Source organism: Phocoena sinus, chromosome 19 (genome assembly GCF_008692025.1).
Source record: "Phocoena sinus isolate mPhoSin1 chromosome 19, mPhoSin1.pri, whole genome shotgun sequence".
In the NCBI taxonomy this organism is placed as follows: domain Eukaryota; kingdom Metazoa; phylum Chordata; class Mammalia; order Artiodactyla; family Phocoenidae; genus Phocoena; species Phocoena sinus.
In genome coordinates, this window is record NC_045781.1 from 4,418,314 (window position 1) to 4,546,909 (window position 128,596).

The following is a 128,596-nucleotide window of genomic DNA, read 5'->3' on the forward strand; positions in this document are numbered from 1 at the left end:
TGCGTCGGCAGGCGGACTCTCAACCACCGCGCCACGAGGGAAGCCCCCATTGTCCTCTTGATAGGTGGTATGTTTGTTGCGGTGACCAGAGCCTGCAGTGGATGTTTGGCAGGGCCTCTTCTTTGCTCGGTGGTTGTAACAGCCCTGTAGTTGAAGTACTGGTGGGGGTAGAAGCCCCCAGGTCCAATTCTAAGCTGTGACATGAGGTAGGCAGGATTTGATCACCCTGCTGGGAAAGGAGCTATGACGTGTTCCTCCCCAGTAGCCCTCCACTGGGACGTGTGACTCTGTGACACCGCCTGCTACCCGGTGTGTGTGCGCCAACAGAGTCCACAGTTGCTGGTGCTGCCCCCAGACCCACCTCCACTGCAGGAGCACTTGGTAATAGGCTCAGATTCAGCCCAACTCCACGTGTGTGAGCCCACAAAGTCCACTGCTGCTGGTGCCATTCCCCAACTCAGCCCTGCTGCCAGAGTGCCAATAATCGGGTCAGACGCCCTTCCAGTGACATGTGTGCGCTCCCCAAACCTGCCACCCATGCACACTCCCAAAGCCTGCGACGGCCAGAGCTGTGCCCCCCTGAGCACCCTGACAACGAGGCTGCTATGGCAGGCCCACGCCCCTCTCTTTGTGCATTGATAGTGGGCTCCTATTGCAGACCTGCACTCTGTCCTGCACACAGCCCCAGCTGTGGCCCAGACCACGCTCCAGGACCTTTGGGCCGTCTCTGCACAGCAAAACCGAGTTCTCTCCCCGAGTATGTCGCCGAGGCCTGAGTTTCAGCACCCAGTTGCTGTGCACACCAGGAGGCACATATCTCGGGCTGGGAAGTGCAGCAGCATGGCAAGGACTGGCTGTGCTGCTCTCTCCCTACCCTACTGGCCACAAGCCAGCTCCTGCACTCTCCTCTCTGGTGTCGAAAGCTCCCCTCCCTGTCCTGGCGGACCTCTCAGCCAGTCGAGGAGTTCCCCGGGGTGTGGGAACCTTTCTTCCTTCCTAGCTCCTTCCCAGGGGTGCAGGTCCCATCCCGACTCCTTTCTTCCCCCTTTTGTCCTAACCAGTTAAGTGGGGAGCTTTCTTGCCGTTTTTGTTGTATGAGATCTTCTGCCAGCTTTCAGTAAGTGTTCTGTGAGACTTGTTCCACATGGAGATGTATTTTTGGTGTATCTGTGGGAGAGGAGGAGCTCCACATCCTTCTGCTCCACCATCTTGGTCTCCTCTCAGCATAGTTCAGTGGACTGCCCTTCCCCCACTGAGTGGTACTGACACCCTGTGGAACATCATTTGACCATATACACAAGTTTATTTCTGACATCTTTATTCTGTTCCACGGGTCTGTCTTCATGCCAGTACTGTGCCACTTTGATTAGTTTAGCTTTGTGATAATTTTGAAATAATTGTGTGACCTCCAACTTTGTTATTTTCAAACTTGTTTGTACTCTGAGGGTCTTCAGATTGCATATGAATCTTAGGATGGATTTATGTATTTCTTCAAGAAATGCTGTTGGGATTTTGCTAAGAATTGTGTTGAATCTGTTGATCATTTTGGGTATTATTGACATCTTGACAGTACTGCCTACCAACCCATGAACTCGGGATATATTTGCAGTTACTGGTATCTTTTCTAATATTTTTCAGCAGTGTTTTTAGGTTATAGTGTAAAAATGTTTTCCTCCTTGGATAAGGTTATACCTACATATTTTATGTTTCTAATTTTTCTGAATTCATTCATTAGTTCCAGCAGGATTTTTTTTTTGTGGAATCTTCAGTTTTTTCTACACATTAGATCATGTAGGTTGTAAACAGAAAAAATTCTTCTTCCCTTTTCTATTCAGATACCTTCTATCTATATTCCTGCCTATGTGTCCTTGCTAGGACTTTCAGTAATGTTTTTAGAAATAGTGAAAGTAGGTATCCTTCTCTTGTGCCTGATCTTAGAGGAAAAGCTTTAAGTCATTCCCCATCAAGTGTGATGGTAGCTGTGGGCTGTTAATATATGGCCTTTATTATGTTGAGGTAGTTTTTTTTTTTTTTTTTTTGCGGTACACAGGCCTCTCACTGTTGTGGCCTCCCCCGTTGCGGAGCACAGGCTCCGGACGCGCAGGCCCAGCGGCCATGGCTCACGGGCCCAACCGCTCCACGGCATATGGAATCCTCCCAGACCGGGGCACGAACCCGTGTCCCCTGCATCGGCAGGCGGACTCTCAACCACTGTGCCACCAGGAAAGCCTGAGGTAGTATTTTTTTTATTTCTAGTTTACCGAGTGTTTTTACCGTGAAATGCTTGTCAAATGCTTTTCAGTAGAAATGATCATGTAGTTTTTTTCCCGTCATTCTGTTAATGTGCTGTTTTACATCAAAAGATTTTCATATGTTGAACCATCCTTCTATTTCAAAAATATATTCCTATTAGTCACAGTATACAATCCTTTTAATGTGCTGTTGGTTTCCATTTACTATTATTTTATTGATGATTTTTGCATCATTATTCATTAGAGATTGTAGCCTCTGGTTTTCTTGTAGTGTCTTTGTCTGGCTTTGTTATTGGCGTAACTCTGGCCTCATAGAGGGAGTTTAGAACTGTTCCCTTTCCTTCAGTTGTTTTGAAGAGTGAAAGCAAGATTGCTCTTAATTGTTTTTAAATGTTGAGAAGAATTCTGCAGTGAAGCTACCTGGCTTTTCTTGGTTGTATGGTTTTCGATTAGTGATTTCAATCTCCTTAATAGGAATAGGTCTGTTCACATTTTTTTATTTATTCATGGGTCAGTCTTGAGAGGTTATATTTTCTAGGAGAGTATCCATTTCTTCTGGGTTATCCAACATTTAGGTATAGAATAGTTCTTAGTATTCTCTTAGAATTTTTTTGATTTCTGTAGAATCATTTGTAAATGGTTGTGATGTCCCCTCTTTCATTCCTGATTTCAGTAGTTTGAGTGTTCTCTTTGTGAGTAAATGTAGGTGTTTGTCAGTGTTTTCATCCTTTTCAAACAACCATATTGTAGGATTGTAGTTTTCTGTACTTTTTATTCTGTTTCATTTATCTCTAATCTACTTTGTTCTACTTCTGTTAGCTTTTGTCTTTTTTCTTCTATATATGTATATTCCACATATAAGTGAGATCAGTATTACTTTTTATGTCTGACTTATTTTACTGAGCATATAGTCTCAACATCCATACATGTTGGTACAAATAACAGAATTTCCTTCTCTTCTATGGCTGAATAATACTGCATTGTGTATGTTTACTAGATTTTTTTTTATCCATTCATCTCTTGGACACTTTAGGTTGTTTCTATGAGTTGGCTGTAGTGAATACTGGTATAATGAATATGGGAGTGCAGGTATCTTTGTAAGACAGTGATTTTATCTTGTCCGATATATACCCAGCAGTGGAACTGCTGCATTATTTGATAGTTTTTTTTTTCTTTAATATTTTGAGGTAATTATATACTGTTTTCCATAGTGGCTGCAACAGTTTTCATTCTTCCCAGCAGTGCACTAGTGATCCTTTTTCTTTCCCACATTCTGCTCAATACTTGTTATCTCTTGGCTTTTTGATGATAACCCTTCTAAGGGGTGTGAGGTGATATCTCGTTGTAGTTTTTTTCTTTAATAAATTTATTTTATTTATTTATTTATTTGGCTGCATCGGGTCCTTGTTGCTGCACGCAGGCTTTCTCTAGTTGTGGCGAGCAGGGGCCACTCCTCTTTGTGGTGCGCAGGCTTCTCGTTGCAGTGGCTTCTCCCGTTGCAGAGAACGGGCTCTAAGGCATGTGGGCTTCAGTGGTTGTGGCACATGGGCTAAAGGTCCTGGGAAGGTACTGGGGAAAAGTGCTTATTGCTCAAGGAAGGCATAGTTTGTAATACTCTGTTGGATGTTAGTAGGTTAAGTGAAGAACAACAAAACACAAAATATTGGCTATCCATTCTTAGGGGAAAGACAGAATCCAGAAAAGATCATTTCCCATTCCTGGCCGTATGGAATAGGGACCTGAGAACATGTGCTCAGCAAAACTGCATATTTGCTGTGGACCAAAGACCACTGGGTACCTCCTTTTTCTTCAATAAATGGTAGGATTTATTTAAGTTTCATTTCTCTGTTTCAGCCTAATGTGTTATGAGTGATGAGGACTCCATATAGGACTCTGACTCAAGAGGAATCTCATGAAACTTATGAAATCCTCATGTGTGACTGGAGTCATGTTTTGGTAGAACTTCTCCTTTCCTTTTCTTCTATCCTTAACATACAAGGTTTGATGTATTTTGTGTGAACAAAGAAAGGACAAATTATTTCTGATAGAAGCTGCACTAACATATATTATTTCCAACTAATTATCACCCTGCTACGCAGTTATACATGACATTTGCTTGGTTTCTCAAAGATGTACATACTCTGATATAAGGTAAGACGTGAGCCCTAGTTACAGGCTCTTCCACGTAAGTTTTGTATGGTTTCTCTCTACGATGGAGTCTCTCTTTATTGAAATATAATTGATATACAACAGTGTTAGTATTGGCTGTACTATATGAGGTAACACGTGCATACTTTATGAAATCATCACAATGATATGTGTAGCCATCTTTCCTCAGCTACTACCATGCTCCTTATGCTGGATATTACATCCCCATGACTTACCTATTACGTAGAGGTCTGTGCCTCTTAATCCCCTTCACCTATTTCACCTGCCGCTGCACCGCCCTTCCTTCTGGCGACAACCACACATTTGTTCTTTATCTGTGAATCTGTTTTCCTTGTCTTGTGCTTTTGCTTCGAGTCCACGTATAAGAAAGATCGTGCAGTATTTGTCTTTCTATGCCTGACTTCTGTCACTTAGCATAAAATCCTCTAGATCTATCCACGTTATTGCAAATGGCTGGGCTCCTTTTCTTAAGGGTGACTTATATTCTACTGTGCGGAATGGACATACAACATCTCCTCTAAGCATTCATCTATTGATGGACACTTAGGCTGCTTCTCTGTCTTGGCTACTGGAAATAATGCTACAATGAATATTCAAATGCCTATATTTTCTCAAATTACTGTTTTTCTTTTCTGCCAGTAAATACTTCAAAGTGCAATACCTGGTTCATCTGACGGTTTTAATTTTTTAGGAACTTCAGTAATGTTTTCCATAAATGTTGCACCAATTTACAATCCCAGCAATAGTGGACAGGGTTCCCTTTTCTCCACACCATTGCCAATGCTTGTTGTCTTTCTGATGACAGCCATTGTAAACAGGTGTGAGGTGGTACCTCATTGAGCTTTTTTTTAATATAACTTTTAAATTTTTATTTATTTAGCTGCATTGAGTCTTCGCTGCTGCACACAGGTTTTCTCTAGCTGCTGAGAGCAGGGGCTACTCTTTGTGGCGGCACGTGGGCTTCTCATTGCGGTAGCTTCTCTTGTTGCAGAACACGGTAGTTGTGGCTCGTAGACTCAGTAGTTGTGGTTTGCGAGCTCTAGAGTGCAGGCTCAGTAGTTGTGGCACACAGGCTTAGTTGCTCCATGGCACGTGGGATCTTCCCGGACCAGGGCTCGAACCTGTGTCCCCTGCGTTGGCAGGCGGATTCTTAACCACTGCACCACTAGGGAAGCCCCCTCATTGAGCTTTTGATTTACCCTTCCCTTATGATCCGTGACTGTGAGCATCTTTTCATGTGTCTGCTGGCCATCTGTATGTCTTCTTTCTCCTTGATAGACTCCCACATGTTAAGTAAGGCTTGACTACATGTGCAAATTTTGTCTGAATCGCTTTAAAGTTTCTTTCTTATTATAAAATCTCTGGTGACCCCTAAACCTTGAGCTTTGGACCAAAGCATTGCCACTTATGTGAGGCTTATGTTGTTTTCAGTATGTATTTTGAGATGCCTGGTGAGGCTTGCAAATTGAGTATGAGATTTGCAACACTCATTACATTTGTAAGGTTTTTCTCCAGTGTGGATTGTTTTATGTTGAGTAAGATATGAATGTCTTGTAAGGGCTTTGCCACACTCATCACATTTGTAAAGCTTCTCTCCAGTGTGAGTTCTCTCATGACCCCAAGGTTGTGACCGTTCAATAAAAGCCTTATCACATTTATTACATTTAAAAGGTTTTGCTCCTGTATGAATCCTCTGGTGTGCCAAAAGGTTTGAACGCTGCGTAAAATGCTTGCCACACTCATAACATCTGTGTGGCTCCTCTCTAGTATGGACTGTCTCATGTTGAGTAAGATATGAGCACACTGTAAACGCTTTGCCATACTTGAGACATCTGTACGATTTCTATCTGGTATGGATTCTCTTGTGCCTGTTAAAGCTTGAATGCTCGGCACAGGCTTTGCCACACTCAGGACATTTGTAAGGTTTCTCTCCTGTATGCACTCTCTGATGTGTTGTGAGGTGTGACTGGTGGTTAAAGGCTTTGCCACACACATTACATCTGTAAGGTTTCTGTCCAGAATGAATCCTCCTGTGATTCCTGAGGTTTGAGCTTTTGCTAAAAGCCTTCCCACAGTCCTTACAGCTGTAAGGTTTTTCTCGAGTGTGTGTTCTCCTGTGCTGCGCAGGTGACGACGTGTTTTCCACACTAGGAGGAACTCTGTGAAGTGGTGAAACTGAGGAACCACTGCTGACTGGCTTCTCACCTTGACCGCACGCATACGCTTTCTCCTCAGCGGCACATCTCCGCAGCTGAGCCGCCTGGGCCTGCAGCCTCACTCCAGGTCTGCTTTCCAAACACCTGAGATCTCTGTTTCCAGCAAGGCTGACGTTATTTTTCGTTGTTAACAAACTTCTTATGGATGGCTTGTCGTGCGTGAAGTATTCACGTGCATTACTTCGTACAGAAACACTCTGAGGAAAATTAATTAAGGACTTATTATCTTGATCTTCTCCGTGAGTGAGATTTTTGTTATGGGTCAAAAGTACTTCTTTGTCATCTCTTGCATCACAGCCCCACTCACTCTCACATTCCTGCACACCTGCACAGACTTCCTCGAGGTCAAAATCCTTGATGCCGTGACTTTTACTTCTTTCTAATGTCACTAGATGACATAGTTCTCCTTTAGAAATGTCCTCTCTTGGTGATAACTCCTTGATTGCAAATCCAGCAGAAAGGCTTCCTATTAAATGGAGTTGGAAAATAAATATTTTATACTGACTTAGATAATTACATAAAAAGTCATATACAATGAACAGTTTTCTCAAACATGGTATTCAGACATCACTGTTATATACAGTTTAATTTTCTTTTTATATATTTTCCCATATTACTGTTTTCTCTGATCTTAGATAATAGAGTTTCAAACATACACTACATACATATTTTGCAATGTATCTGGATAATTAAATGATAGTCCATAGTTAGAATGTCTACCTATGTACTGGCTTATAAAAATCCAGGCATGAAATCATCATTGAGATTTGAGACCGTCTTCCCTAATCCTTAACCTTTATAATAATGTTAATCACATGTGAGTATGATGTAAGAAAAAAATATTTTTTTAAATCTGTATATCACAATAATAAGTGATAAAGCATTTACATAACCCATGATAAATCAAGCAGGTATGGTAATAAATAACCACATTTACACAAAATAATGTCTCTGGAATTCTAAAAGATTCTCCGGTAGGTACCAACAACAACAAAAAAATTTCATTTCAGAAGGAACACTGATAAGCACTGAATTTTGAAATATCAGATTCAGGTAAATGTATGTATAAAGTTTAAGAATCAGGGAAAACGGTCTGAAATTTTCAGTCATTGTCATGCCTGTGATTCTACACAGTTCAACTACCTAACTGTGGAGTGTCATTTAATTGTATACTTGTATGGCAAAAAAATATATATATATGTGGTATATAATGTATGCTTTAAAATTGTCATCTTAAGGTCAGAGAGAACATCTGTATGGAAAATAATTAGAAAAAGACAACAGCCAAAATATAGTGTAGGCCAAGGTCAATTTCATAATAACCATGACCAAAAAATGACACATCTAGTTAACTAAAGGTAACTTTACAGTCCTCACTATCTGCCATGCAATATTTCAAGCCCCTATAACAGCATTAATTATTTAATTATTCTTGAGGTAAATTATCACAGTATTTCATATAAAAACACACATCTAACTCACACAGAAAGCAAATTCAAGAGACAGTTTGAACCTGGGTGTGCAGAGTAACATGACATGTTCATATGTATTAAGCAGCATCGTCCATTCAGGCAGTACAGATTTTAAGAAAATTTAAAGGAAATGTATCTTAGAAATGTTTCAAGGAAGATACGGGCAGTGAGTTGTGTCACTTACACTGTCCCGTCACTGTCCTACCATTCCCAGATAATGATAGGAGTCACGTCCAGCACGTGTTGATGTACACAGTGACCAGACCGAGTCGCTGATCTGAGCAAACTGTACTGTGTGCAAGTAGGGGTCCTTGCTTATGCAGTGTGTGGGGTATGGGGAGGGGTGGGGTCTTATGGGAACTGGGGAGCCCAAGTGCTAAATATGGACACAGTACTAAGAAGTACCAATAGACTTCACTTAGATCCTGAGGGAAGGCCAGGACTGGGATTTAACAAAGCAAGAGTGAAGTAGTGGGCAATGTGGGAGCACTGCTTGTGCTTGCAAATCTAGCTTGTGCTTGCAAATCTATGGGAAGAGGACTGTACTGCAGCAGATGAAAGCCTCACCTTGGGAAAAGAAGAACTGCTGTAGCAAGAAGCATAAACATGACTCATTCTATGGAAACTATATTGTTGGTATGAAGGAAATGTGGAAGATATTAGGAAGACAGAGAGTGCTGTTATGGGAAGACTGTAGGTTTACATCTATTCCAATATTTGCTCTAAACATGATCAAGCTGAGTATCCCACAAATTCCATTCCTAGGCATATATTATTTGTTCTGGAAGATATGTACAAGAATGTTCTTTGCGGGACCTAAAAGCAAAACCTGGAGAATGAATGAATTCACTCTGTGTGAACACATGTGGATGCAATAAACCCTCTCAAGGGTACAGCAATGGAGGATGATCATGGTTGCTGGATGATGATCTCTTGGCAGGGGCGACAGAGGTTGACTGGTGGAAACAAAGCTAACAGGAGGCTTTTGCCAAGGTTTAACCTCTGTGGATGTGATTATATTTGGTAAGAATAACTTTTAAACTACTTATTTTTAAATCAGAATATCAATTTTAGCATGAAGTTTTTTAGTGTAAACAGCTTTGTCATATAAAAGTAACAGATCTCTTTTGCAGGAATTTTTTAAAGTATTTGAAATCATATCTTTGGATCTTTTAACATTCCAATCCCAAACATAAAACAGACATCAGATGAGAAGCGCTCTTACTGTAAGTATATCACTAAAGATATACTTACTCTTATCAATAGAAATTAATATGCACTTAACAAAAAGTAATGAATTTTGACTTCTGGAACAGCAACAGAAAATAGTAACCTTAAGGGGCATTACTAAACAGCCTAGAGGGGAAAGAACGACTTGTATGGACAAGTGTTGTTCACAGCAGGGTTTAACCATAGAAACAGTTCTGGCATTGCCCAGCTGATGCATGGCAGAGTTCTATGTGCAGAGATGTGGTCAACAACATAAGCAGCCAATTAATAGCCTGAAGAACAGGACGATAATAGGATGTATATCCACAAGGACCAGGTGACTTTTGATGAAATTTAGTTGAAGGAGAGGACAGGGAACAAAAGAGGCTTCATTGAAATATGTAGTTCAAGGAACGTAAGAAAATTTCTGAGAAACATTGTTAGAAGCAGTAATAATGAGGAAACCATGGAGTATAAAAAAATTACCTACATTTCCTTAAATAAAATGAGTTATTTAAATATCAGCATACCAAGATGTGCATGAAGAATCTACACAGAGAGAATAATTATTAGAATAAATTAATGTTGGGGAAGCTAGTAAAGTAGTCTTGTTCAGGTTTCAGAGGCAGCACTAGGCCTCTCTGACCGGGCAATGACCCTAAAAGCTGGCTACATGCCAAACTGCTGAGCTCCCTGCAGGCAGCACACCTTGTAAATCATTAGATAAGATAGGGCGTAAGTCTGGGGCCTTCTTGCACCCTGAGGGCCTGGCCAGCCCCCAGGGATCAGAGAACACTCCAAGACTTATGACTTAAAACCAAGGCATTTATGACAATAACCAGAGCTACAAATTTGCACACAGGCTGACTATCGTCAGCCTGTGGCCTGATGCTAAAAGCAGGAATCCTTCCAGTAGCAAACAAGTCTCACCCATGGGGTGGATGTACCGTCCGGGCCTTCCCAGCTGGGATTCCAGATTGCTGCTGAAGGGACTTCCCAGTGCTGCTTGGATCTGGATATAGGTGCTTCCCCAATTCCATGATGTAATAAACCTGTCTCTACTATACTTTCTTAGTTATACTACTCTTAATTAGTATACTGTAATCTTTTAATTCAATGAACTCTCTGAATTCTTGTTTAACTGAGTGTAAGAGTGGTTATTTTGCCAGCAACTCCTACGAACCTAAAATGAAAGTAAAACTTCCAGCAAAACAATTATTTGCAGCAAAAAAAAATTGAAATTAAAATAGAAATCAAAACTTCCTTATAGAAAACTACAGCAAATCAATTGAATGGTAACCTGTGACTAAAACTTAATAAGAAAAATTTAATTGAGGAAAATGTGTGTTAAAACAAATGTGATACCACTAAACACCTATGATAGTGGCCAAAGTACAGAACACTGAAAATATTAAAAATTAGAAATGATGCAGAGCAGCAGAAACTTTCATTCATTGCTGATGGGAATGCTAAATGGTACAGCTAGTTTGGAGGAGTTTGCAGTTTCTTACAGTCTTAAATATGATCTAGCAATCGCACTACCTGGAAGTTACACAAATGAGCCAAAAACTTTTCTGCGTGCAAAAACATGCACATGAAATAGAAAAAATAATCCTAAAATTTGTATGGAACCAGAAACCGAATAGCCAAAGCAATCTTCAGAAAGAATAAAAAAGGTGAAGGCATCCCATTCCCTGATTTCAAGCAATGTTACAAAGAATGGAAACTAAAATGCTACTGGCTTTAAAGCAGACGTAAGTCAATGGAAGAGACTAGAAAGCCCAGAAGTAAACCCACACATATGCAATCAATAAATTTACAACAGAGGAGCCAAAAATATACAAGGGGGAAAGGACAGTGTCATCAATAATTAGTATTGAGAAAACTGAAAGGCACATACAAAAGAATGAAACTGGACCACTATCTTATACCATATGCATAAATTAACTCAAAAGAGAGTAAAGACTTGAATGTAATACCTGAAAAAAAAAACTCCTAGAAGAAAGCATAGTAAGCTCCTTGATATCTTGTCAGTGATTTTTTGAATCTGAAATGAAAAGTAAAAGCAAAAGAAACAAAAATAAACAAGTAGGTCTACATCAATCTAAGAAGTTTGTGGACAGCAATGGAATCTGTCAACAAAATGCAAAGGCAACGTATGGGTTGGGAGAAAATATTTACAAATCATATTTAAGGGGCTTAACATCTAAATTACATAAAGATCTCACAGCTCAACAGCAAAAACAACAAAAATTCTGATTAAAAAAAAAAATGGGCAGAAGATCCGAATAGATTTTCTTCCAAAGAAACCATACAGATGGTCAACAGATACATGAAAAGATGTTCAACATCATCATCAGGAGAATGAACATTAAAACCACAGTGAGATCTCACCTCCCAATTCTTAGAATGGCTTTAGCATAGACATAAATGTACGACAAGCAAGTGTTGGCAAGGATGTGGAGAAAAGGGAATCCTTGTGTTCTCTTAGTGCCAACACTACGAAAAACAGTACAGATGTTCTTCAAATAAATAGAACTAACATAATATCCAGCAATTCCATTTCTGGGTATTTATATGATGAAAATGAAAACACTATCTCAAAAAGATATATGTATCCCCCTGTTCACTGCAGTATTTACAATAGTAAACAACCTAAGTGTCCATCAATGAATATAAATGAATAAAGAAACTGTGACATGTCTCAAGATATATAGTGTAAAAAACTTGCCATGTGTGACAACATGAAGGGCATTATGCTACCTGAAGTGAGTGACAGAAAGACAAATACCTTATGACTGAATGATGAATGGGGGATTTTTGGGGGGGGGGGGTCTTTTTTTACAGAAAAGCTAATTAGACATATCAGTAAGCCATGCTGTATTTAAAGTAAACTACATCTAATTTTTGAATTTTCAATTTTTGTCATTATCCACATCATGACTTCTTCCTACTAAATGAATCCTGGTAACAAGCCAGGATGGACAAAAAAATAACAAGTAGACTTAGCTCCACTTTATTAGTCAGATATTATTAGGAAAAGGATCAACAATACACTTATCATCTTCCCAAAGGATTAAGTTAATGGAAGGTGGTTTTCCTGTCAAATGAGGTAACACTGTCTTCTAGACCAAGGTTTTTGGGAGTGAAACTTTATCTGCTCAAAACATGTCTTATACATTGACAATTAATTTTGTAAACAGGAAATGTAAAAACAAGATGAATGTAGTCAGAAAACAGTAGCCATGGGTGGAGGGGGCGTGGTCTAAGGAGAGCAGCATGGGTGTTGTGATCCACATGATTATTTGTGCAAACACAGTTCTCAGAGGCTGCAGGTAGAAACAAAAGCACCCCCAAGTGGGCCTAAGTACCTTTAAGCCCAGAAAGTTAAGACTGAGGAATACTTATAATTAACCTAAAGGCCTCCCAGTCACGAAAATCCATTTTGGGACTGTTACTGTGGATGCTATAAGAACCTAGTTTAAAAACAAAATCTCAATTATCTCCTGCACCCTTTAAGCTTCTACCCTCTAAAAGTGAAAAGGAAACCTACAAAACAGTAAAAAAAAATACCCACCAATCATAAATATCTGACAAGACACTTGCATTTAGAAGATATAAAGAACTTATTTATACTCAACAAAAAAAGACAACCCAATTTTAAGATGGGCAAAGGACCTGAACAGACATTCTCCAAAGAACAAAGAAAAATAGCCAATATGCACATACAGAGAAGATGTTTAACATAATTTTTCAATAGAAAAATGCAAGTCAAACCCAGGATGAGGTACAACTCCACACCCCCTACAATGGCTGTAGTCAAAGAGACAGATAACAAGTGTTGGTGAGGATATAGAGAAACTGGAACCCTCATACACTCACTCCTGGTGGAAATGTCAAATGGTGCAGCAGCGCTTTTGGAAGACACTGGCAGTTCCTCAAAAGATTAAACAGAAAATTACCACATGACCAAACAACTGCACTTTTAGCTTTATGCAAAAGGAAATGTAAATATACGTCCACAAAAAACGTTCAAAAATGTTTCTAGCAGTATTGTTCACAATAGCCAAAAGGTGGAAACAACCCAAATGTCCAACAACTCACAAATGGATAAACAAAATGTTGTATTCGTTCATGGACTATTACGAGGCCACAAAAGGAATGAGGAACTATTACGTGCCACAAAAAACAAAAAACAAACAGGCAGAAATAAATTCCCTGCATATAAGTATTTATAGCAGCATTATCCATATCATCTAAACTTGGAAGGAGCCAAAATGTCCTTCAGTTGGTGAACGGAGTAATAAACTGTGGTACATCCAGGCAAGGGAAATATTATTCACCACTAAAAAGAAATGAGCTATCAAACTATGAGAAGTCATGGAGAAAATTAAATGGATATAACTAAGTCAAAGAAGACAATCTGAAAACACTATATAAACTGTTTGATTCCGACTAGATGACATGCTGCAGAAGGCAGATGTATGAAGCCAGTAACAAGATCTGTCATTGCAGCAGTTAGGAGGGAGGGAGAGATGAATAGGTAGAGCACAGAGGATTTTTAAATAATGGAATTACTTTTTATGGTACTATTATGGTACACACATGTCAGTATACATCTGCCCAAACCTACAAAATATATAACACCTAGAGTGAACTCTAACATAAATGTGGACGTTGAGGGGGTAATTTATGTCAATGTAGGTTCCTCAGTGATAACAAACATACTCTTCTGTCGGGTGTTGATTATGAGGGAGGGTCTGCATATCTGGGGTGGAAAATACATGGGAAATCTCTATAACTTCCACCTAATTCTTCCATGAACCTAAAACTCCTTTAAAAAAGATAGCCCATTAAAACAAAGGTGTATGGGTTCATAATAGGTACTAAGTAATATGAAACAGTAAAAGGAATAGACTATCTTTTCAAAAACTTCTAGAGGTTATACAGCTTTCAGGGAAACAAATGTTAAGTCGGGGACTTCCCTGGCAGTCCAGTGGCTAAGACTTCGCCTTCCAATGCAGGCGGTGTGGGTTCGATCCCTGGTTGGGGAGCTAAGATCCCACATGCCTCGCGGCCAAAAAACCAAAACATGAAACAGAAGCAATACTGTAACAAATTCAATAAAAGACTTTAAAAATGGTCCACATCAAAAAAAAAAAAGGCAAACACTCAAAACAGAAATCCTATAAAATGTTAAAGAAATATTCATTCCAAACCCCAAATTGTAGATATAAAACAAAGAACACTAAGAATATCATCAAAAATACAGAACTGGCCTTCCCTGGTGGCGCAGTGGTTGGGAGTCCGCCTGCCGATGCAGGGGACACTGGTTCTGGGAGGATCCCACATGCCGCGGAGCGGCTGGGCCCGTGAGCCACGGCCACTGAGCCTGCATGTCCGGAGCCTGTGCTCCACAACAGGAGAGGCCATAGCAGTGAGAGGCCCGCGTACTGAAAAAAAAAAAAAAAAAAAAAAAATACAGAACTGATGACTGAATAAAGAAAAATGAAGGCCAGTTGTAACAATGAAATTTGCAAGATGAAAGTTATCAGTGCTCTAAAAGCAAAACAAGTAACAGTAGAGTTTAAATGTCAGCATCTACCCCATCTAGAAACTAAAAATACTACAAAATAGTTTGTATACCAGTAAAGGCAAATGTACAATAAAGGTAGGAAATCATGCACACACAAAGCTAACAGGGCAGGGAGGTAACAAGACAAAAGTAGTAAAATCATCTATATCCACAGTAATTAAGGGATACACAAAACAATTAGATGTAAAATATGATATCAGAAACAGTAATCATGAGAGGAGGAGAGTACAAATGCAGGGTTTATAAAATGTATTTGAAATTAAGAGATCAGCAACTTAACCATGTATATATAGACTGCTATATAAAAACCTCATGGCAATTGCAAACCAAAATGCTATAACAGATATATACACAAGAAAAAGGAGTCCAAACACAACACTAAAGATAGTTAGCAAATCACAAAAGGGAAAAAAAGACCTACAAAAACAAATCCAAAACAATTAACAAAATGACAGAACATTCATATCAATAATTACCTCAAACATAAAAGTACTAAATACTCCAACTGAAAGACATAAACTGGCTGAATGGATATAAAAACAAGACGTGTATATATGCTACCTACAAGCAACTCAATTTAGAACTAAAAACACAGAGACTGAAAGTGAGGGGATGGAAAAACGTATTCCATACAAATGGAAATCAAAAGAAAGCCACAGCAGCAAACAAAATATACTTTAAAATTAAGACTGCTGGGACGTCCCTGGTGGCACAGTGGTTCGGAATCCGCCTGTCAATGCAGCGGATATGGGTTCAAGCCCTGGTCTTCGAGGGTCCCACATGCTGCGGAGCAACTAAGTCCATGTGCTGCAGCTGCTGAGCCTGCACTCTAGAGCCCATAAGCCACTACTACTGAACCCACATACCACGACTACTGAAGCACACATGCCTGGAGCCCATGCTCCACAACAGGGGAGGCCACCCACGAGAGGCCCACACACTGCAAGAAGGGGTAGCCCCTGCTCACTGCAGCTGGAGAAAGCCCACGTGCAGCAGTGAAGACCCAATGCAGCCAAAAATAATTTTTTAAAAAAAATTAAGACTCCAGTCCGGGAGGATCCCACATGCCGCGGAGCGGCTGGGCCCGTGAGCCATGGCCGCTGAGGCTGTGCATCTGGAGCCTATGCTCTGCGACGGGAGAGGCCACAACAGTGAGAGGCCCGCGTACCCCACCCCCCCCCAAAAAATTAAGACTGTTAGAAGAGATAAAGGACACTACATATTGATCAAGGGATCATTCTAGAAGATATAACAATTGTAAATATACGTGCACCCAACATAGGACCACCTAAATATATAAGGCAAATATTAACAGACATAAAAGTAGGACTCAGCTGTAATAAAATAACAGTAGAGAACTTTAACACCCCACTTACCTCAATGGACAGATCATCCAGACATCAATAAGGAAACACAAGCCTTAATAACACATTAGACTAAACTGACTTGATATAAATATAGAGAGGGGGACTTCCCTGGTGATGCAGTGGTTAAGAATCCACCCTCCAATGCACGGAACTCAGGTTCGATCCCTGGTCAGGTAACTAGATCCCACGTGCATGCCTCAACTAAGGAGCACACATGCTGCAACTAAGACCAGTGCAACCAAGATAAAGAAAAATTAAAAATAAACTTTAAAAATAATAAATAGAGAGCATTCCATCCAAAAGCAGAATACACATTCTTTTCAAGGGCACATGGACATTCACCATGGACAGATCGCATGCCAGGCCACAAATCAAGCCTTGGTAAATTTAAGACGACAATCGTATCAAGCATCTTTTCCCACTACAGCACTGAGACTAGAAATCCACCACAGGAAAGAAAAACGGCAGAAACACAAAGGTGTGGACGCTAAGCAATATGCTGCTGAGTAACCAGTGGACCACTGAGACAATCAAAGAGGAGATAAAAAATACCTGGAGACAGCAGCCTAAAGAGAAGGCATGACGATCCAGACAGCAAAAGCACTTCTAAGAGGGAAGTTTATGGCGACACAGGGATCAAGGAAAACTTCAAATTAAGCACCCAACCTAACCTTACACCTAAAGGAACTAGAGAAAGAAGAACAAACAAAAACGAAAGTTATAGAAGGAAAGAAATAACAAAGATCAGAACAAAAACAGACAAAATAATAGGAAGTGGAAGGAATCGAGATGGCAGAACAGAAAAACGTGGAGATCACCTCCTCCCACAAATACATGAGGAAAAATTCTCACAGAATACCTAGTGAATGCTGACAGAAGGTGTCAGACAACTGAAATTGCCAGAAAGACCACTACATAACCGGGCAGGATCAAAGGAAAAAACAGAGAAGGAATTGGGACATGACCTCAACTCTGGGGAGAGAGCTGTGAAACAGGAAAGGTTCCCTCAACCTGGGAACCCCCCTCACTGGTGGGAGATCAGCCACGACGGAAAGGGAGCCTCCGGGGAGAAAGGGCAACAAGCAACCTGCGGCAGGCAGGACAGACGGATGAGCACAGAAGGCCTGTGTCACCTATGTGCTGCAACTCAAGCTTCGGCAGACAGACCCTGGGAGAGGACGGGATGGCTGCATGGAAGCAGCCTGAGGCAGCTGGAGTGTGGCACAGGCTGCAGCCAGGGGTGTACCCAGACAGAGCCCAGACCTGCGTGAGAAGTGCCATCACCAACAGGCACGTGAAGGGAGGGGTGGCCCATCACAGCAGCCCCACTCTTGGCACGCTCACAGCAGGCACGGCTCTGCCTCTACAAGCTCTCGGAGCACGCAAGTGTGGGCTGCCCACCCATGGACGTGGGGCCGACGTTAGAGCCCTCTCCCCACAGCTGTGCCATCTGTGGGCTTACTCTGCCACTGCTGCCCCACAGGTCTTGTAAACTCAGCATCTGTGGGACACCCAAGTGGGTTACGGGGGCTCCCATGGCGGGCGCACGTCTGGCATCAGCAGCTGCGGGCTTTGTGGGTACACCCACGTAGAGGCAGGGCCAGGGTTCAGCAGCTTCCGTAGCTTGCGCTGTGATCCTGGTACCTGACTTCAGTGTATCTGTATCTACTGATTTGTGCTGGTGGCTTCATGAACAGAGAATCTGAGGGCCAACAGGGCCTACTGCCTGCATTCCCACAGTTGAGGCAGGGCCAAGAGCAGTGCTGACAACACTTTACTCTGAGCCCACACGACAGGTGACAGGCGACCACACAACGCAGTCACCGGTGGACAGCCCTTGCAGAGGAATACTCAGAGGATCCTCTCCCAATGCGAGTGCTCCAGTCCTGCCTACCTCACATGGCAGCTCAGAAACAGATGTGCAATTCTACTCCAACAACTGGGGACCAGACCCTGCCCCAACAGGGCTGTGACAACCACAGAGCAAAAAGGAGTGCCTAATCAATACCCATCGTAGGCTCCAGTCACCCCTAAACCAGTCACACCCGCATCAAGGGGATAACGGACAGCACACAGTGAGGAGAGACGTGCACAGTATCCATACTAAAAACAGCTCTAGCACCAAAAATATTAGACTCACACAGGCTACACAGGGAAGCTCCCACACAGAAGCAGCCCTCCAAGACCACAGAAGATAACTGATTCTCCTAAAATCATAGAGTCAGAGAAATGTAAGTAAAATGAAGAAGCAAAGGAACCACTCCCAAATCAAAGATCATGAGAATTCCCCTGAAAGAACAATGAAACAGAACTCTCCAGTCTAATAGACTCCAAGTACAAAAAGGAGGTAATAAAAATATTGAAAGAATTATGAAAGGCTATTGAGAGAAATACAGATTCCTATAAAACAGAACTAGAAACTATAAAAAGGAGCCAAGTAAAATTAGAAAACTCATTTGCTGAGGCAAAAGCTGAGCTGAAGGCAATGAATCACAAACTGAATAATGCAGAATGAATTAGTGATATGGAAGATAAAATAATGGAAATCACCCACTCAGAACAGCAGGCAGAAAACAAAAGAAAAAAAATGAAAGCAATATACAATACCTGTGGGATAATATAAAGCATGCCAATCTATGCAGAATACTGATCCCAGAAGAAAACAGAGAAAAGGAGATCAAAAATGTATTTGAAGAAATAAATGAAAGAGACAAAAAAAAAGATCAATAAAACTAAAAGCTGGTTCTTTGAAAAGATAAACAAAATTGATAAACCTTTTCTGAGAAACATGAAAAAATAAAAGGGACAGGTCCCAAATCAATAAAATCAGAAGTGAAAAAGAAGTTACAACAGACACCACCATAATACAAAAGATTATAAGAAACTACTATGAACAAGTATATGCCAATAAAATGGACAACCTAGAAGAAATGTACAAATTCTTAGAAAAGTACCATCTCCCAGGACTGAACCAGGAAGAAATACAAACTATGAATGGTTCAATTACCAGTAATGAAATTGAATCAGTAATTTTAAAACTCCCAAAGAACAAAAGTCCAGGACCAGTGGCTTCATAGCTGAATTCTACAAAACGTCTAGTGAAGAGGTAACACCTATCCTTCTGAAACTATTCCAAAAAGCTGCAGAGGAAGGAACACTTCCAAACTCGTTCTGTGAGGCCAGCATCACCCTGATACCAAAACTAGACAAATATATCACAAAAAAAGAAAATTACAAGCCAATAACATTGATGAACATAGATGCAAAAATACTCATCAAAATACTAGCAAACCGGGCTTCCCTGGTGGCGCAGTGGTTGACAGTCCACCTGCCGATGCAGGGGACACGGGTTCGTGCCCCAGTCCGGGAATATCCCACATGCCATGGAGCAGCTGGGCCCGTGAGCCGTGGCCGCTGAGCCTGCGCGTCCGGAGCCTGAGCTCCACAACAGAAGAGACCACAATGGTGAGAGGCCCGTGTACCGCAAAAAAATAATAATAATAAAATAAAATAAAATACTAGCAAACCTACTCCAACAATACATTAAAAGGTTCATACGCCATGATCAAGTGGAATTTATCCCAGTTGTACAGGGATTTTTCAGTATCTGCAAATCAACGTGATACACTACATTAAAAAATTGAAGAATAAAAACCATATGATCATCTCAATAGATGCCAAAAAGCCTTTTAATAAAATTCAACATCTATTTATGATAAAAACTCTACAGAAGGGCTTCCTTGGTGGTGCAGTGGTTGAGAGTCCGCCTGCCGATGCAGGGGACACGGGTTCGTGCCCCGGTCCGGGAAGATCCCACATGCCGCAGAGCAGCTGGGCCCATGAGCCGTGGCTGCTGAGCCTGCACGTCCAGAACCTGTGCTCTGCAATGGGAGAGGCCACAACAGGGAGAGGCCTGCGTACCGCAAAAAAAAAAAACAAAAAACTACAGAAAGCAGGCATAGAGGGAACATACCATGATAAAAGTCATATGTAACAAACCCACAGCTAACATTACAGTCAACAATGGAAAGCTGAAAGCATTTCCTCTAAGATCAAGAACAACACAAAGATGCCCATTCTCACCATTCTTATTCAACATGATTTTGGAAGTCCTAGCCATAAAAGAAATCCATGGAAAGGAAGAAGTAAAAGTGTCACTGTTTGTAGATTACATGATACTATACATAAAAAAGCCTAAAGACACCATCAGAAAACTACTAGTTGAATTCAGTAAAGTTGCAGGATACAAAATTAATACACAGAAATCCGTTGCATTTCTATACACAAAAAATGAAAGATCAGAAAGAGAAATTAAGAAAACAATCCCATTTACCATCACATCAAGAAGAGTAAAATACCTAGGAATAAACCTGCCTAAGGAGGCAAAAGAACTGTATTCTGAAAACTGTAAGACACTGATGAAAAAAACTGAAGAGGACAGAAAGAGATGGAAAGATATACCATGTTCCTGGATTGGAAGAATCAATATTGCCAAAATGCCTATACTACCCAAAGCAATCTACAGATTCAATGCAATACGTATCAAATTACCAATTGCATTTTTCACAGAACTAGAAAAAAAAAATTTTTTTAATTTGTATGGAAACACAAAAGACAAATAGCCAAAGCAATCATGAGAAAGAAGAACAGACCTGGAGGAATCAGGCTCCCTAAGGACTAAACTACAAACTACAGTAATTGAAACAGTATGGTACTGGCATACACAAAAAAAGACATGGATCAATGGAACAGGATAGAAAGCCCAGAAATAAACCCACATACCTATGGTCAATTAATCTACCACAAAGGAGGCAAGAATATACAATGGAGAAAAGATGAGCTCTTCAATAAATGGTGCTGAGGGCTTCCCTGGTGGCGCAGTGGTTGAGAGTCTGCCTGCCAATGCAGGGGACACGGGTTCATGCCCCGGTCCAGGAAGATCCCACATGCTGCGGAGCGACTGGGCCCGTGGGCCGTGGCCGCTGGGCCTGCGCGTCCAGAGCCTGTGCTCTGCAACGGTAGAGGCCACAACAGTGAGAGGCCCACGTACCGCAAAAACAAAACAAAACAAAATAAAACAAAAAACAATAAATGGTGCTGGGAAACCTGGACAGCTACATGTAAAAGAATGAAATTAGAACATTCTCTAACACCATATACAAAAATAAACTAAAAATGGATTAAAGACCTGAATGTTAAGACCAGATACTATAAAACTGTTAGAGGAAAACATAGGCAGAACACTCTGACATAAATCACAGCAGTATCTTTTTGAATCTGTCTCCTAGACCAATGGAAATAAAAACAAAGGGGACCTAATTAAACTTAACAGTTTTTGCACAGCAAAGGAAACCATAAACAAAACGAAAAGACAACCCTACAGAATGGGAGAAAATATTTTCAAAAGATGTTACCCACAATGGATTAATTACCAAAATATACAAACAGCCCAGTATCAAAAAAAACAAACACAAAATCTTAATTAAAAAATGGGCAGAAGATCTAAATAGACATTTCACCAGAGAAGACATACAGATGACCAAAGGCACATGAAAAAATGCTTGACATCACTAATTATTAGACAAATGGAAATCAAAACTACAATGAAGTTATCACCCCATTCCGGTCAGAAAGGCTATTATCAAAAAGTCTATTAATTCTGAAGAGGGTGTGAGAAAAAGGAACCTTCCTAAACTGTCGGTGGAAATGTAAACTGGTACAGCCACTACGGAAAACAGTATGGAGGTGCCTTAAAAAACTAAAAATAGAGTTACCATATGATTCTTTAATACCACTCCTGGGCACATATCTGGAGAAATTTATAATTCAAAAACACATATGCACTGCAATGTTCATACCAGCACTATTTACAATAGCCAAGACATAGAAGGAACCTAAATGTCCATCAGCAGATGAATGGATAAAGATACTGTAGTATGTGCATACAAGGAAATATTACTCTGCCATAAAAAAGAATGAAATTTTGCCATTTGCAGAAACATGGATGGACTTCAAGATTATCATACTAAGTGAAGTAAGTCAGAAAAGGAAAGGCAAATACCATATGACATCATTTATAGGTGGAATCTAAGATATGACACAAATGAACTTATCTGTGAAACAGACTCACAGACATAGAGAACAGACTTATGGTTTCCAAGGGGAAGAGGGGGCACAGGAGGGATGGACTGGGAGTCTGGGTTTAGCAGATGCAAACTATTATATATAGAATGGATAAACAACAAGGTCCTACTATTATAGCACAGGGAACTGTATGCAATATCCTGTGATAAACCTTAATGGAAAAGAATATAAAATGTACATATATGTATAACCGAACCACTCTGCTATACAGCACAAATTAACAGAACACTGTAAATCAACTACACTTCAATTAAAAAAAAAAAATGAGGCCAGCATCACACTGATACCAAAACCAGACAAAGATATCACAAAAAAAGAAAATTACAGGCCAGTATCACCAATGAACATAGATGCAAAAATGCCCAACAAGATACTAGCAAACCGAATCCAACAATACATTAAAAAGATCATAGATCATGATCAAGTGGAATTTATCCCAGGATGAAAGGATTTTTCAATATCTGCAAATCAATGTGATACAACACATTAACAAACTGAAAAATAAAAACCAGAAGGAGCAACCAAGATGGTGGAGCAGTAGGATGTGAAGCTCACCTTCTCCCACAAATACATGAAAAATACATCTCCATGGGGAACGATTCTCACGTAATATCTACTGAACGCTGGCAGACCAACTCAGACTGCTGAAAGGGCAAGAAAATCTCCACATAACTGGGTAGGAAAAAAAGAAAAAAAGAAAAGGAAGTGAGAAAGCAGTCAGGACAGGACCTGCGCCCCTGGGAGGGAGCTGTGAAAGAGGGAAGGTTCCTGCACCCTGGGAAGCCCCCTCACTGGCAGGGAGATCTGCTGAGACAGAAGGGGAGCTTCAGAGCCTCCGAGGAGAACGCAGCAGATGGTTTGAGGCAGCCAGAGTGGAGGGAGAAGCACATAGTCAGTGCCACTGCCCTGCACTTCCCAGCCTGAGATGCACATCCTGGGAGCTGGAACTCAGGCTCTGGTGATCAGGCCTGGGAAGAGGACTGGGGATGGTTGTGCAGAAACAGGCCTGAGGGTGGGGGGGGGGGCGCAGGGAGACTGGATTCTGGTGCAACCACAACTGAGGGTGTATGTGGAGGAAGCCCGGGGTGCCTTAGAGGCCAGGCACCATTGTTTGAGGGGTGTGCGAGGGAAGGGGTGACTCACCATCATCCCCTTTTTCCCTGTGCATGTGCCTGCTCTCAGAGAACAGGACACCACCTGTGCTGGCTCCAGGGCTCATCATGATCCGCCTCTGCCACCCTCACAGACTCCAGAAGTGGTCAGGAGCTGCCACCACTACCCACCTGGACTCCAGGAATGGTCACAAGCCACCTCAGTTCCCATTACATGCTCAGGGCGTGCACCTGAGCCACCACCGCTGCCTAAAACCCCAGGACCCGACACCAGCCACCTCACCTGCACATCTCCTATCAAGGAGATAACGATCAGCACACACTGATGACACACGCGACAGGCATCCATACTAAAAACAGCCCTTGCACCAAATATATTAAGCCCACACAACCCCCACATACAAATAGCCCTCGAAGACCACAGTAGACAGTTGCTTCGCCTAAACTCACAGGGTAAGACAAATATAATTAAAATGAAAAAGTAGAGGAACCACTCCCAGTTAAAAGACCAAGAGAATTCCCTTGAAACAACAAACAATGAAACAGATCTCTTCAGTCTAACAGACACCAACTTCAAAAAGAAGATTCTGAAAATACTGAAGGAATTAATAAAGGCTATCAATAGAAATGCAGAGTACTGTAAAAAGGAACTACAAACTATTAAGAGGAACCAATAAAAACTAGAAAACTCATTTGCACATACGAAAGCTGAGCTAAAGGCAATCAACTGCCCATTGAATAATGCATTAGAAAGAATAAGTGACCTGAAGGATAGAATAATGGAAATCACACAATCATGACAGCAGACAGAAAACCAAATGAAAAAATAAAATAAAAGCAATATAAGAGATCTGTGGGATATAATAAAGTGTGCCAATCTGTACATCTCTGGGATTCCAGAGGGTAAGAAAGAGAAAAGGGGATCGAAAATGTATTTGAAGAAATTATGGCCGAAAAATTTCCAAACCCAAAAAAAGGAGACAGATATCCAGGTACAGGAAGTAAAGAGAGTCCCAAACAAAATAAATGTAGAACCATAAAAAAACCAGAATTGCCAAAGCAATCCTGAAGAAAAAGAACAAAGCAGGAGGCATAATCATCACAGACTTCAGACAATACTACAAAGCTACAGTAATCAAACAGCAATGGTACTGGCACAAAAACAGACATATGTATCAATGGAACAGAAGAGAGAGCCCAGAAATAAACCCACATGCCTATGGTCAATTCATCTTCAACAAAGGAGGCAAGAATATACAGTGGGAAAAAGACGTTCTCCTCAGCAAGTAGTGTTGGGAAAGTTGGACAGCCACATGTAAATCAGTGAAGTTAGAACACACCCTTTCACCATACACAAAAATAAACTCAAAATGGCTTAAGGACTTAAACATAAGACATGACACCATAAAACTCCTAAAAGAGAACATAGACAAAACATTCCCTGACATAAATTGTACCAATGTTTTCTTAGGTCGGTCTCCCGAGGCAATAGAAATAAAAGCAAAAAGAAACAAATGGGACCTAATCAAACTTACAAGATTTTGCATAGCAAAGGAAACCATCAATAAAACGGAAAGGCAACCTACAGAATGGGAGAAAATATTTGCAAACAATGCAATCGACAAGAGCTTAGTTTCCAAATATACAAACAGCTCATACAACTCAACAACACAAAAACAACCCAGTTGAAAAATGGGCAGAATAACTAAATAGACATTTCTTCAAAGAAAAAATGGCCAGTAGGCACATGAAAAGATCCTCAACATCGCTCATTATTAGAGAAATGCAAATCAAAACTAAAATGAGGTACCACCTCATACCAGTCAGGACGGCCATCCTTAAAAATTCTACAAATAACAGATGCTGGAGAGGGTATGGAAAAAGGGAACCCTACACTGTTGGGGGTAATGTAAGCTGGTGCAGCTACTGTGGAAAAAAGTATGGAGGTTCCTCCGAAAACTAAAAATAGAATTACCATATGATCCAGCAATCCCAGTCCTGGACATATATCTAGACAAAACTATAATTCAAAAAGACACATGAACCCCTATGTCCATAGTACTATTCACAATAGCCAAGACATGGAAACAACCTAAGTGTCCATCAACAGAAGAATTTATGAAGAAGTTGTGGTACATATATACAATGGAATACTACTCAGCCATAAAAAGGAACGAAATAATGCCGTCTGCAGCAACATGGATGCAACCAGAGATTATCATACTAAGTGAAGTAAGTCAGAAAGAGAAAGACAAATACCATATGTTATTACTTATATATGGAATCTAAAATATGACACAAATGAACCTATCTATGAAACAGCAACAGAATCACAGATATAGAGAACAGGCTAGTGGTTGCCAAGGGGGATGGGGTTGGGGAAAGAGTGGAGTAGGAGGTTGGGGTTAGAATATGTAAGCTTTTATATATAGACTGGATAAACAACAAGGTCCTACTGTATAGTACAAAGAACTATATTCAATATCCTATGATAAACCATAATGGAAAAGTACATTAAAAAAAGAATATATATATATAAATAACTAAATCACTGCTGTACAGCAGAAATTAACACAACATTGTAAATCAACTATACTTCAATTAAAAAAATACTGATCATAGGGCTTCCCTGGTGGTGCAGTGGTTGAGAATCTGCCTGCCAATGCAGGGGACACGGGTTCAAGCCCTGGTCTGGGAAGATCCCACATGCCGCGGAGCAAGTAGGCCCGTGAGCCACAATTGCTGAGCCTGCACGTCTGGAGCCTTGCTCTGCAACAAGAGAGGCCACGATAGTGAGAGGCCCGTGCACCGCAATGAAGAGCGGCCCCCACTTGCCACAACTAGAGAAAGCCCTTGCACAGAAACGAAGACCCAACACAGCCATAAATAAATAAATTAATTTTAAAAAAATGATCATAAAAGAATAAAAATCTTATGATCATCTCAATAGATGCTGGGAAACCTTTTGATAAAACTCAACATCTATTTATGATAAAACAAAAACTCTCCAAAAAGCAGGCACAGAGGGAACATACCTCAACATAATAAAGGCCATATATAACAAACCCATAGCTAACATCATATTCAATGGTGAAAAGCTGAAAGCATTTCCTCTAACATCAGGAATGAGACGAGGATGCCCACTGAGGCCACTTTTATTCAACATAATTTTGAATAAATTATCACAACAATCAGAGAAGAAAAAGAAATAGAAGGAATACAAGTTGGAAAGGAAGAAGTAAAACTATCACTCTTTGCAGATGACATGATACTGTACATAGAAAAGCCTGAGGACACCACCAGAAAACTACTGGAGCTCATCAATGAATTCCGTAAAGTTATAGGATACATAATTAATATACAGAAATCTGCTGCATTTCTATAAACTAACAATGAAGTATTAGAATGAGAAAATTAAGAAAACAATCCCATTTACCATCACATCAAAAAGAATAAAACCTAGGAATAAACCTACCTAAGAAGGCAAAATACCTGTACTCCGAAAACTACAAGACACAGATGAAAGAAACTGAAGATGACACAAAAGGATGGAAAGAATACTGTGTTCCTGGATTGGAAGAATCAATATTGTTAAAATGACCGTACTACCTAAGGCAATCTACAGATTCAATGTAATCCCTATCACAACACCAATGGCATTTTTCACAGAACTAGAAAAAAAAATTTTTTAATTTGTATGGAAACACAAAGGACCCCAAATAGCCAAACAATCTTGAGAAAGAAGAACAGAGATGGAGGAATCATGCTCCCTAGGGACTATACTACAAGCTACAGTAATTGAAACAGTATGGCACTGGCAAAACGAAACACATAGATCCGTGGAACAAGAGAGAGAGCCTATAAAAAAAATCCAGGTACTCATGTTCAATTAATCTACCACAAAGGAGGCAAGAATATAAAATGCAGAAGACAGTCTCTTCAAACAAGTGGTGCTCAGAAAACTGTACAGCTACATGTAAAAGAATGAAATTAGTACATTCCCTAAAACCATATACAAAAATAAACTCAAAATGGATTAAAGACCTCAATATAAGACCATATACCATAAAACTCCCAGAGGAAAACAGGCAGAACACTCTGACAAATTGCAGCAGTATTTTGGGGGATTCATCTCCTAAAGTAATGGAAATAAAAGCAAAAGTAAACAAATGGGACCTAATTAAATTTAAAAGCTTTTGCACAACAAAGGAAACCAACAAAAGGAAAAGACAACCTACTAAATGGGAGAAAATATTTGCAAATGATATAAATGATAAGGGATTAATATTCAACATATTTAAACAGCTCATACAACATTACATCAAAAAAACATACAACCCGATTTTTAAAAGGGCACAAGAACTGAACAGTCGTTTTTCTAAAGTAGAAATGCAGATGGCTAACAAGTACATGAAAAGATGTTCAACATCACTAACCATCAGGGAAAAGCAAATCCAAACTAAATGATATCCCCTCACACCTGTCAGAATGGCTACCATCAAAAAGAACAGAGAAAGTGCTGGCAAGGATATGGAGAAAAGGGAACCCTTCTACAGTGCTGGTGGGAATTTAAATTCGCGCAGCCACTTAGCAAAACAGTATGGAGGTTTTCTCCTAAAACTAAAGCTACAATTACCATATAACCCAGCAATTCCAATCCTGGGTATATATCCTAAAAAGCCCCAAAACAGTAATTCAAAAAAACACATGCACCCCAATGTTCATAGCAGCATTATTTACAATTGCCAAGATATGGAAGCAGCCTCGGGGTCCATCAACAGACAAATGGATAAAAAAATGTGCTGTACACACACACACACACACAGAGTGGAATAATAGTCATAGAAAAGAATGAAATTTTGCCATGTGCAGCAACGTGATGTATTTGAAAGGTATTATGCTAAGTGAAGTAAGTCAGACAGAGAAAGATAAATACTGTATGGTATCACTTATATGTAGAATTTTAAAATATAACAAATTACTGAATACAACAAAAAAGCAGCAGATGCAGAGACATAACTAGTGGTTACAGCAGGGGAGGGGCAATATAGAGGTGGGAGAGTGGGAGGGACAAACTGTTGGGTGTAAGATAGGCTCAAGGATGTGTTGTACAACACGGGGAATATAGCCAATATTTTATAATAACTGTAAATGGAACGTAGCCTTTAAAAATTGTATAAAATTTTTTTAAAAATTTTTAATTAAAAAGAAAACATGTCAGCACCATTCAAATTTATAAGCTTCCTCAATAAAACATGTCAAAATCATATCTGTTGAAAGTGAATGAAGGATGGCACACACAGGATTAACAATGTGGCATGAACAGTAGTTTAATTAGTCTCACAGGTATGAGGTTGTGAACTTGGACACTGTTCTCCTTAGGATAAGTTCCTACACCTTTTATTGCCACCTCAAAGTTGATGACCATATTGTTTCCTACCCACACTGTCACCCTGCCCTAGAGAGGCATTGTTAAACTCCACAAGAATTAGAAGGACAACTGGAGGTTCTTATCAGTCAGGGTCTCCTGATACTTTCTACCTTAGTTTCTTGGACATGCTGACCACTCTATCCAGTGGCTTCAAGAAACATTTCTGCATGTAGAGCAGATAATATTGTAACATATTGTTCACTGTTTTGCTCCAAGAATCTTCTCTTAAACAGTAAACCCCCTGCATCAAAGTGTCCACCATAATCTGCCTATGAACTAAAGGCGCAAAGAGAGATTGAAACTTCAGACCCCTGGAATGTGTGTTTAAAAAACAAGTTTCAGGGACTTCCCTGGTGGCACAGTGGTTAAGAATCTGCCTGACAATGCAGTGGACATGGGTTTGATCCCTGGTCCAGGAAGATCCCACATGCCGCGGAGCAACTAAGCCCGTGTGCCACAACTACTGAAGCCCCCACACCCTAGAGCCCACGTGCCGCACCTACTGAGCCCCCGTGCTGCAACTACTGAGCCTGCTGCTGCAACTACTGAAGCCCACATGCCTAGAGCCTGTGCTCCACAACAAGAGAAGCCACCACAATGAGAAGCCCTCACACTGCAACGAACAGTAGCCCCCGCTCGCTGCAACTGGAGAAAGTCCACGCGCCGCAACGAAAACCCAACACAGCCAAATAATTTTTTTTTAATTATAATTTAAAAAAAAAAGTTTCAGAGGCGAAATCTTAGAAGAGAGAAAGAAATCAGAACGACTAAGGTCTATGTTCCAGTACTAGGCAGAGAGCTGGAAGAGGGAGAAAAATACAAGATATGAGAAAAAAATGACAGGGTCAAATTGTGGTCCTCTTGAGAAGGGGTGGTATGCTCTACCCACAGGCTGTAGTAGGGTGAACGCCTGAAAGACTGAGATATACTACCATGTAGCAGCTGGGATCAAAGAGGATCTCAGTCTGTAGTCATTATATTACTTCTGAGTAACAACCTCAAAATGTGCACCCCATTCCTCTTTACATACATGTGGCAAACTGAAAAAGTGGCTCAGGAGCCTGAACAGGCAGAGAAGGCCTGACACAGCCCCAGAAGATTCATGGCACCCCAGATACAGTGGAAGACCAGCTACCTTGTCTATCCCCTGAGAAGTTCTCCCAAAACTATAAAATGTGGAGGAAACCAAATAGGTCCTGGGGTCAGAACTATAGGGGACTTAGCTCTGATATGTATTAACTGAAAACCAAGAGATGAAGGGGAAAGAGGGCTTTCCATCCCTCTCAGACCAAGACATCAAAATGGTAGGAGGGGCCAGATAGTAGAGTGTTATAGGTCATGATAAAGCCTCTGCTTTGCCTTTGAATGAGCTGGAGTGCCATAGCAGAGTGCGAGTTTCAACTTGTATATATCTGAGTAACACAGTGATAAGGATGCTTGTGCAGGGTTAAATTTCCTTTGAGAACTCATATGAAATGGACTTTTATTTTCCCATGGTTCTTTCCCATTTGAGGAGAACTTCTCAAAGAATATATAATGAAGAAGCTTGCTCTGTGCCCATCTGAGCTCTCATTTAAGTTCACATCTAAATATATTCTGACCAGGAATTCCCTGTCAGTCCAGTGGTTAGGACTCTGTGCTTTCACTGCCCAGGGCCTGGGTTCAACCCCTGGTCGGGGAACTAAGATCCCACAAGCAGCATGGTGAGGCCAAAAAAAATAACAACAGTAATACATCCTGACCTCTCTGTATTTTTCCGTATTTTCACTTCACTTCCCACAGATCAGGGCTCTTCCTCTTGTTCCATAGTGAAAATACTGTTCACCTCAAAAGAGATTTCAATTTATAAAAAAAAACCCAACATGATAATGCTATACACAGTTTCTTTCACTGTGAATAATTTTTTTGGCTCAGCCATGCTCAGTACAGTTATGTATCAGTACCACATTCCTTTTCATGGCTGAGTAATATTCCACTGCATGAGTAAACCACAGGTTATTCACTCATCCCTTGGTGGACATTTGGGTTATAATCACCTTTTGTCTATTACTAACACTGCTGCTGGAACTTTCTTTTTCTTTTTTTTGATTAATTAATTTTTGGCTGCATTGGGTCTTTGTTGCTGGGCACGGGCTTTCTTTAGTTGTGGCAAGCAGGGGCTACTCTTCATTGCGGTGCGCAGACTTCTCATTGCGGTCGTTTCTCTTTGTTGTGGAGCACAGGCCCTAGGCACACAGGCTTCAGTAGCTCAGGCTCGCAGGCTCTAGAGCGCAGGCTCAGTAGTTGTGGCGCACAGGCTTAGTCGCTCCGCGGCATGTGGGATCTTCCCGGACCGGGGCTTGAACCCGTGTCCCCTGCACTGGCAGGCGGATTCTCAACCACTGTGCCACCAGGGAAGTCCCATGCTGCTGGAACATTCATGCAGAAGTATATGTTTGAATTATCTGTTCTCAATTCTTTTTGGTATTTATCTAGCAGTGGAATCACTAGGTCACATGGTTTTGTTTTCCACTTTACCAGCAACTTACCAGGATTCTAACTTCTCTACATCTTTACCAAAACTTGTTATTCTGTTTTATTATAGTCATCATATCAGGTGTGAAATTATATCTCATGGTAGTTTTGATTTTGCATTTTATTAATGACTAATTTCATTGAACATCTGTTTGCTTCTTGGTTACTTCTCTATCTTCTGTGAAGAAAGGTCTATTAAAGTCCTTTGCTTATTTTATAATTAAGTTCTTTATATTTTGGTTCTTGACATATAGGAGTTCCTCATATATTCTAGATAATAGACACCAGATATGTGATTTGGAAATACTTCCTCCCACTTGGTAGATTATGTTTTCAGTTATGTGACAGTGTCCTTCAGTGTACAAATATTATTAATTTTGGTGAAGCTCAACTTATCTATTTTGTCTATCTTTTGCTTTCAGTGTCTTATCTAAAAACAAAATCCACTGTCAGTTCACATCATGAAGATTTATCCCTATGCTTTCACTTAAGGGTATTATAGTTTTACCTGTTATGCTTAGTCTTTGATTCATTTTGAATTGACTGATTTATATGGTGAGAGGCACAGGTCCAATTTCATTCTCTTTCACATGGATATCCAGTTGTCCCAGTACAACTGGAGAGACTACTTTTTAAGAGACAACTTTTTTTGCTTGAATGTTTCTGGCACCGTGTGAAAAAGGAATAGGCTATAGACATGCGTTTATTTGTGGACTCTTAGTCTATCATTTTGATCTATATTATTCTTCTCAAGCTGGAACCACAGTTTTGTTTATCCATGGTTTGCAGTAAGGTTTGATGTTGGGAGTGTAAGTCCTCCAACTTTACTCTTTTTCACACTTATTTTGGGTATTTGGGGTCCATACTAATTCAAAATGAATTTAAGGGTCAGGTTCTCACTTGTAAAGAAAAGGCTGCTGGGATTTTGACATGGATTGCTGTCAATCCTTATAACACTTTGGTGAGTACTGCCATCTTAACTACTCTAATTCTTACAATCAACAAAGGATATCTTGACATTTATTTAAATTTTCCTTCAATTCTTTAAGCAATACTTTTAGTTTTCATTGTACAAATCTTCCAGTTCCTTGGTTAAATTCTTATTCTTTTTGATGGTCTTGTAAATGGAATTGTTTCACTTACTTTCAATGTTTATTGCTAGTGTACAGAAATACTACTGAATATTGGATATTGATACTGTATTCTGTAACCTCAGTGAATTTGTTTATTATCACTAATGGTCTTTTTAAGGATTGTTCAGATGTTTTTACATATAAGAGCATGTTTTCTGTGAATATAGTTTGACTTCTTTTTTAATTTTGACTTTTCTTTCTTTCTTTTTTTGGGTCTAATTTATCTGGCTAGATATTCAGTAAAATGTTGACATATAGTGCCAAAATACGTCCCCACACTTGCTTCTTCCTGATTACATGGGAAAGCTTTCCATCTTTCACAATGAGTATGATGTTAACTGTGAGATTTTAATAAATATCCTTTTTAAGACCAAAGATAATCCCTTCTATTCCTAGTTTTGAGTACACTGTTTTTGTTATACGGAGTGTTCTGTATATTTCTCTTAGGTCTACAGTGTTTGCTTGGTTTACAGTTTTGCTCAGTCCTTTATTTCCTTATTGAGCTCCTGTCTGGTTATTAAAAGGAGAGTATTGAGGGAACTCCCTGGTGGTACAGTGGTTAAGAATCTGCCTGCCAATGCAGGGGACATGGGTTCAATCCCTGGTTTGGGAAGATCCCACATGCCGTGGAGCAACTAAACCCATGCAACCACAACTACTGAGCCTGCACTCTAGAGCCCATGAGCCACAACTACTGAGCCTGTGCGCCACAACTACTGAGCCTGCACGCCACAACTACTGAAGCCCACCTGCCCTAGGGCCCGTATGCTGCAGCTACTGAGCCTGCAGGCTGCAACTACTGAAGCCCATGTGCCTAGAGCCCATGCTTCGCAGCAAGTGAAGCCACCGCAATGAGAAGCCCGTACACCACAATGAAGAGTAGCCCCTGCTCGCCAAAACTAGAGAAAGCCCACGCGCAGCAACGAAGACCCAACACAGCCAAAAAAAAAAGTTTAAAAGGAGAGTATTTTGAGGTCTCCAACTATTATAGTTGAACTGTCTATCTCTCCTCAAATTTTGCTTCAAAAAATGTGGGGATTTGTACTTATATATATATTGTTTACAGTTGTTTCATCTTCTTGATGAATTGACTCTTTTATGTATATAAATAAATATACGTTACATGTACCTTATATATATGTATATACATATATATAATTTTATATATATATACATATATATAATTTTATATATATATGTGTATATATTCTTGAACTTCTTTGGTAACAATTTTATGACTTAAAGTTTATTTAATCTGACATTAGTGTAGCTAAGATTGGTAACTATTTCCACAATGTTTTTTCCTATCCTTTCACTTTCAACCTATTTGAGTATCTTAAAGCAAGCATTCTGTAGAAAGATACAGTAGAATCATTTTATAAAAATTCTTGCAATCATTGACTTTTAATGAAGAGTTTGATCTACTTATATTAAAAGTACCCAATAAACAAGGGAGGAATTACTTTTGCTATTTAGCTATTTGCTTTCTGTATGTCCAATATTTTCTCGGTCTTGTAATTCCTCGTTTCCTTCTTTGTGTATGTCTGTACATGCATAACATTTTGATTCCCTTCATATTCACATTTCTGTATATGTTAAAATTATTTTCTTAGTGGTCACCCTGCAGATTATATATTTTATATATATATCCTGTCTCCCTTTATATTGTTATTGTCAAAAATTACTTCTTTATACATTTTGCATTCAATAACAGATTTATGATTGTTTACATATTTGCCTTTTAATTCAGGTTAAAAAATGAGTTATAAACCAAAAAATACAGTAATACTGCTTTTTATATACACCTATGTAGTTATATTACCACTGTTCTTTATTTGTTCCTGTGCCTTTGAGGTACTGCTAGTAGCCCTTCATTTTGGCCTCAAGAATTCCATTTAGTGTTTCATATAGTATAAGTCTGTCAGTGTGAACTTCCTCAGCTTTTGTTTATCTAGGAGTCTCTAAATTTCATTATCAATTTTAAAGCACAGTTTGCCTGATAATGAATTTTTTTTAATCTTTCGAAATTTAAATATATCATCAGATTCCTTCCTGGCCTCCACAGTTTCTGAGAAAGAGGCTGTTAATTTTATGAAGCATCTTTGTACATGAGAAATCATTTCTGTCTTGCTACTCTCTACATTCTTTTTTTGTATTTTAACAATTGACTATGTGTCTTGCCCAAGCTCTCTATGAATTTATCATACTTGGAGTTCGTTGACTTTCTTGGATTTGCAGGTTCACATTTTTAATAAATTTGTGAGGTTTTTCAGCTCTTATTTCTTCAGATATTATTTCTGCCCTTTCCTGTTTTTCCTTTCCTTCTAGGACTCCTATTATGTGTATACTGGTATTCTTGGGAATGTCTCAAAAGTTTCTTAGTCTCTGTTCATGTTTCTTTTTACCACCATTCTTCTATTCAGAGTGGATAATTCCAATTAACCTATGTTCAGGTTCACTGATTCTTTATTCTGATTGTCAATCTGCTGTTGAAATCCTTTAGTGAATTCTCAATTTCAGTTGTGGTACTTTTCAGCTCTAGAATTTCTAATTGTCTTTATTGATATTTTCTGTTTCTTGAAACAGTTTTCTCCTACTTTCTTTTAGTTCTCTGTCCATGGTTCCCCTTAAGTCTCTGAGTACGATTAAGACAGTTGATTTAAAATCCTGTTTAGTAACTGTAGTATCTGTGCTTCCTTATGAACACCATCATTAACCCAGTAATCATGCTCAAGCTTCCCATTCTGGAGAAATTCTTAGAAATCTGTAGTAAAGATTTACTACAGATCATGCTCAGAAGCAGCCACTGTGGCTTTTTTTTTTTTAATAATAATAAATTTATTTACTTATTTGGCTGCATCAGGTCTTAGGTGCGGCACACGGACAACTGTTGTGGCACGCAGCCTCTCTAGTTGTGGCGGATGGGCTCTAGAGTGCACAGGCTCAGTAGTTGTGGTGCAGGGTCTCCGTTGCTCCACGGCATATGGGATCTTAGTTCCCCAACCAGGGATCAAACCTGCGTCCCCTGCATTGGAAGGTGGAGTCTTAACCACTGGACCACCAGGGAAGTCCCGGCCTTTTCTTATAACAGTAAAAACTGTAAAGGACCCATTTCTTCATTAAGAGAATGCTCCACTGAGGATACAAAACAGAAAGTCATCTCTATGTCTGTTCATGAAAACAAGTCTAAGATACATGGTATGTAGATATTAAAATTTGAAGAATAAAATACCATAACAAAATATTTCGTAAAGAATATTTTCTAAAACCACATTTCCATATGTAAATGTACTGCTGTAAGATCTGCACTGAGAATGAACAGTGGTTTCTGATGGAGACAGTAAGTGATGGTGTTAAGATGTGACAGGGAAGGGGATATTCTATTTCTTAGTCTCTAAACTGCATCGCTGTGTGAAGCTGAATTACAAAACTGTATCTATGAAGTGTTTAAAACAAAAAAATATAACACTGAACAACAAGCAGTAGAATCATAATTTGGCTCCAGTCTATCTGATGACAGAAATTTGCGCTCCTATGTCTTGGCTAAATTATAACCATCTTTATCTAAAACACATGCTGGGACTTCCCTGGTGGTTCAGTGGGTAGTAAGACTCCACGCTCCCAATGCAGGGGACCCAGGTTCAATCCCTGGCTGGAGAACTAGATCCCACATGCATGCCGCAACTAAAAAAGATCCCGCATGCTGCAACCAAAGATCCCGCATGCTGGAACGAAGACCTGGCACAGCCTAAATAAATAAATAAATAAATCTTTTTAAATAAATAAATAAACAAATAAAACACATGCTGCATGAGAGTCCCTACATGAACAGGAGGGTCTCTGTAAGATGAACGTGCTGTGAATAATTTTTTAAACCCTTATTCTTAGATAACACCCTATTATTTATTTCTGTTTCTTAACTTCCCATTCTACTTTACAATACTGGTATTTTAGAGTGAAAAACACTGATTCACTCCTTTTATTTCAAAGGCACTTATAAAATCCGACAAAGCACGTTTCCCCATATCAGTCTTCCTTCCCAGACCTCCTCAGGTATCCGTGCACTGTAGTACATCACTTACACATGTAGTCGCTTTCATCCTGGGTTACGTGGATGGAGATGAAGGGGCACCCAGAAGGGTGCACTAAACAATCCTCACTGCTCTACATCACTGACACCACAGAGCCGACTCCCCATCTCCGATCCACGCCAGAGTATAAAACCTTTCACGATGACCACCTGAAAGGGGGCTCTGCCCAAGTTCCCCTTTCACTGGGTCACAGTGACATGGAATCTGCAGGGAGGTGACAGGAGACTGAGGGAAGGCCCTGCGTGTGAGTAAATATTTTAGACAGGAACCTTCAGAGACCAAGAAGCTCAGTGCGTCCAAAACGTGTCATTTTAGGAAGGAGAGAACAGTCCACAAAGAATATGACTTTCACCTGGGAAAGGGCCATTCCTTCTCCTTTCTTTCCTCTTCCTCTGAGCTTCTTTCTCAGGTAGGATTATTCTGTGTGACAAAAACACGTTCTTAAATGCTTAGAATCAACATCCCCCCCCCCCCCCCCCCGCGCCACAAGTATACACACAGGGAGAACCTTAATACGGGGGAGAGAAGGGCCACAGCAACAGGAGGGATGCAGACAAGTAACCTCCTGTAAGGAGCCCAGTCGGTGGGCCCGTCACCCACTTCTTCAGGAAGCCCTCCCTGCTGCTGCTGGAACACCCACTGCGCTGCAACTGCGCCGTCCTCGTCCACTTGGCCCTCAGCCAGAGGCAAGTGCCTCGTCCCAGCCCCTGGCTCCTCCCGAGGAAGCCAGCATCCACTGACTGGCTGATGCAGGGTAGGATGCTTGTCCCATCCCACAACTGGGAGCAACTCCGAAGGGCCACCCCAGCTCCAGAGCTCCCTGCTGAAGCTATACTGAAGACTTCAGATTTCTGTCCTGAAGGCGATGGGAAACCCTAACAGGGTTTAATGCCAACAGATGACACAATTAAACTTAAGATTTACCCTAAAACCTGTAATCATACTTGTTTCTTCAACTTAGTGGCACAGTATCTATTCTTCCAGGGAACAATGTATCATCTTCAATTACTCCATCCTTTCCTCTTACCTACATCTAGTAAATCATCAAACGACACAGACTCTACCTTCTCAGTAGGTTTCAAATTCATCCTTTCCTTTCCTATGACGCTTTCTACCCCACACTCATCCTCACGTGTCACTCAGATAATTTCAAAGATCTGCGAAGCTTCCCTTGCCTGTGATTTCGTCTTCCTTCAACCCATAATCCACACACTTATGAGAGTTCACTATTTAAGATGCAACACTGACCTATTAGTATCTTGTTTCAGCCTCTCAATGACCTCTTCGTGTCAACAGGATCAAATCAAGCACCTGAGGAGAGACTATGTCGTGAGTCCCCTGGTGACAGGACCCCTGCTTTGCCTGCACTTCTTTCACTCTCTGCGTCACGCTCTGCATCCAAGCAACATTGCAGGATGCTACTATCCTCTTCTCCACCCTGACAATACACTTACTTTCTTTATTTCGGGATGCTGCTTCTCCTTCATTAGCTGTTGAATTAATATAAACTATTTAAATCCAACTTGGATAATAAAAATAAACTAAGATGAAATGGCTGTAAGAGCTGCCTCTCCTGATTCTTTCTCTTCCCCTAACGGCCCCATTTAGTCCCACCCAGAAGGAATCATTCACCTCTGCAGTTTACGCATGCTTCTGCTATTTCATTTAACAAGGTATGTTTTAAAATATTCACATATCTATTTTCCCTAAAAGAATGTAAGCTCTGTGTAACAGGGAACATGTTTTCCACTCTGGTAGCTTGCATTCGGTTCCACATGCTGGCAGCCACCTCCTGAGATCTCTTCTGAACATAATTTGAAAGCCCACCTTATGGTAACTGACTGACCCAGCTCCTCATCATTCGGTGGGGTCTGCTTATAGGCCATTTGAAACAAGGCGCTTGAGTGGGAAGACGATATCCTTTTTTCAAAATTGTATTTATTCATTTATTTGGCTGCGTCGGGTCTTAGTTGAGGCACGTGGGATCTTTTTAGTTGCGGCATGCAAAAGCTTTAGTTGCAGCATGTGGGATCTAGTTCCCTGACCAGGGATTGAACCCAGGCCCCCTGCACTGGCAGTGCGGAGTCTTAGCCACTGGACCACCAGGGAACTCCCGAGACGATATCCTTAATCATGTAACACTCGATGAAAACATAATTATTAAGAAAGAAATATCTGTGTTTCAATGTCTTATTGGAAATAGGTTGTTGAGATTGAATGAGCAGAGGTATAACTGCAGAAGAAGTAAGCATACACCAGTTGGTAGATGTCATTGTGTTTACAGCAATATTATTTTATTATGAATATCATTTTATTACTTTCCTATTGGATGACTAGTGCTAAAATTTGTCTGTACACCAGAAGGTACAAGGACGCGGCTCCCAACACATCCACTGGTGCAACCTCGAGCACTATTTCAAAAGTGGACTTTATGCCAGCTGGGACTGGACCCAGGTCATTAAATATGAGGATATAGTAATACCTAAGGAGCTAGGGAAGTCCATACTGATGAGGTATTTTCTATCTTCAACAAGTAGCCTTCTTACCCCCTCAGTGTAATCAGAGAAGGAACTGTCCTCCATTTGACTGCATTACCTGCCCACTCATACTCTCAATACTGATTAGCGCGGACACACACAGCAACACATCCAACACTACATATTCCCACATGGTCTAATCTTTTCTTCATGATAACCTCTGCCTTCAGTAAAACATACTGTGTATTTTTTTATGACAAACATCATAAGCCAATAAGTATTGTTTCTTGAACCCAGTTACAGTGCTCCAGTGTTTATGTGAAGATTGTAATCAAGCAGTTCTTCAGAAAGTTGTCACAGGTCCTTCGGCCCGGTTCTGCTTTCTCATATAGGCATCCTACGTTGTCAAAGGTTCTTCCTAAAATTTGGCCCAAAGTCCAAAACAGAATATTCTATTGAAGAGATGAAGAAGCAACCATCTGTTTTTATGATATTGATATCGAATGTTGCATTTATATCAATGTATTCTTAAGTCACATTAGCTTTTTTCTATTTTTTTGAAGTATAATTGATGTACAGTACATGTTTCAAATATACTAAACAGTGATTTGACATCTGCATACACTATGAAACCATCACAAGTCTCAAAAAAGAAAAAAGAAAAAAGATTTACCCCACGATTCACAGATAGAGAAAGAAGCTGATAGTCATGCCTCTTTCTCTGGGCTTATGCGCCTGCCTCTTTCTTAGTGGATTTCATTATTGTTGGAGGACTGGGACATGTTTCAAATTCTAATGATAACTGGGCACACATCCAAAAAACCTGCCAAATGCAAACACAAGACCAATTTTCAAAATCATTTCAGGGATCCCATTTGCTCAGACTCTGAAAACCTGGTCTGCTCTATCTTCTCCATGTTACAGGTGGCACATGAGACTCAGAGGGGAAGTAATTTTACCAAGTTACCCTGAAGAAGTCTGAGTTGAGTGAGCAGAACTGAGTGTAAGTGGTGGCCTGGATAAGTTTAAATACAAAGAGTTTGTCCTAATTCCAGATTAACTTCCATATTCCTGGGCAAGAGAAGCTTCTCTTTCAGGGGTTTAATCAAACCCAAACATTTAATTCCTCCACTCCCCAAAAAAATAGAATAAAAAATACAAAATTATAAATAGTTATTACTCCAGGAAACCATGAAAGAGAGTCACTTGTAGAGATGAACTCTGAGCCGTCTCTTCATCATGAACACATGGGCTCTGAAATTCCACATCAATCCAGCCCATCCTGGGACATCCCTGGTGGTCCAGTAGTTAAGACCCCATGCTTCCACTGCAGGGGGTGCGGGTTCTATCCCTGGTCAGGGAACTAAGATCCCACACGCCGTGTGGTGTGGCCAAAAAATTAAAAACAAACAAAAAATCCAGCCCATCCTTCAACATCTGCACAGAAAGGACAAAGGGGATTAGAGGGGAGCATCTACTTAGCTGGAGCCTTCAGCTCAGAGCTCACTAATTTAGCAAATCACTTACGGGAAGAAAGCAGCTACTGAATGTTAAACTAGTTAAACTAGGTTTTGAATGTTAAAAGATTATCAACATCCTTAACCACACACATAGTGAAATACTGTAAAGTTATTTTCCAGACATCAAAGAATAGTTCCAAGTTAGGATAAAAAGCATATAAACCTCATAATCTAAACAATAAAATTTAGAGGGAAAACAATCTGGAAATTTAAAAAATATCCAGGGGGCTTCCCTGGTGGCGCAGTGGCTGAGAGTCCGCCTGCCGATGCAGGGGACACGGGTTCGTGCCCCGGTCCGGGAAGACCCCACATGCCGTGGAGCGGCTGCGCCCGTGAGCCATGGCCGCTGAGCCTGCGCGTCCGGAGCCTGTGCTCCGCGACGGGAGAGGCCACAACAGTGAGAGGCCCGTGTACCGCAAAAAAAAAAAAAAAACATCCAGGGACCTCCCTGGTGGTCCAGTGGCTAACACTCCATGCTCCCAATGCAGGGAGCCCGGGTTCGATCCCTGGTCAGCGAACTAGATCCCACATGCCGCAACTAAGAGTTTGTACACCACGACTAAAGATCCCATGTGCTGCAACTAAGACCAGACGCAGCCAAATAAATAAATATTTAAAAAAATATATCCAATGGGTTCTGAGATTAAGTTAAAACAAGTGTGAGGATACATCAAATTTAGAAAAGGATGGCATGAGCCACAGTAGAAAGGGGGAGAGGAAAATAGTACTGTTAATAATAGCCATTTTAAAAAGCACCATGTGGTGACAGAAATTCTTCCCCCAGTTTTTGAAAGCTAAGAGGAGGACCTGGAATTGACTAAGTCTCTGCCCCCTGGATCAACAGGGATTGTGAATGGAGTTACGATCTGATACAATAATTGGGAGCAAATCTGGGGGGCCACCCCATCTCCAGAGCTCCCTGCTGGAGCGATATTGAACCATCTGTCCCGAGGGTGATGGAAAACCATAAAAGATTTAATGCCAAGAGATGATGCAATCAAACTTATGATTTACTCCTGCTACAGACAAGCTGAGAAAAAGGTATGCCTCCATCTCTGGGCCTATGCCCCTGGCCTCTTTTTTAAGCATTTTCCCTAATTGCTGGAGGACTGGACTATGTTTAAAATTTCAATTATAACCAGGCAAACTGCTCTCCTCTATCTTCTCCATGTCACAGGTGGGTACACTGAGGCTCGGAGGGGGAGTAATTTTACCAGGTTACCCTGAAGAAATCTGAGTTAGGTGAGCAGAACTCGGTAGAAGTGGCAGCCTGGATAGGTTTAGGTAGAAAGGGTTTGAATGTCCTAATTCCAGATTACCTTTCCTATTCCTGAGCAAGAGAAGCTTCTCTTTCATGGTTTAATCAAATTCAAACGTTTAATTCCTCTTTTCCAGAAAACATTATAGTCAAAAAATATGAAATTACAAATAGTTATTCCTCCAGAAAAACAAGAAAGAGGGTCACCCGTGGACATGAGCCCTAACAATCTCTTCATCATGCACACATGGGTTCTGTGGGAACAAAGTTTCACATCAATCTAGAAAAGGCTGGAACCTGGGGCCCCTGACTACAGTGCCTGCACCTGGACAGATGTGTCCTGAACACAGAATACAAAGAAGCCATAAGGCACTAAAAATAACTGCACACATGCACAGCTTGGGCAAACAGCTTATAAACAATAAGAAACAAAAAGGCCAAAACCCAACCGCCACTTCTGAGGTGCTGAGAGCAAAACCACCACCCCCCATCAGGGGGCGAGCAAGGGCACCTGTTTCTTGTTCTCGCTCACTTGTGCTGCAGCACGAGTCCCAGTAAAGCTTTGCCTGAATTCTTCGTCTGGCCTGTTATCGATTTCTACTGATTAGAGTCCAAGAACCCAGGTCAGTAACAAGTCCAGCCCATCAGTTAACATCTGCACAGAAAGGACAAAGGGGACAATCTACTTAGTTGGACACTTAAACTCAGAGCTCACTAGTTGAGCAGATCACCTAAGGGAAGAAAGAAGCTACTGAGTACTAAACTAACTGGTTAAACTAGGTGATCAACACCCTTACCACATGCATAGTGAAGTTATCTACCACACATGAGAGAATAGTTCCAGTACACAATACAGCAGAAACCTCATAATCTGAACAATGAAATTTAGAGTGAAAGTAATTTGGACATTTAAAGCATACCCAATCGCTTCTGAGATTAAAGGTAAAACAAGTGTGAGGATACATCAACTGTCATGACTCAATGAGCCATCAAAGAAAGGGGGTGATGGCAACAGTACTGAGGAGTGGGGGTGGGGAGGGGAGCCGGGAGTCACACAAAGGTTTGAGAAAGGGAGTCAGAGTAGGAAAACGTCGCTGCAGGAGGTCAGTGTCTCTGCGGACCGAAAGCAGGAAGTTGGGGCCGGCACCTGCCTCAGAGCGATTTAAACCGGAACCGGACCCACACTCCCAGGACCGAACAGTCTTCTGCCGACGCCGCGAGAGGTGAAAGGGGCGGACTCAGAGCGAGAGCGACGACCGCGTTCAGGGGGTTTTAACTTACCGGGAGACCCCCGAAACCGAGGTGTGGAGAAGCAGGGCCTGAAGATTGCAGAGCGCCGTTAGTTTCTCACCGAAAAACCGAGACTCACTCGCGAGAGAGCGCCCCTCGTTCTGCGTCTGCACCTCACTGCGCGTGCGCAAGGAGGCGGCTCGAGGGCGGGGCCCCTAAAGGGCGCGTCAAAAGACGTTCCGGTGGGTGGAAGCGGTGTTTGACGGCTGGGCGCAGCCTGTGGACGCCGGGTGTGGCCTTCGAACCCGCACATGGGAGATTCTGGTCTGTTCCTCTTCCCAACGGAGAGGTTCCGCTTCTCTACTTTGGATCCTTTGAACTGGTCTGGTGTCCTTTGGAGCCAGGCTAGGTACAGAAGCGGAGAGTTGAGAACGTTCTGCGAGCAAAGACGACGGTCCTCTGAGCAGCGAGGCGCTGAGAGCTCTGGGACCGGGGGAGGGGGCGGGGCTCGAGGTTGTGGGCGTGGCCTGATCCGGGAACTTCTGAGACCCCAGGCAGTTAATACGTTCTTATTAAGCGAAAGCCTGAGTTTTACAGTAGGTGATGGAAACTGGACTGTGACAGGAAAGGCAAAATTGTGCCTTGCGGAATGTGCCATTTTGCACTCACTTCCCTGCAGAGCATAATTTTCACTTCTGTTCGCCATTCACTTGGAGGCATCAAAAATCACTGAGGAAAATTTTCAACCCCAAACCTGGCATTGTCTGAGGGGCTCTGTTGGAGGCCGTGAGCAAGTAACTGGCTACACAGTCAGGTGCTTGAGAACCAAGCCTTACTGAATAATTCAACCGTATTTTTTTTCCTCCTTCTTCATGTCTTTTTTTTTTTAACATCTTTATTGGAGTATAATTGCTTTATAATGGTGTTTCAACCATATTTTATTTTTTACCCTTTGACATTTATCTTGCCATAGGATGTGATGAATAAGACCCTTTCTTATTGTGATAGGAATTTCCATTTCCCGAATATTAATGTCTCCACTGTAGGTTTTGCTACTTATTAACTTTTCATGTGCGCTTTGGCATATTTCTGAATTTTTAACTTCATTGATCTACCAGTCATGAATAAACATGTCTCCTATGGATATCCACTTTCTTTTGGCTTCTTTTTTGTGGCTATTCTTACTTGTTCTTTATTCCGTAAGATTTTTCGATAACATCACTAGCTTCAGAAACTGAGTGTCTAATGTTCAAATTTTCAAAATTAACACACATTATCTTTTGAATTTTCCTTGGTGTCATTATATAGTGACATTGGACTTCAGTCTAATTCTGTAACTCTGGAAAACAGCAAAGGTAAAAGGATTCCTTTCCCCTTTTAACAGCTTACTAAGAACCACTTTTCCCCATTAGTTTCAATGAGACTTACGTTGGCCCCTTTGTTTACTTAGGAACCATCCAGACACAGACCCTCCAAAATCCCACCCTTTGCCTTGTCAACGATTACCGAATTGTTTGTCCTCATTGATCACTCGGAACAATGCTTGTAAACATGATTTAAGCAACATTTACTTACGTTTTTCTCCTCTCCCAAGGCCCCTGAATTTTGGACCACGCTTGAGCACTGTAATTCAGAAGAAGCCTGTTGCCACACCATCCACTCCCAAGAGTAGGTGACTTAAGGGTAAAACGTTCCCTGATCAAACTGTGCGTCATGCCACCTGCTCATTTATTCTGCATACGGGATCTTTTTCCTAGACTTGTTTAGCCCTCAGTATAAATGAAAAGTTCTTTTCTGTCTGGTTGTTGAGACTTCAGATTTTGTGGTTGCAGCACTCTCTCTACTGTCATTATCCTTTGGAATAAAATCTCTTTACCTAAATTTGATAGTGGTGAATATTTTAGTTGTTCCATCTGTGCTCAAAAATGTATACTCTTTAGTTTTCTAGCGCAGGGTTTAATATATATACACAGGTCAAACAAGATCGTTGTGTTTTCACATTTTTGACCATTAATAATTTGCATCTGTTTCTTAATATTACCAGAGACGTTTCAAAATCTATTGTGATTGAGGAAATGTCCTTTTCTTGTGAATATGTCCATTTGGCTGCCTTGAAATTGTTATTAAAACAAAACTCACCAGGAACAAAATGGATTCATGACTTCTGCCTATAATTAGTTTCTCCTGTAGTGTTGTTTGCTGAAAAATTCCACTATCAACTCCATGCTGAAATGTCTTTCTTGCCAAGATGACTAGTTAGCAATATTACATAATACAAAGTAATCTACTTTATAAAGATCCTAAAGTCTATCCTAGTCGCTAGATCTTTTATAAATGTGATGACATATCTTCTTCTATTCATGTGTGCCATGCCAAGACATTCTGCTCATTTTTATGTGAAAATATTTAAATACGCTACTTACCCTATCCAAACAATACATTTCAAATGATTACCATTTCCTGCACATGAAATCTTTCACATGTAAGGATGTGAGAAAACATACCTAGTAGATGTTAAGTGACAGATACTGCCATAAAAATTCCTGACTATAGAAATGAAATTATTTGATAGTTGATAATCTAGTTTTACTTTCTATAGAGTTCATATTAAAGAGAATATACTTCCCTACAAAATGCCCTTGCAGAAATACTGCAAACTTCATAATACTTTAGGTAAAAATAAATCCCAGTGACTTCATGTTTTACAGGCTTTATTATCCACATTTGACAAAACTTTCTGAGATAAAGAACAGAGAAAAGAGCTAAGATACATTACAATTTTAAAAATAAAACTGTCTACCCTCAAAATGAATGTATAATCTGAAATTACACTTAGACATTCATTACTGATTTAGGTATATTATGATGTAAACAAGTTTTTCTCAAAGGTATTTGAATGTAATTCATCACACATGAATTCCACATGAGTGTGGAATAAAGTATTTTAAACAATACAGTTCTCCTTAAAAGGAAAAAAAAAGGAAAAAAAAAATTTGTTTCTTTTCTCTTTTCATCGTACCGATATGAGATGATGGACGCTAAGTAAACTTGTTTCGGCAATCATTTCACAACATATGTAAAACCATTCTGCTGTACAGTTTAAAGTTAATATATGACAATTATAAAACTGGGATGAGGGAAAGATGGTTTTAAAAAGGCAAATAAATAAAATGCCTAAGCAAAAAATAAAGAACAATGCAATTTATTAAAAAAAATTTTTTTAAACATTGCTCTTTTTAAAGCAATGGTTAGTGACCTAAAGTAACACATGCCATAGTCCTCCAAGCCTCAAACCCCAGGTCTTGTCCTTATGAGTCTCTGCATCTGAGCACAATGGTGAACAGAAACAGAAATGCTGTTCTGTAGGGTGTGTGAATGAAATGGCTCATTCTAACCAACGAGAGTCTTGTATTTCACATCGCAGTAATTCCTATACAGACAAAAATACACATTCACTCTGTAATTCAAAGTATTTATTCAAATGATCTGTTTCACACGGGTGATTTGTGGTCAGTTCCGCTTTTACCATTTCATGTATGTTGTCAAGCATGTGTGTATAGAGTTTTTGTAACAGTCCCTATCCTATTGATGTCTGCAGGTTTAGTGTTTGTAACAAAAATTCAATTGAGTAAATATTAAAGATCACGTACATTAGTTTTATACGGTTTCTCTCTTTTTATTGAAATTGATTATAACATTGTTCGTTTTGGCTGTACTACACACGAGGTAACGTTTACTTTATGAAATGATAACAACGATATGTGTAGCCATCTGTCCTCAGTTACTGCAATATTTTTTAACATGTTCCTAACGTTGGATATTACGTCCCCATGACTTATCTAAATACCCAGAGGTTTGTACATCTTAATCCGCTTCACCTATTTTACCCACCGCCCCACCGCCCTTCCTTCTGGCAACAACCACACATTTGTCCTTCGTATCTGTGAATCTGTCTTCATTCTCTTTTGTTTTTTTTTCTTAGATTCCACATATAAGTAGATAACGCAATATTTGTCTTTCTATGTCTAACATTTCACTTAGCATAATATCCTCTAGATCCATCCATGTTGTTGCGAATGGCTGGATTTCTTTATGGCTGAGTAATATTCCTGTGTGTGTGTGTGTGTGTGTGTGTGTCACACACGCTGTATCTCCTCTAAGCATTCATCTATTGATGGACACTTAGGTTGCTTCCATGTCTTGGCTACTGGAAATAATGCTACAATGAATATTCAAGTGCCTGTATCTTCTCAAATTAGTGTTTTCCGCTTCTTCCAGCAAAAAGCCAGAAGGGCAATACTTGGCTCATAAAACAGGTTAGTTTTCGTTGTTGTTTTTTTTTTTTTTTTAATTTCTGAGGAGCTTCTATACTGTTTTCCATAAATGTTGCACCAATTTACAATCCCAGCAACAGTGCACAGGGTTCCCTTTCCTCCACACCATTGCCAATGCTTGTTATTGTCTCTGATGACAGCCATCGGAAACAGGTGTGAGGTGATATCTCGTTGAGCTTTTTTTTTTTGCGGTACACGGGCCTCTCACTGTTGTGGCCTCTCCCGTTGCGGAGCACAGGCTCCGGACACGCAGGCTCAGCGGCCATGGCTCACGGGCCCAGCCACTCCGCGGCATGTGAGATCCTCCCGGACCGGGACACGAACCCGTGTCCCTTACATCGGCAGGCGGACTCTCAACCACTGCGCCACCAGGGAAGCCCTCACTGAGCTTTTGATTTGCACTTCCCTGATGATTAGTGATTCTGAGCATCTTTTCATGCGCCTGCTGGCCATCTGTATGTGTTCTTTCTCCCTGATAGAGTCCCATATGTTGAGTAAGGCTTGAATACACGCATAAATTTTGTCTGAATCGTTTTATTTTTAAAGTTTCTTTCTACTATGAAATCGGATGATCCCTAAACTTTTGAGTTTTGAATAATAGCATTGCCACATGTGTGAGGCTTACGTTCGTTTTCAGTATGTATTTTGAGATGCCTGGTGAGGCTTGCAAATTGAGTATAAGCTTTGCCACACTCATTACATTTGTAAGGTTTTTCTCCAGTGTGGATTGTTTTATGTTGAGTAAGATATGAATGTCTTGTAAGGGCTTTGCCACACTCATCACATTTGTAAAGCTGCTCTCCAGTGTGAGTTCTCTCATGACCCCAAGGTTGTGACCGTTCAATAAAAGCCTTATCACATTTATTACATTTAAAAGGTTTTGCTCCTGTATGAATCCTCTGGTGTGCCAAAAGGTTTGAACGCTGCGTAAAATGCTTGCCACACTCATTACATCTGTGTGGCTCCTCTCTAGTATGGACTGTCTCATGTTGAGTAAGATATGAGCGCACTGTAAACGCTTTGCCATACTTGAGACATCTGTACGATTTCTATCTGGTATGGATTCTCTTGTGCCTGTTAAAGCTTGAATGCTCGGCACAGGCTTTGCCACACTCAGGACATTTGTAAGGTTTCTCTCCTGTATGCACTCTCTGATGTGTTGTGAGGTGTGACTGGTGGTTAAAGGCTTTGCCACACACATTACATCTGTAAGGTTTCTGTCCAGAATGAATCCTCCTGTGATTCCTGAGGTTTGAGCTTTTGCTAAAAGCCTTCCCACAGTCATTACAGCTGTAAGGTTTTTCTCGAGTGTGTGTTCTCCTGTGCTGCGCAGGTGACGACGTGTTTTCCACACTAGGAGGAACTCTGTGAAGTGGTGAAACTGAGGAACCACTGCTGACTGGCTTCTCACCTTGACCGCACGCATACGCTTTCTCCTCAGCGGCACATCTCCGCAGCTGAGCCGCCTGGGCCTGCAGCCTCACTCCAGGTCTGCTTTCCAAACACCTGAGATCTCTGTTTCCAGCAAGGCTGACGTTATTTTTCGTTGTTAACAAACTTCTTATGGATGGCTTGTCGTGCGTGAAGTATTCACGTGCATTACTTCGTACAGAAACACTCTGAGGAAAATTAATTAAGGACTTATTATCTTGATCTTCTCCGTGAGTGAGATTTTTGTTATGGGTCAAAAGTACTTCTTTGTCATCTCTTGCATCACAGCCCCACTCACTCTCACATTCCTGCACACCTGCACAGACTTCCTCGAGGTCAAAATCCTTGATGCCGTGACTTTTACTTCTTTCTAATGTCACTAGATGACATAGTTCTCCTTTAGAAATGTCCTCTCTTGGTGATAACTCCTTGATTGCAAATCCAGCAGAAAGGCTTCCTATTATATAGAGTTGGAAAATATTTTATGTTGAATTAGATAATTACACAAAAAATAATACAATGAACACAGAAATTCTTCAAGCATGGTCTTCAAACACTACTGTGATATCGTTTTTTTTAGTTTTCTTTTTATACATTTTCCCATATTAATCTTTTCTCTGATCTTAGATAATTAAATTTCAAGCGCACACACAATGTACTACACACACTTTTTGCCAGATAACTGGATAATTAAATGATCCTCCATAATTAGAAAGCTTATCTATTGATACGTACTGGCTTATAGAACTGGAAGCATAAAATCAAAATGGAGATTTGAGACTGTCTTCCCTAATCCTTAAATTTATAATAATGTTTAATAACATGAATATAATGCAAGAAAAAATATTTTTACGAATCTGTACATCAAAACAATACTTGATAAAACATTTTTGTGAACCATGATAAATCTAGCAGGTAAGTTAGTAAGTAACCACCGTTATACAAAATAACAGTCTCTGGGGCTTCCCTGGTGGCGCAGTGGTTGAGAGTCCGCCTGCCGATGCAGGGGACACGGGATCGTGCCCCGGTCCGGGAAGATCCTACATGCCGCGGAGCGGCTGGGCCCGTGAGCCATGGCCGCTGAGCCTGCGCGTCCAGAGCCTGTGCTCCGCAACGGGAGAGGCCACAGCAGTGGGAGGCCCGCATGCCACAAAAAAAAAACAAAATAATAGTCTCTGGAATTCTAAAAGATTTGAGTAAGCACCAAGACAAAAAAAAAAAAAAAGAATTTTCATTCCAGAAGGAACATACGATAGGAAAAATTTTTAAATATCTTGATAAGCACTGAATTTTGAAATAACAGCTTCAGGTCAACACACATAGGTATGAAATTTAAGAATTAGGGAAAACTGTCTGAAATCTCAATCATGATGTCAAGCCTGCAGTTCTATAACAGCCAGTACATAGTTCAACTACCTACTATCACTTAATTATAGTTATATGGCAAAAATATATGTATATATAGTATATAATCCATGCTTTGAAAATTTGTTATCTAAAGTCAGAGAGAACATTCATATGGAAAAAAATTACAAAAAGACAACAGCGAAAATATAATGTAAGCCAAGGTCAATCTCATAATAAATATGACCAAGAAAATGACATATGTTATTAATAAAGGTAACTTTACAGCCCTTACTATATGCCATGCAATATTTCAAACCCCATAACAGCATTAATTAATTATTCTTGAGCTAAATTATCACACATTTTCATAGAAAAATAAAGGGCCTGGGACTTCCCTGACAGTCCAGGGGTTAAGGCTCCATGCTCCCAATGCAGGGGGCATGCGTTCGATCCCTGGTCAGGGAACTAAAATCCTGCATGCCACATGACATGGCCTTAAAATAAATAAATAAATAAATAAAGGACGCTGAGACTTCCCTGGTGGTCCAGTGGGTAAGACGTCATGCTCCCAATGGAGGGGACCCAGGTTCGATCCCCAGTTGAGGAACCAGATCCCGCACGCATGCCACAACTGAGAAGTGCACATGCTGCAACTGAGATCCCGCATGCTGCAACTAAGAGTCTGCAGGCCGCAAGTGAGAAGTCTGCGTGCCACAACTAAGAGCCTACATCCTGCAACAAAGATCCCACATGCCAAAACTAAGACCCAATGCAGCCTAAATAAATAAAAATAAAGGACCCAAAATGCTTACACATCTATCCCTAACTCAGAAAGGAAATTCAAAGGCCAAAGTTTGAACCTGGATGTGCAGAATAACACTGACAGGTTCATATGTATTAAGCAGCACCGCCCATCCAGGCAGTACAGACTTTAAGAGGTCCCAGGAAATACTAGTTTCTTAGAAATGTTTCTAGGAAGATAAGGGCAGTGAGTTGTGTCACTTATACTGTGACTGTCCTACCATTCCCAGATAATGATAGGAGTCACGTCCAGCACGTGTTGATGTACACAGTGACCAGACCGAGTCGCTGATCTGAGCAAACTGTACTGTGTGCAAGTAGGGGTCCTTGCTTATGCAGTGTGTGGGGTATGGGGAGGGGTGGGGTCTTATGGGAACTGGGGAGCCCAAGTGCTAAATATGGACACAGTACTAAGAAGTACCAATAGAGTTCACTTAGATCCACAAAAATCTGAGGGAAGGCCAGGACTGGGATTTAACAAAGCAAGAGTGAAGTAGTGGGCAACGTGGGAGCACTGCTTGTGCTTGCAAATCTATGGAAAGAGGACTGTACTGCAGCAGATGAAAGCCTCACCTCGGGAAAAGAAGAACCACTGTAGCAAGAAGCATAAACATGACTCATTCTATGGAGACTCTATTGTTGGTATGAAGGAAATGTGGAAGATATTAGGAAGACACAGAGTGCTGTTATGGGAAGGCTGTAGGTTTACATCTATTCCAATATTTGCTCTAAACATGATCAAGCTGAGTATCCCACAAATTCCATTCCTAGGCATATATTATTTGTTCTGGAAGATATGTACAAGAATGTTCTTTGCGGGACCTAAAAGCAAAACCTGGAGAATGAATGAATTCACTCTGTGTGAACACATGTGGATGCAATAAACCCTCTCAAGGGTACAGCAATGGAGGATGATCATGGTTGCTGGATGATGATCTCTTGGCAGGGGCGACAGAGGTTGACTGGTGGAAACAAAGCTAACAGGAGGGTTTTGCCAACGTTTAAACTCTGTGGATGTGATTATATTTGGTAAAAATAACTTGTGAACTGCATTATATATTTTTAAAATAGAATATCAATTTTAGCATGAATTTTCAGTGCAAATATCTTTGTTATAGATATAACAAAGTAATAGAATTTCTTAAAAAGATTTTTTTTAATAAAAGTAATAGAATCTCTTTTGCTGGAATTGTTTAAAGTATTTGAAATCACATCTTTGGATCTTTTAACATTATAATCCCAAATATCTAAGAGACATCAGATGAGAAGTGCTCTTACTGTATTTATTACTATAGATAATACTTACTCTTATAATGAATCAATAGAAAATAACATGTACTTCTCCAAAAGTAATGAATTTTTTAAAAAATAGATTTATTTATTTATTTTTGGCTGTGTTGGGTCTTGGTTGCTGCATGCGGGCTTTCTCTAGCTGCGGCAAGCGGGGGCTACTCTTCATTGCAGTGTGTGGGCTTCTCATTGTGGTGGCTTCTCTTGTTGCAGAGCACGGGCTCTAGGCGTGTGGGCTTCAGTAGTTGTGGCACACGGGCTCAGTAGTTGTGGCTCGTGGGCTCTAGAGCGCAGGCTCAGTAGTTGTGGTGCACGGGCTTAGTTGCTCTGCCTCATGTGGGATCTTCCCAGACCAGGGATCGAACCCATGTCCCCTGCATTGGCAGGCGGATTCTTAACTACTGCACCACCGAGGAAGTCCCCAAAAGTAATGAATTCTGACTTCAGAAACAGCAACAGAAAACGGTACCCTGAAGGAGCATTACTAAATGACCCAGAGCACAGAATGATTTGTATGGACAAGTGTTGTTCACAGCAGGGTTTAAGCATAGAAACAATTCTGCGAGTGCCATGTTGACCCATGGCAGAGTTCTATGTGCAGAGATGTGGTTGACAACATAAGCAGCCTATTAACAGCCTGAAGAACAGGACAATAATAGGATGTATATCAACAAGGACCAGGTGACTTTTGATAAAACTGTAAAGACGACTGGTAAAAAGAGGCTTCATAGAAATATGTAGTACGAAGAATGTAAAAAAATTTCTAGGAAACAATAAGTGTTAGAAGCGATAATAATGAGGAAACCATGGAGTGTAAAAAAATTACCTACTTCCTTAAATAAAATGAGATATTTAAATATTAGTATACCATGATGTGCAAGAAGAATCTAGACAGGGAGAATAATTATTAGAATAAATTATTTGCAGCAAAAATCCCAAAACATTGAAATTAAAATAGAAATCAAAACTTACTTATAGGGACTTCCCTGGTGATCCAGTGGTTAAGACTCTGTGCTCCCAGTGCAGGGGGCCCAGGTTCGATCCCAGGTCAGGGGCTAGATCCACCCATGCTGCAGCTAGGAGCCTGCATGCCACAAGTAAAAAGATCCAACATGCTGCAACGGAGATCTTGCACATAGCAATGAAGATCCAGCATGCTGCAAGTAAGCCCCAGTGCAGCCCAATAAATAAATAAATATTTTTTAAAAACTTACTTGTAGAAAACTATGGCAAGTCAATTGAATGTTATCTCTGTGGCTAAGACAATAACTAAATTTTAAAAGTATGTTCTGAAGATATGAAAAATTCTCTATTTATAAAACGCCATAGATTTAATTGAGGAAAAGATGTGTTAAAACAAATGTGATACCATGAAACACCTATGACAATGGCCAAAATCCAAAATATGGAGAACACCAAACATTAGAAATGACGTGGAGCAGCAAAAACTTTCATTCATTACTGATGAAAATGCCAAATGGTAGAGCCACTTTGGAAGAGTCTGTGGTTTCTTACAAAACTAACATAATCTTAAATATGATCCAGCAATCACACAACCTGGAAGTTACATAAATGAGCCAAAAACTCTGCGTGCAAAAACATGCACATGAAATAGAACGAATAATCCTAAACTTTGTATGGAACCAAAAAGACACCGAATAGCCAAAGCAATCTTCAGAAAGAATAAAAAAGGTGAAGGCGTCCCATTCCCTGATTTCAAATGATGTTACAAAGTATCATAATTAAAACAGCATGCTATTGGCCTTAAAACAGACACACAGGGGCTTCCCTGGTGGTGCAGTGGTTGGGAGTCCACCTGCCCATGTGGGGGATGCGGGTTCGTGCCCCGGTCCGGGAGGATCCCACGTGCTGCGTAGCGGCTGGTCCTGTGAGCCATGGCTGCTGGGCCTGCGCGTCCGGAGCCTGTGCTCCGCGACGGGAGAGGCCACAGCGGTGGGAGGCCCGCGTACCGCAAAACAAACAAACAAACAAAACAAACAGACACATAAGTCAATGGAAGAGAATAGAAAGCCCAGAAATAAACCCACGCATATGCAATCAATAAATTCACAACAAAGGAGCCAAGAATATGCAAGAGGGAAAGGACAGTGTCATCAATAATTAGTATTGAGAAAACTGAAAGGCACATACAAAAGAATGAAACTGGACCACTATCTTACACTATATGCATAAGTTAACTCAAAACAGAAATAAATACTTGAGTGTAATACCTGAAAAAAAAAACTTCTAGAAGAAAACAAAGAAAGCTCCTTGATATCTTGTCAATGATTTTTTGAATCTGAAATCAAAAGTAAAAGCAAAAGAAACAAAAATAAACAAGTAGGTCTACATCAATCTAAGAAGTTTGTGGACAGCAATGGAATCTATCAACAAAATGCAAAGGCAACCTAAAGGTTGGGAGAAAATATTTGCGAATCATATATTTGATAAGGGACTTAATATCTAAAATGTATAAAGAACTCACAACTCAACAACAAAAACAACAAAAATTCTGATTAAAAATTAAGCAGAAGATCCAAACAGACTTTCTTCCAAAGAAATCATACAGATGGCCAACAAATACATGAAAAGACGCTGAACTTCATTCATCATCAGGGGAATGAAAATTAAAACCACAATGAGATATCACCTCACAATTCTTAGAATGACTTTTATTTAAAAAAAAAAAAAAAGATAAGAAATAACAAGCGCTGGCAAGGATGTGGAGAAAAGGGAACCCTTGTGCTCCGTTAGTGGGAATGTAAATCGGTGCAGACACCATGGAAAACAATACAGATGTTCCTCAAATAAATAAAACAGAACTAACATAATATCCAGCAATTCCACTTCTGGGTATTTACATGAAGAAAATGAAAACACTATCTTAAAAAGATATATGCATCTCCCGGTTCATTGCAGCATTTTTTTTTTTTTTTTTTTTTGCGGTACACGGGCCTCTCACTGTTGTGGCCTCTCCCGTTGCGGAGCACAGGCTCCGGACGCGCAGGCTCAATGGCCATGGCTCACGGGCCCAGCCGCTCCGCGGCATGTGGGATCTTCCCGGACCGGGGCACAAGCCCGCGTCCCCTGCATCGGCAGGCGGACTCTCAACTACTGCGCCACCAGGGAAGCCCCACTGCAGCAGTTTTTAAAAAATATTTATTTGGCTACGCCGGGTCTTAGTTGCAGCACGCGGGACCTTCGTTGTGGCATGTGGGATCTTTCGTTGTGAACATGCGGGCTCCTTTAGTTGCAGCATGCGGGATCTAGTTCCCTGACCAGGGATTGAACCCAGGTCACCTGCATTGAGAGCACTGAGTCTTAACCACTGGACCACCAGGAAGTCCCACTGCAGCATTATTTACAACAGATGAGTAAACAACCTAAGTGTCCGTAAAAAAATAGATGGATAAAGAAACTGTGAGATGTGTATCTATACACAATGTAATATTATTCAGCCATTAAAAAGAATGAAATCTTGGGCTTCCCTGGTGGCGCAGTGGTTGAGAGTCCACCTGCCGATGCAGGGGACACGGGTTCGTGCCCCGGTCCGGGAAGATCCCACATGCCGCGGAGCGGCTGGGCCCGTGAGCCATGGCCGCTGAGCCTGCGCGTCCGGAGCCTGTGCTCCGCAATGGGAGAGGCCACAACAGTGAGAGGACCGCGTACCGCAAAAAAAAAAAAAAAAAAAGAATGAAATCTTGCCATGTGTGACAACACGAAGGGCATTATGCTACCTGAAGTGACATGCAGAAAGACAAATACCTTAAGATTTCTCTTACATGTGTAATCTTAAAAAAAAAACCAAAAACCTAAAGACACAGAACAGATTTGTAGTTAACTAAGGCGTGGGGTGGGGAGGTTGGGAAAAATGGACAAAGGGGATCAAACAGTTTTTAAAAAGTTGTTAATGTGCTGCTTTCTATTTTCTATACCCTAGGAATTCAAAAAACGTATTTATAATAAATGATGCATTTTTGTTTGTTTTTTACAGAAAAGCTAATTGCAGATATCAATAACCAGTGCTGTATTTAAAGCAAACTACATCTAATTTTTGAATTTTCACTTTTTGGCATTATCCACATCATGAATTTTCCTACTAAATGCATCCTGGTAACAAGCCAGGATGGACAAAAAAGAAACAAATACACTTTAGCTCCACTTTATTAGACAGATATTAGGAAAAGGATCAACTAAGACACTATCATCTTCCCAAAGGATTAAGTCAATGGAAGGTGGCTTTCCTGTCAAATGAGGTGACACTGTGCCCCCTAGACCAAGGTTTCTGGGAGTGAAACATTTTTATCTTGGTCAAAATAGGTATTATATGTTGAAAATTACTTTTGTAAACAGGAAATGTAAAGCCAAGATGAATGTGGCCAGTAGAGAGTAGCCATGGCGGGATCTAAGGAGAGCAGCGTGGGTGTTGTGACCAACATGATTATTTCTGCAAACACAGTTCTCAGAGGCTGCAGGTAAGGTTGATATTAGTTGAAACGAAAGCACTCGTAAGTGGGCCTAAGCACGTTTCTTCCCAGAAAGTTAAGACTCAGGAATTCATATGGCTAACCTGAAGGCCTCCCAGTCATGAAAATCCATTTTGGGACTGTTAACTGTGGATACTACAGAAACCTAGTATACAAAAAAAAATCTAAATAAATAATATCTCCTGCAGCCTTTAAACCTCTGCACCCTAAAAGTGAACAGGAAACACACAGAATATAAAAAATACTTGCCAACCATATATATATATGTATATGTATCTGACAAGGCACTTATATTTAGAAGATATAAAGAACTTTTTACACTCAATAGAAAGACAAATAGCCCAATTTAAAAATGGACAAAGGATCTGAGCAGATATTTCTCCAAAGAATATAGAAAAATATCCAATAAACACACAAAAAACAGATGTTTAACATAATTATTCAATAGGGAAATGCAAATCAAAACCAGAATGAGATATCGCTCCACACCCCTTAAACGGCTGTAATCAAAGAGACAATAACAAGTGTTGGTGAAGATGTGGAGAAACTGAAAAATTCATACACTCACTCCTGGTGGAAACGTCAAATGGTGCAGCTGCTTTGGAAAACAGTCTGGGGGTTTCTCAAAAGATTAAACAGAAAACTACCACATAACCAAGCAACTGCACTTTGGGAAGGAGGGAGAGATGAATAGGTAGAGCAGAGTATTTTTAAATAATGAAATTACCTTTTATGGTACTATTATGCTACAAACATGTCAGTATATGTCTAAACCTATAGAATATACAACAGCAAGAGTGAACTCTAACATAAATATGGACTTTGACATGTTAATTTGTGTCAGTGCAGGTTCATCAGTGATAACAAACATACCACTCTCGAGTCGGGTATTGATCACTGGGGAGGGCCTGCATGTCTGGGGTAGAAAATGCACAGAAACGCTCTATAACTTCCATTCAATTTTTCCGTGAACTTAAAACTCCTTAAAAAAAACAGTCTATTAAAAGAAGGTGTATGTGTTCATAGCAGGTACTAACTAATATGAAACAGAGTAAGAGGAATAACTCAGACTAGTTTTTCAAAAATTTCTAGAGGTTATACAGCTTTTGGGGAAAGAAATGTTAAGTCATAAACACTCTCAAGAAAGAAATCCTGTAAAATATTAAAAAAGATATTTATTCATGAGTCCACAACCCCAAATTGTAGGTATAAAACAAACAACACTAAGAATACCATAGAGCTTCCCTGGTGGCACAGTGATTAAGAATCTACCTGCCAATGCAGGGGACATGAGTTCGAGCCCCAGTCTGGGAAGATCCCACATGCCATGGAGCAACTAAGCCCGTGTGCCACAGCTACTGAGCCTGCACTCTAGAGCCTATAAGCCACAACTACAGAGCCTGTGTGCCAACTATTAAAGCATGCGCCTAGAGCCCATGGTCCACAACAAGAAAGCCACTGCGACGAGAAGCCCATGCACCACAACGAAGAGTAGTGCACTGCAACGAAGAGTAGTGCCCGCTCGCCACAACCAGAGAAAAGCCCGCGTGCAGCAATGAAGACCCAACACAGCCAAAAACAAAATACATAAAATAAATAAATTATTTTAAAAAAGAATATCGTAAAAATATGGAACTAATGATTGAATAAAGAAAATGAAGGTCATTTATAACAATGAAATTTACAAGACGAAAGCATCAGTGGCTTGAACAAAACAAATAACAATAGACTTTTAAAACGTCAGCATCGACCAAAACTAGAAACAAGAAAATTATGAAATGAAAAAGCTCACCAGTAAAGGCAAACATACAGTAAATGTAGGAAATCATCCACACACAAAGCTAGCACGGAGGCAAAAAGACAAAAAGTAGTAAAATCAGCTATATCCAAAATAAGCAGTTAAGGGATACACAAAAAAACAATTAGATGTAAAATATGCTATCAGGGACTTCCCTGGTGGCGCAGTGGCTAAGAATACACCTGGAGATGCAGGGGACACAGGTTCAAGCCCTGGTCTGGGAAGATCCCACATACCGTGGAGCAACTAAGCCCGTGCACCACAACTACTGAGCCTGCACTCTAGAGCCCGTGAGCCACAACTAATGAACCTGCATGCCACAAGTACTGAAGCCCATGCGCCTAGAGCCTGTGCTCTGCAACAAAAGAAGCCACCACAATGAGAAGCCCGCACACTGCAGTGAAGAGTAGCCCCCCCTCACTGCAACTAGAGAAAGCCCACGGACAGCAACGAAGATCCAATGCAGCCAAAAGTAAATAAATAAAAATAAATAAATTTAAAATATATATATATGGTATCGAAAACAGTAATCATGAGGAGTAGAGTATAAATGCAGGGTTGTTAAAATGCATTTGAAATTAAGAGATCAGCAACTTAAAACAATCACGTACATGGAGACTGCTACACAAAAACCTCATGGTCATTGCAAACCAAAAATCTATAATAGATAATACACACAAAAAAGAAAAAGGAATCCAAATATAACACTAAAGATAGTCATCAAATTGCAGGAGAACAGAAGAAAGGGAAAAAATGGCCTACAAAGACAAATCCAAAATAATTAATAAAACAGCAATAAGAATATACATGTTGATAATTACCTCAAATGTAAATGGAATAAATGCTCCAACTAAAAGAGATAAAGTGCATGAATGGATACAAAAACAAGACCTGTATATACGCTACCCACAAGAGACTCACTTTAGATCTAGAGAAACACAGAGACTGAAAGCGAGGGGATGGAAAAAGGTATTCCATACAAATGGAAATCAAAAGAAAGCCAGAATCCCAATACTTATATCAGACAAAATAGACTTTAAAATAAAAACTGTTAAAAGAGACAAAAAAGGACATGACATAATGATCAAGGGATCAATCCTAGAAGATATAACAATTACATATGCACCCAACATAGGAGTACCTAAATATGTAAGGCAAATATTAACAGACATAAAAGAAGAAATCGACAGTAACAATAGTAGAGGACTTTAACACCCCATTTATATCAATGGACAGATCATGCAGACAGAAAATCAATCAGGAAGCACAGGCCTTAAATAACGTGTTAGACTAAATGGACTTAACTGATATAGAAAGAGCACTCCATCCAAAAGCAGCAGAATAGACACTCTTTTTAAGTATGCATGTAACATTTCCCATGGATAGATCCCAAGCCAGTCCAAAAAACAAGACTTGGTAAATTCAAAGAGACTGACTTCATATTAAGCATCTTTTCTAACCACAACACAGACTAGAAATCAACTGCAATGAAAAAAACTGCAAACAACGCAGACATGGAGGCTAAACAATATGCTACTGAACAACCAATGGATCACTGAAGAAATCAAAGAGGAAATAAAAAATACCTAGAGGGAAATGAGAACAAAAACACGATGATCCAAAACCTATGGGACACAGTAAAAGCAGTTCCAAGAGGGAAGTTTATAGCAATACAAGCTTACCCCAGGAAAGAAGAAAAATCTCAAAGAACCTAAACTTATACCTAAAGTAACTAGAGAAAGAAAAAGAAACAAAAACAAAACTTAGTAGAAGAAAAGAAATAATAAAAATCAGAGCAGAAATAAATAAGATGGAGACTAAAAAAAACAAGAGAAAAGAGAAGGAACCAAGATGATGGAATAGAAGGACGTGGAGCTCACCTCCTACCACAAACACATCAACATGTGGAACAAGTCTCACAGAATAGCTAATGAATGCTGGCAGAAGATCTCAGACAACCAAAATTGCAAACAAGGGACTTCCCTGGCAGTCCAGTGGTTAAGACTCTGCCCTCCTACTGCAGGGGGCACGGGTTCTAGCCCTGGTCAGGGAACTAAGATCCCGCATGCTGCACATACTGGCCAAAAAAACAAAAAAATTGCAAGAAAGATCACCATGTAAACCAGGTGGGATGAAAAGAAAGAAAAAAAGAAAAGAAGGAATCGGAACAGCACCTGCAACCCTGGGAGGGAGATGTGAAAGAGGAAATGTTCCCTCACCCTGGGAACCCCTTGACTGACTGGGATATCAGCTGGGACAGACAGAGAGCTTCAGAGGCTCAGAGGGGTGTGCACCAACCAGCCCGTGGCAGGCAGAACAAAGCCAGCACTGACGAACCATGCCACCTCACTGCATTCCCCAGGCCAAGATGCATGTCTGCTGGTGCACAAGCTGACTGGGTGCTGAAACTTGAGCTTCAGAAGGCAGACCCAGGGAGTGGACTGCAGTTGGCTGCACGGAGACAGACTGAAGGGACTGAAGTGTGGTACGTGCCGCAACTGGGGGTGTATACAGACGGAACCAGGGCCTGCCACAGAAGTGCCATTGTTAACGGGTATATGAAGGGGAGGGGAAGTGCCCCTGCCATAGCAGCCTAACTCTTGGCAAGCTCACAGCAGGTGCAACTCCACCTCTATGAGCTCTCGGAGCACAGAAGCACCAGCGTGTTACCCATGTGCAGAGGCAAGGCTGAAATCAGAGCCGATCCCCAGGGGCCATGCGATTTAGGAAACAGGACTGAAATCTGAGCCCACTCTCTGCAACTATGCGATCTGCAGATTTACTCTGCAGCTGCAGCCCCACCAGTTTTGTAATCTCAGAGTCTGCAGGACACCCAAGAGCGTTACGGGTGCTCCCATGGCTGGAACAGGTCCAGTGTTAGCAGCTTTGGGCTTTGCGGGTGCGTGCATGGAGAGGCAGGGCTGAGGTCTAGGCTACTTCTGCACCTCCCGCACTGGGTCCAGAAGGGCGACTACTGTGGTACTGGCACATGACTTTAGTGGATCTGCACTTACAGATCTTCGCTGGCGACTTTATGAACACAGAGCCTGAAGGTCACCAGGGCCACCTGCTGGCATTCACACGGCTGAGGTGGGGCCGAGGGAAATGCCAACAAGAGTGTACTCTGTGAACCCGAACAACGGGTGACAGGCAGCACCACAGAGCATACTCGTCAGTGGACAGCTCCTGCGGAGGAATACTCAGCGGCTCCTCTCCCAGCAGCAGTACTCCAGCCTGGCCTACCTCACCCTGAAGCTCAGAGACAGATACGGGAGCTTCTACTCCAACAACTGGGGAGCATCCTGCCCCCAAGAGGGCTGAGGCAAATACAGAGCAAAGAGGAGGTCCTGCTCAACATCCAGTGCAGGCTCTGGTCCCCACAGCACCAGTCACACCACCTATCACGGGGATAATAAACAGCACACACTGAAGAAGGACGTGGCAGGCATGCACACTGAAATCAGCCCTTGCACCAAAAACATCACACTCGTGCAGGCTACACAAGGATGCTCTCACAGAAAAACGGCCCTCCAAGATCATGGTAGTAATAGATAACTTATCTCCTTCAATCATAGGGTGAGAGAAATATAGGTAAAATGAAGAATCAGAGGAACCACTCCCAATTCCAAGATCAACAGAATTCCCCTGAAAGAACAGTGAAACCAACCTCTCCAGTGGAACAGGCTCCAAATTCAAAAAGAAGATAATAAAAATACGAAAGGAATTAAGAAAGGCTATCGACACAAATGCAGATTACTGTAAAGTGTAACTAGAAACTATACAGGGGAACCAAGTAACATTAGAATATTCATTTGCCAAGATGAAAGCTGAGGTAAAGGCAATAAAGAGCAAAATGAGTAATGCAGAAGAACGAATAAGTGACCTGGATGATAGAATAATGGAAATCATCCAACCAGCAGAGCAGAAAGACAAATGAAAAAAAAATGAAAGCAATATATGAGACCTATGGGATAATATAAAGCATGCCAATATCTGCATAATAGGGATCCCAGAAGGAAAAGAGAAAAGGGGATTGAAAATGTATTTGAAGAAATAAATGAAACAGACACTAAAAAAAAAATAGAAAAGATCAATGAAACTAAAAGCTAGTTCTTTGAAAACATAGACAAAATTGATAAACCTTTAACCAGACTCACAAAGAAAAAAAGAGAGAGGGCACAAATCAATAAAATCAGAAATGAAAAAGGAGAAGTTACAAATGACACCACAGACATACAAAGAATCGTAAGAGACTACTACAGACAACTATATGCCAATGAAATGGACAACCTAGAAGAAATGGACTAATTCTTAGATAAAATCTCCCAAGACTGAACCAGGAAGAAATAGAAAATATGAACAGTCCAGTTACCGGTAATGAAACTGAATCAGTAATTTAAAAACTCCCAAAGTTAGAAAAGATACATGCACCCCAATGTTCACTGTAGCACTATATACAATAGCCAAGACATGGAAGCTACCTAAACGTCCATCACCAGATGAATGGATAAAGAAGATGTGGTGCATATACACAATTGAACATGATGCAGCAATAAAAGGGAACAAAATAATGCCATCTGTAGCAACATGGATGGACGTAGAATTATCACACTAAGTGAAGTAAGACAGAGATAACTATCATATGATATTGCTTATATGTGGAATCTAAAAATTTAAAAAAATGGTAAGAACGAACTTATTTACAAAACAGAAATAGACCTACAGACATAGAAAACAAACTTATGGTTACCAATGGGGAAAGGGGATAGGGGAGAGATAAATTAGGAGTTTGGGATTAACATGTACACACTACTCTATATAAAACAGATAACCAACAAGGACCTACTGTACAGCAAAAAGAACTATACTCAATATTTTATAATAACCTATAAGAGAAAAGAATCTGAAAAAGATTATATATATATATATATATATATATATATATATATATATGTATAACTGAATCCCACTGCTGTACGCCTGAAATTAAGAACAACTTCATAAATCAACTATACTTCTATTGAAAACAAAAAACTCCCAAAGAACAAAAGTCCAGAATTAGATGGCTTCACAGGTGAATTCTACAAAACATTTAGAGAAAAGTTAACATCTATCCTTCAGAAACGATTCCAAAACATTGCAGAGGAAGAAACCCTTGCAAACTCATTCTATGAGGCCAGCATCACCCTCACACCAACCAGAAAAAGATATCACGAAAAAAGAAAATTACAGGCCAATATCACTGATGACCATACATGCCAAAATGCTCAAGAAAATAATAGCAAACTGAATCCAGCGATACATTAAAAGGATCATACACCACAATCAAGTGAAATTTATCACAGGGATGCGAAGATTTCTCAATATCTGCAAATCAATCAATGTGATATACAAATTAACAAACTGAAGAATAAAAACCTTATGATCATCTCAACAGATGCTAGAAAACCTTTTGATACAATTCAACATCCATTTATGATAAAAACTCTCAAAAAAACAGACACAGAGGGAACATACCTCAACATAATAAAGGCCATATATAACAAACCCACAACTAGCATCATACTCAATGGTGAAAAGCTGAAAGAATTTCATCTAAGATCAGGAGCAATACAAGGATGCCCACTCTTGCCACTTTTATTCAGCATACTTTTGGAAGTCCTAGCCACAGCAATCAGAGAAGAAAAAGAAATAAAAGGAATAGAAATTGGAAAGAAAGAAGTAAAACTCTCAAGCTTTGCAGATGACATGATACTACATATAGAAAATCCTAAAGATGCCACCAGAAAACTACTAGAGCTCATCAATGAATTTGGTAAAGTTGTAGGATACAGAAATAATACAGAAATCTGTTCCATTTCTATACACTAACAACAAAGTATCAGAAAAAGAAACTAAGGAAACAATCCCATTTACCATCACATCAAAAATAAATAGATAAATATTTAGGAAGAAACATACCTAAGGAAGTAAAACACCTGCATTCCAAAAACCATAAGACACAGATGAAAGAAACTGAAGATGACACAAACATATGGAAAGATATACCATGTTTTTGGGTTGGAAGAATCAATATTAAGAATCATTTTTAAAATGACCATACTACCAAAAACAATCTACAGATTCAACGCACAAATGGCATTTGTCACAGAACTAGAACAAAAATTTTTTACATTTCTATGGAAACACAAAAGACCCCAAATAGCCAAAACAATTTTCAGAAAGGACAGTGATGGAGGAATTGTGCTCCCTGACTTCACACTATACTATAAGATCATCAAAACAGTATGGCACTGACAAAAAAACAGACACACCAATCAATGGAACAAGATAGAGAGCCCATAAATAAACCCACGCACTTATGGTCAATTAAACTATGACAAAGGAGGGAAGAATATACAATGGAGAAAAGACAGTCTCTTCAATAAATGGTGGTCAAACTGAACAGCTATATGTAAAATAAAGAAATTAGGACATTCTCTAATACCATATACAAAAATAAACACACAATGGATTAAAGACCTAAATATAAAACCATAAACCATAAAAGTCCTAGAGGAAAACATAGGCAGAACACTCTTTGAAAAACTGCAGCAGTATTTTTTTGGATCTGTCTCCTAAAGTAATGGAAATAAAAGCAAAAATAACCAAAGGGACCTAATTAAACTTAAAAGCTTTTGCATACCAAAGGAAACCATAAACAAAATGAAAAGACAACCTACTAAATGGGACAAAATATTTGCAAGTTATATGACCAATAAGGGATAATATCTAACATATATAAACAGCTTATACAACTTAACATCAGAAAAACATAAAACTCAATTAAAAAATGAGCATAAGAACTGAGTAGACATTTTTCCAAAGAGGAAGTGAAGATGGCCGATGAGCACATGAAAAGATGCTCAACATGGCTAACCACCAGGGAAATGCAAAGCAAAAACACAATGAGATATCACCTCACATCTGTCAGAATGGCTATCATCAAAAAGAACACAAATAACAAATGCTGGTGAGGATGTGGAGAAAAGGGAACCCTCCTATGATGTTGGTGGGAATGTAAATTGGTACAGCCACTGTGGAAAACAGTATGGAGGTTCCTCAAAAAACTAAAAATAGAACTACTATATCACCCAGCAATACCACTTCTGGAAATATATCCAAAAGCATGTTAGGTGCTCCCATAGTTACCAACTTTCAGAGAGAAGTTATCCTCGCTCAGGGAGAGCAGGTTCCTGTAGGTCTCCAGCATCACGTCCCTGTACAAGGCCCTCTGAGCAGGGTCCAGGCATTCCCACTCCTCCTGAGAGAATTCGATGGCCACATCCTTGGACGTAAACAGTCCCTGAAAGGAAAGCACATTTCACCAAGTGGACAAGGAGAGATTTCTGAGTTTGACACAAACTTACAGAAACAGACACGCGTAAGGATTGACTTGTCTGGGGTGAATGTTCTGACTGATCCATGTAAGATAATTTTGAGCAAGTTACGCTTCTCTTTATGTAACCAAGGTGAAACGCATATAACATAAAGTCAGCCATTTTTAAAGTACCATTCAGTGGCACTTAGTACATTTATAATGTTGAACAAACATCATCTTTCTTGTTCAAAAATATTTCAATCATCCCCAAAGGAAATCCTTTACCCATTAAGCAGTTGCTTCTTTCTCCCCCATTTGCCTCAGTCCCTGGACACCAGTAATGCAATGTCTCAATGGATGTACCTGTTTGGGATATTTCCATGTAACTGTAATGGTATAAAATGTGACCTTTTGTCTGGTTTCTTTCACTGTGAATAATTTTTTTGGCTCAGCCATGCTATAGTTAGGTATCAGTACTGCTTTCCTTTTCAAGGCCGAGTAATATTCCAATGTATGAGTAAACCACAGATTATTCACTCATCCTTTGATGGACATTTGGGTTATAACCACCTTTTCTCTAATATTAATAGTGCTGCTGGAAGTTTCACATAGAAGTATGTGTTGAATACGTGTTCTCAATTCTTTTTGGTATTTATCTAGGAGTGGGATCACTAGGTCACATGGTTTTGTTTTCCACAGTGGCTACAACATTTTACCAGCAATGTATCAGGATTCTAACTTCTCTACATCTTTACCAAAACTTGTTCTTTTCTGTTTTATTATAGGCATCCTATCATGTGTAAGATGATATCTCATGGTGGTTTTGATTTTGCATTTTACAAATTTCGTTGAACATCTTTTCATTTGCTTGTTGACTACTTCTATATCTTCTATGAAGAAAGGTCTATTAAAGTCCTCTGTCTATTTTATAATTAGATTCTTTGTATTTCGGTTCTTGAGGTACAGGTGTTCTTGAGGTATAGGAGGTAAAGGAGTTCACCTTTCTTCTGTTTACAGTGGATAAGTCCAATTAACCTATGTTCAAGTTCACTAGTTGTTTTTTTTTAATTTATTTATTTTCGGCTGCATTGGGTCTTTGTTGCTGTGTGCAGGCTTTCTCTAGTTGTGGAGAGCGGGGGCTACTCTTGGTTGCGGTGCACAGGCTTCTCATTGCGGTGGCTTCTCTTGCTGCGGAGCACCGGCTCTAGGCCCGCGGGCTTCAGCAGTTGTGGCGCACAGGCTTCAGTAGTTGTGGCACATGGGCTTAGCTGCTCCACAGTATGTGGGCTCTTCCCAGACCAGGACTCAAACCTGTGTCTCCTGCACTGGCAGGTGGATTCTTAACCACTGCGCCACCAGGGAAGCCCCAAGTTCACTAACTGTTTATTCTGATTGTCAATCTGCTGTTGGTACTTTTGAGCTCTAGAATCTGCTGTTGACAAATTTCAGTTTGGGTACTTTTCAGCTCTAGAATTTCTAACTCTATCTCTTTATTGATGTTTTCTGTTTCTTGACACAATGTTCTCCTACTTTCCTTTAGTTCGTTCTCCATGGTTTCCCTTAAGTCTCTTAGTACATTTAAGACAGTTGATTTAAAATTCTGCTTAGTAACTGTAGTATCTGTGCTTCCTTATGAACACCATCATTAACCCAGTAATCATGCTCAAGCTTCCGATTCTGGAGAAATTCTTAGAAATCTGTAGTAAAGTCGGCATGCTCAGAAGCAGCCACTATGACCTTTTATTTTATCACAGTAAAAATTGTACAGGACCAATGTGTCTTCATTAAGAAAACGCTCCATGAGGATACAAAAAAAGTCCACTCTAAGTGTATTAACACGAAAACAAGTCTAAGATATATGATATGTAAACATTTAAATGTGCAGAATAATAAAGCAGAAACTAACACACCATTGTAAAACAATTATACCCCAACAAAGATGTTTTTTTTTTAACAAAGATGTTTTTAAAAAATAAATAAATAAAATAAATGTGTAGAATAAAATACCATAACAAAATTTTATTAAGGAGTACTTTCTAAAATCACATTACCATATATAAATGCATTTCTGTAAGATTTGCAGTGGGGATTAACAGTGATTTCTGATGGAGACAGTAAGTGACAGTTTAAGATGCGACAGGGAAGGGGATATTTTACTTCTTAGTCTCTAAACTGCATCACTGTGTGTAGCTGAACCATGAAAATATATACATGAGATGTTTAATACAAAAAAAATAACACTGAACGAGAACTAGTAAAATTATAATTCGCCTCCAGCCTTTATGATGACAGAAAGTTCTGCTCTTATGTCTTGGCTAAATTATAACCATTTTTATCTAAAACACCTGCTGCATGAGAGTCCCTATGTGAACACTACAGGCTCTGTGAGATGAATGTTTTGTAAATAATTTAAAGAACCCTATTGTTAGATGACACCCTACCCATTCCTTACGTCTGTTTCGAAACTTCCCATTCTATTTTAAAGTGTTCTTATTTTAGAGCCAGAAACACACTGATTCACTCCTTTTATTTCAAAGGCACTTATAAAATCCGACAAAGCACGTTTCCCCATATCAGTCTTCCTTCCCAGACCTCCTCAGGTATCCGTGCACTGTAGTACATCACTTACACATGTAGTCGCTTTCATCCTGGGTTACGTGGAGATGAAGGGGCACCCAGAAGGGTGCACTAAACAATCCTCACGCCCTACGTCACTGACACCACAGAGCCGACTCCCCATCTCCGATCCATGCCAGAGTATAAAACCTTTCACGGATGACCACCTGAAAGGGGGCTCTGCCCAAGTTCCCCGTCACTGGGTCACAGTGACATGGAATCTGCAGGGAGGTGAGGAGACTGAGGGAAGGCCCTGTGTGTGAGTAAATCGGACATTTCAGAGACAGAGAAGATTAAAGCCCAAACTGTGTCATTTTAGGAAGGAGAGAACAAATCAACAAAGAATATGACTTTTACCTGTGAGAGCTCCATTCCTTCTTCTTTCCTCCTCCTCTGAATTTCTTGTTAGATTCTTCAGGTAAGATGATTCTGTGGGAGCGAAATATGCTGTTTAATGCTTACGACCAACATACCCCACTTCTGGCATCTGCCACAAAGCTACCAGAAGGAGAACCTTAACGTGGGGGAAAGACAGTCCTTTGCTGCCAACTGTTAACACGAGGGATACAGGGACAATAAACTCCTACACGAAGATCAATTAGTGAGCTTGTCACCCACTTCTTCAGGAAGCCCCCCCTGCTGCCAAAAGGCCCACTTGGATGCAACTGCTCCGTCCTTTGTCCATTTGGCACTAATCCAAAGGAAAGTGCCTCCTCCAGCTTCTGCTCTCTTCCGGAGGCAGCCAGCATCCAGTGACTGGTTGACACAGGATGTGGAAGCTTGCCCCTTTTGTTAACTGGGAGCAACTCTGGAGGGGCCACCCCAGCTCCAGAGCTCCCTGCTGGAGCGATATTGAACCATCTGTCCCGAGGGTGATGGAAAACCATAAAAGATTTAATGCCAAGAGATGATGCAATCAAACTTATGATTTACTCCTGCTACAGACAAGCTGAGAAAAAGGTATGCCTCCATCTCTGGGCCTATGCCCCTGGCCTCTTTTTTAAGCATTTTCCCTAATTGCTGGAGGACTGGACTATGTTTAAAATTTCAATTATAACCAGGCAAACTGCTCTCCTCTATCTTCTCCATGGCACAGGTGGGTACACTGAGGCTCGGAGGGGGAGTAATTTTACCAGGTTACCCTGAAGAAATCTGAGTTAGGTGAGCAGAACTCGGTAGAAGTGGCAGCCTGGATAGGTTTAGGTAGAAAGGGTTTGAATGTCCTAATTCCAGATTACCTTTCCTATTCCTGAGCAAGAGAAGCTTCTCTTTCATGGTTTAATCAAATTCAAACGTTTAATTCCTCTTTTCCAGAAAACATTATAGTCAAAAAATATGAAATTACAAATAGTTATTCCTCCAGAAAAACAAGAAAGAGGGTCACCCGTGGACATGAGCCCTAACAATCTCTTCATCATGCACACATGGGTTCTGTGGGAACAAAGTTTCACATCAATCTAGAAAAGGCTGGAACCTGGGGCCCCTGACTACAGTGCCTGCACCTGGACAGATGTGTCCTGAACACAGAATACAAAGAAGCCATAAGGCACTAAAAATAACTGCACACATGCACAGCTTGGGCAAACAGCTTATAAACAATAAGAAACAAAAAGGCCAAAACCCAACCGCCACTTCTGAGGTGCTGAGAGCAAAACCACCACCCCCCATCAGGGGGCGAGCAAGGGCACCTGTTTCTTGTTCTCGCTCACTTGTGCTGCAGCACGAGTCCCAGTAAAGCTTTGCCTGAATTCTTCGTCTGGCCTGTTATCGATTTCTACTGATTAGAGTCCAAGAACCCAGGTCAGTAACAAATCCAGCCCATCAGTTAACATCTGCACAGAAAGGACAAAGGGGACTTGGGGGGATAATCTACTTAGTTGGACACTTAAACTCAGCGCTCACTAATTGAGCAGATCACCTAAGGGAAGAAAGAAGCTACTGAGTACTAAACTAACTGGTTAAACTAGGTTTTGAGTGTTAAAAGACGATCAACACCCTTACCACATGCATAGTGAAGTTATTTAACAGACATCAAAGAATAGTTCCAATACAGGATACAGTAGAAAGCGTATAAACCTCATAATCTGAACAATGAAATTTAGAGTGAAAATAATTTGGACATTTAAAACATACCCAATCGCTTCTGAGATCAAAGTTAAAACAAGTGTGAGGATATATCAAATCTTAAAAAGATTGACATGAGCCATAGTAAGGCAACAGTACAAAAGCACTGTGTGGTGGGTGGCACAAATACTTCCCCCCATTTCTTAGAAGGGAAGAGAATGACCCTGAACTGTCTGACCTAAGAATCCACCCTCTGGAAGAACGGGGCTTGCAAATGGAGTTATCATCTGAAGCAATGATTAGAAAATGCAGACGCCTCAAACACCTGCTTTTGCAACCGTCATTCTCTTCTGCATAATTTAAACATGTCAAAAAATGTTAAATAGATTAGCTTAGAGACACCACTTAGTATTTCACAACTTAATATTCCATATTTAATCAACTCAATACTCACCTGGGTTTGGGTTCCCGCTTTCTCCACCACCACGTGCTTTGTTTCCTGTATATGTCTCCCTGGGTCCTCTGTTTCTCTCCTCTCCTTTTGTGTCCATTTCTGTGTTTCCTCCTCTCTGTTCATACGCATCATTTTGTTTCCCTCCCTCTCTATTCTTCCTCTCACAGACTGTTAGGCCTCGCTCTGTTGAAATCTCTGTTGCAATCCCTGTCGTTCTTTCTCCCCAAACGTTCTGATGCCTCACTAACTGCATATACTTCTGCCTTTGTATTCCGTCTCTGCTCTCCCTGGAGGGAGGTCAAGGGCGATCCACCTCCTGAGTGAGGACTTAACAAAACGGAATGGGGCGGGGGGGCGGTGGGAGAAGGAGGGGAGCCGGGAGTCATACAAAGGTTTGAGAAAGGGAGTCAGACTAGGAAAACGTCGCTGCAGGAGGTCAGTGTCTCTACGGACCGAAGGCAAAAAGTTGGGGCCGGTACCTGCGTCAGAACGATTTTAACCGGAACCGGACCCAGACTCCCAGGCCCGAACCGAGTCTTCTGGCGACGCCGCGACAGGCGAAAGGGGCGGACTCAGAGCGAGAGAGACGACCGCCTTCAGGGGTTTTAATTTGCTGGGACACCCTCGAAACCCAGGTATGGAGAAGCGGGGCTCGGAGATCGCATAGCGCACTTACGAACCAAAGAACCGACTCACTCACCCGCCGGCGCCAGTCTGACCGCAGGATCCGCTTCTGCGTCCCTAGGTAATTGCGCGTGCGCATGCGCACCACCGGGCCAGGGGGCGGAGCCGCCTAGGGGCGCATCTCGGACGCTCCGGAGGGTGGAGGCCGTGTCTCTGGTGGTGCCGCCCTGCGGACGCCGGGTCTGGCCCTCGGACCCGCTCCTGGGAGATTCTGGTCTGTTCCTCTTCTCTCCTGAGAGGCTCTGCTTCTCTGCTTCGGATCCTTTGAACGTGTCTGGTGTCCTCTGGACCCAGGTTAGGTGCAGAGCAGTTACAACTTCTTATTTCAATTAAGCGACAGCCTGAGTTTTAGAGTAGGTGATGGAAACTGGAGTGTGACAGGAAATGCAAAATTGTGCCTGTGCGGAATGTGCAATTTTATACTTACTTCCCTTCAGAGCATAACTTTTTCTTGTGTTCCCCATTCACTTGGAGGCATCAAATATCAGAATTTCCCTGTGGCCTAATGGTTAGGATTCTGGACTTTCACTGCCCGGCGGGTTTCAGTCTCTGGTCGGGGAACAGATCCCGCAAAACAGGCAGCACAGAAAAAAAAATCAGAGGAAAATTTTCAACCCCAAATGTGTCATTGTATGAGGGACTCCTTTGGAGACTGTGAGCAAGGAGTTGGCTGCACTCAGGTGCTTGAGAATCAAGCCTTATTAAATAATTCAACCATATTTTAATTATTTTTTACTCTTTGACCTTTGTCTGACTATAGGATGTGACAAATAAAACCATTTCTTGTCATTCTGATAGGAATTTCCATTTCCCGAATACTAGTATCTCCACTGTAGGTTTTGCTACTTATTAACTTTTGTTACGCACTTTGGCATATTTCTGAATTTTTAACTTCATTGATCTACCAGTCATGAATAAACAGGTCTCCTACGGATAGCCACTCTTTTTTGCTTCTCTTTTGTGGCTATTCTTACTTGTTCTTTATTCTGTAAGATTTTCTCGATAACATTGCTAGCTTCAGAAACTGAGAGTCTATATCGGGAACAGGTTAAGTTTATAAATTAGCTTAAGGAGAATTGACCTTGTTATAATACTGAATTTTTTACCCAGGAATGTGATGTGATTTTCCATTTGTTTATATCCGCTTTCATATATTTCAGGAATGTTTTATAGTTTTCTTCACATAGGTTTAAAAAGTTTGTTAGATTTACTCCCAATTAGTTTATTTCATTTCTGGTTATGCTTTTCTAATTAAAGTTTCTTGCACTATAACTTGTAAAATGATTCTTTTTTGCACCTATGAAAGCTACTGTTTTTGTATATTTATATGATCTTCCTGACTTATCTTTTGTAGATTTTCTATCAATTCCTTTGTGTTTCCAGATGTATGATTGCATGATCTGCAAACATAGTTTTATATTTTTCTTTCCCATTCTCATGCCATTTTAAATCGCCCTGGCTAAACCTCCAACACATGAGAAATGAATGAACAGGTGATCATATGCTTTTTTTAGTGTGGTTTTCTAACCTTAGTGGAATAACTCTAATGCTTCCCAAAGAGCAAGATAATCACTTCATTTTGACATGTTAGAAAAAATGCATCAATTCCCAGTGTTGAGTTTAAGTTAACATACGTACAAGTTCAATTCTTCCAAATAGATGTTTTTGTAACTATGAGTAAGATCCCCTGATTTCTCTTTATACCCACTACTACAATGTACTATATTAACGGATTTCCTAACACTGAATCATGCTTGAATTCCAGACATAAAATTCAGTCATCTATTATTTTGCTATATTTTATTTTAAATATTGCCATCTGTACGCAGGTGTGAGATCTTTCCATAGTATTCTTTTTGGTACAAACTTTAGGACATTTGAGTATCAGCATTTTATTTGATTTATGTAAACTATTTGGAAATTGTACTTCCTCTTTAAGGCTTGAATTGAGTACATAGCATTGGCTTATCTGTTCTCTAAAAGAATGGAAGAATCTACCTGCTAATCTGACCCTGGTGCTTTTATTTGTATGGGACTCATAAAACTCTCCCTTACCTCTATGGATATTCATTTGTTTAGACTCCTATTTCTACTGGAGTCAATACTGGTAGAATATATTTTCGTAGAAAATGTCCATTTCATCTAGGCTTCACAGTTGATTTGTATTGATTTGGAGAAATGGGGCAAATATTGTCTAATCTCAATTATTGACTCACTGTCTTTCTTTTGTGCTAATTAAAAATTCATTGAACTTACTGAAAAATTTAAAAATTGAAAGTCCTTGATTGTGTGATTCCATTTCTTTGCCCATAAATGGTGGTATTTCAGGGGTCCTCAGAGATTTCAGAAAGCGTTAGATTTGGGGTAAAGGAAATTCTCAGGGAGGCAGGGAATCCACTGAGACACATGTGCTTCTCTGTGGGTCTTCCATGGCTCAGACCTAAGTATTTCCTCCTCTGTCCACATGATACCCTGTCTGCCACCAGGAATAATGGAAAAGGAAGAATTTCTCCCCTTTTGGATATGCTCACTAGAAATTCCTAATAGATTCAAGAAATTTAAGTTTTTCAAAACTATTCCCAGCTCCTGTGCTCAAGTGTGAACCGCCACTGCCACTCAAGTTGAAAAGACGATTGGGACTTCCCTGGTGGTCCAGTGGTTAAGACTCCGCACTCCCAATGCAGGGGACCTGGGTTCAATCCCTGGTCAGGGAACTAGATCCCACATGCCACAAGAAAAAGATCCTGCATGCCGCAACTAAGACGTGGTACAGCCAAATAAATATTTTTTTTAAAAAGGTGAAAAGATGACTGAAATTCTTTGAGGAGATGAGGTCATAGGAACACTACCCCATATCTCAGGCTCTGGCATCCTCCCTCACACATATGCTTCGGCTGTTTTGATCATTATATTGAGCTCAGTTTGGGCAGCAGGAAGCAGTTTGTAAGTGTTTTCTATTTCAGACTGAGAGACAGATTCTGTATAGTTAGATGTATCAGGACTCTGGTAGGTGGGCATGTCTGGAGCAGCAGTCCAAGGACAATACCATACATGAAGGAAGAATAATTCTTCAGGCAGAGTTTGAGTGTGTGGAAAAGACTAGCGGTCTGAGACCCCAACCGACCCATGACTGCTGCTAAAGCAAGTGAATAAAATCCTCATTGAAGGGGGTCTTGGAGATTGAATAACTAAAATCAGAAATGAAAGAGGGGACTGATTACAACTGACTCTACAGAAATAAAAAGAACTAGAAGAGAATACTACAAAGAGTTATAGGCCAAAATGTTGAATAACCTAGAAGAAATGCATAAATTCCTAGAAATACGCAACCTACCAAGACTGAGTCATGAAAATCACTAATCAAAAATAAAGGGAACCCAGAGAGTTCCACTGCAGAGTTCTGCCAAATATTTTAAAACGAGACGAATCTTCCTCAAACCCTACCAAAAAAATTGAATAGGAGGGAACACTTCCAAACTCAATCTACAGTGCCAGAATTACTTTAATACCAAAGCGAGACAAAGACACTACAAGAAAACCAGAGTACAATATCTCTAATGAATACTTATACAAAAATTATCAATAAAGCAATATTAAACCTAATTTGACAGCACATTAAAAGGATTATTCAACATGACCAAGGAGGACATATTCTTTGCATGCAAGGATGGTTCAACATATGGAAATATTTCATTATAATTATATCAAAAGAATGAAAGGAAAAAAATACATGGTCATCTCAATTGATGCAGAAAAGTATTAGACTAGTTAAAAGCCTTTATGATAAAAACAATCATAAACTAAAAACAGAAAAAAAAAACTAGCTCAGAACAAAAAAGAACATATATAAAAAGCCTGAAACTGACATCACACTCGGTGAAAGCCTGAAAACTTTTCCTCTAAGATCAGGAACAAAACAAGACACCTGCTCTCATTATTTCTATAAAACACATAATAGGGGACTTCCCTGGTAGTGAAGTGGTTAAGAATCTGCCTACCAATGCAGGGCACACGGGTTCGAGGCCCTGGTCTCGAAGATCCCACATACCACGGAGCAACTAAACTAAGCCAGTACACCACAACTACTGAGCCTGCACTCTAGAGCACGCGTGCCACAACTACTGAAGCCTGCGCACCTAGAGCCCATGCTCCGCAACAAGAGAAGCCACTACAATGAGAAGCCCACGCACTGCAATGAAGAGTAGCCCCCGCTCGCCGCAACTAGAGAAAGCCCGCACGCAGCAATAAAGACCCAACTCAACCAAAAAAATAAATAAATAAAAAGAACACATAACAGGAAGTTCCAGCAAGACAAACAGGCAAGAAAATAAATAAAAGGTAATTAGGAAATTGGGTAATTAGGAAAAGGAGAAGCAGAAATATCTCTGCTTAGAGCCAGCATAATCTAATAGTAGAAAATCCATTAGATTCCGCAAAAAACACCCTGATATAACAAACGAATGAATTCAGAAAAATTTCAAGGTATAAAATCCGCATGCAGGGGCTTCCCTGGTGGCGCAGTGGTTGAGAGTCCGCCTGCCGATGCAGGGGACGCGGATTCGTGCCCCGGTCCGAGAAGATCCCACATGCCACGGAGCGGCTGGGCCCGTGAGCCATGGCCGCTGAGCCTGCGCGTCCGGAGCCTGTGCTCTGCAACGGGAGAGGCCACAACAGTGAGAGGCCCCCGCGTACCGCAAAAAAAAAAAAAAAAAAAAAAAACGCATGCAAAATCAATTGTTTTTCTCTATTAATGATAAGCAATCAGGAAGGAAATTGAGAAAACAATTCCATTTATAATAGCAAAAAGAATAAAATACATAAGCATACCCTTAGCCAAAGGGGAAGATTTGCACACTGTAAACTAAAAACATTGCTGAAAAATATTAGAAAAGACGAAAATAAATGCATAGATATCCCAAATTCATGCACTGAAAGAAAATATTGTTAAGATGACGATAGTACCCAAAGCAATCAACAGATCCAAAGCAATACCCAGCAAAATCCCAACAGCGTTTTTGAAGAAATAAATAAACATGGATACACATGAAATGTCAACAGACCATGAATAGCAAAAACAAGCTTGAAAAGAACAAAGTTGGAGGTCTCACACTTCCTTATTTCAAAACTTATCCCAAACCTAAATTAATCAAAACAATGTGGAACTTGCATAAGACAGCCAGCCAGCCAGTGCAATAGAATAAAAACGTTGGAAGTAAACTCTTCCATATATGGTCAAATGATGTTCCACAAGAGTGTCAAGGTCACTCAATAGGGGAAGGGTAGTCTACTGAACAAAATGTATTGAGAAAACTGGATATCCACATACAAAAGAATGTAATTGGACCATTATGCGACACACACCCTAATCAAAAACTAACTCAAAATGGATCAAAAATCTAAACGTAAGACTTAAAAAAGTATATAACTCCTAGAAGAAAACATAGGGGAAGACCTTCATCACAATGGATTCAGCAATGATTGAACAGATATGACCACAAAAGCAAAGGTAGGGTAGCAAAGTAAAAACAGAGAAAATTGGACTACATCAAAATTACAAATTATTGTGCATTAAAGCACGCTCATAGTAAAAAGACAATCTATGGAATGGGAGAAATTATTTGCAAATCATATATCTGTTATACCAGGGGGCTCTTGGCTCAAGTTTCTGCTAATGACATTGCTTCTCTTACTGGTACTCTTGATAACCGGCTGTGTGTTTTACAAGGTCACTGTCAACTGTCTCTCTCGCTGTGCCTCTCGTACACCTGCTAGAATAATGACTTTTAAGCAAGGTTCACATGCTACTCCTGTGGGCCCCAAAGCTTTTCTAGCTCTAGAAGCGAGAGTTTCACTCCTCTAAGTAAGGAGACTACAACGCCCAGTCTCAGCAAGAAGCAACTACAGAAGAATGACCTTCAGCCCTGTACCGCTCAAAAATGAGTGAAATTTCTCAAGGGGGAATTTTGTAGGCAAAAGGGTAGAGGGTCCCTGGAGAAAGAGAATCAGACATAGTTTCCTTGACAGAACAGAAGCCATTTTAAGCCTAAGCCATTCTGTGATCTACACCTGGCCACAATTCTTGCCCTTACAAAAGAACAGGCCTCAGTAGTTACTGATTTTAAGGGAACAATAGAATGTAGAATAAACAGCTATTGCCAGGCCAGGGAAATAACTTAACCACATCAGAGACAAAAAATCAGTTGTAAAGACTCCCAGTCCTGTTTTGAAGGTAAAGATTAACCTGAAGCATATTCTTGAGCTGTTTTGCAGGATCCAAACCTCCTCAAGCACTCAACCACCAGACTAACTGGAACATAAAGAATGATAATGCTAAACTTTGCTAACCCTACTGACTTCAGTCAACTAGACCCAGACTCTGTCAAGCCTTGCCCCAATTCTATGCTGAATTCTCCTCTGCTCAAGCCCCATGATTAATTTGCATATATCCACCGAGCCCCTTTATGAATATGCATGCACCCTTAACTTAAAATTTCCCTAATTTTGCTGTTCCAGGAAATACTGCTTTGGGAAAGATCCTAGGTGTTCTCCTTACATGGGGTAAGTAATACATCCTTCCTTCTCCTAGACTTTGACTTTGTTGTGTCTTTTGGCTCAAGAGCCATCAAGAGGCAAATCCAGTTTTCAGGTAAAATGCAGGCCTCAAATATACCTGAAACAAACTGAAAAGAATTTCTAATTTTTTTTTTAATCTAAAGAATTTGGTCTCAAAGTTAAAACAATTTTGGGAATATAGCCTATTTAGAAAAGAATGACATGAGTCGATTGTAGGAAGCCACCACAGCTTTTTTCAGAAGTTAACAATTATTTATAAAAAGTTGAAATTGAATGTACTAAGATCTATCCCAAACTACAAAAAGGATTAAGTGTAAAGAAACGAGGAAGAAAAAAGTAAAAGCATTAGAAAAAACACTTTTAATCTTCCTTTAAAAGGGCACCATGCAATACAAAGTCAGTCATTTCTAATCCCACTTCTCTCCCCCATCCTCTACCCTATGTCAGGAAAAGGGAAGCGGGGTGACCCACAACTGACTGATAAGTCACTGCCCCCTGGCTGAACAGGGATTGCAAAAAGAAGCTATCTTATGATACAAATAACTACAAAATGTACAAGCTTTGTAGACAGATACTTTGCAATTCTCATCCTCTATCTGTATAGTTTAAACATATTTTAAATGTATTCAATTCTAAAGCCACAACTCGTACATCACAACTTAATCATCCATGTCCAAACAACCCACCATCCACCTGGACCCAGTTTCCCCTCTACCTGCACTATACTAGGTGCTCCCATTTCATTCCCTTTTGTCTAGCTCCCTATTTTCTCTTTTTGTCCCCCTCTACTGCTTTTTCTCCCTTCCTATTTCTTCCTTCACACCTGTGATGCCCACTCTGCAACTTGTTCCCCCTCTTATTGCTCTTTCTCCCCACCTTTCTTACTGTCCTAAATCTCCATATATTTCTGCCTCTTTCTTCCCCCATCTCTGCTTTCTCTCTCCCTCGACCACATCCGTTTTATTCCCTTTACACTCCCTTCCTCCCCACTCTTTGGCGCCCCAAGTGGCTATGCTTCCTTCCTGCTCTCTCTTCCTTCCTCTTGTGACCATTGTCCTCTTTCTCCCAATACCATGCTGCTCTGTAGGCCATTCTCCAGCGAGGTAGAATCTGAGACTGAAGAACACCGGTGTCACACGCCTGGCCCAGGTCAAGTCCCCCTTCGCGGGGTGAGGGGAAGGGCTGACTATGAAGGGGAGGCCTGCGAAGCAGGACCGGCCTGAGGAGACGCGAGGACAGAGGGGCGGGGAGGGAGGGGTCTCAGGAGAGGGGCGGGCTCTCCAGAATCCCAGGACCGGGGAGAGGACGCGGCCTGTCCGGGAGCGGGGCAGCCGGCGCTGCCCTCCAGGGGCCGAGACGGCGAGGCTGCGGGTCTGGAATACAACTCGAGGAAAAGGACTTTCCATGGGGGAAAGGGAGAAAGGTCGTAAAGTGTTTTAAGCAGGAATATGTCGCAAAAGGCGGTGTCTATGTGAACAGAAGGCAGAAAAGCCAAGGAGCCAAGGGCAGGGACCGGCCTCAGAGCCATTTCAAAGCCAAAAGGGAAGGACTGTACCGGCTACGCCTGGATTTAGTTGGAGAGGAAGGGCGGGTGTGGGGATTTCAGAAGTCACGGGCAAATCCTGAGGACGTACAGGGCGACCGTTAAAAAGAAACTTACCCCAGCAGTGTGACCTCTGCTGGGCGCTTTCCGCCCCCAGTTGGGAACTGCGCCTGTGCGGAGTGAAGAGGCGGGGACAGGGCCTGGGCGGAGCGCTACAGGAGAGGGGCGGGGCATGGACAGCGGCCGGGACACCCAGGGCTCCGCCTCCACGAGCTTAGGAGCTCCTAACGTCAGCGGGTTGCCCACACACGGGGCTGAAATCTGAGCGGGTCTGGGAACGCTGCAACTTTGGAGGATGTGCACCCGCTGGTGGCTTTGTAAACTCTGCGCCTGCGGGATATCTGAGAGTATTACTGGGGCTCCAGTGGCTGGGGTAGGTCTGATGTTAGCAGCGCACACGGAGGTGAGGCCGGGGTGTGGGTTGATTCCATAGCTCCCAAGGCGGGTCCAGGTGCGCCACTATGGTGGGTCCCGGAGCCTGACTTAGGCAGATCTGCTCCTGTGGCTTTGTGAGTACAGCGCCTGACGGACATCCAGGCCAATTGCCTGCGTTCCCGGAGCTGAGGCGTGGGCGAGGGCATTGCCAACAATTCTGAGCACACAGGAGTGACAGGGGACTCCACAGACTGCACTTTCTGCTGGGCAGCTCCTGCGGAGGAATACTCATTGGCTCCTCTCCCAGCAGGAGTGCTCCAGTCCCACCTAACCTCACGCTGAAGCTCAGAGTGGGTATGGAGCTTCTACTCCAACAACTGGGGAGCAGACCCAGCCCCCGAAAGGGCTGTGACAACCACAGAGCAAAGAGGAGGCCCCATTCAACATCCAGTGCAGCCTCTGGTCACCACCACTCCAATCACATCCCCTATCAAGGGGATAACAGCCAGCACACAGTGAGAAAAGACATGGCGGGCATCCATACTAAAATCAGCCCTCACACCAAAAATATTAGACTCACGTGGGCTACACAGGAATGTTCCCACATAAAAACAGCCATTGAAGCCCACATTAGATAAAAAGGAACCCTCAGGGCTTCCCTGGTGGCGCAGTGGTTGAGAGTCCGCCTGCTGATGCAGGGGACACGGGTGCCCCGGTCCGGGAGGATCCCACATGCCGCGGAGCGGCTGGGCCGGTGAGCCATGGCTGCTGAGCCTGCGCATCCGGAGCCTGTGCTCCGCAGTGGGAGAGGCCACAACAGTGAGAGGCCCGCGTACCCCAAAAAAAAAAAAAAAAAAAAAAAAAAAAAAAAAAGGAACCCTCAGACTGTTGGTGTGAATGTAAATTGGTGCAGCCACTATATAGAATAGTATGGAGGTTCCTTAAAAAACTAAAAACAGAGTTACCATCTGACCCAGCAATCCCACTCCTGGGCATATATCCAGACAAAACTATAATTCAAAAAGATACATGCAACTGTATGTTCACAGCAGCACTATTTACAATAGCCAAGACATGGAAGCAACCTGTTCATCAACAAATGAATGGATAAAGAGTATGTGGTACTTATATACAATGGACTATTACCCACAAAAAAATGAAATATTGCCATTTGCAGCAACATGGATGGTACCTAGCGATTATCAGATTAAGTGAAGTCAGAAAGAGAAAGACAAATATTATATCACTTATATGTGGAATCTAAAAAATTATACAAATCAACTTATTTACAAAACAGAAACAGACTTCAGACATACAAAATAAACGTATGGTTACCAAAGGGGAAAGGGGGAGGAAGAATACATTAGGGGTTTCGGATTAGCAGATACAAACTACTATATATAAAATAGAAAAATAACAAGGTCCTACATTACAGCAAAGGGAATTATATTCAATATCTTGTAATAAATGATAATGAAAAAAGAATCTGAAAAATTATATATATAACTGAATTCATTGCTGATGTACAGAAACTAACACAATATTGTAGATCAACTATACTTCAATTTTAAAAAAGGACCAAGCCATGACTGGAAGCTTTGAATTTTCAACCCTACCCTCCATATTTTCAGAGGAGAGGAGTAGGGCTAGAAAAGGAGGTAATAATTGATCAGGCCTATTTGAGGAAGCCTCCATAAAATCCCAACACTAGCTGGTTCAGAAAGCTCCACGCTGGGAGGGTGACACACCCCAACTCCACAATGATAGGTCCTGCACTTGGGTCCATCCCAGAACTCACGCATGTATCTTTTCATGTGGCTATTCACCTGTATCCTTTATCATATCCTCTAATAAACTGGTAAATGGAAGTGTTTTCCTGAGTTTTGTGAGGTGCTCCAGCCAATTCATTGAACTGAAAAAGAGAGTTGTCGGAAACTGTGATACATAACCGGTTAATAAGAAGCACAGGTGGATAACCTGAACTCGTGACTAGCATATGAAATGTGCTGGAGGGGAAGTCTTGTGGGGTCTCCATGTTATTTCTGTGAAGACAGAACTGAGTTGCACTGCAGGACACCCAGCTGGGGTTGTACGGACTTGCTTGTTGTGGGGAAAATCCCCACACACTGGTGACCAAAATTTGTCAAAAGTGCTCTGTGTAAGGGTGGTTGTAGTGTCAGCATAAAGGAGACAGAGGAAAGAAACACACAGCAGGAAGGTCTGAATTTTCCTTCCACAGGAGGAAGAAAACGGAGGGTTTTTGTTTTCTTTTGTTTTTCAAGAATAACCCACCTAATGAGAGAATTTTACAGTCTTCGAAGTGCACATTCTGCAACAGCAAGACAAACCATATTTCTGGCTACCAAACACATCTTCATAAATTGTAAGAATTCAAGTTATACCAAATGTTTGTATGACCACAATGGAATTAAAATAGAAATCAATAACAGAAAACTCTCCTGGAAATCAAATATTTGGAAAATAATTATCTACCTGTAATTTTAGGAAAAGGAGGAAATTCGAATGTATTCTGAATTGAGTGAAAATGAAAACTGAATATGTCAACATTTATAATTTGCCACGAGAGCATGAATTTTTGAAAAAGCACCCATGGAAAATATTTTCAACATCACTATTCTAGCCAGTATGAGACTTCAGCATTTCCTGTTTCTGCCATGAGAACACCAGTCTGCCATAGAAAAGGGTCATAGAAAAGGAAGCGTCTCTAATATACACTGGTGACATCCATTAGAAACTTTTAATTGTTCACAGGATTGGCAAGTGGGAACAAAGTTTTTCAGAAACACTCTCAGCTCACCAGCTGTACACTGTAGTTGTACTACAGTTGAATTGATGTTGAATATGAAGTTCTAGGAGATGGTATGTCAGAATCACAGACATATCTCAGAGACTGGCTGTCGACCTCCCCGACTGACACCGATACACCACACGAAAATCCTGGCAGCAGGAAGGGCTCACATGAGTAACTACCTATTTCAGTCTGAGTGGCAGAGTCTGTAAGGGAAACAGGTTTGTGAGTTGGGAAAGCATTCCCACGTCAAACAAGGATTTCTCTAGGGGAGAAACTAATCTCCTGAAACAAAACCCCAGGCATATTTTGGAGATGTTGGAAATTTGGTTCCAGAGCACCCCAATAAAGAAAATACTGCAATTAAATCGGTCACATGAATTCTGTACATTCACAGTGCTTATGAATTCATGTTTATACTTTACTTTAGACTATAGATTGTGCAATGGCAGTACAAAATGTTAAATAAAAGATACATTATTGCTGCAATCTCTTTAAAGAGGCAGCCAAGTGGATGCAGACATACAGATCTCTGTGAAGACCCTGAGGGCGTTCCACCTGGCCAGCAGCCTTGGATTTTTGTGGGCAAAGAGCTGGCGGAGGGTCGTACTCTCTCAGAATACGATATCCAGAGTCCACCCTGCACTTGCTGCTTTGCCTGAGGGGTGGCTTCATGGAGCCTTCACTCAGCAGCTCGCCCAGAAATACAACTGAGACGAGGACCTGCCCCTCGTGTTATTCTTCCCTGCATCCCTGTCAACTGCCCCATGAAGAACTGTGGCGACGCCAGCAACCTGTCCCAAGAAAGAGATCAAATAAGACCCGTCCACAGGCTGGCTCCTCCTTTGCCAGTGGGGCGGCCTCCTTCCCAAGCAGCAGGCATTTCATTCCACAATTTAGTATTATTAAGATTACTAGTCACAGGGCTTCCCTGGTGGCGCAGTGGTTGAGAGTCCGCCTGCCGATGCAGGGGACACGGGTTCGTGCCCCGGTCCGGGAAGATCACACATGCGGCGGAGCGGCTGGGCCCATGAGCCATGGCCGCTGAGCCTGCGCGTCCGGAGCCTGTGCTCCGCAACGGGAGAGGCCACAACAGTGAGAGGCCCGTGTACCGCAAAAAAAAAAAAAAAAAAAAAAAAAAAGATTACTAGTCACAGACAACATAACAAATATAAGTGTGAAACATTGAGAATTATCCACATGTGACAGACACACACTAAGTGACCAAATGTTGTTGGAAATATGGTGCCAAAGACTTGCTCCACACAGGATTGCCACAAACCTTCAGTTTAGGAGGGGAAAAAAAAAAAAAAAGTAATGACATAATAGGAAGTTACCATAACCACAATTACATATGAAGTTAAGTCATTTAAAAATGGCAGGCCTTCCCAGGTGGTGCAGTGGTTGAGAGTCCGCCTGCCGACGCAGGAGACACAGGTTCGTGCCCCGGTCCGGGAAGATCCCACATGCTGCGCAGCGGCTTGGCCCGTGTGCCATGGCCGCCGAGCCTGCGCGTCCGGAGCCTGTGCTCCGCGACGGGAGACGCCACAACAGTGAGAGGCCCGCGTACCACAAAAAAAAAAAAAAAAAAAAGGCAAGAGATGCAAAATTAAATACAGATGTTGAATAGTTGAAGGATAGAAATAATTAGCCTTGTTAGTGTAGCATCTTGGTTAAAAGATTTGTTTCTAAAGCTGGACAACACGGATTCAATTCCTGATTCAGTCACTTGCTGGGATGGAACTGAATGGGTCTAAATCTGCCTTTGCCCTAAAATCCTTCATTTGTGAAAAGAAAGTAAACGTCAGTGCTTTTTTCAGACATGAAAATTCAGTAAGTTTTTGGGCATAAAGCCTTAATTACAGTGACTCTTACTTGAACTGTGAGAGAAAAGATAATACAAATCAAAATTAAGATCACTTATCCAAGGAAAACATTTTATTTTTGGTCAGGATCAAATTCTACCTGGAGGATATCTGGTGTCAGTTGTCATGGTATGAGTAGCACAAATCTTATTTTCTCTGCAGAATTCACTGACTCTGAAGGTGAATAACAATCACTGAGAAGTGTCACAATGGCTTCTAGATATCTGGCAATGGAGATTGTCTCCCTGTCAAAAACTATAGCTGGAATCTTGTGATCTTTGTTATTCACCCTTAAAATTTCATTCAGTTTGTAACAGAGAAGAGTCAATCCTGACTCCATATTGGATCTGTTTCACCTTTGCTTCCTGTTGCCTTTGTTCACTGAAAGGATACTGTCTATACACAACGGCCTACCTCAGGGAACGCTACCCATCTGCCTGAAGGTTAAACTAAAGTGCCTTTGTTCAGGGAAGCACCCTGACCCTGTCCACCTGTGAATGGCTGCAAGAAAGAAGAAATTAACACATGCCCTGCCCAAGGCTGGCCATTCCAGGAGATATTCGCAAGACTTATGGCCTTTTTACTTTACTTCTCCACCTCCTCTGCCTCTCTTTTCTATAAAAGAAACTGACATCCAAACCCCGATAAGATGGGTTTTCTTGAGACACTAGTCTGCCATCTCTCCGAAAGAGTTGCTGTTCCTTGACTCAACACCTTCCTCGTCTCCCGATTTACTGGCCTGTTGTGTGGCTAACAGAGCAAGCTTGGACTCGGTAACAAGTTCACTGTTTATTCAACTCCACAAACTTGATTTTCAAACACCTGACCATAGCCAACTCACAAGGTAAAAGATTTCACTTCACCATTTGGCCATTCCAGTTCTTCCATTTAACTGAACCCCTAAAAGAACACGCTTCTATCATGTTTATAGTGCTCTACTTTGTACATGTCATTGCGTTATGAGCATATTCATGTCACAAGAGTCCCCAAACAACCCACAGATTTATACATCCCTTGGTGTAAAAGGGGAATATGTCTGGAAGGAAAAAATAATGCTAAAGAAAAGGGGTATTTAAAAAATATATATATTACAGTAGAAAATAAACCATGTAGGGTATTCCCTGGCAGTCCAGTGGTTAGGACTCAGGGCTTCCACTGCCACCGCCTGGGTTCATTCCCTGGTCGGGGAACTAAGATCCCACAAGCCATGCGGTGCTGCCAAAAAAACAAAACAAAAACAAACAAAAAAACCAAAAGAAAAGAAACCATGTAACCTACTGCTTAATACAATGATTATAATCAAAATCTTAATAGCCTTTGGATAACTGCTCTTCTGGTAAATTGCTTAGATTATCTAAACAACAGTTCCACGCATTAACTTTTATTAATCGAGGGTAAAAATATCTCAGGCAATTTATTAAATACTATTTTACAAACTTTTTCAACAACCCTATTGAACAACAGAACATACGTCTGCTGCAGGGGGAAAACTGTAATGAATTATTAGCATGAAGAAAAGTATGGTGAACTTTCCTGGTGGTCCAGTGGTTAAGAATCCATCTTCCAATGCAGGGGATGTGAGTTCGATCCCTGTTGGGTAACTAATATCCCACATGCCGTGGGGCAAATAAGCCTGCGGGCTCTTGAGCCCGCATGCAGCAACGAAGAACCCGCACTCCGCAACTAAGACCAACGCAGCCAAATAAATACATTTTTTTAAAAAGGAAAAGAAAACTATGGTGTATCCTAACCAAGAAGTCAGGAGTTTCGGGAGTAAACATTCAGTGTTTCATTAAAGCGTCTGACTCCAGTTTTTGATGCTTGATCACTGACACGCTCTAAGTCTCACCACCTCTTCCTATTCTGCTTCTCTGGGCAAGCCGATAAGGAGGCCTGATGGATCCCTCCTGTGATGCAAACTGGTAGTTCAATCCACATGCATAGCCTCCAACAAGCCTCAAACAGCGATCACGTTAACAAACCAAGCCAGTGACCGTTCCCTGTTGTCTCAAATCATTTTTTGAACAACTTAGAAGTCTCCCCTGTCCCCCTAGAAACCAGAATAATGTAACACACATTCTCGTAACACTTCAACGTTAATATCAATCTAAATGACCTTTAGTGGGGTCCCACCTTTTTCCACTGAATGGCTACAACTACAATTAGCAACAACAAAAAATATTTGGGGAGTGAATTTATGAAATTTCAAGTTAATCTATCAAACAAAAAAATTCCCGTTGTACATTGTTCATTTTTAAGAGAAAACTCATGAACATCGATATTTTCAAATTATTTCACTGAGTGATTCAAGCACAAAAGAGAGATTTATGATTTTTAAGTTTTCTAATATTTTGCATATGCGTACTATATTTGTTATTTTCCCGTCATGTCACTCAAGGTGCATGCCTTAGGTCTACCTTGGACACAAGAAAGAATATGAAGCACTACGTTCATGTAATGCATACTCATGGATGTGGAGCAGGTTTTAGGGAATGTTCAAAAACAACAGCCCCAGTGTGGAGTCGCTTGCCCCCAGGAAAGCAAACCAAGACTTCCTTGCAGTTTCACCCCTCCCAGGAATGTGACCTTAAATCAATCACTCTGGAATTTCCTGAACAACACTACAGATGTAACCTACAGGATAAGACCTTTGCAATCCCTCCCCCAGCAAAAGGTAACCTTGCCAAAAAAACTTTTTTCTTTTGGAAATATCTTTCTTATCCTGCCTGGTTTCTATTTACAAATGATTTGCATTTTGTACAGCTGCTTTGAGCCCCTCTTTATTTATTGATACTAGATGGGATGCACACTGATTCACAAATCACTCATGAAAGCCAGTTAGTTCTTTCAATTTACTTGGTTCAATTTTTGTTCTTGAATAGAAGGAACAGTCTGAAATGCACTCCTACGGTATTTTCACTATAGCCCCATGCTAACACATATATATGGAATTTAAGAAAAAAAAAATGTCAGGAAGAACCTAGGGCTAAGACAGGAATAAAGACGCAGACCTACTGGAGAACGGACTTGAGGATATGGGGAGGGGGAAGGGTGAGCTTTGACAGGGCGAGAGAGAGTCATGAACATATACACACTAACAAACATAGTAAGGTAGATAGCTAGTGGGAAGCAGCCGCATGGCACAGGGATATTAGCTCGGTGCTTTGTGACAGCCTGGAGGGGTGGGATAGGGAGAGTGGGAGGGAGGGAGACGCAAGAGGGAAGACATGTGGGAACATACGTATATGTCTAACTGATTCCCTGTGTTATAAAGCAGAAACTAACACACCATTGTAAAGCAATTATACCCCAATTAAGATGCTAAAAAAAAATCACATACAAATTATGAATATATAATCCATAAATTGTATGTTGTTTGATTCCATCAGGGAAAGAAATTTTTACAGATTCTTTCAACCCTGAGAGCCTAAGGATGCAATGCTAGCTTCTGTTATTAAGTATTAAGGTGGAATAAAACTGTGTTGGTGGACAAAACATAATTCATCCAGGGTTATGAAAAACGATTGATTTTATTAATTAAAGAACACCTATTTTAATTGATTCAGAATTAAACCAAAGCAAAATGTAATGGCAACAGTCAAATGTAAATCATACACGTGCACATACTGTTTTTCTCTCACGCTAACTGCTCTCTTTCAAGTTCCAAGAAGAAAACTAATTTTTCATTAAACATACATATATACAACAGTTATTCCCATTCATTGCAAAAAGTGATCAGCTTTTCCTTTGTACTGTTTCTACCACATAATCAGCCCCTAGGAACCTGTCACTCTCCTCCCGGGAAAAGCCCAGTTCCTTAATGTCCCTTCTGCTCTGTTCACGGCCAGCTGGCAGACCATTCTGTGCTGTAACCTGTAATGGCCTCCCTACAGAAGGGCCTGAACATAGTAAGCATGATTAGTCATGTCAGTTTTACACTATTCACTGCCACCCCCCAACTAATGCTAATTCACACGCTATTGAATTTGATAATAACGGGTCCCACTTTTACCAGGGGACATGGATGTGGATGAACTATAGTTAATGAAGTCAGCCCCCTCATCTTATTGACTCTTTCCCAGAGACCATTCTGAAAGTCCTGTAGTTAAGGCATAAAATGAACAGACTTCAAACTTCAGGTTCAAAGGCATTAAGAGCAACATAGCCTTTCCAAGAAAAGACAAATATTTATACACTGAAGATAACAGGCCATTTCCACACATGTCCTTCTTCCTGTCATACACATCATGTCATACGTTTTACCACACGTGACTTGTAATTCTTCTGTTGTATGCAATATCTCAGATTACTCTCAAAGAACTAAAGACATTTGTTTCTAGTATGGATTCTCTGATACAGTCTGTTGTCAGAAGGGCTCAAAAAGTTTCCATATCATTACACCAAAGGTGTTGATACTTGATGAAAACCTTTACATTTCTTGCCACACACATTACATTTGTGTGGTTTCCTTCCAGGATAAGTATTTTGATATCTAGTGATGAATGAGCAATAACTTGAAACCTTGCAATACTCACTGAATGTTCAAGTATGAAGTATTTGGTGAACACTCAGTTTAAGGCACAACACAAAAGCTTTGACACATTCATTACATCTGGAATGTCCTGTCCAGTATAGATTATCTGATGACTGGTGAGACGTGAGCCCTGAGTAAAGGTTTTTCCCATTCATGGCATTTGTGAGGTAGTCTCCAGAATGAGTTCTTTGGTGAATGAATTTCTTCTCGAAAGGCCTGGTCATACTAAATACGTTTATCTGATTCTTTCCAGCGTGATTTTTCCAATGAAGCGTAACATGTGGACACCCGCTAAAACCCTCACTTAAAGTCTCTCACCAGTATGGATTACCTGATGGTAAGGTAGGACTGAAAGTAAACTGAAGGATATGCCACACATTATATTTGAAAGATTTCTCTCCAGTATAAATTCTTCGGTGGATATTAAGGTATGAATTCTGACTAAAGACTTTGAGACATTCATTACATTTCTATGGTTTCTGTCTAGCATGGATTATCCAATCATAGGTAAGCCTTTGCCACACTGAACACATTTGCATGATTTCTACCACTATGAATCTCCCAAAAACTTAAAGTGTCAATTTTCAAGGAAGTCCTTCCCATCTATATTACATTAATATGGTTTCCCCTCTGTATTTATTACCTAATGTGTAGTGAGGGTTGAAATCTCAGTAAAGGCTTTTCAGCACTCAATATTTTTGAAAGGTTTCTCTACAGCATGTATTCTACAATGAGTTGCAAGCAGTGAATTTTGACTAAAGACCTTACCACACTAATTACATTTATAAGGTTTTTTTTCCAGTATGTATTCTCTGATGCTTTCCAAGGGTTGGAATTTGACTAAATGCCTTGCCACACTCATTACATTTGTAAGGTTACTCTCCAGTATGAATCCTCTGATGTCTTGCAAGATATGAATTTTGACTAAAGACTCTGCCACATACATCACACTTATATAATTTCTCTTCTGTATGGATTAACTGATGTCTACTGAGTTTCGATCTGTAATTAAAGGTCTTGCCACACTCATTACATATGTAAGGTTTCTCTCCAATATGATCTCTCTGATGAATTGCAAGGACTGATTTTCGACTATAAACTTTGTCACATACATCACATTTATATACTTTCACTCCTTTATGGATTATCTGATGTCGAGTGAGGGTTGAGCTCCGATGAAAGGTTTTGCCACACTCATTACATTTGTAATGTTTCTCTCGAGTATGAATTACCTGATGCTTTGCAAGGGATGCTTTTAGACTACAGACTTTGCCACACTCATCACATCTGTAAGGTTCCTCTCCAGTATGAATTCTCTGATGAATTGCAAGGATTGCTTTTTTAATAAAGACCTTACCACAGTCATTACATTTGTAAGGCTTCTCTCCAGAATGAATTTTATGATGTTTTGCAAGGTACGAACTTACACTAAAGACTCTGCCACACACATCACATTTATATAATTTTCCTCCTTTATGAATTACCTGATGTTTCCTGAGGTTCGAGCTATGATGAAAGATTTTGCCACACACATTACATTTGTAAGGGTCCTCTCCAGTATGAATTGCCTGATGACATGCAAGCGCTGCTTTCTGACTAAAGACCTGGCCACACTCATTACATCTGTAAGGCTTCTCTCCAGTATGAGTTCTCTGATGAACTGCAAGATTTGAATTTCGACTATAAACTTTGCCACATACATCACATTTATATAATTTCACTCCTGTATGGATTATCTGATGTCGAGTGAGGATTGAGCTATGATAAAAGGTTTTACCACACTCATTACATTTGTAAGGTTTCTCTCCAGTGTGAATTCTCCGATGACTTGCAAGGGTTCCTTTTCGACTAAAGACCTTCCCACACTCGTTACATTTGTAACGTTTCTCTCCAGTATGAATTCTCTGATGAAGTGCAAGGATTGAATTTCGATTAAAGGCTCTGCCACATACATCACATTTATATGGTTTTGCTCCTGTATGGATTAACTGATGTCTTCTACGATTCGAGTTGTGATTAAACACTTTATCACACACATTACATTTGTAAGGTTTCTCTGCAGTATGAATTCTCTGATGAACTGCAAGGTTTGATTTGTGACTAAAGACTTTTTCACATATGTCACATTTATAAAAATTCTCTTCTGTATGGATTATCTGACGTCCAGTGATGTGTGAGCCATGATCAAGGGTTTTGCCACACACGTTATGTTTGTAAGACTTCTCTCCAGTATGATTTCTCTGATGAACGGCAAGGTCTGAATTTTGACTAAAAACTTTGCCACATACATCACAATTATGTAATTTTTCTTCTGTATGGATGATCTGATGTCGAGTGCGGTTTGAGACCTGATGAAAGGTTTTGCCAGACTCAATACATTGGTAAGGTTGTTCCCTGTGTGCCCTCTGGTCTTCTGTCAGTACTGAAGGATGCACAAAATCATTCCCATTTGTATCAGAAATGCTAGTCTGGACAACAGGAGTAACTGTCTGAGGTGGTGAAAATGAGGCACTACTGTTGATATTCTTGTCAGCTTGATTAAATTCACCAATTTTTTGTTCACTTTTAAATATATGCAATTCATCCCGAAAGCTTGATGCAAGCCTATTTTCAATAGGCTTAATTCCTACAACACTCCTACCAAGTCCATCTCTCTTATCAGTAGGATTTTCATTATGGGACATAGGAGTTCCTTTGTAATTTCTTACCTCATCTCTCTGCTGAGACTCAAAGTCAGATATATTTTCCTGGATTCCCCTGAGGTTAAAACATTTCACTTTATTCCTTTCATGTCTTCCCAACATCACTGTTTGTAATACCTCTCCTCTACCAGTGTTTAATTTCAGTTGTAATTTCTTGATCACGTGTGTCGGAGAGATGTCTAGAAGATAAAAGAACCATAAGTAGCCTATTCATTTTAATTCATAAATAAATGCTTCATGTTAAATACCTGATCTTACACCAAAACTAACACTTATACCAAAGTTATTAACTTTCCAACAAAGATCTTCAAGTTTTTAGGAACACAAAAGAAAGTGACTAAAGAAAAAGTGATTAATTTTAGGGTACTGTACATTCAAACAACGTATGCCAAAAATACTCACATAGGAATAACTTCTGTTAGCTATCAAAGAAAGTGTATATTTCCACCACGATGTATAAGCACACACCAATTCACAGTAAACATACTCCTGTCTCATAGCTGAAGAGAAAAATACATTACACTATGCGTATATTCTGCATACCTATTATTCATAAATAAGTGCTAAATAGCAGACAATATGTTGTAACAGTCAGTAACACAAAACTAGCAGGAATTCCCTGGCGGACCTGTGGTTAGGATGCCACACTTTCACTACAGAGCGCCCAGGTCCAATCCCTGGTCAGGGAACTAAAATCCCACAAGCTGTGCAGCATGGCCAAAATAAAAGGAAAAAAGAAAACTAGCATATTAATGAATAATCTAAATGAGTTGCAGATAGAATTGGGAAACAAATATAGCATAGAGAAAATGAGGAATTTGATAAAACAACCTTTTAAAAAACAAAATATTTTTCTCGGTACCTCCTATAAAACTATGTATCCATGAAAAAGCATAAAACATCTAAAAACCAATCATCCGTAAATCAAAATTAGATATTTATGAATAAAATATTCTCCATTTATATTTACAACCAATTAATGGAGCAATTCCCAACCTATGAAGTGCCCTTAAACATCCAGCTCATTGGCCCACAATATACATAATAAAGAGCGAGCAAGTAGTAAATTTATTAACTATGGTCAGAAACGACATCACTGAGACAAACTGCAAAACAAACAAAAGAAGCATACGATATCAAATGCAAAGGGACGTTAATAAACATGACACACTATTAATATATCTTGATATACAAAATTACCTTTTGAGTCTTTACTAAAAACGTGCACTCTTCTAAGGCATCTAACAGTAATAATTTCCCTTAAATGGCTTGAAGAAACTTACCACAATCTTTCAAATTAGGACAGAAGACTCACAGTTTTCTGTACATGATCCCAACTGACACAGAAAGTAGTGAGAGAAACACGATTTGAACCTAGACCTACAGACTAAGACAACATCACTTAAGCATGACTACCCAGACAAGCAGTATAAATTACAAAATATCACAGAAAATTCCAAGAGTTTAAAAAGAAAACTTCAAGGCAGATGCAAGAAGACGTGAGCTGTGTAACTAAAAATGTTGTTCAGGCATCCCTCCTGGAAACGGTTTCTGGTTCATCACTGGAGGTGTCGCTCCACCTCATAAGCTCTCTCATTAAGATGCTTCAAAATTAGGTGTAGACGCAGAATGAACGATGGTGCACACAAAGGTAACGAAAAATATGGCATCAACAACAATTACTCAACAGTGTCACAAATATGGGGACGTGAACTTGGACACTTTTCTTAGGAGAAATTCCTATACCATTTAACTGAGGCTGAAAGGGAATGGTCATTAGCATATACGAAACACTGTCACAGTGCCCTTGAGACATGCCTTCGTGTCACTCCACAAAAGCAGAAAAAAGAATGTGGAAAGGCTAATCGGCCAGGCTCTGATGATAACCTGGAACATGCTGAACTCCCCACTAAATAGCCTGAAGTGGTGATTCTGTGTGTAACAGGAAAATGTTACAAGATATGAGGAAAAGCATTCTCTGTAAGAATTTTCTGTTACCCAGTAAACCCACTCCATAGAGTCCACCTGAAGTTGTCCATTAACTAAGGGTGGATTATCACAGCAAACAAACTAGAAAAATTTCAGAGCCTTGGACTATGTATTTCTAAAACAGAGCTATAGAGGCACAATCGTACAAACTTAGAGGAGTACAAAATCAGGAAGAGTATACATTTCCCAACTAGGTAGCGCAGTACACGAGTGGAAAAAAATGCAAGATATGTGTGTCAGATTCTATAGGACCTTCAGACGGAACCATGAGCTTTACCCACAGATGCCAAAGTAAAACCCTGAAATATTCACATATTCACCTCATGAAAGATTGGGGATTAAAAAAAGGATCTCTCTGTCCATTATCTTTACAGTTTTCCTAAGTAAAAGTTCCATACGATCCATTCAAACTGGCTGTTGCACACATCCTGCAGTTTGTGGCAAAAGCAGAACACAAGAAATGGCTGAGGGATCTAACTAAGCAGACAGGGCCTGAGACAGCTCCATGCAGGTTCTGAGGTGCCAGATGGAATAAGAGAGCAGCCAGTGTCTCCCATCTTCTGATTATGTATCCTGAAAACATCAAATGTGGACGGAACTGGGAAAGGTTCAGGTATTGAGTCTGGAGGCATCAGCTCTTATCTACATGGACTGAGAACTGAGCTTCCAATAAAATCATGCCCTGAGGGAGAGATGAGGGGGCCAGAAACCCCAACAAAACAGCTCGCTTCGGACAACTGGCACTCAATTGAGCGGGAGGCTTTGGGATCACTGGGCAGCAGGGACTCACTGCCAGCCTGCCAGACTCACGGCCTGGTCTCGACCCTCCTGGTGGGCATTTCTCTGCTCAGGGCCGCTGCCAGCCCGGACTGGCAACCTCTTCTGCTGAACATCCCTAGGCAAGATACGAGTGCCAGGGAGGGGATGGATTCCTCCCTCCACAAAGCACCTCCTAGCCCATGCTGGGCATGTTCCAGGAATGGGAACTGGCTTTCAACTTTCACCACAGGCCACCCTTAGCCAGCAGGAGCACACTGAGGAAATTTTACCGTCATATTCAACGCATGAGAAAGCTGACCGTTTTTCCCCCTGCTGCCAACACAACACACAGACATCGATAAATGACACTAATAAAATGTGGTACTATTTAAAAGAGAAACGAAAAACAGCCCGCCTCACACTCCTCAAAGTCCAGCAACAACCAGTTCACGGGAGCCAGATACAGAGTGCTGTAGATCATGATAAAGACTTTGCCTTTGTCTCTGTAGGAGCTACAGCACCACTGCAGGGTGAAAGAATGCATTTTACATGTTGAAAGAGTGATAAGTTATGGAGAAGAAAAACTTCCCTCTGAGAGTTCATAATAATAAACAAACATTGGTATTCTCATAGAACTCTCCAACAGGAGTGTTCAGAGTTTCTCAAACACTATTGTAATAATGAGGCTTCCCCTCAGCCCTTCTGAGATCTGACCTATATTCAAACTTTGATACAACCCCAAAGGCACTCACCTCACTATCTACAGCCTAGGGCTCTTTCTCTTGCTACAAAGTGGGTAAAATATTCAGATGAGAAACAGAAATTCCTCCAGTTAAGAACAAAGAAACATGATTAGCTGTGGATTCTCCGGAAACTTGCTTCTTTGTTCACCAGAGGATGGAGGACATTACCAATGGGTCTAGAAAAATATTTCAAAAATTCATCCACTACTTGCCTCCTTCTGAATACACAGGGAACAGTATAATATGCAGAAACAGAGTTCTTTTCCTAGAACTCCATAATCAAAAGCCCATGGGTAGAAAATAGGAAAGCGGGTATATCAAAAGCTTGCCGTAACTACATGAGCTCTGGAACAACCCCTGATGCATCATGAAGTGCGCAGATCATCGTAACAAAAGGTAGGTTTATACTCCTGATGCCACGTCATGAAGCGTTTCACATCGGAGTCAACAGGGATTTCGTATCAGTCAAGGAAAACCAGCTCAAATGAGGCACACAAAGGAAATGCAAAGACACCAAGGGAAGATCCCTACTTCTAGAGGGAAGTTATCCTCACCTAGGGAGAGCAGGTTCCTGTAGGTCTCCAACATCACGTCCCTGTACAAGGCTTGCTGAGCGGGTTCCAGGCATTCCCACTCCTCCTGAGAGAATTCTATGTCAATATCCTTGAATGTCAACTGTTCCTGAAATGAAAATACATTTCACCAAGGGGTCCTGAGGAGAGTTCTTACTTGCACACAAAATGACAAGAAGAGAGGGGTAAGGATGAATTCAGTTGAAGTACGTTTTCTGACAAATCCACGTAAAGGTATTTGGAGCAAATTATCAGTCTCCAATTTTAATTTCTTATGCTTTTTCATGAGATTATGATGTCTTCCAATTAATGTGGAGTTTTCATTTTTGTGGAAAATATATGAAATACATACAAATAAAATTCAAGAATGGATTGTCTATGCAGAAGTATTACATATTATGTTTTACATACTGAGTGATACTCAATATCTAGATGAGCTATAGAATGAGTGATGTCTTAAGTCCACAGTGGCTTTAAAAAAAGTCAAAATCTTAAATTATGATGATGACGACAACAGCAATGACTAACAGTGGTTGAATACTTCCTATATGCAAAAAACTACTCTAAAGGCTTTATAGATGTGAGCTTGTTATCAACCTAACAGCTCTTTACAGTAAGATCTGTTCCCATCTTACAGAGGAGAAAACTGTCAGAGACAGTCTGAGCAGCTCAACTGAGGTTAAGAAGCTAAGAAATGACAGAGCAAGCATATGAACTAAGGTGGCTAGGCTCTGGAATTGAAGCTAAAGAATCAGAAAATTTAGTAACAGAAAGACGAGTGAAAGTACACTGACAGAGAATTCCTGGAGAAACCTTGAAAGGTCACTACAGATGTGGGCACACACAAAAATGTACATAAAATGTTAGTAATATTATTACTATTTAAACCATTAAGGGAATTCCTTGGCAGTCCAGTGGTTAGGACTCTGCACTTCAATTACCGAGCACCCAAGTTCAATCCCTGGTCATGGAACTAATACCCTGCAAGCCGAGCAGTGTGGCCAAAAAACATTTAAAAATTGAAAGAGAAAACAAAAAACATTAACAGGAGAGTGCAGAAAAAATTCAAGGCCACGGAATATATTTAAGATATCATTTCAACTGAAAAAGATATTTTACGCAGTAATAAAATCATGATGTCCTTTATCAAACCATGCACTTGAACATTCATAAACTCTTGCATAAATATGTAAACACACAACTAACTGAAATGAGAGTTGTCTCTGGACATATTTTTGCATCATTTTTTTCATCATCAATTTTATTCGAGTAAATTTCAGCATCTTTGGGACAATGAAAATGTATCAGCTATAGTAAATGGTACTAACATGAAAACATAGGATACTTGAACTCTGATCTCAATAGATACCTATATTCAAAAATATAAATACAATTTTATCCACTAAAATTGACATATGAAGGTATTAATAAATATAAAACAGAGTTAACTAGAACATTTCACCATACACCAGAATCAAAAGAAAACACTTGATGCGTTTCTCTGTAACTACCCTGAAGGGGGCTGACTAGGTCTCCTGCCTTTTGCCACGGTACGATGTGCCTGAGTAGAGGCAACTAGAAGAAGTAACAGGAAAAACAGAGAACAAGAGTGAGAAAAACAGAGAAAATGTGTCAGAGAGTTGGAACAGTTAACGTTCACAAATCTGAGGAGATGGACAGGCAAAAAGTTAAAGGATGGAGAAAGATAATCCATCCTAAAGAGAGCACAGGTGACTATATTATACCATACAAAATAAAGACAAAAACTGACATGAAACAAAAGCTATTATATAATGATATAAGGTACAAATCACCAAGAAGATATAAAAATTATAAATACATGTAACATTAGAGCTCCCCCCAAAATGAAGTAAACGTTAATAGAAATAAAGAGAGAAGTAGACAGCAGCACAGTATCAGTATGAGACTTCAACACCCTAGTTTTACCTACAGATAGAAACAAAAAGAAGATCAGTAAGGAAACAGAGGCCTTAAACAACAATATAGGACAACTGTACCTAAGACATGTACAGAACACTCCACCCAATGACAGTAGAAAACACATCCTTCTAGAGCACACATGAAACATTTTCCAGGAAAGACCACACCTTAGGCCACAAATCTTAACAAATTTAAGAAGGTTGAGATCATAAAAGGTATCTTCTCCAACCACAATGAAAAGATACTAGAAATAAAGAGCAGAAGGAAAACAGGAAAATCCCCCAAATGAGGAAATTAAACAGCCCTTTCTTAAAGAAGCAACGGGTCAAAGAAGAAATCACAAGGAAATTTTAAAAATATTTGAATGAGAATAAAAACGCAACATACTAAAATTTATAACATGCAGTCAAAGCTGTATTAAAACAGAAGTCAAGGACTTCCCTGGCACTTTGGTGGTTAAGACTGTGCTTCCATTGTAGGGGGTGTGGGTTCGATCCCTTGACAGGGAACTAAGATCCCACGTGCTGCATGGCACGGCCTAAAAAAAAGGTCTACAATGTTAAATGCTTACAACGAAAGAGGGAAAAGCAGGACCTCCCTGGCGGTCCAGTGGTTAATACTCCATGCTTCCACTGCAGGGGGCATGAGTTTGATCTCTGGAAGGGGAACTAAGATCCTGTATGGCACACAGCATGGCCAAAAAAATAAAATAAAATAAAATATTTTTACAAAGGGAAAAGATGTCTACACTGCTATTCAAGAAAGTACTGAACGTCCTACCTAGAGCCATCAGACGAGACAAAGAAATCAAAGATATGAAAATTGAAAAAGAAGTTAAAATTGTTTTTTTGCAGGTGACAAGGTTTTATATATACAAAACAAAAAGATTCCACAAAAAAACGACTACTTCAAAAGAAAACTTTACAGAAGTTGGAGCATAAAAACATCAGCACAGGGCTTCCCTCGTGGTGCAGTGGGTGAGAGTCCACCTGCCGATGCAGGGGACACGGGTTCGTGCCCCGGTCCGGGAGGATCCCACATGCCGCGGAGCGGCTAGGCCCGTGTGCCATGGCCACTGAGCCTGTGCATCTGGAGCCTGTGCTCTGTGACGGGAGAGGCCACAACAGTGAGAGGCCTGTGTACCACAAAAAAAAAAAAAAAAAAGGCAAGAGATGCAAAATTAAATACAGATGTTGAATAGTTGAAGGATAGAAATAATTAGCCTTGTTAGTGTAGCATCTTGGTTAAAAGATTTGTTTCTAAAGCTGGACAACACGGATTCAATTCCTGATTCAGTCACTTGCTGGGATGGAACTGAATGGGTCTAAATCTGCCTTTGCCCTAAAATCCTTCATTTGTGAAAAGAAAGTAAACGTCAGTGCTTTTTTCAGACATGAAAATTCAGTAAGTTTTTGGGCATAAAGCCTTAATTACAGTGACTCTTACTTGAACTGTGAGAGAAAAGATAATACAAATCAAAATTAAGATCACTTATCCAAGGAAAACATTTTATTTTTGGTCAGGATCAAATTCTACCTGGAAGGGCTTCCCTGGTGGCGCAGTGGTTGGGAGTCCGCCTGCCGATGCAAGGGACACGGGTTCGTGCCCTGGTCCGGGAGGATCCCACGTGCCGCGGAGCGGCTGCGCCCGTGGGCCATGGCCACTAGGCCTAGGCATCGTGCTCCGCAACGGGAGAGGCCGCAGCTGTGAGAGTCCCACGTACCGCAAAAAAAAAAAAAATTCTACCTGGAAGATATCTGGTGTCAGTTGTCATGGTGTGAGTAGCACAAATCTTATTTCCTCTGCAGAATTCACTGACTCTGAAGGTGAATAACAATCACTGAGAAGTGTCACAATGGCTTCTAGATATCTGGCAATGGAGATTGTCTCCTTGTCAAAAACTATAGCTGGAATCTTGTGATCTTTCTTATTCACCCTTAAAATTTCATTCAGTTTGTAACAGGGAAGAGTCAATCCCGAGTCCATATTGGATCTGTTTCACCTTTGCTTCCTGTTGCCTTTGTTCACTGAAAGGATACTGTCTATACACAACGGCCTACCTCAGGGAACCCTACCCATCTGCCTGAAGGTTAAACTAAAGTGCCTTTGTTCAGGGAAGCACCCTGACCCTGTCCACCTGTGAATGGCTGCAAGAAAGAAGAAATTAACACACGCCCTGCCCAAGGCTGGCCATTCCAGGAGATATTCGCAAGACTTATGGCCTTTTTACTTTACTTCCCCACCTCCTCTGCCTCTCTTTTCTATAAAAGAAACTGGCATCCAAACCCCGATAAGATGGGTTTTCTTGAGACACTAGTCTGCCATCTCTCCGAAAGAGCTGCTGTTCCTTGACTCAACTCCTTCCTCGTCTCCCGATTTACTGGCCTGTTGTGTGGCTAACAGAGCAAGCTTGGACTCGGTAACAAGTTCACTGTTTATTCAACTCCACAAACTTGATTTTCAAACACCTGACCATAGCCAACTCACAAGGTAAAAGTTTTCGCTTCACCATTTGACCATTCCAGTTCTTCCATTTAACTGAGCCCCTAAAAGAACACACTTCTATCATGTTTATAGTTTCCTACTTTGTACATGTCATTGCGTTATGAGCATATTCATGTCACAAGAGTCCCCAAACAACCCACAGATTTATACATCCCTTGGTGTAAAAGGGGAATATGTCTGGAAGGAAAAAATAATGCTAAAGAAAAGGGGTATTTAAAAAATATATATATTACAGTAGAAAATAAACCATGTAGGGTATTCCCTGGCAGTCCAGTGGTTAGGACTCAGGGCTTCCACTGCCACCGCCTGGGTTCATTCCCTGGTCGGGGAACTAAGATCCCACAAGCCATGCGGTGCTGCCAAAAAAACAAAACAAAAACAAACAAAAAAACCAAAAGAAAAGAAACCATGTAACCTACTGCTTAATACAATGATTATAATCAAAATCTTAATAGCCTTTGGATAACTGCTCTTCTGGTAAATTGCTTAGATTATCTAAACAACAGTTCCACGCATTAACTTTTATTAATCGAGGGTAAAAATATCTCAGGCAATTTATTAAATACTATTTTACAAACTTTTTCAACAACCCTATTGAACAACAGAACATACGTCTGCTGCAGGGGGAAAACTGTAATGAATTATTAGCATGAAGAAAAGTATGGTGAACTTTCCTGGTGGTCCAGTGGTTAAGAATCCATCTTCCAATGCAGGGGATGTGAGTTCGATCCCTGTTGGGTAACTAATATCCCACATGCCGTGGGGCAAATAAGCCTGCGGGCTCTTGAGCCCGCATGCAGCAACGAAGAACCCGCACTCCGCAACTAAGACCAACGCAGCCAAATAAATACATTTTTTTAAAAAGGAAAAGAAAACTATGGTGTATCCTAACCAAGAAGTCAGGAGTTTCGGGAGTAAACATTCAGTGTTTCATTAAAGCGTCTGACTCCAGTTTTTGATGCTTGATCACTGACACGCTCTAAGTCTCACCACCTCTTCCTATTCTGCTTCTCTGGGCAAGCCGATAAGGAGGCCTGATGGATCCCTCCTGTGATGCAAACTGGTAGTTCAATCCATATGCATAGCCTCCAACAAGCCTCAAACAGCGATCACGTTAACAAACCAAGCCAGTGACCGTTCCCTGTTGTCTCAAATCATTTTTTGAACAACTTAGAAGTCTCCCCTGTCCCCCTAGAAACCAGAATAATGTAACACACATTCTCGTAACACTTCAACGTTAATATCAATCTAAATGACCTTTAGTGGGGTCCCACCTTTTTCCACTGAATGGCTACAACTACAATTAGCAACAACAAAAAATATTTGGGGAGTGAATGTATGAAATTTCAAGTTAATCTATCAAACAAAAAAATTCCCATTGTACATTGTTCATTTTTAAGAGAAAACTCATGAACATCGATATTTTCAAATTATTTCACTGAGTGATTCAAGCACAAAAGAGAGATTTATGATTTTTAAGTTTTCTAATATTTTGCATATGCGTACTATATTTGTTATTTTCCCGTCATGTCACTCAAGGTGCATGCCTTAGGTCTACCTTGGACACAAGAAAGAATATGAAGTACTACGTTCATGTAATGCATACTCATGGATGTGGAGCAGGTTTTAGGGAATGTTCAAAAACAACAGCCCCAGTGTGGAGTCGCTTGCCCCCAGGACAGCAAACCAAGACTTCCTTGCAGTTTCACCCCTCCCAGGAATGTGACCTTAAATCAATCACTCTGGAATTTCGTGAACACTACAGATGTAACCTACAGGATAAGACCTCTGCAATCCCTCCCCCAGCAAAAGGTAACCTTGCCAAAAAAACTTTTTTCTTTTGGAAATATCTTTCTTATCCTGCCTGGTTTCTATTTACAAATGATTTGCATTTTGTACAGCCGCTTTGAGCCCCTCTTTATTTATTGATACTAGATGGGATGCACACTGATTCACAAATCACTCATGAAAGCCAGTTAGTTCTTTCAATTTACTTGGTTCAATTTTTGTTCTTTAATAGAAGGCACAGTCTGAAATGCACTCCTACGGTATTTTCACTATAGCCGCATAAATATTCTGGAGCAGAGTTTGCAGAGAATAAATCAGATACAAATTATGAATATATAATCCATAAATTGTATGTTGTTTGATTCCATCAGGGAAAGAAATTTTTACAGATTCTTTCAACCCTGAGAGCCTAAGGTTGCAATGCTAGCTTCTGTTATAAAGTATTAAGGTGGAATAAAACTGTGTTGGTGGAAAAAACATGATTCATCCAGGGTTATGAAAAACGATTGATTTTATTAATTAAAAAACACCTATTTTAATTGATTCAGAATTAAACCAAAGCAAAATGTAATGGCAACAGTCAAATGTAAATCATACACGTGCACATACTGTTTTTCTCTCACGCTAACTGCTCTCTTTCAAGTTCCAAGAAGAAAACTAATTTTTCATTAAACATACATATATACAACAGTTATTCCCATTCATTGCAAAAAGTGATCAGCTTTTCCTTTGTACTGTTTCTACCACATAATCAGCCCCTAGGAACCTGTCACTCTCCTCCCGGGAAAAGCCCAGTTCCTTAATGTCCCTTCTGCTCTGTTCACGGCCAGCTGGCAGACCACTCTGTGCTGTAACCTGTAATGGCCTACCTACAGAAGGGCCTGAACATAGCAAGCATAATTAGTCATGTCAGTTTTACACTATTCACTGCCACCCCCCAACTAATGCTAATTCACACGCTATTGAATTTGATAATAACGGGTCCCACTTTTACCAGGGGACATGGATGTGGATGAACTATAGTTAATGAAGTCAGCCCCCTCATCTTATTGACTCTTTCCCAGAGACCATTCTGAAAGTCCTGTAGTTAAGGCATAAAATGAACAGACTTCAAACTTCAGGTTCAAAGGCATTAAGAGCAACATAGCCTTTTCAAGAAAAGATAAATAAATATTTATACACTGAAGATAACACGCCATTTCCACACATGTCCTTTTTCTTGTCATACACATCATGTCATACGTTTTACCACACGTGACTTGTAATTCTTCTGTTGTATGCAATATCTCAGATTACTCTCAAAGAACTAAAGACATTTGTTTCTAGTATGGATTCTCTGATACAGTCTGTTGTCAGAAGGGCTCAAAAAGTTTCCATATCATTACACCAAAGGTGTTGATACTTGATGAAAACCTTTACATTTCTTGCCACACACATTACATTTGTGTGGTTTCCTTCCAGGATAAGTATTTTGATATCTAGTGATGAATGAGCAATAACTTGAAACCTTGCAATACTCACTGAATGTTCAAGTATGAAGTATTTGGTGAACACTCAGTTTAAGGCACAACACAAAAGCTTTGACACATTCATTACATCTGGAATGTCCTGTCCAGTATAGATTATCTGATGACTGGTGAGACGTGAGCCCTGAGTAAAGGTTTTTCCCATTCATGGCATTTGTGAGGTAGTCTCCAGAATGAGTTCTTTGGTGAATGAATTTCTTCTCGAAAGGCCTGGTCATACTAAATACGTTTATCTGATTCTTTCCAGCGTGATTTTTCCAATGAAGCGTAACATGTGGACACCCGCTAAAACCCTCACTTAAAGTCTCTCACCAGTATGGATTACCTGATGGTAAGGTAGGACTGAAAGTAAACTGAAGGATATGCCACACATTATATTTGAAAGATTTCTCTCCAGTATAAATTCTTCGGTGGATATTAAGGTATGAATTCTGACTAAAGACTTTGAGACATTCATTACATTTCTATGGTTTCTGTCTAGCATGGATTATCCAATCATAGGTAAGCGTTTGCCACACTGAACACATTTGCATGATTTCTACCACTATGAATCTCCCAAAAACTTAAAGTGTCAATTTTCAAGGAAGTCCTTCCCACCTATATTACATTAATATGGTTTCCCCTCTGTATTTATTACCTAATGTGTAGTGAGGGTTGAAATCTCAGTAAAGGCTTTTCAGCACTCAATATTTTTGAAAGGTTTCTCTACAGCATGTATTCTACAATGAGTTGCAAGCAGTGAATTTTGAAAAAAGACCTTACCACATTAATTACATTTATAAGGTTTTTTTTCCAGTATGTATTCTCTGATGCTTTGCAAGGGTTGGATTTTGACTAAATACTTTGCCACACTCATTACATTTGTAAGGTTTCTCTCCAGTATGAATCCTGTGATGAATCCTGAGGTGTGAATTTTGAGTAAACATCCTGCCACAGACATTACATTTATAAGGTCTCTCTCGAGTATGAATTCTCTTATGACCTACAAGGTGTGAATTACGACAAAAGCCTTTGCCACAAAAATCACATTTATATGGTTTTGCTCCGGTATGGATCACATGATGTCGCCTGAGGGCTGACTTATCGTTAAAGCTTTTGCCACACTCATTACATTTGTAAGGTTTCTCTCCAGTATGAATCCTCTGATGTCTTGCAAGATATGAATTTTGACTAAAGACTCTGCCACATACATCACACTTATATAACTTCTCTTCTGTGTGGATTAACTGATGTCTACTGAGTTTCGATCTGTAATTAAAGGTCTTGCCACACTCATTACATATGTAAGGTTTCTCTCCAATATGATCTCTCTGATGAATTGCAAGGTCTGAATTTCGACTATAAACTTTGCCACATACATCACATTTATATAATTTCTCTCCTGTATGGATCATCTGATGTCGAGTGAGGGTTGAGCTCTGATGAAAGGTTTTGCCACACTCATTACATTTGTAACATTTCTCTCCGGTATGAATTACTTGATGGCTAGCAAGGGATGATTTTTTACTAAAGACTTTGCCACACTCATCACATTTGTAAGGTTCCTCTCCAGTATGAATTCTCTGATGAACTGCAAGGACTGCTTTTTTACGAAAGACCTTACCACAGTCATTACATTTGCAAGGCTTGTCTCCAGAATGAATTTTATGATGTTTTGCAAGGTACGAACTTACACTAAAGACTCTGCCACACACATCACATTTATATAATTTTCCTCCTTTATGAATTACCTGATGTTTCCTGAGGTTCGAGCTATGATGAAAGATTTTGCCACACACATTACATTTGTAAGGGTCCTCTCCAGTATGAATTGCCTGATGACATGCAAGTGCTGCTTTCTGACTAAAGACCTGGCCACACTCATTACATCTGTAAGGCTTCTCTCCAGTATGAGTTCTCTGATGAACTGCAAGATTTGAATTTCGACTATAAACTTTGCCACATACATCACATTTATATAATTTCACTCCTTTATGGATTATCTGATGTCGAGTGAGGATTGAGCTGTGATAAAAGGTTTTACCACACTCATTACATTTGTAAGGTTTCTCTCCAGTGTGAATTCTCCGATGACTTGCAAGGGTTCCTTTTCGACTAAAGACCTTCCCACACTCGTTACATTTGTAAGGTTTCTCTCCAGTATGAATTCTCTGATGAAGTGCAAGGATTGAATTTCGATTAAAGACTCTGCCACATACATCACATTTATATGGTTTTGCTCCTGTATGGATTAACTGATGTCTTCTACGATTCGAGTTGTGATTAAACACTTTATCACACACATTACATTTGTAAGGTTTCTCTACAGTATGAATTCTCTGATGAACTGCAAGGTATGATTTTTGACTAAAGACTTTTTCACATATGTCACATTTATAAAACCTCTCTTCTGTATGGATTACCTGATGTCCAGTGATGTGTGAGCCATGATCAAGGGTTTTGCCACACACGTTATGTTTGTAAGATTTCTCTCCAGTATGATTTCTCTGATGAACTGCAAGGTCTGAATTTCGACTAAAATCTTTGCCACATACATCACAATTATGTAATTTTTCTTCTGTATGGATGATCTGATGTCGAGTGCGGTTTGAGACCTGATGAAAGGTTTTGCCAGACTCAATACATTTGTAAGGTTGTTCCCTGTGTGCCCTCTGGTCTTGTGTCAGTACTGAAGGATGCACAAAATCATTCCCATTTGTATCAGAAATGTTTGTTTGGACAACAGGAGAAACTGTCTGAGGTGGTGAAAATGAGGCACTACTGTTGATATTCTTGTCAGCTTGATTAAATTCACCAATTTTTTGTTCACTTTTAAATATATGCAATTCATCCCGAAAGCTTGATGCAAGCCTATTTTCAATAGGCTTAATTCCTACAACACTCCTACCAAGTCCATCTCTCTTATCAGTAGGATTTTCATTATGGGACATAGGAGTTCCTTTGTAATTTCTTACCTCATCTCTCTGCTGAGACTCAAAGTCAGATATATTTTCCTGGATTCCCCTGAGGTTAAAACATTTCACTTTATTCCTTTCATGTCTTCCCAACATCACTGTTTGTAATACCTCTCCTCTACCAGTGTTTAATTTCAGTTGTAATTTCTTGATCACGTGTGTCGGAGAGATGTCTAGAAGATAAAAGAACCATAAGTAGCCTATTCATTTTAATTCATAAATAAATGCTTCATGTTAAATACCTGATCTTACACCAAAACTAACACTTATACCAAAGTTATTAACTTTCCAACAAAGATCTTCAAGTTTTTAGGAACACAAAAGAAAGTGACTAAAGAAAAAGTGATTAATTTTAGGGTACTGTACTTTCAAACAAGGTATGCCAAAAATACTCACATAGGAATAACTTCTGTTAGCTATCAAAGAAAGTATGTATTTCCACCACGATGTATAAGCACACACCAATTCACAGTAAACATACTGCTGTCTCATAGCTGAAGAGAAAAATACATTACACTATGCATATATTCTGCATACCTATTATTCATAAATAAGTGCTAAATAGCAGACAATATGTTGTAACAGTCAGTAATAGAAAACTAGCAGGAATTCCCTGGCGGACCTGTGGTTAGGACGCGGCACTTTCACTACAGAGGGCCCAGGTTCAATCCCTGGTCAGGGAACTAAGATCCCACAAGCTGTGCAGCATGGCCAAAATAAAAGGAAAAAAGAAAACTAGCATATTAATGAATAATCTAAATGAGTTGCAGATAGAATTGGGAAACAAATATAGCATAGAGAAAATGAAGAATTTGATAAAACAACCTTTTAAAAAACAAAATATTTTTCTCGGTACCTCCTATAAAACTATGTATCCATGAAAAAGCATAAAACATCTAAAAGCCAATCATCCGTAAATCAAAATTAGATATTTATGAATAAAATATTCTCCATTTATATTTACAACCAATTAATGGAGCAATTCCCAACCTATGAAGTGCCCTTAAACATCCAGCTCATTGGTCCACAATATACATAATAAAGAGCGAGCAAGTAGTAAATTTATTAACTACGGTCAGAAACGACATCGCTGAGACAAACTGCAAAACAAACAAACAAAAGAAGCATACGATATCAAATGCAAAGGGACGTTAATAAACATGACACACTATTAATATATCTTGATATACAAAATTACCTTTTGAGTCTTTACTAAAAACGTGCACTCTTCTAAGGCATCTAACAGTAATAATTTCCCTTAAATGGCTTGAAGAAACTTACCACAATCTTTCAAATTAGGACAGAAGACTCACAGTTTTCTGTACATGATCCCAACTGACACAGAAAGTAGTGAGAGAAACACGATTTGAACCTAGACCTACAGACTAAGACAACATCACTTAAGCATGACTACCCAGACAAGCAGTATAAATTACAAAATATCACAGAAAATTCCAAGAGTTTAAAAAGAAAACTTCAAGGCAGATGCAAGAAGACGTGAGCTGTGTAACTAAAAATGTTGTTCAGGCATCCCTCCTGGAAACGGTTTCTGGTTCATCACTGGAGGTGTCGCTCCACCTCATAAGCTCTCTCATTAAGATGCTTCAAAATTAGGTGTAGACGCAGAATGAACGATGGTGCACACACAGGTAACGAAAAATATGGCATCAACAACAATTACTCAACAGTGTCACAAATATGGGGACGTGAACTTGGACACTTTTCTTAGGAGAAATTCCTATACCATTTAACTGAGGCTGAAAGGGAATGGTCATTAGCATATACGAAACACTGTCACAGTGCCCTTGAGACATGCCTTCGTGTCACTCCACAAAAGCAGAAAAAAGAATGTGGAAAGGCTAATCGGCCAGGCTCTGATGGTAACCTGGAACATGCTGAACTCCCCACTAAATAGCCTGAAGTGGTGATTCTGTGTGTAGCAGGAAAATGTTACAAGATATGAGGAAAAGCATTCTCTGTAAGAATTTTCTGTTACCCAGTAAACCCACTCCATAGAGTCCACCTGAAGTTGTCCATTAACTAAGGGTGGATTATCACAGCAAACAAACTAGAAAAATTTCAGAGCCTTGGACTATGTATTTCTAAAACAGAGCTATAGAGGCACAATCGTACAAACTTAGAGGAGTACAAAATCAGGAAGAGTATACATTTCCCAACTAGGTAGCGCAGTACACGAGTGGAAAAAATGCAAGATATGTGTGTCAGATTCTATAGGACCTTCAGACGGAACCATGAGCTTTACCCACAGATGCCAAAGTAAAACCCTGAAATATTCACATATTCACCTCATGAAAGATTGGGGATTAAAAAAAGGATCTCTCTGTCCATTATCTTTACAGTTTTCCTAAGTAAAAGTTCCATACGATCCATTCAAACTGGCTGTTGCACACATCCTGCAGTTTGTGGCAAAAGCAGAACACAAGAAATGGCTGAGGGATCTAACTAAGCAGACAGGGCCTGAGACAGCTCCATGCAGGTTCTGAGGTGCCAGATGGAATAAGAGAGCAGCCAGTGTCTCCCATCTTCTGATTATGTATCCTGAAAACATCAAATGTGGACGGAACTGGGAAAGGTTCAGGTATTGAGTCTGGAGGCATCAGCTCTTATCTACATGGACTGAGAACTGAGCTTCCAATAAAATCATGCCCTGAGGGAGAGATGAGGGGGCCAGAAACCCCAACAAAACAGCTCGCTTCGGACAACTGGCACTCAATTGAGCGGGAGGCTTTGGGATCACTGGGCAGCAGGGACTCACTGCCAGCCTGCCAGACTCACGGCCTGGTCTCGACCCTCCTGGTGGGCATTTCTCTGCTCAGGGCCGCTGCCAGCCCGGACTGGCAACCTCTTCTGCTGAACATCCCTAGGCAAGATACGAGTGCCAGGGAGGGGATGGATTCCTCCCTCCACAAAGCACCTCCTAGCCCATGCTGGGCATGTTCCAGGAATGGGAACTGGCTTTCAACTTTCACCACAGGCCACCCTTAGCCAGCAGGAGCACACTGAGGAAATTTTACCGTCATATTCAACGCATGAGAAAGCTGACCGTTTTTCCCCCTGCTGCCAACACAACACACAGACATCGATAAATGACACTAATAAAATGTGGTACTATTTAAAAGAGAAACGAAAAACAGCCCGCCTCACACTCCTCAAAGTCCAGCAACAACCAGTTCACGGGAGCCAGATACAGAGTGCTGTAGATCATGATAAAGACTTTGCCTTTGTCTCTGTAGGAGCTACAGCACCACTGCAGGGTGAAAGAATGCATTTTACATGTTGAAAGAGTGATAAGTTATGGAGAAGAAAAACTTCCCTCTGAGAGTTCATAATAATAAACAAACATTGGTATTCTCATAGAACTCTCCAACAGGAGTGTTCAGAGTTTCTCAAACACTATTGTAATAATGAGGCTTCCCCTCAGCCCTTCTGAGATCTGACCTATATTCAAACTTTGATACAACCCCAAAGGCACTCACCTCACTATCTACAGCCTAGGGCTCTTTCTCTTGCTACAAAGTGGGTAAAATATTCAGATGAGAAACAGAAATTCCTCCAGTTAAGAACAAAGAAACATGATTAGCTGTGGATTCTCCGGAAACTTGCTTCTTTGTTCACCAGAGGATGGAGGACATTACCAATGGGTCTAGAAAAATATTTCAAAATTCATCCACTACTTGCCTCCTTCTGAATACACAGGGAACAGTATAATATGCAGAAACAGAGTTCTTTTCCTAGAACTCCATAATCAAAAGCCCATGGGTAGAAAATAGGAAAGCGGGTATATCAAAAGCTTGCCGTAACTACATGAGCTCTGGAACAACCCCTGATGCATCATGAAGTGCGCAGATCATCGTAACAAAAGGTAGGTTTATACTCCTGATGCCACGTCATGAAGCGTTTCACATCGGAGTCAACAGGGATTTCGTATCAGTCAAGGAAAACCAGCTCAAATGAGGCACACAAAGGAAATGCAAAGACACCAAGGGAAGATCCCTACTTCTAGAGGGAAGTTATCCTCACCTAGGGAGAGCAGGTTCCTGTAGGTCTCCAACATCACGTCCCTGTACAAGGCTTGCTGAGCGGGTTCCAGGCATTCCCACTCCTCCTGAGAGAATTCTATGTCAATATCCTTGAATGTCAACTGTTCCTGAAATGAAAATACATTTCACCAAGGGGTCCTGAGGAGAGTTCTTACTTGCACACAAAATGACAAGAAGAGAGGGGTAAGGATGAATTCAGTTGAAGTACGTTTTCTGACAAATCCACGTAAAGGTATTTGGAGCAAATTATCAGTCTCTAATTTTAATTTCTTATGCTTTTTCATGAGATTATGATGTCTTCCAATTAATGTGGAGTTTTCATTTTTGTGGAAAATATATGAAATACATACAAATAAAATTCAAGAATGGATTGTCTATGCAGAAGTATTACATATTATGTTTTACATACTGAGTGATACTCAATATCTAGATGAGCTATAGAATGAGTGATGTCTTAAGTCCACAGTGGCTTTAAAAAAAGTCAAAATCTTAAATTATGATGATGACGACAACAGCAATGACTAACAGTGGTTGAATACTTCCTATATGCAAAAAACTACTCTAAAGGCTTTATAGATGTGAGCTTGTTATCAACCTAACAGCTCTTTACAGTAAGATCTGTTCCCATCTTACAGAGGAGAAAACTGTCAGCGACAGTCTGAGCAGCTCAACTGGGGTTAAGAAGCTAAGAAATGACAGAGCAAGCATATGAACTAAGGTGGCTGGGCTCTGGAATTGAAGCTAAAGAAGCAGAAAATTTAGTAACAGAAAGACCAGTGAAAGTACACTGACAGAGAATTCCTGGAGAAACCTTGAAAGGTCACTACAGATGTGGGCACACACAAAAATGTACATAAAATGTTAGTAATATTATTACTATTTAAACCATTAAGGGAATTCCTTGGCAGTCCAGTGGTTAGGACTCTGCACTTTAATTACCGAGCACCCAAGTTCAATCCCTGATCATGGAACTAATACCCTGCAAGCCGAGCAGTGTGGCCAAAAAACATTTAAAAATTGAAAGAGAAAACAAAAAACATTAACAGGAGAGTGCAGAAAAAATTCAAGGCCATGGAATATATTTAAGATATCATTTCAACTGAAAAAGATATTTTACGCAGTAATAAAATCATGATGTCCTTTATCAAACCATGCACTTGAACATTCATAAACTCTTGCATAAATATGTAAACACACAACTAACTGAAATGAGAGTTGTCTCTGGACATATTTTTGCATCATTTTTTTCATCATCAATTTTATTCGAGTGAATTTCAGCATCTTTGGGACAATGAAAATGTATCAGCTATAGTAAATGGTACTAACATGAAAACATAGGATACTTGAACTCTGATCTCAATAGATACCTATATTCAAAAATATAAATACAATTTTATCCACTAAAATTGACATATGAAGGTATTAATAAATATAAAACAGAGTTAACTAGAACATTTCACCATACACCAGAATCAAAAGAAAACACTTGATGCGTTTCTCTGTAACTACCCTGAAGGGGGCTGACTAGGTCTCCTGCCTTTTGCCACGGTACGATGTGCCTGAGTAGAGGCAACTAGAAGAAATAACAGGAAAAACAGAGAACAAGAGTGAGAAAAACAGAGAAAATGTGTCAGAGAGTTGGAACAGTTAACGTTCACAAATCTGAGAAGATGGACAGGCAAAAAGTTAAAGGATGGAGAAAGATAATCCATCCTAAAGAGAGCACAGGTGACTATATTATACCATACAAAATAAAGACAAAAACTGACATGAAACAAAAGCTATTATATAATGATATAAGGTACAAATCACCAAGAAGATATAAAAATTATAAATACGTATAACATTAGAGCTCCCCCCAAAATGAAGTAAACGTTAATAGAAATAAAGAGAGAAGTAGACAGCAGCACAGTATCAGTATGAGACTTCAACACCCTAGTTTTACCTACAGATAGAAACAAAAAGAAGATCAGTAAGGAAACAGAGGCCTTAAACAACAATATAGGAACTGTACCTAAGACATGTACAGAACACTCCACCCAATGACAGTAGAAAACACATCCTTCTAGAGCACACATGAAACATTTTCCAGGAAAGACCACACCTTAGGCCACAAAACAAATCTTAACAAATTTAAGAAGGTTGAGATCATAAAAAGTATCTTCTCCAACCACAATGAAAAGACACTAGAAATAAAGAGCAGAAGGAAAACAGGAAAATCCCCCAAATGAGGAAATTAAACAGCCCATTCTTAAAGAAGCAACGGGTCAAAGAAGAAATCACAAGGAAATTTTAAAAATATTTGAATGAGAATAAAAACGCAACATACTAAAATTTATAACATGCAGTCAAAGCTGTATTAAAACAGAAGTCAAGGACTTCCCTGGCACTTTGGTGGTTAAGACTGTGCTTCCAATGTAGGGGGTGTGGGTTCGATCCCTTGACAGGGAACTAAGATCCCACGTGCTGCATGGCACGGCCTAAAATAAAAGGTCTACAATGTTAAATGCTTACAACGAAAGAGGGAAAAGCAGGACCTCCCTGGCGGTCCAGTGGTTAATACTCCATGCTTCCACTGCAGGGGGCATGAGTTCGATCTCTGGAAGGGGAACTAAGATCCTGTATGGCACACAGCATGGCCAAAAAAATAAAATAAAATAAAATATTTTTAAAAAGGGAAAAGATGTCTACACTGCTGTTCAAGAAAGTACTGAACGTCCTAGCTAGAGCCATCAGACGAGACAAAGAAATCAAAGATATGAAAATTGAAAAAGAAGTTAAAATTGTTTTTTTGCAGGTGACAAGGTATTATATATACAAAACAAAAAGATTCCACAAAAAAATGACTACTTCAAAAGAAAACTTTACAGAAGTTGCAGCACAAAAACATCAGCACAGGGCTTCCCTCGTGGCGCAGTGGTTGAGAGTCCACCTGCCGATGCAGGGGACACGGGTTCGTGCCCCGGTCCAGGAGGATCCCACATGCCGCGGAGCGGCTGGGCCCGTGAGCCATCGCCGCTGAGCCTGTGCGTCTGGAGCCCGTGCTCCACAATGGGAGAGGCCACAATGGTGAGAGGCCCGCGTATGGCAAAAAAAACAAATAACAAACAAACAAACACATCAGCACAGAAAATTCAGTTGCATTTCTATGCCCAATGAACAATATCAAAAACTATTAGAAAACAATGCTATTTACTATAGCATCAAAAGGGACAGAATATTTAGCTAAGGAGGTAAAAGACTCGTACACTGAACACTGCTAAACGTTGCTAAAAGAGATCCATGGAGATACAAATAAAAGGTGCCCTGTACTCATGGACTGGAAGACTTATGAATCTTAAAATGACAGTATTACCCAAAGTGTTCTATAAATGCAATAGAATCCCTATTAAAATTTCAATGGCAATTTTTGCAGTCATAGAAAAAACAATGCTAAAATTTATAGGGAATCTCAAGGGACCCCAAGAGCCAAAATACTCTTGGAAAAGAAGATGGAGGCCATCATTTTTAGAGTTCAAAACATATTACAGGGCTTCCCTGGTGGCGCAGTGGTTGGGAATCCGCCTGCCGATGCAGGGGACACGGGTTCGTGACCCGGTCTGGGAGGATCCCACGTGCCGCGGAGCAGCTGGGCCCGTGAGCCATGGCCACTGGGCCTGCGCATCCGGAGCCTGTGCTCTGCAGCGGAAGAGGCCACAATAGTGAGCGGCCCGCGTACCGCAAAAAAAAAAACAAAACATATTACAAAGTAATCAAGATGATGTTGTACTGTCAGAAACGCAGATACATAAAACAATGGAGGAGATTAGAATACCAGAAATACTCCTTGGTATATATGCAAAATGTATTGACATGGATGCCAAGACTGTACAACAGGGAAAGGAGAGTCTCAATAACAAATGGTGCTAAGAAACTAGATATCTACTAACAAAAGAATCAAGCTGGAACACTGCCTGCATCAAAGGTAGAAACTGTGTGTCAAAGGATGCAATCCAAAGAATGAAAAGACAATTTCTGAGGAATGGAGGTGTGAAAGTGATTTAAAGAATTTCCAACTGTCAGAGATTTAGGCTGATTTCAGTTTAAATTCGATGATGGACTAAAACACATTCTACCACTGACGTCTGTCTCTGAACTGACCGTTTCCATTCCCTATTATTAAGAATTTGAAGTCAGCTACATTTAGTTTCAATTGCCTTAGAAAAAGCCAGAACAAATTTCTCCTAATTGGTCTGATATCCAGATTTTACCACGTATTGTGCATTTTAAGACCTGACTTGTACGTGCAGCTTTTTTTTTATAACATCTTTATTGGAGTATAATTGCTTTACAATGGTGTGTTAGTTTCTGCTTTATAACAAAGTGAATCAGCTATACATATACATATATCCCCATATCTCCTCCCTCTTGTGGTTCCCTCCCACCCTCCTACATGCAGCTTCTTTATCCTGGTTTATAGAGAGCGGACACTGCATCCACATGGGACCCCAGAACAATTCCTGCTGCCCAACAGCTCTGACACCACATCTCCAATCCTGCCCAGGACTATCAGGACTATGCCCAGTGGAAAGCATTGGCTCTCCTCGTCCAGATCACTCTGTCATAGGGAAATGAAATCTAAGTGGAGCTGACAGGGACTGCGGGAAGGCTCTTGATGACTGTGAAAGTACAAGTGTCAACCAGGATACTTCAGAGTCAGACAAGATTAGCGAGTCCAAAGAAGTGCATTTCAGAAAGAACAGACTGAGAATCAAATGAAAATATGACTTTACCTGAGAAACAGCCATTCCTGACTCCTTTTCTTTCCTCTCCCTCCTCTTCCGGGCTTCTTCCTCAGGCAACATGAGTCTTCAGAGGACAATCTTGAAAGATGAAAACATGCTTAGAATCAAAAGACCCCATTCCTGTACCACAACCATAAACACAAGGAAGATCTCTCCATGTGGAACAGACAGTCCGCTGCCCACTGTCCCAGGAGGGGCTCAGGACAGTAAACTCCCACACAGAGACCAACACAGGAGTTTCCCCACACTTTCTTCAGATCTCGCTCCCCTCCTGGTGAGGCCCTCACGTACCCAGCAGCAGCGGGCACCTCAGCTGGACCCGACGATCCTCCGCAGGTCACAGACCAGCCCTGATCCATCCCCACGCAGAGCAGAGCCCTCACCCTCAGCCCAGATCTCAGCCCTCAGGAACGGGGGGACTCAGAGTCACGATGCTCAGTGATGGATACAGAATGGAATCACCTCGGACACTTTAAATACTATTGAGGTTGGACCACATACCAACTATATGAAGGGAAATCTCTGGTCAGAGGGTACAAAACATGTATATACAAAATGCCTCAGCGATCTAATGGGAAGCCTGGGTTGAGCACCACTCAGAACAGGCAAGCCCAGCACACCTAGCACTTTAGTTTTCTTTTGCAGCTTTACTGAGGTATAGGTGATAAATAACAGTGCTGTACATGTAAGGCACACAATGTGATTATCTTACAGATGTATACACTGTGTAATAATTATCACAATAAAGTAATTTACCCTTCCATCAACTCACAATTACCCATGTGTGTCTGCGTGGTGAGAACATTTAAGTTTTACTCTCTCAGCAAATTCCAACTATATAGTAACACAGTATTAACTACAGTCAGCATACTGTACATTACATGTCCATGCTTTACTTATTCACTTCACAACTGAACTATTTGTAACCTTTGGCCAACATCTCCCCAACTACCCTACCACCCAAGTCCTCATAACAACCTTTATACTCTATGGTTCTATGAGTTTGACATTTCTAGTTTCCATAAAAAATGTGTGTCTTCTTCAACCGAAATTATGTCAGAAATAATAACAGTAATGCCAGAATGTCATAATAATAATTTATGGCTGATATAAATTTCTATATACACTCATTTGTCAACAGACATTTTGGTTCTTTCTACATCTAGACTGTTGGGAATAATGCAATAATGCTCATTGGAGTGCAAATATTTCCTTCACTGGAATGATTTTGTTTCCTTTGGATATCTAGTCACAGGTGGGTTTCACAAATTGTGTGCCTGTTCTTTGTTTAATTTATAGGAAACTCCATATCGCTTTCACTAAGAGCTGAACCAATTACATTCCCACCAACAAAGCATAAGGGCTCCCTGTTCTCTATACCGTGTGTGCGTGCGTGTGTTTTGTTGAGACAGGTAGGGAGAGGACAGTAGAAGAACCAATACTGGCCTGGGAGCAAGAAAGTAGCAGCTACATTTTCCCAAGGACGTGCCTCTGGAGTGCAGATCACTGTGGTGTTGCTGGTACTCTGATTCTTGGAACAATCTTTCCTACATCAAAGAACTTAATGGCCCTTCTCAAGTCGTGCCCACAGATACATACCTACCAGAATCTCTCTAATGAACATGTTCTGCCATTTGAAGCTTACTACTCATAATTTCCCTTCTGGGCTCAAGTAAACTTACAAAATCTCATAAATCCAACACAGTCTCCATATGACCCATATTCACTCATTCTGCTATAAAATACCAGAAAACATTCCAAACTCTAATAAATCATGCCTGATGGCAAAATACATATGAGACACCCAAGGAACCACCAGACACAAAACACCACATTTTTATTCACAGTGGCCACAGACCAAACACGGATCTCATAAAGCTATATATAAAAGAAAGGTGCTTCCAGTGGTGCACATGCCCCCGTGAGAACCTGTAACCAAGAAGGACCCTATGGGGACTTCCCAGAACAGAGCCCCCCTCGATGCTCTCTCTCCCTGCCTTTTGTCTGTAGAAAACCTTAGTCAAAGAAAAAATTTAATCATAGAAGTGAGAAAATGCAGAAAGAAAGGAAAACAGTCAAACAAGACAAAATAAGAATACTTTAGCCATTAAACAACATCAAGGACCTTTAGTTTCTCCTCAAGGACTATAGGTAACATTCTGAGACCTGTCCTTTGAGCTGTTTTGCAGATACTGAAACCCCCACCAGGTGAAGAAAGTTAACTGTCTGCTGCCCATAAGGACGTAGACCCCAGACTGGTTGGAACCAGAAGTTTGATGATGTTGACTCCCAGTTACCTCACCAAGCCATCAGAAGAATGTCCACAAGCTGATCACGCACCCCACAATGCCCCTCCCTCATCCTGTCTTTAAAAGTCTTTGGGGCTTCCCTGGTGGCGCAGTGGTCAAGAATCCTCCTGCCTCGGACTTCCCTGGTGGTCCAGAGGTTAAGACTCTGTGCTCCCAATGCAGGGGATCCAGGTTCAATCCCTGGTCAGGGAACTAGATCCCTCATGCTGCAATAAAAGACCCAGCACAACCAAATAAATAAATAAATAAATATTTAACAAAAAAAAAGAATCTGCCTGCCAATACAGGGGACACAGGTTTGAGCCCTGGTCCGGGAAGATCCCACATGCTGCAGAGCAACTAAGCCCGTGCACCACAACTACTGAGCCTGTGCTCTAGAGCCTGTGAACCACAACTACTGAGCCCAGGAGCCACAATTACTGACGCCTGTGCACCTAGAGCCCGTGCTCTGCAACAAGAGAAGTCACTGCAATGAGAAGCCCACGTGCCACAATGAAGAGTAGCCACTGCTTGCCGCAACCAGAGAAAAGCCCGCACACAGCAACAAAGACCCAACACAGCAAAAAATAAAATAAATTTAATAAATTAAACAATAAATAAATAAATAAATAAATAAAAGGGCACAGCCCCGCCTCAGGGCTTAAAAAAAAAAAAGTTCCCAGAAAGCCTTCAGGGAGTTCAGGCCCTTTAAGCACAAGCTACCTGGACTCCTTGCTTGGCAGCCTACAATAAATGCTGCACTTTCCTTCACCACAACCTGGTGTCAATAGATTGGCTTCACTGCACGCAAGCGAGGGGACCCAAGTTTGGTTCGGTAACAAACCCAACATCTACCAGGAAAACATTCCAAATTCTCTTTTGTATCTTTCACAGTGGATCTGAAACTTTCTTCATTTGCAATCCCAAATACTAAATAACACTGAAGTATCCTGAATCCCTCCTGTGACAGTGGGCAAATGATCTCTGCAATTTTCCCTATATTACTACTCTAAAAACTGCATGATGATTCTTAACCTCCGTAACACCCAAGTCACCTGTGGAATAGATGCTGTGGGGCACCCTCTGGAGTCATCATCACCTAAGGACAAGGCACCCATCTTCCTGCACCCAAAGATCCCTGTGCACTCAGCTCAGGCCACACTTTTTTTAACCACAATGGAGGAAAATGTTTCTCTTTGCCTAAATCTTCATTCCTCCTCAGGCAGGATCATGAAATACCCAATTAAACCAATGCATGTAAACCTCAGTGTCAGCAGCTAGATCCCAGGGAACCTGAGCTAAGAGACTATGGCACCTCAAACCATGCAATGCACCCCACAACTACCCATAAACCCAATTCCAGGTGCTCCAGCCAGAACTGAAACACCCTTTGCCAGCAGTTCCACACACCCCACAAGGGACAAATGCAAATACCATTCATTGGGCTCATCTTGAAGCTCCCACTTGCTGCCATATCCCTCCTGCAGACCACTATAGGCTCCCTTCTAATTCCCCATTTTTCTGCCTCTTCATGCACTCATGGGAAAACAGGGCTAAAAGGCATAAGGACTGCTCAGCAAAGGAGTCGCAACAGGAATATTCACAAGCTACCTCCCAAAGAACACTGGGCATTCACTTGACCTTCAGTATGAAGGTCAAAAATTGGCCCCCAGGATTCTTGTCTCCTGTTCTCCACACTCACAGGCAATTTAAAAAATACCCTAGCTGTCTGAGGCGGCGCTCCTTCACGCCCCATTAGGCTCTAGACTTCTGCCCCCACTTAGCACACTAAGCGTGTGTGTGCTTACACACACAGAAATCATTATCCGTGATTCTGAGCAGAGGAACTGCTGAAAGGCAAAGCTCCTGTCCAAGGTGGCGACTGGTCCCTGGATGTGCACAGCCTGGAACACTGGGGGCTACAGCGGAGCAGTCACACAGCACACTAAACATGGGGACATCTCAGGACACTGCACGAGGACACCAATTCTGTAAGGCTTTTTAGGACTCCCTACATCTTTTGGTTCTTATTTTGAGTTATTAAGTAGCCACATGGGGTAAGGATCAATTACAGTTGAAATATTCAAAACAAACATGGGAACCATCCTTATCACCTACCCTGTTCACCTGGTCTTCCCTGAGGATTATTTAGCCCAACCCACAGTCTTAGCATCTAAACACATCCCCAGAGGGAGATGCCGCAGCCATCCCAGAAGGAAGAGAAACACTACTCCCTCAATGGAGGAAACACAATAAAGACTCCAAAACAATAGAAAATGGCATTTCTGATGATGTTGATTGATACAGAGGCAATAAAACCTGGTCAACGACAGAGATTGTCGGGAAGGGATGGAGATAACTCTCTGAGCCTAATCCTGAAGGAGCACAAAGGGCCTGAGCCACTGGGATTTAAAGGCAGAAGGTAAGAATGGGAACTAAGATTTGAGAGAGAAACGGTTTTGGTGTTTGGGAACTTTTGGGGTAAAGTGAACCATGGGAAAAGGGCCAGATCCCACGATGAGGCAGGAGACACTAGCGGGGCCCTGAGGATGTTACAGGGGTGTGTAGCAACAGTGAGGAGTTCGGATTTTGTCCTGAGGACAAATAAGAGCCAGTGAAGGTCTGAGTGCCAGAACTGATATAAACTCTTCAAATTTACACTTAACGCAGAAAAATACATCTGACTATGGTCACTTCCCCTCTGACCCTATGTTCTTGTCTCCATTCTACCATTTTGCTTTTGTTTTTCATTCTGGGAAGACAGGGACCCATTCAAAATTCTAAATAGAACTGGACACTCCTCTCTAAAAAGAACTGCCACACACAGACACATACACAATTTGGCCAATTATTTCAGGGCTCAGAGTTACCCAGGCTGAGAGTTTCTGGTCTAGTCTCTCATCTCCATGTTACAAGTGGGCTCCCTGAGGCCCAGAGGGGAGACACGTATGAGAAAGTCCAGGTTGAGTGAGCAGAATTAGGCGGAACTGAATTCTGAAGTGGGATCCAGAAGGGCCAGTGGGCAGAGTTTGTCCTGATCATCCTTCCAACCTAAAACACCAGGACCATCTTTCATTTGCCTCAGCAAAGGAACCTTCTGTTTCAAGGTCTGATCCGGTACCAAGCATTTAATTCTTCTTTTCCAGAAGACTGCAGTAAAATCTTTTAAACATGCAGATTTGCAAAAATATACCACTGGTGAAGAAAATATTGGAAAGAGTCAGGTTAGAAATCAGCTCTGAGCAAACTTCATCATGAATAGAGGAGCACTGATGGAAGAAGGTTCCAAGTCACTATACCCAATCCTTCAATATCTGTAGAGAACACACAAGAGGGACCTGAGGGAAGCATCTCCCTATCACTTCACAGCTCACTATCTTAACAGATCAAATACAATGGAAAAAAACTGAATATTAGACTAACTGGTTAAACTAGGTTTTGACTGTTAATATAAAAGACGATTGACATCTTAACATCATCTTAACTCATCATAACAGTCTAAAATTATTTAATAGTTACCAAAGAATTTTTCCAATACACAAGATAAAGAGGAGACAGGAGGCAGGCCTCAAACAAACCTTAAACACATTTTAAAAAGAAATATTTTGTGAATTTTTTAAAAATTCTGGTGTGAAAGTTAAAAAAACTAAGAATATATCATATTTAGAAAAGAATCACATGAGTTGATTATACAAAACCAGCAAAGCTTATTTCAGAAGTTTATAATTACTTACAGAGAAGTAGAAACTTAATGCACCAAGATTTATTCCAAGTTATAAAAAGAATTAAATGTAAAAAAAATGAAAAAGGAAAGAGAAAAAAGTGATTCCATTAGAAAAAAACTCACTTTTAATGTTCCTTCAAAGAGGCACCATGGGGCTTCCCTGGTGGCGCAGTGGTTGAGAGTCCGCCTGCCGATACAGGGGACGCAGGTTCGTGCCCCGGTCCGGGAGGATCCCACATGCCGCGGAGCGGTTGGGCCCGTGAGCCATGGCCACTGGGCCTGCGCGTCCGGAGCCTGTGCTCCGCGGTGGGAGAGGCCACAGCGGTGAGAGGCCCGCATACCGCAAAAAAAAAAAAAAAAGAGGCACCATGCAGTAACAGAGTCACTTCTCTCCCCTGTGCTCTCATGCCAGGAAAAGGAAAGGGGGTGACCCACAGCTGTCTTGAGTCAAGTCACTGCCCCCTGGCTGAATAGGGACTGGAGATGGAAGTTATCTTCTGATACAAATAACTGCAAAATGCACAAACCTTATAAGGAAGTTTTCCAATTCTCACGCTCATCTGTATAGTTTAAGCAAACAAATTTAAAATTTACTACATTCTGAAACCACAGATCATACATCACAGCTTAATCATCCACATCCAAACAACTCACCACCACCCACCTGGATCCAGTTTCCGCTCTACCTGCACCACTAGGTGTTTCCATTTCATTGTTTATTCGTCTCCCTATATCATCTCGGTCTGTGTCTCTCCTTTTGCTCCCCTCTGCTCTCCTGCTGTTCCTGCCCTCCTCTCTATTTCCTCCCTCACACCTGGCCTGCCCGACTCTGCAACCTGTTCCCCCCCTCGATGCTCTTTCTTCCCCCACCTCTGCTCCCTCTCTGCCCTCCGGGTTACATCCCTTCTGTCCGTGATACACGCCCTCCCCTCCTCACTCTCTGGCACCCCAGGTGGCTATGGTTCCTTGGTGTTGTTCTTTCTTCCTCTGCTGTTCTCTCTCCCAGCACCTTGATGCTCTGAAGGCCATGGTCCCACCTCATTTACCCTCTGCCCCCGCTCTCTGTGTGAAGGGCCTCATCACTGTTGCCTCCCTTGCTACCGCTGAATCAGGGCCCCTCTAGCTATGTTTTCCTCTAATCTGTGGCAATCCCTCTGTATAATTCACTTCTTTACTTTATCCACCTGTTACTTGCAAGGCTTAGTCTCTCTCATCTTATTGTCTCTTTACAAGTCCCTAAGCCAATCCTCTACGTCTCTATTGGTTCTCCCTCATTCTTTTCTCATCTCGGTTTTTCTATTGCTCTCTCAGTCGCTCTCTGTCTCAGCTTCTCCTGGTCCCCCTCGCCCACGTATTTACAAGGATGGCGACTGAATAAGATACCCGCCTACCGGAAAAACACATTTTCCAGCGGGGAGACCGAAGAACATTGGGTGTCACACGGCTGGCCAGGTCACCTCCCCCTACACGGGGTGAGGGGAAGGCCTGACTATGAAGGAGAGGCCTGCGGAGCAGAAGGACCGGCCTGAGGAGACGCGAGGACAGAGGGGCTGGGGGAGAGGAAGGGGGTCTCAGGAGGGGAGCGGGCTCTCCAGAATCCCGGGACCCGGGAGAGGACGCGAGCTCTCCGGGAGCAGGGCGACCGGCGCTGCCCTCCAGGGTCCGAGAAGGCGAGGCTGCGCAGCCGCGAATCCACCTCGCGGAAGAGAGCCTTACAGGGGGAGGGCGGAGGCAGTAAAGGACTTTATGAAGGAAGAAGAAGCGAAAGGCGGGGTCTACCTGGACCTAAGGCAGAAAAGCCAAGGGCTCAGGGACCCACCTCAGAGCGCTTTCAAACGCAAAGGAAAACACCAGACCTGTGACGGCGACGTCTGGATTTACTGGGGGCGAAGGCCGGGTGCCGGCATTTTAAGTCCACAGTGACTCCCAAATCGCGAAGGGTGAGGCATGGTGGACCACGCAGCACAAATTTACACTAGAAAGGAGAAACTTACCTACTGGAGCGCGTGACTCCCAAGACGCTGAGGGTGGGGTATGGTGGACCACGCAGCACAAATTCACACTAGAAATGAGAAACTTACCTAATGGAGCGCGAGCTCCACGCCGAGCTCTCTGCTTCCGGTTCCGTTAAGAAACTGCGCACGCGCAGAGTTAGAGGCAGGGCTTCCAGAGACTTGAACTAGTGGAGCCCGACCGCGAAGGGCGGGGCAAGGGAGCTCACAACCTCGCGGAGATCGCCAGGGGCGTAGTAAGGGGCTGAGGTGTGTTACTTCCCGGCGCTTTGAAAGTGCCGATTTTAAGTTACCATTGTAAGGTCCGTTGGCCCGGGGGGTAAGAGAAAACATCGACCAGTATGAGGTAGGAGAGGCATCGGGACATAACGACCTCACCTGTTCTGGGAATCAACAAGAGACTCTAACTTCCTGCCCAGAAAACAATGTGGCTGACGGGAAGTGGGGCTTACGCCCCACAACAGACCAACCAACACCTGGCCCTGCTGTATCCTCACCAAATAAGGAATTACCCTGTATAGCAAACCACCCCCTCCCCTTGCAAGCCGCCTTCTGCTTTTACCCCCAATAAAAATCACCTTCATCCAGAACTGGGCGCGACTTCTCTGGCCCCTTTCTCTCGGACCAGTGAACCTCGCCCGGGAGCGCTCCCTAATAAAGCTCACTTGAAGCTTTCCTCTGTTTCGCGGTGCCGTTTGTTAAGATCCGATCTTACAACTATCATCTAGAAGTTTTATGGTAAAAGCTTTCCAGCTGTGTGAGCCACTGATGTCGTAAAACTAACGTTTCCTCCTAACGAGTTGAAATGGCTTCGATAAAAAGCTGTGTTTCCCAGCAGTTTGCTCGCATGCCGCGTTCCAGAGGCTCAAGCAATTCAGAGGTTGGGAATGTGGGTCTCCGAGTGGTAGCTGTAGGGCAGTGGTTGGATCTGGGAACATTTCCTGCAGTTAGAATTAACTGAAGCAGTTTGAGGAAACAAAAGCTAGGTTTGTCTCTGTATAACAAACTAGAATGAGAAATACAAAATTCTTCCTAGGTAGAATGTTCCATTTCATACTGACATTCTACAGAAGCGCTCTTCCGTTTCTATTCCGCATTCAGCCAGGAGACCAAACTCAAAACTCTTGCTCAGTTCCAGAGACTCAGGTACAAAACCTGGGGTCTGAGACTGGAGAAGTAAGGCATGTGATAATGTTCCTCACTAACAATTGTTCTGGAAAAGCAATACATTTTTAAAAATTGTTATAAATTGCATTGTTCTTTCTTTCGGCTAAAGTGTTTTATTTGCCTTTTAAAACCACCCCCCCCCCCAGTTTTATTGAGATGTACTTGACATACATCACTGTATAAGTTTAAGTTGTACAGCATAATGTTCTTACATATATTGAAATAATTACCAAAATAAGGCTAGTGAGTATCCCATCATCTCAAATACATGCAATAAAAAGACTATATATATATATATATATATATATATATATATACTATTAGAACTGCATTATTGGTACTTCCTTGGTGGTCCAGTGGTAAAGAATCCGCCTTACAAGGCAGGGGACGCCGATTCGATCCCTGGTCAGGGATCTAAGATCCCACTTGCCGCGGGGCAACTAAGCCCACGCGCCACAACTACTGAGCTGGTGCACTTCAACTAGAGAGCCTGCGTGCCACAAACTACAGAGGCCACACGCCCTAGTGCCTTCGCACCACAACTAGAGAAGAGAAAACAACCCACACGCCACAGCTAGAGAGATGCCTGCGTGCTGCACCAAAGAGCCCGCGCACTGCGATGAAATATCCTGCAAGCCTCAACGAAGATCCCGAGTGCTGCAACTAAGACCGGACGCAGCCAAAAATAAATTAAATAAATAAATCTTAAAAAAAACAACAACTGCATTATTCATTAAAATACCTGCTCTATTCCACACTTGTTTTGTTGTTGTTGTTGTTTTAATTTTTGGCCACTCCCAAGGGTATGTGGGATCTTAGTTCCCTGACAAGGGATCAAACCCAAGCCCCCTGCACTGGAAGTGTGGAGTCTTAACCACTGGACCGCCAGGGAAATCCTATTCCACACTTTTGAGAGTTACCTTTAAATATCTTTCAGAAAAACTTATTTATGAAATTATAGTTAAGTATATAATAAACAATGTAATTTCAAACTGACTATATGTTCATTATGAGGGTAATTAGAAAGTTTCACTTTCTATATTCAAATTGTAATATATTTTAGCTCTTTGTTTTTTTATTTCGAAAAGTTCTGTCAAGTGTGGATAAAAGAGCCTATAAAATATACAGCCTTTAGAAGACATTGGGATTTATTTCCATCTAAAGAATAATTAAGTTGCAATATTTCTAAGGGTATTTAGTAAGGAGAATGTCCTGGTGTAGCACATATATAAATACAAGAAGATATATCACATTTTAAAAGTTGCAGTGACTCAAATTTTGTGAACCCTATTAGGTAGATTACTCTGTATTATACACTATTTCTAACTAGCCATGTTGGCAAAAAAGCCATTTCAGCATGGACTTCCATGATTCCAAGCAAAGAAATGAGTTGATAGTGGAACTTTTCATTAAACACAGAAGAATAGAGGAGAAGCCAATTTTAGGGGAAAGTCATTTTTTGAATGGAGAGTTTCGTTGCAGGAAACTAAATATATTCACAAGGGAAAAAAAACCCCTAAATTTCCTAAATCACAGGAAGATTTTGATATGTCTCCCTGTATTTCATTATGAAACAGATACAAACAATTCAAAAATGTAAAAAACACAAGCATATAGTTTGAGACACACACACAAACCCTGTCCTAGAAAATTAAAAAATACACATTTTTTAGTTCAGATGGAATGACTGAAATATTTACCACTGTCAGACTTAGGTAGGGACAGGTTTTATTCCAAATGATTATTACAATATAGAGAATGCTCCAGCCATAAAATCTGTAAAGCCTTAAAATTCAGACCAGAAAAGAACTTTTTTTTTTACACCAAGAGGTCAACAAGTGGGAAAACTCCCATATGGTGGAGTGGATGACCAGGTGGCACGAGCTTACATACCTGGGGGATGTTTTACACTAAAGTCACCCATGCTTGGTTAAGTTCCGGTAGCGCTGTTCTGAATTACCATGCTTAAAAGGGGTTCAAAACATAGGCCCCCTGGGAGAGGAGAAAAGCATAAGTAACTTTTGACTAAATCATGGTAACTGCCATTATATCCAGAGGTAACTGAAGACAAACAATAAGGCCATGGATGGGAATTTGGAGGATTCTCATCTGGCTGGTTTCTAAGTAAACAAGGGGGCTATCAGGAGTCTTACTGAAATTAACGGGGAGGTGTACTTCTTAGCAAATAAACTGTTTCTTCCCACGCAAAAGAAGAAAGGGAGGTCTTTAACCTTCAATATTTTCCAGAGTTACAGACTTGGAATAAAGTCTAACATTGTCTCTACATAATATGATATCAAGCAAAATTCAAAAAATAATAAATACACGTTATATTTGAAAAATGGAATATTAGAAATTTAAGCCGATAATGATAATAAAAAACTGGCCCAGGAGCCTCAGCATTCGAGTTTGAATGGTATTGAAGGACCCTGTATACTCATTGTGCCTCTGCTGTGTCTGTCCCTGTCCCGTGCAAGAGAAATCATTGTGTTGAAAGATGTTGCTCTAAATCATCAAGTCAGAGGTCTGTGAACTATAAACTGAATAAAAAACCCTAGAGGTTATTTTAAGACCAAAATTGGTATAACTCTATTTCTGTTTTGTAGGTAAGTTCATTTGTACACTTTTTTTTAGATTCCACATATAAGCGATATCATATTTGTCTTTCTCTGTCTGACTTCACTCAGTAATCTCTAGGTCCATCCATGTTGCTGCAAATGGCATTATTTCATTCTTTTTATGGCTGAGTAATATTCCATTGTATATATGTGCCACATCTTCCTGATCCACTCCTCTGTTGATGGACACTTAGGTTGCTTCCATGTCCTGCCTGTTGTAAACAGTGCTGCAATGAACACTGGGGTGCACGTGTCTTTTCGAATTATGGTGTTTCAACTTTTTTTTCTAAAAGTCCCTGGGCAAGGTACCCCTGCTGGGGAGGGGATGCTTTCCTCCCTCCACAGAGCACCTCCTGGTCCGTGCTGGGCTGGTTCTAGGCACGGGAACTGGCTTCAAAGTTTCACCACGTGCTGCCTAAGCCCGCCGGAGCACATTGAAGAATTTTCACCATCATCTTCAGTCAATATCACACCCTTTGCACATGAGAAAGTTGAGTACCTCCCCCGACCCCGGCTGTCACCACAACAAAGAGACATCAATAAATGAAACTAATAAAAATACGGTAATATATGAAGGAAAGCAAAAAACAAAAATCAGCCCGCCTCAGGCTCCTCCAAGTCAAGCAACAATGAGTTCACAGGAGCCGGATGGCAAGTGTAGCAGTTCATGACCAAGAATTTCCCTTGTCTCTGGTGGAGCTGCAGCACCAATGGAGGATGAAAGAACACATTTATTTTACATATGGATGGAGAAAGTGATAAGTTAGGGACAAGAAAATTTCCTATGAGAGTTCAAATAATAAATAAACTTCTGTATTCCCATAGAACTCTTCAAAGAGGGGAGAGT

At 40.9% G+C, this 128,596-nt stretch overlaps 3 protein-coding genes and 1 pseudogene across 4 annotated transcripts; all 4 read right to left on the bottom strand.

The window, feature by feature from the left end:
- Nucleotides 1-2,140: 2,140 nt before the first annotated feature.
- Nucleotides 2,141-48,563, bottom strand: LOC116744054 (zinc finger protein 677-like). The gene is made up of 7 exons (XM_032613340.1): nucleotides 48,555-48,563; nucleotides 48,151-48,448; nucleotides 44,767-44,867; nucleotides 43,503-43,733; nucleotides 43,243-43,406; nucleotides 37,059-37,126; nucleotides 2,141-7,103 (listed from the first exon to the last, which is right to left on the bottom strand). The coding sequence occupies exons 1-7, from the start codon at nucleotides 48,561-48,563 to the stop codon at nucleotides 6,265-6,267; spliced, it is 1,710 nt and encodes a 569-aa protein (XP_032469231.1). The 3' UTR covers nucleotides 2,141-6,264.
- Nucleotides 47,871-73,825, bottom strand: LOC116743827 (zinc finger protein 677-like). The gene is made up of 4 exons (XM_032612876.1): nucleotides 71,174-73,825; nucleotides 69,013-69,084; nucleotides 65,871-66,024; nucleotides 47,871-49,413 (listed from the first exon to the last, which is right to left on the bottom strand). Exons 2-4 carry the CDS (start codon nucleotides 69,025-69,027, stop codon nucleotides 48,575-48,577), a joined length of 1,008 nt encoding a protein of 335 aa, XP_032468767.1. The 5' UTR covers nucleotides 69,028-69,084; nucleotides 71,174-73,825; the 3' UTR covers nucleotides 47,871-48,574.
- A 14,768-nt stretch (nucleotides 73,826-88,593) lies between these two features.
- On the bottom strand, nucleotides 88,594-92,456 carry LOC116743761 (annotated as a pseudogene).
- LOC116743878 (zinc finger protein 701-like) lies at nucleotides 92,376-124,101 on the bottom strand. 2 transcript variants are annotated; one of them, XM_032612993.1, is made up of 5 exons: nucleotides 123,947-124,047; nucleotides 115,929-116,018; nucleotides 111,137-111,263; nucleotides 107,096-107,268; nucleotides 92,376-92,497 (listed from the first exon to the last, which is right to left on the bottom strand). In XM_032612993.1, exons 2-5 carry the CDS (start codon nucleotides 115,998-116,000, stop codon nucleotides 92,477-92,479), a joined length of 393 nt encoding a protein of 130 aa, XP_032468884.1. In that variant the 5' UTR covers nucleotides 116,001-116,018; nucleotides 123,947-124,047; the 3' UTR covers nucleotides 92,376-92,476. The 2 variants fall into 2 exon arrangements, 1 of the variants encoding a protein (XP_032468884.1); XR_004346903.1 differs by lacking the exon at nucleotides 92,376-92,497 and having other exon boundaries at nucleotides 103,115-107,268; nucleotides 124,034-124,101.
- Between the last annotated feature and the right edge of the window lie 4,495 nt (nucleotides 124,102-128,596).

Coding starts and splice junctions, on each gene's coding strand:
- LOC116744054 (XM_032613340.1), bottom strand. Junction 44,868..48,150: donor AATACATACTGAAAACGAAC/GTAAGCCTCACA, acceptor TTTACCCTTAAG/TCACCTACTCTTGGGAGTGG. Junction 43,407..43,502: donor AACAGACCAGAATCTCCCAT/GTGCGGGTTCGA, acceptor CGCGCCCTTTAG/GGGCCCCGCCCTCGAGCCGC.
- LOC116743827 (XM_032612876.1), bottom strand. Junction 49,414..65,870: donor TAACTTCTCTCTGAAAGTTG/GTAACTATGGGA, acceptor TCTATATAATAG/GAAGCCTTTCTGCTGGATTT.
- LOC116743878 (XM_032612993.1), bottom strand. CDS start 116,000: ATGTTGCCTGAGGAAGAAGCCCGGAAGAGGAGGGAGAGGAAAGAAAAG. Junction 111,264..115,928: donor CAGGAATGGCTGTTTCTCAG/GTAAAGTCATAT, acceptor TTTTCATTTCAG/GAACAGTTGACATTCAAGGA. Junction 92,498..107,095: donor AGTCTCAGCAGAGAGATGAG/GTAAGAAATTAC, acceptor TTTATCTTCTAG/ACATCTCTCCGACACACGTG.